Source organism: Crinia signifera, chromosome 5 (assembly GCF_055691185.1).
Source record: "Crinia signifera chromosome 5, ASM5569118v1, whole genome shotgun sequence".
Taxonomy (NCBI): Eukaryota; Metazoa; Chordata; class Amphibia; order Anura; family Myobatrachidae; genus Crinia; species Crinia signifera.
Genome location: NC_139221.1, coordinates 190,088,597 through 190,232,775, shown reverse-complemented (window position 1 = coordinate 190,232,775; position 144,179 = coordinate 190,088,597).

The window sequence follows — 144,179 nt, the reverse complement described above, 5'->3', positions numbered from 1 at the left end:
AATGGGGTTCTCCTCATATTAACCATCTGTACACCTTATTCACATCGTAATCAGTGCTGATAATGCAATATTTGTTGTTCTAAAATTGGATGAGTTCCTTACTGTACTTCTCAATCTGTTGTAGCTTGGTATTTCACTCTATGTTAGTTTGTTGTATGTCACTGACATTAATGATAGATTCAAATTCAGTGATCTTTCTGCGAGTTACTTCCAATTCCCTTGCCAACACTTCTAACTGTGAGACGGAGACGCCGGCGTTGCTCCCACGCTGCAGCAAGCTCCCGCTCTGGACCATGAGGGGTAAGTATAAAACTTCACTCAGCTAGTGATAGTGTTTCTTACCTATTTGTCTACATGGTTCCTTGATAAAAATGTTAGGATAAGCATTGAAACGTCTGATTAACTGACCATGTAACGGAAGCTATAAGATTTGTCTCTTGAATATATTTATTGGATTTACAAAGACACTTTGAGTACCGCATTTATTTCTTCTTCTATCTCTTCTTCTATCTCACAATGATTTCTTGAATCATACTGTATATATATTATAGCATTCAGTAAGAAGCGGCACTCAGAAGACTTTTCTTTAAGCTGAACGAATGTCAAAGTTTTATTCCGACTTATGTTTCGGGCCCAGTGCGCCCGTAGTCAGGGAAAAAACAGCAATATACAAGTGATACATTTATACAAACAAAAGCAACAACCCCACCCACCTATAATGAACAGGGCGTACTCGTGCACCTGTAAGCGCCTGCACCACCAAGATGGAATCCCGCTCATGGCCACTTTGTGTACAACCCCATTCCCAAAGTGAAAAAATGATGAAAAAACTGTGAAAAAACAAATACAGGCCATACATTTAAAATACATGCAATAGCACTTAATAAGCAGGTAGTATATATATATATTTTAAATTGGGTATAACAAACACACCAAACATTTCTATGCTAAAGTTATAAATCCTTTTTCTTACACAAAATATTATAAATAATATTTAAAGTATAAACCTTTTAATCAATAAGAAAGGTGTTTTTTTATACAATGAGATCAACTAGTATGCAGAGTTTACTGACGGAGGCCTACAAAAAGCTATAAATCCAAGGGTTTCATTTAACCCTCTAGGTCCATCTACATTCCAACTGTAACAATAGTTTACTCCTTAAAAAAAGGGGTCCAAGCATGCACGGGTTTAGGAACATGATCTATTAATTTTGAACGAATGCTTGCCACTGAATGTCCCATTCAGTGGCGAGCATTCATTGAAAATTAATAGATTATGTCCCTAGACCCGTGCATGCTTAGACCCCTTTCTTTATTGGGCTTAAACTCCATTTTCAAGGAGCAGAAGACACTCTTCTGCCCCTTGAAAAAGGGGTCCAAGCACCCCAAAATGTGGGGAATGTATTGGACATATATCATGATTAAAAAAGTTTTTTTACATGTAGCCAGTCTCTGAGTGCTACTGTTTGACCGTGCATACAAATTATACAGAGGGCACCAGAGCACAGAGAGGAGATCGCCGATCCAGACCCTGCATTATATATTTATATAGATAAGGGATTGGGTAACAGGGCGGCACTCCAATCATTTAAACAGTAGAATTCGGTGCCTGGTCCATAATAGTTATACAGTACACTTACCCCCCCCCCCCCCACTGCGGAAGGAGTCGAAACCGGCACACGAGTAGTGAAGAAAAAAGATGTGGTTTATTCCATAAGTACAAGAGTTATAACAGCGGTCCCGACAGCTGTTTCAACTGGGTCCTACCAGTCTTCATCAGGGGCCCCGGCAAAAACCTCAAGTAACGTCAGGGTGCTACTGGCATTTAAAGGTTTACACAGGTTATGCATATCCAATTTATGAGAATATAAACAAATATTAAGTAAAGGTCGAAAACATCACACTGTCTCTTATACACTATACAATTTATAACGTACCCCATGATTGGTCATACCAATGGCAAAAAAATATACCCAGTACATATTCACACAAAATACAAGACCCAATAAAACAGGGGACCCCACAGAGGTGCTGCTCTATTTCTAGTAGTGTGCGCAGATAGGGGTACCCTTTTCTATGTATATATATATATATATATATATATATATGTGTATATATTGGTAAAGACAGAGGCCACTCTCCAGAGTGAAGATAAATATGAATATGCTCTTTATTTAATCACGCTGCCACATCATTGGTCAACGTTTCGGCTCATATCAGAGACTTGTTGACAGCCATCAGAATATACATCAAGTAAAAAGACATCTATAAAAATGTATACAAGAACAAAAAATGTGTATCAGTCATAAAGAGTATCCAAAATTCTGAATAGCAATAGCACCCATTAATATCCAATTAATGATGACTCTCAATTTGTCATACTTGAACAAATACAACACATGCATAGAAGGAGTTATTCCAATCAGTTTTTGAATTATGTTATAATGTTATCAGCAGCCCAAGCTCAATAAGCATACACCGCCTATTAAGTCACCCAATAAGCATAAACATACATAGAGTGCATGAAAATTGTCACTACCAAGCAAGATGTACAGTAGTACATACCTCACGGTGGCAAAATCAGCTACACGCCATTCTGCAGGTGCAAGTGCAGCGTGTGTGTCTGTCGTCTCAGTCGCACTGTTATTTCCGTCCCGTGGTGTGCACAGTGTGTCACTTGGAATGCACAGAGCGTCTCTTGGAATGCATATTGAACTTCCTCATATCGGTCACGTCACGTGGTGCGCACAGTGCATCACTTGGAATGCATATTGAACTTCAGCTTCCTCATAGGGATCACATGTCAGAAGTACGCTCTGATCACATGCCCCCAGTGGCGGATTCAGGGGGGGGGCACCCGGGCACGTGCCCCCTGTCATTTCATTTTGTAGCTGAGGACCAGGGCTTTCCAACGAGCCCAGCCCTGTGTCTCTAGCCCCCCGGGAACCGGAGATATCACCTGGCAAAGCTGTAACGTTTTTTCCCCATAGGATAATATGGGACCCGTCAATTCCGACCCCCACCCGGTTCCGACGGCTGCCAGTTCCCCCCCAGGCATCACAGAAGCTTATGGTTGATCTCATTCAATTCCAAATCGTTGGGCCTTTAATAGGATACCAGGCGCGTCCATATCGGTCAATCGGTTACAGAGATATTGCGGGTAAACCTATTTTTTTATTTTTGAAATGTAATTTCATGGCTGTTCATGTTCTTTGAGGGCAGATTACTCTGGAACCAAACGTTCCAGTTTCACTGGACCAAAATCATTCAAAGCCCACTCAAAAGTTCTTCAATATGATACTTGCCTCATGTAAATGGGTCAGTTGGTTCAGAAGATATAGCCGGTTAAATGAGACAACTGGTTAAAGGGGGGGAGGGGTGGTTTTCTCTCACCCTCACACCAGAAAATGCACGGACTAGGCTGGTGTAAAAGGAGCCAACCCGGGAATGCATTTTCTGGTGTGAAAGGGGTATTATTTCATATAGCCGGGACCTGCAGTGCTCTGAATACAGCCAGGCTCTGCCACTGTCAGTGGTTATCACTTCTGCCTGCCGGCGGCTGTCCCCCATTTACCGTGAGCATGTATTCCCCCTTGGCAATGAGCATGTAATCCCACATAGCAACGAGCATGGAACCTCTGGCAATGAGCATGGAACCCTTGGCAATGAGCATGTAGATAAGCAGCACTTATGTGGCATAATTTTTAATAGGCATTATCGTGTTTGGCATAATACATAATGGACATAATGGCATGTAACTTAACGTGTAATGGACATTATGGTGTAAATGTTTAATGCGCGCCTTTGGTGGACAATGTCCCTGTTTATGAAGTGTATTGTTTAATTTTGGCTTAATCTGTGTGGCATTATGTGAATTCTTGCTCAATCCGTGTGGCATTATGTGAATTCTGGCTCAATCCGTTTGGCATTATGTGAATTTTGGCTCAATCCGTGTGGCATTATGTGAATTTTGTCTCAATCCATGTGGCATTATGTAAATTTTGACTCAATCCATGTGGCATTATGTGAATTTTGGCTCAATCCGTTTGGCATTATGTGAATTTGGCTCAATCCGTGTGACATTATGTGAATTTTGACACAATCCGTGTTTCATTATGTGAATTTTGGCTCAATCAGTGTGGCATTATGTGATTTTTGGCTCATTCCATTTGGCATCATGTGTAAGGGGCAAGTATAATGGGGTCTAGTATTTTGTTGCATAGTGTGTAGAAGTTGTATATGGTGTTGTACACTACACTCAAGGACACGCCCCCTGTTAAGTGGCCACAACCCCTTTTCCAGAGTGTGCCTTCGGCGTGCATACAACTACATCCTGCACTTTTGTCGCCATGGTGGCCCTGCGTACTTTAAATGCCAGGGCCTATTTTTAATCCTATTCCCATCCTCTCTATGCCGCTCTCTTAGCACCACTAACATCGCCCCTGCCCCACCCAAACCCTCTTTTATCATGGTGCCCCCCCTGCAATTTTATCCTGGATCCGCCCCTGTGTTCCTACTAGTTCACTTCAATAATGTGTACCGCTATAGTTATTCTACAACCTGGTTTATACATACTTATGAAGACGGACATAAGCACCACCTATTGGACAAAGTGGGAACTGAAACCTAAACTAGTACTAATATGGAGATTTAACTCATTATAGTAGCGCTCTAATCCTACTATAGATAAATGTTATGATACTTGTTTAGTTTCACGGTGGCAGTTACGTACTTGGCGTAGCATCCCTTTCAGAATCGGCCTAGTGTTCCCGCGACCAGCGCAGTGTGTTCTGCACGACCAGCGTAGACAGCGTAGTCAGTCAGAAGTAGCGTAGTGTAGTCAGCGTAGGCAGTACATAGTCAGCGTAAGCGTAGTGTGTTCCCGCGACTAGCTTAGTCATCGTAATTAGTCAGAACTATCACCCTGTCAGAAACAGCGTCTATTTCTAGTGTAGTCATCGCAGTCAGAAGTAGCGTTCCTTTCAGAAACAGCGTCTTGTTCTCGCCGCAAAGTCAGTAAGCTGGTAGATTGAGCGGTACGCAGTTAGTGCAGTCATTCAGCTGTTGCGTAGTCAGTCAGCTGGTAGATTGAGCGGTACGCAGTTAGCGTAGTCCGTCAACTGTTAGATTTTGTGACAGGCAGACGTATTTCAGTCATGGCTGCTGAAAAGCTGACACTCTTCAACCTGCACCACACTGAGGAGGAGTCTGTGGCATTTCTGCAGAGCCACAAATTCCTACATGACACCCAGACCTGCACCAATGGACACCCTATGAGACTCAGTGCTACATCCGCTCCCTGACACTGCCATATCGGCAGCTGTGGCAAGAATGTCAGTGTCAGGGCTGTGCCGTGGTTCAGAGGGTGCCATCTGACCTTTGTCACCCTGATCCAGTTTGTCTTCTGTTGGGCAGAGGAGCTGACCAGCATCCACTTCTGTCAGTGACATCTGTCCATCTCCCAGGCAACCACTGTCCTCTACAAAATCTTAATGCGGGAGGCCTGCACCTACGACCTCCTGACGCAGCCTCACTGGCGAATTGGCAGTCAATGCACCATCATGGAAGTTGACGAAAGCCTGTTCATTAAATGGAAGAGCAACATTGGCCGCATGCTGCCCCAGCAGTGGATCTTCGGGGGCATCTCCATGGAGACCGGAGAGTGCTTTGTGATGGCAGTCAAGAGACGTGATGCCAGCACCCTCATGGCTGCCATCGAGAGGTACGTGCAACCAGGGACCACAATTTATTCCGACTGCTGGCGGGCCTCCAAGATGGAGCAGCTAGAGCAGGCTGGGTACCACCATGCCAGGGTGAACCACCGGTACTACTTTGTGGATCTGGAGAGCGGGGTTCACACCCAGAACATTGAGAGGCTGTGGTGTTCCTGCAAGTGGCTGTGAATGTGTTCCTGAAACACCCCCACTATCCACGACAGCCGGAAGTGTGGTGAGCGGACGCGTTACGCGTCCTATCGACCTTTTCATACCCCCACTATCCACGTCAGCATGGAGTTGACTTTATAAAGTGTGGCGAGCGCAGCGAGCCACCGAGCCCGAAGCGTGGCGAGTGCAGCGAGCCCCACAAGGGGACGCGGAATACATGTGAAGTTACCCGCGTACCCTCGCGGGGCTCGCTGCGCTCACCATGCTTCCGGCTCACCACACTTATAAAATCAACTCCACGCCGACGTGGATAGTGGGGGTATGAAAAGGTCGGTAGGATGCCTAACGCGACTCGCTGCGCTCGCCACGCTTCAGGCTGGCTTGGATAGTGGAATAAACAAGGTCGACAGCTGTTACGTTGACAAGTGTCATTGTCCATAGGTTTACTAGTGTTTGTCACATTTTTTTGGTCTGTGTATTTTTTGAGATAATGCTGCACCCCTATACCGGACTAAAATTTAGACGCTCTAGCGGCAAACCGCAAACCGCTAACAAAAGTGTGCGTCTAAAATTTGCTGGCGCGGTACTTAGACGCTATAGCGTCTACATTTTAGACCCACACTTTAGACGCCCCCTTTGTTAGTGGTTTGCCAGGGTGTCTAGTTTAGATGCCCCCTTTATTAGCGGTGTGCGGGGCTGTCTGTTTCTCTGTGGAACTATAAGTGCTGGGCTGCCGCGGAGTCACTACACTGACAGCGTAGTTCAAGGCAGCCTATGAGCTACACTGATAAGGTAGCTATGCAGCGTAGTTCTAGGCAGCCTATAAGCTATTCTGGTAATGTAGCTACGCTGATAACGTAGCTTAGAGAAGTAAGCCAGCCGTTGGGCGTACGGCTGCCAGGATTCAAACGTAGTGTAAATCTGCCGCCATGAAACTAAACAAGTACCAATCTTATAAATTTGTGCAACTACATCAAGCTTAGTTAATGTGGCAATATGGTCATGCACCATGTACGAAACAAAAGGGGAAAACAAAAGGGGAAAATGACTAACCCTTTAGGCCAGATACACACTTTATACATTGTCACGACTAATCACATACAATACAAATATTTTAAAAACGATGAAGAAAAATGAAAATACTGTAAGTTTTTTTTTTTTACTGTACTGTTGCCGCTTGGTTTGCCCAGTACTTCTATCAATACATATATGCAACTATTCTATAGAAATACTGATAGTGAGTTGCTATCATTAAGTCCCTTGGGTACTATTGTATCAAGCTTAGCAATCCACCGGGCTTTGTAGGAGTGCTCGCCCATGGTCACCCCCTCTTTCTGAGGGTGGTTCCCAATCAATTATCATATATTGTAGGGATGATATCTGACGATTCTCTTTTACAAAGTGGATCGCTACTGGTTTATCAGATGCACCAGTTTTATAAGCCTTCCCTACATACAGATATCCGCAGGGACATTTCAGGAAATATACAAATTGGTGCATGAGACAAGTTAGACGGTGACGCAGTACTATTTTCTTACCAATGGATGTGGATGATTAAATGATCGACCAGTTATCAATGCCACACAGGTCGTGCATCCGAGGCATTTATAACAGCTGACTTGTTGAGATAGCCATGTTGGTTTTGATTAGGGATGTGTACCGGCCACTTTTTGGGTTTTGGGTTCTGATTACCTTGAGGTTTTGGGTTCTAATGGGTTTTGCCAAAACACCTCCTAAATGTTTTGTGTTTGGATTTTTTGGGATTTGGGTTCTGATTTGTTTGTTAAAAAAGCATAAAAACTGCTAGAATCGCAGAATTTTTTTTTTTTTGCTCCTACGCTATACATTTTCATCTGTATGCAGTCAGTTAATCGATTCGGTATAACCAGGAAAACAACCAACGCGTTTCGTCAAAACGACTTCCTCAGGGGTAACTTTCCGTAGGTAAATGAACAGTGAATATAAGTATTCACTCCGGGTAAAGACCTTACTGACAAGATGTATAGAGATGTGTAAATGGATCCCTTGGAGATCTTAATGCTGATGCATAACTGCAACAATTTCCATATGTATCACTTAAAACCAGGTCTTGAGAGGATCTCTTCAAGCCAGTTCCTCAAAGAGTAGGATATCAGCAGGCAAATATCAACCTGCAGTTGGTTGATATTTGCCAACTGATAGTAAAGATTTGAAACGCTGGCTACAGAACACGGCTGTGTCTGACTTTTTTACAAAATCCTTGGAGTGCCACCCTGCCACTGGATATTCTACAGTGATACCATACATATTGCTGAGGGAAGGCAACCAGGTCATATTTACTTTGTTAACGGAGTGCCAGTCCGCTATATATATATAAATATATATATATATACATACAAAAGAAGAATGTGCGCAATGTTACACCATGAATTAGTGGATCCGTCTCTCCAAAACGTGGTGCTGCTCACTCTCAAAAGGCTTTGTCACGGCCTCAGTAATAGCACATGTAACGAGAGAAAGGAGGAGCGCACAAGTAAGCAAAGTTGAACAGCGTTTACTGAAAAAAGTGAAGGCTCACATACAATTAAATATGCAGTAGTCAGCATATGTGGAATTCACCGTAAGCACGCAAGCTCATAGCACGGACACCGGAGGACATCCAGGGAACCGGCAGAATGGTAACAGCAGCGGCGGCGTTCTCAACACAGGGACTGCAAGTAGACGGGAACCACTGTAGCGGAGATCCAATACGTCAGGTGACCACGTCCCAACGCGTTTCGTCACGGATGACTTCGTCAGGAGGCGTGTCAGAGGTACGTATGGCAGGGTATTTTATAAGCCGGCTAAATGAGCTCAATCAATAAACAGCCTATGCCAATTAAGCGTAATATACGTATACAATACAGAGAGAAAACATAAATTCAATTTATTTAACAAATTCAACTGGTAGCAAAAAAATATATAAAAGCCCCAGCTGAAGTTACAACCATGCAATGATAAAAATACATAAATAAAATATTTAATCCAATTTAGTAACAATATATATAAAAAATTGAGTACATGAAACAATCAAGAAATATATATATATATAAAATACAAATAGATGAAAAATACATAAAAGCGCATTTAACTAATGCGATTTAAAAAATACATATATATATATATCATGTATCGGATCTCCGCTACAGTGGTTCCCGTCTACTTGCAGTCCCTGTGTTGAGAACGCCGCCGCTGCTGTTCCCATTCTGCCGGTTCCCTGGATGTCCTCCGGTGTCTGTGCTATGAGCTTGCGTGCTTACGGTGAATTCCACATATGCTGACTACTGCTTATTTAATTGTATGTGAGCCTACATTTTTTTCAGTAAACGCTGTTCAACTTTGCTTACTTGTGCGCTCCTCCTTTCTCTCGTTACACATATATATATATATATATATATATATATATATATATATATATATATATATACACAGTATATGTGTGTGTGTGTGTACAGAGGTGGGATGCATTTTACATATGGGACATAATATGTAGTGGGCATTACAGTGTAATATCATGTGTAATGGGCATTAGGGTGTGTGGTATAACGTGGCAGTGCCCCTATTGTTAGGTAGCCACTCATCTAGCTTTGTATGACCATGCCCCATAATGACATGTTGCCATGCACATTTTTGGCACTATCAGTAGCACGAAGAAAAAAATTCTACTTGCACCACTGTTCCAGATACAAATGTCATCATGCTGATACAATGTAACCGTAGCTCTAAAACAGTGTTTCGATGGAGATGAAAATCATATTGAACATGCTGTACAAATAATATCACAATTCATAGTGTCAGATTCTAATGTCAGCACAAGATGTATCCTCCTCAAGGTGGTCACAAATTAGATCATTAGCTTTTAGAGCAATATGTATGTTCGGTACTTATGTAATATCTGGGCTCCCGTTTTCCTTATGAGACCGCGTCCGCTCGCCACGCTTCGGGCACGGCGGCTCGCTGCGCTCGCGACATTATATAAAATCAACTCCATGCGTAGTTGTATAGTAGGGGTATGAAAAAATGGGGTGCATTTAACATGGGAGCCCAGATAATACATAAGTACCGTATGTTCTTTAATAGCCAGAGAAAATATAATTAATAATATGATAGTTATTATAGCATTAATATGCTCCCTAATGATCGTACAAGAAGCAAACAGACAATTCCTGGACACCACATGTTACGGACAGATGCTGTTCCATCCCACCAATAATTTCAAAATACTGTATGAAAGTATGACCAATGACGTGTACAAAAATGGCACTATCTTGAAGAGTGAGCACGCCTTCTTCTCAACTGAGCACCCAAAGACATCAATCTTTTACATGCTCTCCAGGGTGTATAAGAACCTGGATATCCACCTGTAAAACCCATAGTCTCTGGTATTAATGGACTCTTAGAGCAAGTCAGCATTTTCCTGGACAAACACCTCAGACATCATGTCCATACATTACTATAATATGTACAGGACACAAGAGATGTACTTGCAAGGATCCATGATATGTGAATAGAGGAAGACCAACTCCTGGTCAACTTGGATGTTGAATCCCTCTATACCAGCATAGAAAACAAGTTGGGGATCTCAGCAGTTAGATATTTTTAACAACAGAAGGCATTAACAAATTTAAGGGAAATCCTGTTCACGGTTTTTGATTTTTTTTTCTCAATAAAAATTATTTCACTTTTGATGATTCCAGATCCGAGGAACAGCAATGGGTGCAGTGTGTGCACTCACTTTTGACAACCTGTTCCTTGGATGATGGGAGAGAGAGAGAGCATGTCTTCTCTGAGACCAACAAAGCATACACTAAGAAGGTCATCTCATGGGTAAGATATATTGATGATATCTTAATAAACTGGCAGGGGGATCAGCATGATCTGATATAGTTAATAAATACTGTACACTTAATAAAAACAATCTCAATTTTGAACTAACTCACGCTATCAATAAGGATGAAATTATGATCTTAGATCTGTCCAATTTACAGACAAAACTTTACAGAAAAGAGACATCTACAAACAGTATTTTATATTAGGAGAGTGATCACTTCCCTTTAAACATTAAGAACCTCCTGAACTGTGAGTTCTTACAATTAAGAAGAAACTGTTCCACCAGAGACATTTTTGAGACTCAGAGCACAGAATTCACTACAAGATTGTTGGAGAAAGGGTACAGTAAAAGTTCGATCAAAAGAGACAAATATCTTGTATCAAAAACAAGGAAAGATGATTCTTTTCACCAAAAAACAAGACACAAGAGAACCTGTTACTTATTTTGCTTCTGTGACCAGTGGAAGGATTTACAAAGCATTATTCACAAACACTGACCAATCTTACAGTTGGACCCTGACCTGGACAGCAGCACAACAAGTGGAGCACAATTTAGCTGGAGACTAGCCAGGAATTTAAGGGATACACTTGTCCACTTTCATTGTGTACCCTGTTAATGCTGATATTAATATAACCAGAAGGACAATAAGTGAAATGCGCAACTTACGTACTCTTTCCGTAAGTTGCGTACCCTTTATCCCTAGCTACGTGCGAACAAAGCGTAGCGCAGCGTAGCGGACCTTTTCCATGTGTTGTACACGCTGGATCAGTGCCAGTAATAGGATATCCCTTCGCAGTACTTAATCCCTTAACTGCGAATACCTTTTAAGGACAATGTCCGTAATAAACCTTTATCGCCAGATGCGAATGAGACTCGAGACAAGGATATAACAAAGGGAGGAGATAGATTCTCCAAACAGTGTATTTAGTCCCTAGCGGACAAAAGGGGGTTACAGAAAGAAGAAATACAGGATAACACGTGATACAATTCCCTTAACAATACTAATACAAGTCAAATACTACTAGGGGAAAGAAAACAAGTACAGAATACAATCAGCCAATAAACAATATAAGAAAGCACAAGGAATGCAACCGTTTACCGTCTCATCAGATATGCGCAGCGCAGTCTGGTCGGAGCTCGCTATGTTCAAATAGAACTTTAGCCCGGTCAATGGTGGGGGATAGATGCAGTGCCGAAGTGACCGAGCTAACTCAGGGATAGCTATTTTATAGGGTCCAAGAAGGGGGGTCAAAGGCCGTTGTAATTGGTTAACCGTTAAGGGTTCGAATGTCCAGTCCTCAGTGTTTGGGGCAAAGAATTACACTTGAATAGGATTGGTGCAGGGGGAGTGTACTCCAGTGTCCTTTGTGTGTAGGCATCGTCGTCGGGGTCGTAAAAAGCAACAAGAACCGGTTATAACTTGATTCCTTTGTCTCACACAGCTCTAACAGAAATAGTACATAGAATTATGGATTTTGTCCGTAATTATCGGACCTTATGAGTTGCGAAGTTTTCGCTACGACCGGAGTGCTGCGCATGAGAAACGGAACATAACGATACTAAACATTATACAGACATAATTGTGTATTGTTGATTAACCTATGTGTGGTGCACTAAACCTTAAATTAACTATATTTTATTTTGTGTAAGTATGGTATTATGAATTTATGTGTATTAGTATGGCTGCGCTTATGGTCCACTTTGCTACACAGACTCGGGTATAATACTTTATTTGCGCAACTCTGCGAACCAAGATGGCGGCCATACTATCCTAAAATGGCGTGTGTGCAACTCGACTTTAACAGTCCACCCTTTGACAGTAAATACAAAACTGTCACAGTACAAAATATTTCCTAAAACACAACAAATTCATAATCCTAGCAAAACTTTTGGGATCCTTGAATTTTACATAAAAGGGGAGTAAACCATCTGCGCTAGGCCAATCCAGGATTATGGATAAACGAGGGACTACATTTATCGAACAATCTACTCAGGATGACAAAGGATAATGTACAATTTTTGGGATAAAAATAAAAACAAGGGAGGTTACAATATATACAATTTTTCAGATATGGTATCTTTTAGTGGGTGATGGTTTCAATTCTAGGGTCATATACCAAACCCTGGTCTTCCTCTGCATCCCTCGTTCTTACACTCATGATTTCAGTACGTTTGGTCTTTCCCCGGGTCACCATTTTAACACATTTAAACAATAACACAAAGACTATGATGGCGCCACTGATGCAAAGAAGTAGTTTTCCGATATTAGCTATGATTCCTTGCGCCCATTCTCCTAACCCGGAGAACCAATGCATTGGGTTCAACCAGGAGGTCCATTCGCTGACCTTATCACCTACTTCTGCCAGGCTGATATTGTGTTCCCTTCTAAATTCCCATTTAAGCTGAAGAATCTCATCCATCCGATGATCAATGATTTCTTCTGGGTCTTCAGTATTGTTGGTAATGTAAGTACAACACTTTACCCCAAGCTGTGTAGAGAGGGTGACACAATATCCTCCTGTCATGGCTGTCAGATAGTTCAACACCATCCGATGTTGAACTAGCTCTCTTTTATAAGCTTGTAACTCCCTCCCAGTGTATCTAAAGGTGTCATCATAAATCTCAGTAATATTGTCTACCAAGCTTGCTAATGCTTGAATATACTTAAAATTAATGACTCTCCTGGCGGTATGGGTAATGTCTAACACAATGAGGAGTTGGATACCGAATGATTCGTGTATCAATTCAGAGGCTAGGGGTTCCTTCTTGATTGTTAAATCCCTTTTGTGGATTTGGTCATATTGGGTATGAGTGTAAGGAGGAGGTATACCTTTGTGTATGCTTACCATTTCATCATGTGTAAGGGTCATTACTTCGGGTAACACTCTACCTAAATAACAAATTCCAACGTAGTTCATGGAGAGCCATTTGTACGCCCTTCTACCACAAATATAATAAACATCATCAGGGAGAAAATAAGGGACAGAATATTTCATGATTTTATCACACAGTATCCATAAGAACATTACCGTCCCCTGCTCCCTGACCTGTTCTTCACAGGTTTCTGGTTGTAAGGCCATATTACAATAACCGGCAGATACTCTGCCAGCCATCATTTTATTTTTCTTTACAGTGTAAACATATTTATAGTGTCTTCCACTGGTGCGGATCTTTAATAACAATTCCTTATCAATAGGCTCTCCATCTGGACGCTGGGAGTAAGTTATCGTCTGGTTGTACCATGTCACTTCCCAAGTACCAATCTGTCTGGAACTAGAAAAGTTCATACACACCAGGGACATGTCCACTTGGTATGGATGTAATCTAAGACTAGGGGACCTGGTATACAGGTATCTCTTATCCAGTGGCCTCCCCTTATTTAAGACGCTTATATCAGGTATATTTAAAGGATATGGGACAAGGCCTACACTACTCCTTTTATGTAATACTTGTGAACACACCCAGCACTCTGTTTGGTTTAAGACCTTACCCACTAATAGGGTGGCCAATCCCGGGATCGGGATCGGCGGGATCCCGGGATTTGGCCCCTAAAACGCCGGGATTTCAATCCCGGGATTGGAGTTTCCAATCCCGGGATTTCGGGATTAGACTGCACATGCACAGTCTAATGCCAGCCAGCGTCTGAGCGTGTGCTCAGACGCTGCCCGGCTTCTCCCTTCCCCGGCAGTGCATCCCTGCGCAGCGTGACGAGTACAGAGGTCACGCTGCGCAGGCCAAGCAGCTGCACAGAGCCAGTGTGGCTCTGTGCAGCATGCGTTCGCCCCCGCCCACCAACCCGCCTGGCTCCCCAGAAGCCCGCCCCACCACCCCCGGCTCGCTGCTCGCCCCGCTAGCTGCTACCCGCCCATCCACCCACCCTCCAGGCCGGCTCCCCGGCCATCCACCCGGACGGCTCCCCGCCCATCCACCCGCCGGCTTCCCGCGCATGCAGCCGCCGGCTCCCGTGATGCCCGCCATCCCACCCGGCTGCCCGGCTCCACAGACACCTGGCCGGCTGCCCACCCACACACCCAGCCGCACCACACCCCACCCCACATGTAAGTAAATATGCGGGGCGGCCGAGGTGCGTTTTTTAATTATGGAAGCCAATCCCGGGATTGGGCATTTTTCAATCCCGAAATCCGGGATTGAAAAAATGCTCCGGGATTGGCTTCCCTACCCACTAATGAGTGGTAATCACTCAAGGGATGTCGGCTCGTAGTTGCCTTACCCATCGACTGACATCGCTGGATGCATTCTTCTTCCATCTTTGGTTGACAATATCTACAAACACAGTATTCACCAGACAATAACTCATCACATTGCCCTTGAACTACGTTCTACTCATACCTCTTACCATCTCCTGTTATGGGTAAAGTATCAGGCTTACTTAGGGATTCTACTTCACCCTGATCTGGGTTGATTAGTACACTGTTAGAACTCCGCTCCGATCGCTCTAGGGTGTGGCAGCCACCGAGTATCTTTGGGTGAAGAAGGGGAAACAAAAGGAAAACAAGGGAATATAAATAGATCCATGAACCTGTTGCTTGTAGTCCTTCTATCCTCTTTACCAGGGGTCTTTTATTGCTCTGTTCTTTAACTTTCAATCCTCCCGGAACAATGCCTCTAGTGATATTTCCTCTCTTTCTTTCTCTTCACATAGGGGATTCGGGGTTACTGGCTTTCTTGCAGTGGGACGAATGTATCCAAGTCTCTCTCTCTGCGACTTTAATTGAGGTAGTGCTGGTCAACAAAACTTGGTACGGTCCTTCCCAACGGTCTATCAAACAACCTGAGCGTAAAAAATTTCGGACCATAACAAAGTCTCCTGGTTTAAGATTATGACAGTTCTCAACAGGCATGTCAGGTGTCAACAAGTTCAGTTATTTTTGCTGTTTCCTCAGCTGTTTGTTTAGCTTTAGGATATATTGCACAGTCAGTTCATTGTTACATTTAGATCATCCTGTGGGTCTATCATGACGTGTGGCTGCCGGCCAAACAATATTTCGAAGAGGGACAAGTTAAGCGGAGCTCTGGGAGTGGTCCTAATGCTATACAGCACAATGGGCAGTGCCTCTGGCCATAACAACCCTGTTTCAGCCATAACTTTACCCAATTTGTTCTTAATAGTACCATTCATTCTCTCAACTTTGGCGCTCGCTTGGGGTCAATATGGAGTATGAAGTTTACTATTAATTCCCAGGAGTTTACACATGATTTGGAAGACTTCTCCTGTGAAATGAGTGCCTCTGTCACTCTCGATAACCTTTGGGATACCATATCTACAGACAAACTCTTGACATATTTTCTTAGCTGTAAAGGTAGCAGTGTTGGAGGCAGCGGGAAAAGCCTCCACCCAGCTGGAAAACATGTCAACACATACTAACACATACTTCAAATTTCTACAGGGTGGTAACTGTATGAAGTCAATTTGTATTACCTGGAAAGGGCCTTCTGTAGGAGGGATGTGGGATGGCTCTGTTGGGATGGCTTTTCCAGTGTTCTTCCTCAAACAGGTGAGGCATGACATTGCCACTCTACCTTGTTGGGAAGCGAACCCTGGTGCACACCAGTAGGCCTTTACCAGTTTGCACATACCTTCCTTCCCAAGATGTGTCAGCCCATGGGCCGCCTCGGCTAGACTAGGAAGGTATGCCCTGGGGGCCACTGGTTTCCCATGTCCATCTCTCCAAAGTCCGGTGGACTCTTGGCCACATCCCTTCGACTTCCATACTGCTCTTTCCTGTGGGGAACACAAATTCTGCATGTCTATCAGTTTTGATGTGGATACCATGTTTAGTGTACAAAGGTTTGTAAGGGGAGTAGAAATATTTACAGGCCATGCGGCCCTTTTCGCTGCCTCATCAGCGCGGCTGTTATCAAGTGACACCGGGTCCTTCTCTGATGTGTGTGCTATGCACTTGATAACAGCCACTCTGTCTGGAAGCTGGATAGCTCCCAGAAGTCTTCTGATATATGTCGCATGCGCCACTGGTGTGCCAGCCGCCGTCATGAAATTTCTGAGGCGCCATAGGGCCCTAAAATCATGCACTACTCCAAAAGCATATCTGGAGTCGGTATATATGTTGACTGATTTCCCTTTGGCCAGTTCACAAGCTCTGGTCAATGCCACCAGTTCCGCTACCTGTGCCGAGTGAGGTGGTCCTAGGGGTTCAGCTTCCACAGTACCTTCTCCATCTACTACCGCGTAGCCTGTGCACAGCTCTCCCGTCTCCGTTTGTCTATGACAGCTACCATCAGTGAATATGGTTATGTCTACCTCACTTAATGGGCTGTCAGGACGTGCTGTAAAGGTCTGATTCAGGTATGTCATGCAATCATGTTTGTCCTCACTTTCACTAAACTCTGCCTTACCATTTTCAGCAACATTCCCATCAACCCCCACCCTTTGTGCCTTGGAGGGCACATGAGGTAGGAATGTGGCTGGGTTCAGTGTGTTGCATCTTTTAATGGTAATATTTACTGGGGCCATCAGCGCCAGTTCCCACTTGGTGAACTGTGCTGAGGACACATGTCGCGTTTGGGCAGAGTTTAGGAGGGCAGAGACAGCATGGGGAGCATGAACAGTTAAATCATGTCCTAACACCACATCCTCACTCTTGCTTACTAGTTGTGCTATTGCAGCTACGTTACGTAAGCAAGTTGGGAGTGAGCGTGCTACTGTGTCCAATTGGCCAATATTTCTGTACAGAAAACTTTCCCTTGTTGGCAGTTTCTCACCAGATGCTTATTGCGAGTATAAACCCCTTAAATGGCTATAGGAATCTATTAAAATAATGCTTAAATTGCTGGCTTTTGAAAAATGAACCAAAAATTTTTCTTTTATTAATTACCGCTTTATCCACAGTATGTTAATATACCGTTTAAATAGAGCTTGTGATTAATACTAGCCACCTCGGGGCTCCTATGTGTGCTGCATGTGCAGTGCCCGCGAACAGCCACATATGCACGTGTGTTTGCTAAAACATCTACAAAAGTAGACGGCGCAAATGGACACACTTTTAGAACCAATTTGGTTAAAAATATATATAAATGTTTTTTTATTTTTCAATATGAAATAAAAGTAGGGCACCGGCCGGTGAGACCAAAAATCAAGAACATTAATTACATAAAATTAAACACATATATACATCAATGACAAAATTTTGCGATATTTTTTTTTAAAAAGACATATTAGCAACAAATCACTCGCTGAGTGAGTTCCAGCAACGATGTAATATTTGCCTTGGGTCAGAGCAAGCAAGAGCTAGATGGCTATTAGCTTATCCTTGGCATACATATGCACCAATTATTTATTCTCTGTCCAGCAATGGTTAATGGCAGTTTGTTAGTAAAAGCTGGCTGCCTATTTGCCTCAGAAAAGGTTTCAATGTGCACTCAGTGTTTTATGTTTTACACTGGTTAGTAGCTCAGTCATACATCAGCTTGTTAGCATTGGTTAGTAGCTCAGTCACATGTAAGCTTGTTAACATAAAAAGAGAAAAGGAGTTTTATACTTATTTCTCCTGTCGCTGCAGAAAGTGCTGTGTTATGTATTCCACTTTGTGGGGGTTAGATGCCCATGCCTTGAGCGGGTTCCCGGCTGTGCTGTGTCTCCAATCTCGCCAGCCTTATCTGGAACTCTCTGCTACTGCGGCTTCCGGGTCTCCCAAACAGCGGTGTCTCCTGCAACAGGCACTCGTCTATGATGCGTTTTCCCGCCTCACGAGATGTCAGCGGCTTCATCTGATAAACTTGATTCCTTTGTCTCACACAGCTCTAACAGAAATAGTACATAGAATTATGGATTTTGTCCGTAATTATCGGACCTTATGAGTTGCGAAGTTTTCACTACAACCGGAGTGCTGCGCATGAGAAACGGAACATAACGATACTAAACATTATACAGACATAATTGTGTATTGTTGATTAACCTATGTGTGGTGCACTAAACCTTAAATTAACTATATTTTATTTCGTGTAAGTATGGTATTATGAATTGATGTGTATTAGTATGGCTGCGCTTATGGTCCACTTTGCTACACAGACTCGGGTATAATACTTTATTTGCGCAACTCTGCGAACCAAGATGGCGGCCATACTATCCTAAAATGGCGTGTGTGCAACTCGACTTTAACAACCCCCAAACAAAAACTCAAACTCAAAGGCACCTTTCCTTGCAGTAAATACAAGGCATGTGAACACATCACCAAAAGATACAGGGTCATTAATCGATTTGGTAAGACACTTCTTTAGATGAAGTCAGGTCCATTCATCCAGGGCTGGATTAACAATGGGCCTGATGGAGCTGTAGCTCCAGGCCCACTCTCCATTTTGTAGATGAGGACCACTGCTTTCCAATAAGCCCAGCCCTGCATTGCTAGCCCCCAGGAACCAGAGATACTGCCGGGCACGTTTTCCCCATAGGATAACATGGGAACTGCTTATCCTAACCCCCACCCAGTTCTAATGGCTGCCAGCCCCCCCCCCCCCTCACAGAAGCTCGAGGTTGTTTTCATTCGAACCCAAATCGCTGGGCCTTCAATCTAATACCAGGATGGTCCATATGGGTTCATTGGTTCCAGAGATATTGGGGGTATACCAATTTTTTGTTTCTGAAATGTAATTTCATGCCTGTTCATGTTCTTTGAGGGCAGATTTCTCTGGAACCAAATGGCTCAGTTTCAAAATCATTCTATGCTCACTTAGAAGTTCTTCAATATGATACTGGTCTCATGTAAATGGGTCAGTTGGTTCTGAAGATATAGCCAGTGAAACGATATAGCCAGTTAAACTATATAGCTGGTTAAAGGGGAGGGGCAGAGGGGGTGGTTTTCTCTCCCCTTCACACCAGAAAATGCAGGGACTAGGCTGGTGTAAAAGGGACCATATTCCCGGGTAATTCCTGCATTTTCTGGTGTGAAAGGGGTATTATTTCAAATAGCCGGGACATGCAGTGCTCTGAATATAGCCGGGCAGCCCCACACTCTCTGCCCGGCTGTTAATGCCTGTCACTTCTGCCCGGTGGTGGCTGTCCCCGAGTTACTGTGAGCATGTATTCCCCCTTGGAAATGAGCATGTAATCCTACATGGCAACAAGCATGGAACCCCTGGCAATGAACATGGTACCCTAGCAATGAGCATGTAGGTAAGCAGCACTCATGTAGCATAATTTTTAATAGGCATTATGGTGTTTGGCATAATACATATGGTGTGTGGCTTGACATGTAATGAGCATTATGGCGTAGATTTTTAATGCGCGCCTTTAGCACGCAATGTCCCTGTTTGTGAAGCATATTGTGAATTTTGGCTCAATCCATTTGGTATAGTGTGTATTGTGGCTCAATTCATGTGGCAAAATGGGAATTTTGCCTTAATCTGTGTGGCATAACATGAATTTTGAGTATGTGTGCTATAGTGTGAATTTTGTCTCAGTCGGTGTGAATTTTGGCAAATTCCATGTGGCATAATGTGTAAGAGACAAGTACAGTATAAGGGAGTTACTATTGTGTTGCCTGATTTGTAAAAGGAGTATATGGTGTGGTAAACTTAGGTGACCACATAAATGGTGCTGAAATGTTGTCTACCAAGTTTTGGCTTTCAGTATTTTTCTTATGACTGGAATGCTGCCTCACCCCGCAAGTATCTTAGGAAATCAGCATCCTGCAGGTGCACCTTTGGAGGGCACCCGGCAATATATGCTATATATACCGTAAGGCAAAATGGCACTCGCTTAGCTAGAGACTTTGCGGTGCAGTATCCAAAGACTTAATGATAGACAACACTTACCCAGCCTGGGGACCAGGACAGGAAACAAACCAGCACTCACGGGGTTGGAGAAAAAAGTGTATTTGAAATTTTTCAGAGCATTATACAGAGTAACAAGTGCATCACGGCTGACTCAACAGCCGTTTCAACTGGATGCCTTACAGTTTTCGTCATGGGTAATAGCACAGCTGATCCAGACTGCCTTTTAACTGAAAAAAATGTGCCAATCCTGCCTGTGGCCGTTTGGCCTGGAGCTTTCACTCAGCACCATTTGAATCGCGCTTCTGCGCTGTGTTGGAGAAGCCGGGGGTGGCCTGGGGGTGCGTCATCAGGGAATTCCTGTGACGTAGGTCTGACATAGCTGCGCTGCTGTGAGCACTAGCCTGAAACTGACAGGCGGCCGTGATGTGTACACAGGGGCGGATTTGGAATTAAAAGCAGTCGGGGGAATATGTTGAAGCAGCCCCAGGCAACCCGTTGCGTGCCGGAGGCGTGCCCAATTTTTAGGGGTGTGGCCTAGTGATATGGGGGTGTGGCCTATTTCAACACGGCCACGCCCCATTTTCGCTGCTGTGGGGGCATGGCTAGTGGCTCTCTGAACTGCTGGCTATGTCCCCAGCCCCTCAGGCTGCAGAATAGGCGCATGGGAGGGGGAACGCAGGGTGGCGTAGGGTGACAGAGGGGAGACGCAGCGTGGCATAGGATGTGGGGTGGCGGAGGATTCAGGTAGGGAGGGGGGGGAAGCAGAGTGGGAGGTGGTATGTGGTAAAAAAATATGTATTAAGAAAAAAAAGATAATAATAATGACACCAATAACGACATAATAAGGACACAACAGGCTGCTCCCCCTGTATAATAACAGGACACCACAGGCTGCTCCCCCTGTATAATAACAGGACACCACAGACTGCTCCCCTGTATAATAACAGGACACCAAAGACTGCTCCCCTGTATAATAACAGGACACCGTAGACTGCTCCCCTGTATAATAACAGGACACTGCAGGCTGCTCCCCAGTATAATAACAGGACACCACAGGCTGCTCCCCAGTATATCAGGACACCACAGGCTGCCCCCAGTATTAAAATAAACAAATAGGACACCACAGGCTGCTCCCTCTGTATAACTATACCAGGACACCACAGGCTGCTCCCCCTGTATAACTATACGTTACACCACAGGCTGCTCCCCCCACACGATAACAAGAACCCCCTATATTAAAAGAGCAGGATACCACAGGCTGCTCTCCCTGTATAACTATACCAGGACACCACAGGCTGCTCCGCCTGTATAATTATACCTTACACCACAGGCAGCTCCCCCTGCATAATTATACCAAGGCTGTCCTGGTATAATTATACAGGGGGAGCAGCCTGTGGTGTCCTGGCAGGACACCACAGGCTGCCCCCCCTGTATAATGCTTCCCCTGTATAATTATACCTTACACCACAGGCAGCTCCCCCTGTATAATTATACCAAGGCTGTCCTGGTGTAATTATACAGGGGGAGCAGCCTGTGGTGTCCTGGCAGGACACCACAGGCTGCTCCCCCTTTATAATTATACCTTACACCACAGGCTGCTCCCCCTGTATAATTACACCTTACACCATAGGCAGCTCCCCCTGTATAATTGTACCAAGACTGTCCTGGTATAATTATACAGGGGGAGCAGCCTGTGGTGTCCTGGCAGGACACCACAGGCTGCTCCCCTGTGTAATTATACCTTACACCATAGGCAGCTCCCCCTGTATAATTATACATTACACCATAGGCAGCTCCCCCTGTATAATTGTACCAAGACAGTCCTGGTATAATTATACAGGGGGAGCAGCCTGTGGTGTCCTGGCAGGACACCACAGGCTGCTCCCCTGTGTAATTATACCTTACACCATAGGCAGCTCCCCCTGTATAATTATACCAAGGCTGTCCTGGTGTAATTATACAGGGGGAGCAGCCTGTGGTGTCCTGGCAGGACACCACAGGCTGCTCCCCCTGTATAATTATACCTTACACCACAGGCAGCTCCCCCTGTATAATTATACCAAGGCTGTCCTGGTGTAATTATACAGGGGGAGCAGCCTGTGGTGTCCTGGCAGGACACCACAGGCTACTCCCCCTGTATAAATTATACCTTACACCACAGGCGGCTCCCTCTGTATAATTATACTAAGGCTGTCCTGGTGTAATTATACAGGGGGAGCAGCCTGTGGTGTCCCGGCAGGACACCACAGGCTGCTCCCCCTGTATAATTATACCTTACACCATAGGCAGCTCCCCCTGTATAATTGTATCAAGACTGTCCTGGTATAATTATACAGGGGGAGCAGCCTGTGGTGTCCTGGCAGGACACCACAGGCTGCTCCCCTGTGTAATTATACCTTACACCATAGGCAGCTCCCCCTGTATAATTATACCAAGACTGTCCTGGTATAATTATACAGGGGGAGCAGCCTGTGGTGTCCTGGCAGGACACCACAGGCTGCTCCCCCTGTATAATGCTTCCCCTGTATAATTATACCTTACACCACAGGCAGCTCCCCCTGTATAATTATACCAAGGCTGTCCGGGTGTAATTATACAGGGGGAGCAGCCTGTGGTGTCCTGGCAGGACACCACAGGCTGCTCCCCCTGTATAATTATACCTTACACCACAGGCGGCTCCCCCTGTATAATTATACCAAGGCTGTCCTGGTGTAATTATACAGGGGGAGCAGCCTGTGGTGTCCTGGCAGGACACCACAGGCTGCTCCCCCTGTATAATTATACCAGGACACCACAGGCAGCTTCCCCTGTATAATTATACTAAGACTGTCCTGGTGTAATTATACAGGGGGAGCAGCCTGTGGTGTCCTGGCAGGACACCACAGGCTGCTCCCCCTGTATAATTATACCAGGACACCACAGGTAGCTCCCCCGCCCCCATTATAACACCCAATACATAGTACTGTTGTTACTTGCTTTTAGGCCCGGGTCCGGCTCCCGTCTTGCTGTGCCCTGCCTTGGTTTCCCACGCTGCAGCTCCGTCCTCTGAGTAGCTGTTGTCCGTCCACCGCGGCCGGCCCCTTCCTCCCACGGCCTACAGGAGGTCACAATGTAAAATACAAGGCGGCCCGTAAAAGTAGTACCTTTTAGAGCGGCCCGGGGGGGCACATGGCTCCCTGCCCCCTGGCTCAGCCCGGCCCTGGAACTGGGGCAAATGCAGAATTTTGTTGGGAGTGGTAGGGGGGGGGGGGGAGGGGGGGGGGGGTGGCTGTACATCATGTATTGCATGTACTGTACATCATTACACACACACTTTTGTACACAGACATACTGTACATACATGCTGTACATACATGGCATACTTACAAAAACATCACATATACACACACTACAGACACAAACAGTACATATATACACACTTCAAACACACAGACACACACACACACTAGCATAGAAAACATAACGCAACATAAATATCCATGCATACAGTACATACACTCAAAAACACACATAGCATATACACATATTACTTACATATATCATATACATACATACAGCATATACACATGGCATGCATAGACACAGCATATACACACTGACACACACAAAGCATAACATAGCACACATATACAGCATGTACACAGACACACACATAATGTACACACTGACACATATAGCACACAGACACACACACTCCCCTCTCATGCAAATATCAGGAGAGAAAATGCCAGTATAAAAAATCATTAGGCATTTAACACTCACCCCTTCCCTGCTTGCTTCAGGCTCTGAGCAAACTTCCTGCATCCCCAGGCTACATGGAGTACAGCCTGAGAGGAGCTGAGCTGCACGCTGCCTCCGCAGCTAGCTCCCCCTGCTGTCAGCCATGAGAACAGCCGCACTAGGAGGAAGCAGAAGCCGAAGCTGTCAGCTCTGTGAATCGGGCTGAAAGCACCGCGGGAGGTGCTGCGTGCGGCCGCACATGCGCACCAGCCCTCCCGCGGCCATTTTAACTATGGTCACAGCCGAGGCCGGCCGCAGCCATCTTTGATTAGAGCATTTTGCTGGGGCCGGTAACCGCGGAGATGGCGGTTTGGCGGTCCGCGGCCCAGCCTGGGAGGGTGGGCGGCCACTATTAATTAAAAATGTGCCGGCCCACCAGGAAACGGCCCGGTTTCCCGGTGGGCCAATCCGCCCCTGTGTGTACAGTGAACGGAGCATGTAGGTAGGAGGAAACATGTTGCACACTGTCAGATCTAGTCTGCTGTGTTGTGACTAATGGTGAACAGGGCTTTCCAGCGCGGGATCTTATGCTGTGGTTTATTAAGAAAAGCAAATAAAGCATCATGGTGATTGTGATTTCCACAATTAGCGCACATTGTTTTGCTGAAGGGCAATGTTATCAACATATTTAATAAAGTCATATGCCGTGACACACGGCGATGTCCAAATAAACATATTTATGTTTATACACTCGGCGGTGTATAATAAATCAAGAGAAGCACACGGCGGTGCCCGAGAACCAATGCATTATGTAGACATATAGCTGTTCAGTATTCACACACTGTTAATTGCACATTATCAAGCAAAACTGTCCAAGTCTGTTAATACATGTATCACTGTATATAAGTTTTGGCCTGTCAATGCAGGGTGCATGCACATGGATATCTCTTTAGAAAAGGTAAAGTTGCCCTCCACCAAAGGATTGCGCTAAAAATGAAAGAGTTTTAACTCCCCTGTTTTTGGACTTGGGGATGGTTCTCCTTCTGTTCTGGATCTGGTGGTCTGATATGTAAAACAAGAAGAAGAAAGAGAGCTCCGCCCTCGTGTGATACTGTTTCTTCAAGAGAATGCTATATATTTAACAACATCGTCAATTCTTTCTGTGTAAAGTGTAATAAGGTCGGGGAGTTCCCCCTTTCAAAACACTCACACTGTAATGAAATAAACTTTGCACAAAATAGATGTGGACTCTGCATCAATTGTAGGAATACCCCGAGCACATCAGTATCCAAAACCGAAGAATTAGTCATCAATGGAGAAAAAGTAAAAATTACGGAATTCATGACTTGTAACACTGCTAATGTGGTGTATGCCATAGAGTGTTCGTGCAACAGGTGGTACATTGGAAGGACCAGTAGATCCCTGAAGACCTTCTTCTTGATTTACATATCAGACCACCAGATCTAGAACAGAAGGAGAACCATCCCCAAGTCCAAAAACAGGGGAGTTAAAACTCTTTCATTTTTAGCGCAATCCTTTGGTGGAGGGCAACTTTACCTTTTCTGTTGCTTCCTTTTGGAGGTGTGGTGTCTCCTCCAAGCCCTTACCGATACCTGCTGCTAAATTGCGCAACAGGAACCCCACCCAATCTCTCGTTTCATTATGGATATCTCTTTGTTTGAGCATTCATACATCTAATACAGCCAAAGTCCATATTTAATTAATTTTTGTTGTGTTCTTCATGTTTGTTGTGCAATTAAAAGATGGGGTTGTATGCAGGTGTCCAGAAAAGTGGGCAACCTGTCTGGTCCCACCAGTAATGTTGGTGAATTATTTAGCATATGTGTACGCGCACCCGTGGTGGGGGTTCCATCTGTATGCCTAACTCAAAAGGGGTATGTACAGAAAAGTCAATAGAGCTTTATGCGATTATATAAAACAGCCCATCTTGAAGTCCTCGTTGAGGCCATTTGGTGCGAGTGTATTTAATTGGAAGTTCCACTGCAATTCACGCTGGAGCAGCAATTTATCACGGTCACCACCTCTCCTTAGTGGTGGGATATGATCAATAAGGTGGCACTTGAGTTGACCTACCCTATGTTTCTTCTCTTGGTAATGTCTGGCTACCGGTAGGTATTTGAGGTGCTGTGTCTCATGTGTGGGATTGAGACTTTTTTTGATAGTAGATCTATGTTGGCTTAATTTCTCTTTGATCATTCTGGAGGTTTTCCCAATATATAGAAGATTACAAGGGCAAACGAGTGCATAGATTACAAACTTGCTATTGCAATCTAGCCTGTGTCGAATTTTGTATTTAAGTCCCGAAGTGGGATTACTGAAAGATTCTCCCGGGTTTTTTAGGACCGGTTCTAGTATGGGGTCTGTAGTAGGTTCCAATATTCCAATATTTTTGTTTTGATGAATCTTGAGGCAATCGTGTATGTACTACAAAAGTTAAGTCTCTGTTTGACCTCCTTCACCGTCTTTGTACCTTTCAACAAGTCTTCCCTGTTTAGGCCAGTACTTTAGCATCTGGCATCTGCAACATCATGTTGACTGTACCCTCTCTTCAAAAAACGCGTGGCCATTTCCATTAGGGCCTCAGGAAGTGTGCTTGTATCCAAATTGACGTGGCTCACCCTCAGCATCTGCGAGTAGGGGAGACCTTTTTCAATGCATTTGGGTGATAGCTTTCTGCATGGAGTAAAGTATTTTTGTCCATTGCTTTTGAAAAGATTTTGGTAGATAGTACTTGTTGTTGAATAGTGACTGTGAGATCAAGGAAGCTAATTGTTTGCGCACTGAAACTTATGGTGAATCTGATGGTATTGGGTAATGAATTAAGATGGTTAAAAAATTTCAGCAGTGTATTCTCGCCCCCTGTCCACAGCAGGAACAGGTCGTCTATGTACCAGACGTAGAATTTGATATAGCCACTGTAATGTTCATTTCCCAAAATGTGTTGAGATTCATAAGAAGCCATGAAGAGATTGGCATATGATGGGGCCATATTGGACCCCATCGCTGTTCCTTGGCGCTGGAGGTAGAAGCGATTAAGGAAGAGGAAATCATTTTTGTGTAGGATTACTTCCATCAAAAGGCTTAGATAGTCTACTGGTGGTCCATTATAGTGTTTACTCTTGGTGATTAGGTCTTTATTTGCTGATATCCCTAGGACATGTGGGATATTTGTATAGAGACTTGAAAAGTCTGAGGTGACCAGGAGGGTATTGGTAGGTAATTCAGAGATTTGTTGAAGCTTACACAAAAAGTCAGTAGTGTCTCTGATGAAGTTTACTGTATTTTGAACTACCGGCTGCAGGTAGAAGTCTACAAGTTGGGATATAGGTTGGCATAGTGAGCCTCTGGCTGATATTATCGGGTGTCCTGGGGGTTCAACTAGAGATTTGTGAATCTTTGGAAGGGTGTATAGTATGGGTATCTTTGAAGTGTCCTGAACTAGAAAGTCAGCAGTTTCTTGGTTGATGTACCGGTTGGAGACTCCCATTTGTATGATATTGTCAATTTCCTTTTTGAAGCGTCACGTTGGATCCCGGTCGAGTATGTGTGTGTGTGTATATATATATATATATATATATATATATATATATATATATATATATATATATAGGGAAGGCTTTGGATCCACAACAGTGGAATCACGAGGCGGCACTCTCCGGATTTGGTGAAAAAATGATTTGTATTTAAATCATAGACGGTAAAACAAGTGCAAAAAACAGGTCATAGGTGTCAACAGTTTCGGAGAGCAATCCCCTTCTTCAGGACGACCAACAGGGTGATGGTGTACAAGACTTGTACACCATCACCCTGTTGTCTTGTATACCATCACCCTGTTGGTCGTCCTGAGGAAGGGGATTGCTCCCCGAAACTGTTGACACCTATGACCTGTTTTTTGCACTTGTTTTACCGTCTATGATTTAATTACAAATCATTTTTTCACCAAATCCGGAGAGTGCCGCCTCCTGAGTCCACTGTTGTGGATCCAAAGCCATCCCTATTCCTTACTCAGGAATGCACCCCGGTGGTTGGCTTGCTTCATCCAGAGTGCCAGACCATTCGACTGATATATATATATATATATATATATATATATAAAGTTGAAAGTATTTACACAAATAGAGACACACCCATGAGCAGACCACCCAACCAGAACACTGGTCACGCCCCCCACATTATTAGGTGCTGACCACAACCGCTGTCGCATAATAGGCCCTTGAAAATTTTCAGCTCCAGGCCCATTTAAACCTTAATCTGGCACTGCATTCATCACCATCAGTATGTGATTTACCCATATCGATTAATAATCCACATAAAAACTTATTTCTATACAGTAATTAGGCATCACTTTCATAAACTCCTTCATATTATATCTCAGTTTCCCAAAATCAACTACCTACACAATGCTCTCCATAATAATAGGAATGGGGGTTTGTAACCTGTGCTCAAGAATGGTGCTGCACCATAAATGTTGATCATGCATGTACTAATAACAACAAAAGTGAGAAATGTGATTATGCAGTGGGTCATTTATTGTCGTCTTGCACAAAAAAAACGCAGCAAAAACATGCAAACGGATTAGGATTGGGGTATTGGGGTATAGTTTGTGAGGGCTGCTGGGCAGTGGGAATGGGCTGAGTCCAGGGGTCCTGATGGTGGGGGGATAAAACACAGTCAAGGGGGGGGGGAGATTGGGTTTGTGAGTGCACAGGTGAGGTGGTGCGGGGGGGCTGGCGTCCCGTCCCCTCCGGAGTGCACCGCTCACCTGTGTTCACCGCTGTAGTCTTCCTTGGGGTCCCGGCTCTTCCGTCTGCTTGTTGATGGTGTGCTGTCCTCTACACCACGGCTCGTTCAGCGCTGCGGCCGAGTTTACCTATATCAATTAATAATCCACATAAAAACTTATTTCTACACAGTAATTAGACATCACTTTCATAAATTCCTTCATATTATATCTCAGTTTCCCAAAATCAACTACCTACACAATGCTCTCCATAATAATCATACTGGTAATGCTCTAAAGGAATATACTGTACATAGTGGTGAACATAAGTTTCCTATACTTAATAACAATCTTCAGGCCCATTTGTCTGGGGACCTGTATTCTGCTGCACCCATATATTATTTTTATAGGTATATTTTCACTGATGCACTGTCTATACCCTTGAGGAGAGGAATTCTATCATACTATGGCCAGTATTCAATGCTGCTGGCGAGCTGTGACAGCTCACAGGGGCAGTATTCAACTGACCCCGTGCATAAGCCGATTCCTCCTCGCTCCGTTTTTGGAGCAACAGGGAATCAGCATATGCGGCTGCTAAAACAGCGAGACTCGTGGCTAAATGCAGTGGGCTCCCTACATTAGCCACGAGCCTCATTGTTTGGGGGAATCCTCATTGTCAGAGGACAGCGAGGATTTCCCCCAGAACATAGAATAGGGTGAGCGGCCGGTGCAGGGGTTAAACAGTGAGGATCGCTTGTTTTCTGTGATCCCCACCAATTTAACCCCCTCACCGTCCGCATTGAATACGGGACTATGAGTATTCCTAAACGGGAAGCCCCTGGTCCCAGGAGCCATGATATATGGATATTACTACAGACACACTTTTGGCTATAGCGGATATAGGTATTACTTAAGATAATCAACACATTTATTAAAATGCACAAGCACATTTTATATACAACATTTAAACAATTATGTGGTGCAGGTTTATCGTATGACCTATGTTGCATATATCTATGAGAGGGGATTGCTAACTTTAAACTTTATTATATGACTGTAGTACTCGTATACGTGAAATCACATTTTCGGGAGCCACGCTACTTGAGTTTAAAAATAACAGACAAAAAACAGACATATAGATGATCCACTCATTATAAATTTTAAACCCCTATACAACAGCATCCGGTATACGATTACTCAAATACAATATATCTTGTCCTTATATTTCCAGCCTACATTGCACTGAACTATAGGTGCTCTCACACATTTGAATTATATGACTCCTCCCCCTGAAGCCAAAGTACAGTGAACCTCCCACTGCTTGTAACAGCCAATTAGGCTTAGGCCTCCTGTTTAAATGACAGGCATATGATTGCTCACATATACGCACACTGAAGAAACCCATTTCCAAAACGATCATCTAGAGCAGTAAACGCTGTGCACGGTGGACCCCGCAGCAGCGCACTTGAGCAGGAACACACGCACAGTATCACCTGATTAAGGAAAGATACCACTCCGTCTCCCTTTTACGCTTTTCTAAAGGCATCTTAATGCACCATGTGCATACAGATACCAATTGATGCCGCTTATCATGCTTTCACTTCAACCGCCCTCACTGCTGACTGTATGCCGCTCCCCTTCCACCTATGCAAATTTATTGTATGTGGAGGGCAGCAGCACATGCAGAATGTATAAAGGGCAGTTCTCTATTTTCCTTGCTCCATCTCACTCCCTCACTGAGCACTCTCACCCTGATTTAAGGGGATCACTCTGCGCTTGAAGCTCTCTATTCCGGGTGTCCACCAGGTGGTCAGGATAGCAGATACTCAGCTCCCTTATATCCCTGACAACCCGGCAAATAAGACTTGTTCACCCACCATACATTCAAGTCCATTACATTGTGATTGTAGCTGGCAATCACTGGTCCCGGTGAGTAAAGCTGGGTAAACATCTTTACAATCCCTGTTTTCTTGTGACCGTTCGACCGACCGTAGACACGTTGGACCATCCTCAAACAACAGCCGATACGCGCGTATACACCTGTACAATTTTACTTGCGACGTCCGATGTACTCAAGTCCAAACAGTCGCAAGAAAAATATTGTACCACTGTACACACTCTCTCGATTGTCATTGTCATTGCTTGATGGTGCACCCCTGTTGCACATGTACTTGTAGTGCCATGTAAAAATATGTAGTCAGCTGGCAGGGTGACTAGAGACAGACATATGGCAAATAGCTGGGGTGCGCGTCTAGATGTAGTCAGTCGGCTATTACCGGTCAGGGGTATTAACCCCTTGAGTGGTGAGTTTTGCTGGGGCAGGACAAACCTACCAGGGCCGGTTTGTCCTGCCCCAGCAAAACTCACCATAGAGCTGTGGGCCATCCCCCCATTCCCTCCCTCTTGCTCCCGCTCCCCCTCAGAGTACAGGACTTTGCCCGTGCTGCACCCCTTCAGTGGAACGCACTCCCTCGCTCCATTAGACTCTCCCCGACCTTGCAAAGCTTCAAACGGGCACTGAAAACTCACCTATTCATCAAAGCGTACCCTTCCACTGCATAAACCAGCTGGTTCTCCGACCCCTTGCCAGTTTACATCCTGCTATCTAACCACCACCCCCTCGCTTGCACCTCTTGTAATTTGTCTGTCTCCCCTTCCTACTAGATTGTAAGCTCCTCCGAGTAGGGCCCTCTTCCCTCCTGTTGTCAAAGCCCACTTCTCTTCACATTTCACTCACAGCTCTCCTTTACTCCAACACTCAGTGACCATCTTCGTCTGCATACTCATCTCCATCATTGGCCTCAAGCCTCTAGTTGTATGTTGATTGGGTCCTCACTACTTACATTTAAGCTGTAATGTGTATTGAACTGTGGTGCTCTTTATTTGTATTGTATTTTTGCTATTTATTCAATGTTATGCCAAGTTTTGTCTCCCTGTATTGTTCCTTTGTACGGCGCTGCGAAACACTTGTGGCGCCTTATAAATAAAATTATAATAATAATAATCTCTGCTCCGGGATCGTACTCCAGAGCTCCTGGGTCCTGCCACCAGTTCAGCCTTAGTTCATAATAGGTGGCAGGCTTGGGGATGTTCAGGGCAGCTCAGGAGGACTCAGGCGCCCGAACTCCCGAGTCCTCCCGAGCCGCACCGAACATCCCCGAGCCTGCCGTCTGCTTACTTATACAACTAATGGTGGCGGGGACAGGGGAGCTCCGTCCGGCGTACGATCGCTGGAGAGGTGAGGGGCATACCACTCAAGTGGTTAATAACACCATTTAACCACCCACTCATATTTATATGCAAATTTGCAGATGAACAATCAGGTCTGAATCAGACTCATAGTGAATTCTTCTAGTTTAGTTTTCCTGAACTCGTTATTCAAAGGTGCCTTTAAGCTGAGTACACTCCTAAAGATTTATATGTCGAATCTGTCTGGTGGGAACAAACATCTGATAACCATAGGCGTGCACAGCACATTTTATTAGGGGGTGCACCACCTATTGTGCCCTGTCTAACAACACCCATTGGGTGCGTCTAACACCACCAATCAGGCATGTCTACCATCATCTATTGGCACTCACTACAATATAATAGTCTCTCAGCCACAACATAATCTCCTGCCTATTTCAGTCAGTTTTTAATCTTCTTATTAGTCTCTGTAACAGTTCATGCAAATAAAGTCAAAACATATATGGATGACACAGGTATGTAGTGATACAACAATGGTCTAGTACAATGAACAATGCAAAACACACATAATTGAATGATGGACTCTTCTTTTAATAGAATACAGTTCTAAAAAGCAAAAGTCTTTGGTAAAAGGTATTGCTGGTTACTAGCGGCAGGGAGGTGTTTATAAGGGCGGGCACAGCATTAGGGGGTGCCTGTGCACCCCTAACTCTCTATGTGCGCACGCCTATGCTGGTAATGTATAGCAGTAAATGTCACTCAACCATTTGCTCCCAAATGCTGGAAAATGGAAAAAAAAGATTGTTTGGATTAATTTGATTAACTTGTATGAATGACCATTGTCTGTTTTCCAGTGTTCGGAGCAAATATTTGCTCCTATGCATAACCAGATTTTTGGTCCCACCAGATAAATAGGACAAATACAGACTACTGTATGCGATAAAGACAGCTATCATTAACCATTTGCCTTAAACTCACCAGAGCTACAGAATGAATGATATAGATTTTTGTTCCTACCAGCCAGATCGGACAATAAATCATTAGGTGCATGGCCAGCTTAAGTCTGGTGCCAATCTATAACCATTGTGACATTTGTTAAAGGGACAGGAGTGGGGGCTATCTGGGGGGTTTAACCATTTCTAGGGTGTTTCTTGGCTGCATTTATATTGAATCATCAGCACCATTTCCCAGCCCTTTAGCAAGTACTATTGGGGCTCATCTACATTTGGATTTTAGTCATTTTAAAAGATTGCAAAATTCTACTATCAACTATAATCTCCCTGAAAGTAGTTTTTAAAAGTAGGCAAGTATGCTTTTAACCCAAATACCAATGTCCAGAAAAATATCACACACTATAGCAGATATGTTCTAAGCCGTAAAGAGAGCGATAAAGTATTAGCCAAAGAGCAACCAACTGTCTTGTGGGCAGCAGGCGTGGGGCGGTGGCAACGGGTGGAGTGCACTGGGGTCAGAGGAACAATACAGACACCCCACCCACCAATATCGGAGTGTGCACTGTGCAGGGGTCAGGGGCGCAATGCAGTACGCAACTCCATGACTGACAGCAGTTGGATAAATGGCTTGCTTTTTCAGGTGCTTGGTGGGGCAGCCTCTTGCTCCAGTGCTTCCAGGTGCGTAGTTGTCAGAGCTTTGGAGTGCCAATGTCGCTATGGCGGGACTGCGGGACTCCTCTTGGGCAGAATTGATGCAGAAGTGGTGGACACTCTGGGGGTGCTTACTATCGGCCAGTTCTCTACATCGATAATTGCTTGGTTCACAGACCCTGCCCAGTTCACACACAACCAGCTGCTGAAGCAGGGCTGTGCAGTGGTCACCCTCAGTAGTTCTGTAGCTGCTAACTGCAAAATTTCCCACAGAATGTGGGAGGGTAGGTGCAGGCAGCCCACAGCATGAGATGCATGCAAGCCATCAGGTTTGCTTACATTTCTGAATTAGGCCTTCAGACTCTTCATGAATTTAACAATAATTATTGTTAAATAAGCCCAAAACTAGGCAGAATTGTGTTTTTGGTGGAGAATTGCAGATGCCCCCCTTCCCCAGTCTTCAAGAAGGACTGTGTACAGTAGGTACATGAGTTGCTGCATGTACAAAAAAAAATGTAAACTATTTATTAAACATTTTCCTTTCCTTTTTTTTCAATTGTGGCTTAAACCAGGATTCCAGTCCACTGAATATGCATGATTTGGCAAGTCAGGTCAAGCATGATTTGGCAATTCCATGACATTGCCCTCAGCCAGATTAATAATAGGACGGATGGAGCTAGAGCTCCAGGCCTTCACATAAAAAACAGGCCCGCCATCATGACAGCATGATGATGACCAGAAAGACTAGCTGGATAGGACTCTAAGCTTCAAAAGCGATAAAATGGAGAGTGATAAACAACCAACCAATCAGCTCCAGTCTGACATTTTTCAAAAACAGTCTTTGACATGGCAGGCAGGAGCTGATTTGCTGGCTGTTTGTCACTCTCCATTTTATCACTTTTGAAGCTTAGTGCATCTGGCCCTTAGTGTTTTAGTTCTACATGCTACATGGCATTGGCCTCACCTCCTCCACATCTCATAATAGGCCCTTGAACATTTTCAGCTCAAGTCCTTAATCTGGCCCTGACACTGCCTATTATCTTAAAGCCTTCTCATGACATCACTAAATGCCACAGGCTATCATGGTGTTACATATTAAAGAAGTACCATGAAATCTTTTCCTGGTCTTTCATTTTTTAATCATTCAAAATGTCATTGTAAAAACATAAGGTTAGTGGATAAGGGCAAATAAATTAGAATATATTTTGCTATACATATGTACATAGTTAATATTTGTAATCAATACATTATATTTTTCATTATAGGGGTTTCCTGGAATAAAGGGTCATTCTGGTCCACCTGGATCTAAAGGAGATGTAGGAGAGAAGGTACATTGTGTGGTATTGGCTTTGTAAAAACAATTAATACTGTATATGAAATGCACATTGCATTGTCCAAAGAGGATGGTATTGATATCCCGGCAGTCACCAGACCATTAGTCATAATGCTGACAGCACCATCTCAACATTCAGAATCTCAAAAACTCATGGTAAGTATTAGTATCCCTAATGCTAACTCTAATGTATACCTTCCACAGCCTAACAGTATTGGTCCCCTCCCACAGCCTAAACCTAACACGCCCTCCCCGAAGAAACTAACCCTAACCATATCCCTGGAACATACCGTCAGATGGTGGCTGCCAGGAAAATAACTACATCCCATCCAAAGTGCTACAGATGTTATGTGTCTATAATGGCTCAATTTTTGATATGTATTATCTTGCTTACAATCTAGGGACCTTCAGGATACAGAGGAAATGTTGGTCTTCCTGGAATTAAAGGATTAAAGGTGAATATAGAGCATGTTCCATCAAGTATTCATTTTTATTGATTTTTTTTGAATAAAGTAAAGTTACACATCTTTTCAACATGATAGCACCATCATTATGGGCCTAAGTCAGACGACTGCTAATTAGAGAATTTGCAAATCCAGCGATTATCAAATGAATGAGCATGTATACTGTATGCATAATGCTTATGCAATGGAAATTAGAGACAGAAAATGCATATGGATCATAAACGTCTTCCTCGCAGTTTGACAGGAAGACCTCATTATGGGGGTGTGGTAACCTGCTGTTTTCTTGGAGTGGTTGGAATAACACAAGCGTGGCCAGGTCTTTTTGAGGAGAGTTTCTGACATCAGCAATGACCACTTCCAGCCTGTCTCAGTGGCAGCCTGAGACCTACTCACAATTGCACAGACAGCAAAAACGGTACTTGTTTCCTAGAACGGCGCCCATCGCGGGCATCACATGTACATTGCGTGCCATTATAATGGCATGCGATGCGACCGATGCGATGGCCGCAATTTAACATAGAAATGCATGGTAAAATGTAAATCGCATCAGTCGCATCGCATGTGGGCAAAAAATCGCATGTGATGCGACCGACGCGATTACCGATTTTACATAGGGAACAATGTTAAATGGTCCAATTGACCCGATTTTACATAGGGAACAATGTTAAATGGCCCACAGACCCCAAATAGCCACCCTGAAGTGTGAAATGGCCCCCCCAATTGTTAACGCCACCCCACGGTCAACGTCAACCCGAAGCGTGGCGAGAGCAGCGAGCGCGCGTGGGGCGGCGGTACGCGTCCTCCGACCTTTTCATACCCCCACTATCCACGTCAGTGTGGAGTTGAGAATAGAAAGTGTGGCGAGCGCAGCGAGCCACCAAGCCCGAAGTGTGGCGAGCAGACGCGGAATACATGTTAAGTAATCCATGTCCCCTCGCGGGGCTCGCTGTGCTTGCCACGCTTCGGGAGCGTGTTCCGCGTCCCCTCGCCATGCTTCGGGCTCGCCACACTTTCTATTCTCAACTCCATGCCGACGTGGATAGTGGGGGTATGAAAAGGTCGGAGGACGCGTAACGCTGCACTCGCCACGCTTCGGGTTGACGTTGTTCGTGGGGTGGCGGTAACAATTGGGGGGGGGGGGGCATTTCACACATCAGGGTGGGTATTTGGGGTCTGTGGGCCATTTCACATTGTTCCCTATGTGGAATCGTGTCAGTTGGGCCATTTAACATTGTTCTTTATGTAAAATCGCGGTAATCGCGTCGGTCGCATCGCATGCGAATTTTTGGCAGCATGCGATGCGACCGACGCAATTTTTTTCCTTGCGATGCCTAAGATCAAAATCATTTGTGCCGTTCTAGGTAACAAGTACCGCAAAAACTGTTCAATGGTTCAGGAATTGCATATGTGTTTGCAAAAAGATATCAAATATCCATTTACAATTCTCTTGCAATTTAGCAAGGGATGTCTTCGCTTTAGGCCCTATATTGGAAAATCTTATTCAGGTACTGGACTGACAAGAAATGGGTTACTTAAAATTTGTGCTTTAATAGGAAAATGGCATACAAATCACTGCTGTATTATGGAAATATTGTAAGCATTTCATGCAGAGCCAGGGGCATAACTACAGCTACTTGGCACAATAGCAAATGATCCATGTGTTGTGTCAGTGGATAACTGTAAATCACCATTACTATCAGGAAGGGATTCGTTGTCAGCAGTTATATTTTCAGTAGGAGCACTGTTTTTCAAACTTATAGATGGTGTGAATGTTGACACGTGTGGTATGGTGGGTGGTGAGCAAATCATGGAAAAAGGTGTGGCTGAACTCTGAGCACCCTGTGCCTGAAAAAACAAACAATCATATGAGCCTCTGTGCCATTGATAGTGGAAAACCATCAGATGGTTGATGACCATCCCTAGCTAGGCAATATATATGAGGTACTCAGCAGGTCCAAAGCAATGGGGAATTATGATTTTGTAAGAATAATTACATGTACTGTAGTAATTATTAGACTAATTTAAATATGTGTTTTCCCTAGGGAAAAGTGGGTCGTGCAGGAATTGACGGTGAACAGGTACTGTATGCAAATTATATTATATTGAATACAAACTGTTTTTTAATATTACAAATAATTTTTAATAATGAAGTAGAACTACAGGACAAAAAAAATAGAAAAATATTTGTAAAAAATGGATGCCTAAGATACAAGCAGTCTTACACACATTTGGACAGCTCTCAAGCTGTCTGTGAAGCTAACCATCAATCAGGAAGCCATCTGACTTTCCATATGTGGCCCCTTTCATGATCCAGACTATTAAAAGCACTTTCTTACCTTTAAAGTGCTTCTCCAGGCTTGCTCTGCAGGGTGTTTCCAAAAGTCACCAGTATTCACACAGCCCGGCGTCTGTCTGGCGCTTCCCACAGCCATCCAGTCTCCTCCATTCTGCCATAGTCCTGCACATTCCTCAGCTGCCAGCATCCTCTTTTCTCAGTACTCCACAGAGCCAGGATCCTATGCCATGGTTACAGGCTGCAGACGTGCTACTACCATGCCAGGTTTCCATCCAAGCACCAGACATGGGCGCAGCCATGTTGGATGAAGTCACATGATACTTTGCTACCAATCCTGCGACTCCAGTCATGACACCTAATGGCTGCAGCCTATCAGCTCTCATTGGGCACTATAAGAATCCTAGGAAAACACCCCCAACTGGCCATTGCAATAATGTCCTCAGCATAGCTGTATCCTGTGTACCAGCTCCTGTGGGAATCTTTCTGTTTACAGTCTTCAGTGCAAGTTACCATCCTGCTGCATAGCATGACTGCTTCCAGTTATTAAACTGGTTTCCATTCATTCTGTTCTAGGCCAGTGGTTCTCAACCTCGGTCCTCAGTGCACATTTTGCAGGTCTCCTCACAAAATCACAGGTGAAATAATTAGATCCACCTGTGATCTTTTAAAATGTGCCAGTGAGTAATTAGTGCACCTGTGTATCTGTGAGGTGACCTGGAAAACGTGCACCGTTGGGGGTCCCTGATGACCGAGGTTGAGAACCACTGATCTAGGAGAAATGTATTACCATGACCTTTGACCATTGGTCATCATGGATCATGGCTAACTGCTTCCAGTATCGCAGTTTATCTCCTGAGTACCATCTCCTCTTACCAGTGATCTTCAGGGAGTTACTACCGATACCAGCGAACATCGGTGTTCAACATTGGCAACTACTGTATCATTGGCGAAGTCCTAACTGTCATACAGATAGTGGTAGATGCTCAAATTAGTTCAGTAAAACTTTTCAGGTGCATGCAAGGGAGGGGTTAATACTTAGTAAGTAACAAGACATTGGTTCCCCCGGCACACTGAATAGTTTTAGCAACCAATCTTGAACACTACATGATAATAGAATTCAGAGATATTGGTTACATATACCTGCGCAGGTGTATGATATGCCCCCAAGCCGCGTCAAGGCTTCTCTGTATATTGGGGGTCCCTAGCGCTATATCTAGGTGCAGGGTGTGGCACCCCAAAAACTATCATAAGCTAGGAGGCCCAGTGCGGCATGCCAGTGAGATACTAAGTGTTAATAATTAGTGATAGGAAGCCAAAGCTATACATAAAGAGAGAGATAAATGAAATGTAATTCAAATAAGGGAGAGAGAGTGTTAGAGGGAAAAGTGTTAATAGAATGTAAGGGCATGCCGCACTAAAGCCACCCAGCCCAACCAGTCCAGGGGCACCGCACCCCACACCACTGTTACCCTAAATTGGGTCTACAATTAGTCAGCAAGTAGCCACATGATAATGGCTCCTTACTTGGTATATCTGAACTAAGAGCTACCTACCTTGGAGCAACCCCAGACTACTCCATGTGGCATATCAGGACCTGCATCTCCGCCTAAAACAAGCTCCTCTCTGCCTCTCACAACATACATACAGATAGTGGTAGATGCTCAAATTAGTTCAGTAAAACTTTTCAGTTGCATGCAAGGGAGGGGTTAATACTTAGTAAGTAACAAGACATTGGTTCCCCCGGCACACTGAATAGTTTTAGCAACCAATCTTGAACACTACATGATAATAGAATTCAGAGATATTGGTTACATATACCTGCGCAGGTGTATGATATGCCCCCAAGCCGCGTCAAGGCTTCTCTGTATATTGGGGGTCCCTAGCGCTATATCTAGGTGCAGGGTGTGGCACCCCAAAAACTATCATAAGCTAGGAGGCCCAGTGCGGCATGCCAGTGAGATACTAAGTGTTAATAATTAGTGATAGGAAGCCAAAGCTATACATAAAGAGAGAGATAAATGAAATGTAATTCAAATAAGGGAGAGAGAGTGTTAGAGGGAAAAGTGTTAATAGAATGTAAGGGCATGCCGCACTAAAGCCACCCAGCCCAACCAGTCCAGGGGCACCGCACCCCACACCACTGTTACCCTAAATTGGGTCTACAATTAGTCAGCAAGTAGCCACATGATAATGGCTCCTTACTTGGTATATCTGAACTAAGAGCTACCTACCTTGGAGCAACCCCAGACTACTCCATGTGGCATATCAGGACCTGCATCTCCGCCTAAAACAAGCTCCTCTCTGCCTCTCACAACATACATACAGATAGTGGTAGATGCTCAAATTAGTTCAGTAAAACTTTTCAGTTGCATGCAAGGGAGGGGTTAATACTTAGTAAGTAACAAGACATTGGTTCCCCCGGCACACTGAATAGTTTTAGCAACCAATCTTGAACACTACATGATAATAGAATTCAGAGATATTGGTTACATATACCTGCACAGGTGTATGATATGCCCCCAAGCCGCGTCAAGGCTTCTCTGTATATCGAAGTCCTAACTGTGCCTGAGTTAGTGGTACTTCTACAGAGCTCAGTATACTCACCTGCAGTGCACAGTATCACTCATTACAACTCCAACATCGATTAGACCTTTTTCCATGTCAACCTTTTGCTTGTGTTGACCTTTTGACCATGTTGAACTAATGCATGTTGACCTTATTAATGTGTCAACATTTTGATTGGTGAACAATAGTGGTCAACCTTTTGACTGTCGAACTGAACACTGTTGACCTAATGACCGCATACTCTGCCTATTCATAGCTTACAGCCAACTACTCACATGTCTAGAATAACAAATTTCCTTCTGCTGACATGTCTGTGTTCCACTGTTGCTCCTTGTCTTCCTCTCCTCCCCTTCTAAGCCTACATTGTTTTCTCAGTCTCTATTTCTTATCTATCTTCTTTCTCTCATTGTACCTATTTTCCACTGCCACCTCTCTTCTCCATCCTTCCGGCCTACCATTTCTGCCATCCTACACTATCAGCTTAGACTCCCCCTCAGTTTCCCAAATAGGACACTTAGTAGTCTGTCCCACCTCCCACTCGTGTCTCTTACAACACCTTCTAGATTGCAACCTCTTATGCGCAGGGCACCTCCTGGTGCCCTGCGCATAAGATTTGGGTCATTGACTTCTATTGTTATTATATATCACTCAGTTCTTTAGAAATTTCATACCGCTCAGTTTTTGCACTTAACTGCATTAGTTTTTTCATTTTTATCATACCATATTGAGAGATAAAATGGAGAATTTGTTCCCTGTCTTTTTCCTCAACATATACCTAAAGGCTCTCATTATTACAAAACTTCCAGCACCAATCATTGTCTTCTACCCTGGCCATGATAATCTCTGGCCACGGCCTGTTGACATCTGGCATAATTTTCTCGCATAGGACACATAGGCAAATTTACTATAGTTACATTCTTGTTGACACGCAAAGCTGCAAAATTCGCTGCTTTGCGTGTCATCTATGCGCGTCATGCATGAACGTCCGCGCCCCCTGCACGCCGATTTCCACACATGCATGCTGACTAGATTTAGATTAGATTTAACTTTTGTCTCTTGCAAATAGTTGGAAGCAGATCAGAGGCAGATCAAGAGAGGAGGAGTTCAATATTTACAGTAGGCTCCATATTGGCCCCTAATCTCTATGGTGCAGTAGCATTGTGCCAGAGTCTACTACAAAGCAAGCATGTCCAAACTCTGGCCCTACAGCTGTTGTGAAACTACACATCCCAGCATGCCTTACCATAGTTTTAGAATTCCCTAATAACAAAACTGTGGTGAGGCATGATGAAACTTGTAGTTTATGGAAGAAAAGGGGTAGGGGACCCGCACCATATTTTGTGTTTTATATCAATTATTTGGATGTGGATGGATAACATACCTGCTAGGGGGGAATCTTATATTTATATATATATACATATATATATATATATATATATATATATATATATATATATATCATTCCCGACTAGCCTAGGGCGCTCTCTACTGATTCAAGGTATAGATAATAACTGGAAGAAGAAAGATAATCAGTTTTTCTTGGACGCACTCCTCATCCATACAATTTCATAAGACTGAAAGTACAACATATAATAACTTTTATTTATATTATTAAAATTTGCTGAAGAGCTGTCATTCAAAGTGGTCGTTTTATTAAATTTTTATTAATTATACATGACCTAGTGCTCAGTTTCCCTGTGTCAGGGATTATTGTCACAAAGTATTAAAAAAAATATGAATAAATATAGAGAAAAAGAAATATAAAGATTAAAATTAGTCTCTGTAACTAATTGTTTTATTAAATATTGTTCATATCTTTTTAATAGATTTCATTTGTGCCTATGTAAACAAGATTTAATAAATGGTTTTTAATACTAATTAATTTTGTGTGAAGTATGTGTTTAACAAATATCAGTGTCAATCTTGCTGTTTGTTAATTTCTAGAGGATGTCTGGCATCCAGTGTTCAGCGTTTTTGATTGCAACAATTAGATATATTTAGAAGGGAAGAGGGGTTTTGGAGTTGCTTCTTCACCAGATGTATATAAATTCGTTTATGATAATCCCCAAATATTAGTTACTGAGTTAATTTACAGTACAGCTAATGTTGGGGGTGCTGCCAAAGACAATAAGTGGATACGGAACAAAGGATTGTCTTTTTTCTTGGCGCACTTTTAAAGAGAGGAAAGAGAATAATAATACATAAAATGTACCTTTTATTTTTATATTGTTAAAAAACGTTTACTTGAAATATTACACCACACAATTACATTTTACAAACATTGAACAATAAAATAAAATGAGAAGCACGTGTTGTATAAATGGATGTGTTGCTCTGGTATACAGTGCCCTAATGATGTTCGGCGGAAATATTGCAATTACTGTCTGAGCAGTATCTTTCAAAGTGACACTCTTGATGTCATGGTATTTTATGTGATACTGTATTTGTGTCACGCTGCTCTCTTGGTAAGTGCTGGAAAGATTAGTTACCTGCCAGGGCCGCCGAGAGGCAGGGGGGGCGGGTACATTTTACCTGGGCCCGGGCCTGCCAGGGGGGCCCGGGTCCCGACACACACAAAAAAAAGAAAAACTTTTTTAAAAAGGGGGGCCACGGGTCCGCGATTAGGCCACGCCCCGATTTTGCCTAAGCCCGGTCAGCAATGGCTGTCCTGCTCCTGCTCCAAGTTCCTGGTTCAAAAGGTAATGCAGCCCGCAATGCATGGCTATGGACAGGGGGACCAGACAAAAAGCGTGTGTGTGTGTGTGTGTGTAACAGGCTGTGTATGTATGCAGGGCCGGCCTTAGGCATAGGCACAGGCACACTAGGCAATTGCCTAGGGCATTTGGAATTCCTAGGGGCATCAGCAGCTTCTGCTGATTAAAATGATATGCAGCATGCCTATATTCTGTGTGAGTGAGGCTGTATCTGCATATGAAATAGTGTATTCATGGAAATCACTGTAACATAGCATTCCGTATGCAGGTACAGCCACAGTCGCACACAAAATATAGGCATGCCGCATATCATTTTAATCATCGGAAGCTCCTTGTGTGTGCTGGTCATAACAATGCAAATAAGACGAATTTTCAGCAAAAAAGGCACCCAACGTTAGCAGAAGGGCCAGGAGCTGCATGGCCTATTGAGACAAGATGTATGAGGAAACATCTGAATCCAAGCAGAGGCAGAGGTCACAGTATTAGCGGCTGTGCGAGTGCGGTCTGCGGGTGGGTTGGTTGTGCAATAGTGTTCGGCATATGTGTAAGGGGCATTATGTGTGTCATGTATAAATGCATTAATAATGTGCGACATATGTGTAACAAGCATTATGTGTGTCATGTGTATAAGGGCATTAATAATGTGCGACATGTGTAATGGGCATTTTGTGTGTCATGTGTATAAGGGCATTAATAATGTGAAACATATGTGTAAGGGGCATTATGTGTGTCATGTGTATGAAGGGCATTAATAAAGGTTGGCATAATGTGTAAGGGGCATTACGGTTATAAGGACATAAATAATGTGTGTCATGTGTAAGGGGCATTACTGTGTGGTATTATCAGGGGTGCCGAGAGAAAGGGGTAGGGGGTACAAATTACCCAGGCCAAAGCCTGATGGGAGGGCCCAGTGGGGGCCCTGGGCCCCCTCCCCTTAAGTGACAGCAGCAGCTGCAGCTCTTCTCCTCTGCCTAGCACACACTGCTTTGTGCTGGGTTGCAGTGTGGACATGGAGGTGGTTAAAATACAATATTTTCTCAGGATTTTTTTCTAAGGGTATAATTTGATGAGTAATGTATATAAGGTAAAGTGGTACTACAATGTGATGTAACATGAATAAGGGACACTCTCACATGATATAATGTGAATAAAGTTGCACTACTGTGTGGCATAATTTGAATTTGGGGTAAAATTGTGTGGCCATGCCCCTTCCCAGCAAGAACGCACCCCTATTTGGGCTGCGCACCAAATGTGTGCACTGTTTCTATTTAAAATATTGCAGGTAGGAGCACCAAAATGATGACTGCTATGATGAGGGTTGATGGTGCTGGGAAAGGGGAGCAGTGTCAGAGGCGGAACTAGTGGCGGTGCTAGGGGGCACCAGCCAAAATCTTGCCTAGGGCATCATTTAGGCTAGGGCCGGCTCTGTATGTATGGATATATGTGTGTGTAACAGGCTGTGTGTGTGTGTGTGTGTGTGTGTGTGTGTGTGTAACAGGCTGTGTGTGTGTGTGTGTGTGTGTGTGTAACAGGCTTTGTATGTATGTCTATATGTGTGTGTGTGTGTGTGTGTGTGTGTAAAAGGCTATGTGTGTGTGTGTGTGTGTGAGTGTGTGTGTGTAACAGGCTTTGTATGTATGTATATATGTGTGTGTGTGTGTGTGTGTGTGTGTGTGTGTGTAAAAGGCTATGTGTGTATATGTGTGTGTGTAACAGGCTATGTATGTATATGTGTGTTGCATAAAGGGTAGATGGTGTGGTAGACACCCCTATATCCTTTAATGGCCACACCTCTTTTCTGTTGCTCGCCACTCCAGGGCAGGGCCGCCGAGAGGCAGGGGGGGCGGGTACATTTTACCTGGGCCCGGGCCTGCCAGGGGGGCCCGGGTCCCGACACACACACACACAAAAAAAACTTTTTAAAAAAGGGGGCGTGGCCACGGGTCCGCGATTAGGCCACGCCCCCAATTTTGCCTAAGCCCGGTCAGCGATGGCTGTCCTGCTCCTGCTCCAAGTTCCTGGTTCAAAAGGTAATGCAGCCCGCAATGCATGGCTATGGACAGGGGGACCAGACAAAAAGCGTGTGTGTGTGTGTTTGTGTGTGTGTGTGTAACAGGCTGTGTATGTATGGATATATGTGTGTGTAACAGGCTGTGTGTGTGTGTGTGTGTAACAGGCTTTGTATGTGTGTGTGTGTGTGTGTGTAACAGGCTTTGTATATATGTGTGTGTGTGTAACAGGCTGTGTATGTATGTATATATGTGTGTGTGTGTTACAGGCTATGTGTGTGTGTGTAACAGGCTATGTATGTATGTCTATATGTGTGTGTGTGTGTGTGTGTGTGTGTGTGTAACAGGCTATGTATGTGTGTGTGAGTGTGTGTGTGTGTGTGTGTGTGTGTGTGTGTGTGTGAGTGTGTGTGTGTAACAGGCTTTGTATGTATATATGTGTGTGTGTGTGTGTAAAAGGCTATGTGTGTGTGTAACAGGCTTTGTATGTATGTATATGTGTGTGTGTAACAGGCTGTGTATGTATATATGTGTGTGTAACAGGCTCTGTGTGTGTGTGTGTGTGTGTGTGTGTGTGTGTGTAACAGGCTATGTATGTATGTATGTATGTATGTATGTCTATATGTGTGTGTGTGTGTGTGTAACAGGCTATGTGTGTGTGTAACAGGCTTTGTATATATATATGTGTGTGTGTGTGTGTGTGTGTGTGTAACAGGCTATGTGTGTGTGTGTGTGTGTGTGTGTGTGTGTGTGTGTGTGTTACAGGCTATGTTCTGTATGTGTGAAGGAACAGGCTGTGTATGTATATGTGTGTGTGTGTGTGTGTGTGTGTGTAACAGGCTATGTGTGTGTGTGTAACAGGCTGTGTGTGTGTGTAACAGGTTATGTATGTATATGTGTGTGTGTAACAGGCTTTGTATATGTGTGTGTGTGTGTGTGTGTGTGTGTGTGTGTAACAGGCTATATATGTGTGTGTGTGTGTGTGTGTGTGTGTGTGTGTGTGTGTGTGTAACAGGCTTTGTATGTATGTATATATGTGTGTATGTGTGTAACAGGCTATGTATGTGTGTGTGACAGGCTATGTATGTATATGTGTGTGTGTAACAGGCTATGTATGTATATGTGTGTGTGTAACAGGCTTTGTGTGTGTGTGTAACAGGCTTTGTATGTATGTATATGTGTGTGTGTAACAGGCTATGTATGTATATGTGTGTGTAACAGGCTATGTATGTATATGTGTGTGTGTGACAGGCTATGTACTGAATGTGTGAAGGAACAGGCTATGTGTGTGTGTAACAGGCTATGTATGTATATGTATGTGTGAGTGTAACAGGCTATGTATGTTTATGTGTGTGTGTAACAGGCTATGTATGTATATATATGTGTGTTTGTGTGTGTGTGTGTGTGTGTGTGTGTCAGGCTATGTACTGTATGTGTGAAGGAACAGGCTATGTGTGTGTGTAACAGGCTATGGCCCTCATTCAGGTTGGTTCGCTCCCCCGCACGTTCACACAGGGGAGCGATGTTGTGCATGTGCAGCCACTTTGTGTGAGCGGGCGCGGCAAATCGATTATTTGCCGCCCCGATCGCATGCAGCAGTGTGGGCGGAAGCGTGGGGTGGTGGATATGGGTTGCGCCGATGGGAACTCCCATGACGTGGGTGCCGGGGGAGGGCAGCTGATGTCACCGGATGTCAGCTGCCCACCCTCTTCTCATACAGGAGCGCCACAGATCTAAGACAGCAGAGACTGACTTAGATCTGCGAGCGCTTGAGAAATCATTTGATGGTCGGCGACTGCACTGCCCTGCACACAAGCTGCAAATCGATGATTATGTAAAACATCCGTTCGTATGCGTGAAATCTGAGGTATTTAGATGACCCGCAAAGCTGCAAATTTTGCAGCTTTGTGGTCAATCAGAATGACCTCCAATGTGTGTGAAGGGAACAGGCTACATGGGGCCCATTTATGACGGATCATATATGGAATGCGATCTGGGTGGGACCATACTGCCCAGGATCACATGAGATTAAAGAGGTTTAATGGACACAATCCCCCCTCTCCCTCCAGGTGCACATACCGCTGGCCATCACAATGCAGCTGCTCTTGGCGCCGGATCTGTAGCTTTGGGGGACACAGCAGATCCCGGCAGCTCAGCTCGGCGATACTGCAAGTAGTGGCATCTGCTGCTTCTTGCCAGCAGGTTGAAAGAACTGTTGCCGCTTTCCCTGCTGCGTGTGTGAGCTTGGGATCCTTATACTCCAGAGGCGGCGCTTCAAATGGGGATGATCGTGCCAGCCACAGATCTTGGAGAGAGGAGCCGTGGGCTGGCCACCCCTGCTGTATGGCATAGGGGTCTGGGCAGCGCAGGGGGGCAGAGGGTCCCTGTGACGGATGGGCAGACAGCAGTGGGGTCCTTGCGGAGGATGGGAGCTATTACCTAGTTCCCATCCTCCGCAGGGACCCTGCCGCTATCTGCCCATCCATGGCCACGACCCCTTACTCCCATGGGCGCAACCCATATCCACCACCCCACGCTTCTGTCCACACTGCTGCATACGAACGGGGCGGCAAGTAATCGATTTGAATTTTGTGTAGCGTAATGTGTAAGAGCAAGTATAAGGGGTCTACTATTGTGTTGCATAAAGGGTATATGGTGTGGTACACACCCCTATATCCTTTAATGGCTACACCTCTTTTCTGTTGCTCGCCACTCCAGGGGGGTCCCGTGACGCTGTTGTACCGGGGCCCAGGATTTCTCTTGGCAGCCCTGCTCCAGGGGGGTCCCGTGACGCTGTTGTACCGGGGCCCAGGATTTCTCTTGGCAGCCCTGGTTACCTCCGTTGGTTACTTATCAGTGTATTGCTCTATTTGCAAAAAGCCGGCTTTGGCAATTTGTAGTTTAGAGGATCTGTGTCAACCAATGTGGTATTTGGATTGAGACTTTCTTTCTTATACTGTTCTATTAGCAAATAGACTGCTTAGACAGCTGCTCTATTTGCAGATGAACTGCTTTGGCAGCTGGATAAGTGGTTTAGGGACACAAGGTTTTTATCAAACAATCTTATTACTTGTTTCACAGGAAGGTAATATATTAAAGGTAACTGCTTTGGCAGCGCATATATTTTTGTTGCCGCTCTATTTGCAGTTGAGCAGTATTGTCTGCTCTATCAGTGGCGTAACTATACATTTTGCTCCCCCAAGCCAAAAAAGTTGTGGCGCCCCCCCCCCCCCCACTAACTATATATATATATATATATATATATATATATATACACATACACACAGGGATCCAGAAAAAATGACAGTGGGGGGCACTACAATAAATAAATGGGGGGGAGGGGCAGTTTCGTGCAGGTTCCTAGAAAAGTGTGCATGGTCTAATAAAATGGGTTGTGGACTCCAAGGAAATACTGTTCCCAGGAGCCACAAATTCATTTGGTACTTCTTTACTTTCACGGCGCCAGCATGGCGCCGTGCTACTTCCGGCTTCTACGCTCGCCACAAACTATGTAAAATAAAGGAACTTAACGCCATGCCAACATGGATAGTTCATACCTCCACTATCCATGTTGGCATGGAGTTGATTTTAAATAGCGTGGCGAGCGTAGCGAGCCACCGAGCCCGCAGCGTAGGCGAGCGAAGCGAGCCTGCAGCGTAGGCGAGCGAAGCGAGCCCTGCAAGGGGACTCAGACGCACAGCGCCATGCTGGCGCCGTGAAAGTAAAGAAGTACCATTCATTTTCATCATTCCGGGTGCATGGGATACAGTTCTAGCTGGGGACAGATGCTGTGGAGAGGGGGGGGGGGGCAGATGGGTATATGCTGGGCAGAGAGGGGGAGACAGATGTGGGGAGAGGGGAGATAGATGCTGAGGAGTGCACATGGGGCAGATGCTGGGTAGAGAGAGGGTGGTACAGATGTTGGGCAGGAAGAGGGGGACAGGTGATGGGCAGGGAGGTGGGTATAGATGCTGGACAGAGAGAGGGGGAGAGATGCTGGGGAAGGAGGGGGACAGACATTGGACAGAGAGAGGAAGACAGGTGCTGGGAAGAGGGAGGGGGGATGAATGGTGGGCGCAGAGAGGGGTTGGTTTGCAGGGAGTGAGGGGACGGATGGTTGACAGGGAGAGGGGGAATGGATGGTGGGCAGAGAGAGGAGATGGATGGTGGGCAGACAGAGGCCGGATGGTGGACAGGGAGAAGGGGTACGGATGGTTGGCAGGGAGAGGAGGGGGGCAGATGCTGGGCAGGCATAGGGGGGAGAGAGAGGATATCCAGTGAGTCGGTGGGCAGATACTGGACAGGTAGAGTGGGGACAGATATTGGCCAGGGAGTGCGGTAGGCACTGGGATGGAACGCAGGACTGGGGGGCGGGCATAGACGGACTACCTCATACATACATACACTGCCTCCCTGATACATACAGATACATACAGTACATACATACACTGCATCCCTCATACATACATACAACCATCCATACACTACCTAACTCATGCATGCATACATACATACACTGACTTCCTTATGCATACATACACTGCCTCCCTCATACATACATACATACATACATACATACATACATAGACTTCCTTATGCATACATAAATACATACACTGCCTCCCTCATACATACATACAACCATCCATACACTACCTACCTCATGCATGCATACATGCATACATACATACATACACTGACTTCCTTATGCATACATACATACATACACTGCCTCCCTCATACATACATACATATGCTGCCTCCCACATACATACATACATACATACATACATACATACATACACTGACTTCCAAATGCATACATACATACACTGCCTCCCTCATACATACATACATACATACATACATACATACATACATACATACATACACTGACTTCCTTATGCATACATACACTGCCTCCCTCATACATACATACATACATACATACATACATACATACATACATACATACACTGACTTCCTTATGCATACATAAATACATACACTGCCTCCCTCATACATACATACATACATACATACAACCATCCATACACTACCTACCTCATGCATGCATACATACATACACTGACTTCCTTATGCATACATACAAACATACATACATACATACATACATACACACACACTGCCTCCCTCATACATACATACATACATACATCCATCCATATGTCCCCAAAATGACATCCATACATATATCCCAAGATATTAATAATATTGTACATACCACTGGCGCTGGGTGGAGGGCCTGCCAGCAGCAGCACTAGGGAGTCCAGCAGCAGGTCGGGGGCCAGCTAAATTGTCCCCTGGCAGAGAAGAGGCAGCAGCTCCGGCTCCAGGAATACATGATGCTTGGTCTTAGCACTGACTGGAGGGAGGAGCCGGGGCTCAGAACTGCAGCGTGGAAAGTGAAAGTAAAGTCACTTCCTCTGCTGCTGCTGCCTCCTATGTAAGCCCCAGCTCCTGAGTCCAGTCCAGCAGCAGATGCTGCTTTCATCCCAGCCGGCGCTGCTGCCTGTCACACGCTGTGACACACTAGTAGCTTAGTATGCCGGGCGCCCACCGCAGGCGGCTCCCCCAAGCAGCTGCGGGGGCTGCCTTTATTGTAGCTACGCCCCTGTGCTCTATTGTAACCTTTCAGTGAAATTAAGGGGGACATTTACCAAAATGGATTCGTAGAAAAAAGGTGTATTCGTAGGGAGAAATACACCTTTTTTTTACGAATTTGTATTTTCGGGATTTACAATCCCAAAAATACAACAATTCGTAGTCCTAAAGATGGAACATTCGTATTTGTATTTACAAATACGAATGTCTACACCATCGATAGGATACGACAGAAATCACCATTCAAAAGAATGGTGGTTTCTGATTTACTAAGCAGCCGTATGGATAATACGGCTGCTAAGTGGTGTGAAACACCCACGCAAATGCGACAGGAAAATAGAACACCATTTTCCTGTCGTATTTGCTTGAAGCCTGCACGGATCAGTCAGATCCGTGCAGGCTTCAGTGTAAAAAAATAGAAAAAAAATTAAATATAAAAAAAAAACACCGGCGTGGGGTCCCCCCCACAGCCGAAACCAGCACCGGGCTGACAGAGCCTGGAGCCGGTAATTAAAAATCAGGGAACCCGACAAATAGGGGTTCCCCGATTTTTAACAACCAGCCCCAGGCTCCTGCTCTGGGGCTGGTTCCCAAAATACGGGGGACAAAATAAGTAGGGGTTTTAAGAAAGTCGGCTCCTGATTGGCCTGCTAGGCTGCCAATAGAATTCAGTCTGAGGAGAGGCGCCGAATATGAAACATCTCAGCATCTCTCCTCAGCGCGATGCAGAGACAGCGGAGACAGCGGGGACCGGCGACAGCTTCAACATTACCTGGATTACGTCGGATCAAGAGAAGACTTCTTCAGCGCAGGACCAGGTGAGTAGGATTTCCTTCCACAGCTCCAACATGGATTTCTTCGGACCCGGACACCGCCATGGACCTGGAGGACGACACGGACCGTCGACATGGACCTGGAGGACGACGCAGACAGCCGACATGGACCTGGAGGACGACACAGGACATCAGGACCAGGGCTACCTATGGGATCAAGAAAGGTAAGTATCAGTATGTATGTAATGTGTGTATTAAACTTTTAATTAAAATGGGTGTCAGTGTGTTTTATTTAACTATTTTTTTTACTGTGGCACTACAAGATCCAGCGGGCCCTTTAATGCCCAGCAGGCTGGGACTTGTGGTTCTCCAAGTCCCAGCTTGCTGGGGAGGCTTGCTGGCACTTGTAGTGCCACAGTAAAAAACAATAGTTTGTTCTATTTTTTACACCGCTATCAGCTCGATGCCCACCGCCCAGGGGCATCGAGGACAGCACCAGGCTTCAGCCTGGTCAGGTAAGTCCTGGAGGGGGGGACCCCTTTATTGGGGGGGGTCCCCACTCCCCCAGGGCCCCTGGCCAGGCTGACTGGTCGGTAGGGTTAATGCTTTGGCCGGGGGGACTTGCATAAAAAGTCTCCCCCCGGCTGTGGCATTACCCTGCTGGCTGGTTTTGCCTGGGGCTGGTTCTTAAATTACGGGGGACCCCTACTCATTTTGTCCCCCGTATTTTGGGAACCAGCCCCAGAGCAGGAGCCTGGGGCTGGTTGTTAAAAATCGGGGAACCCCTATTTGTCGGGTTCCCTGATTTTTAATTACCGGCTCCAGGCTCTGTCAGCCTGGTGCTGGTTTCGGCTGTGGGGGGGAACCCACGCCGTTTTTTTTTTATTTATTTATTTAATTTTTTTTACACCTTGCAGCCTGCACGGATCTGACTGATCCGTGCAGACTGCCTACAAATAATTCATATTAGCAGCCGTATATACGGCTGCTAATACGAATTCCTACAACATCGGAGGGTTACAAAGCAGTCGTATATGACTGCTTTGTAAATCCCCCTCGGGAACACGACTTTGCATACGACTGAAACAGTCGTATGCAGTCATAGGGAAAATACTAATACGAAAAACTAGGTTTTTCATATTAGTAAATTTCCCCCTAAGTGTCAAAATCCAAAGTAATTTGTAGCTTAGTGCACAAGCAGATCCTTGCTCAGGAGCACTGCTTTAGTAGCACCCGTATTTTACGGTGCTCTCTTTATAGGTAGGTTTGCTTGGTTGATCCTTCAAATGAGACTGGTTGTCGGAGGGAAATAGATCTCTCTTAATTCTGTTTTAGAACTCTAGGTCCATATAACAAAACAGCATTATATATATTTTCGAGCGTTTCCGCATTTAGGCGTTTCCACATGTAAATATTATGTCGCTGTTTAAGGGCACTGGGGACTGGTTTTAATTACCAGTTCATATGGGGTATAATTCACATTAATTTGTGCAAGTTTAAATTTATTGTCTGAGATAAGCAGCTGACAAAAATGGGAACATACCCATGTGAGGGTTTTTACTGGGGCTCCGTATTAAGTACAGTCCAGTTTATTTTGACTCCACGATTGGCATGTTTTATAGGACTCAAATTGCCACATTTATTATATATACAGTAGTTTGGTTGCCATGCTTCGTGGTGTCACTGTATTGGTGTGCCTAATTATTTCAGAAGCCAGTGATTTGTGCATATGTGTGACAGTTTAAATTGTCACGTTTTACTGTAAATTGCTGATATTGTTTGGTCTGGAGATCAGCGCTTCAGCACATCATACAGTCAATAGTTGAATAGCCCACTCTTATAAGTTCAGCAGGTTCACACATACATAGGGGTGTGCCGATAGTTGAATTTTATTACTGATACTTTATTTTATTTAGGAAATCAGCGTTTGGTACATCCATCCAATAAATTTAATGGTGTGTACGTGCAACCAATGGTTTGACTATTGGTGCATTTCTAAGTGCCGCACTGTACTTGATCTGACAGATGTATAGATGTATGATAGTGATGTGCGGTAATTTAGCAAGTATGTGCACTATGGCCCTTATTCTGGTTGGTGCGGTCAGAGCCGCACACGGGGCTCCGACCGCACAAACCAAGGGCCGCCCACCGGACGGATCGCCACGGCCGTCCATACACGGACGGCTGGCGATCCGCACAAAAATGGTGGAGGCTACGCCTCCACCATGGTGGGAGCTGCCCCCTGCCTTCGATGGTCGACGACCATCGAAGGCAGGCCCGCACGCCGCGGCAGCTCCCGCAAGCTCAGACCACACGGACAATCGTCCGTGTGGGAGCTTGTAAGGGGGCTGAAAGCTGACATCCGGCGACGTCAGCTTTCCGCCCCCATGTCATGGTAATGAGGGCGTCATGCCCTCATTACCATGCATACGCCCCGCGTTTGCATGGGAACGCCCATGAAACGCGGGGCGTACACATAGGGAAATGAGGGGCTGAAGCCCCTCACGCCCCTATACGCCCCCTTTGCGGCGGACGAAATCCGTCTGCGGCGAAGGGGGCTGCACATGCGCAGAATGACCTCTGCGCATGTGCAGACAAAAAACATCGGCGGTACGGCCGCACGCGGGCCGTACCGTGCCGATCAAAATAAGGGCCTATATCTTTATATTAAAGGAAGATCGGCGTTTTAACACCTCCATCCAATATATTTGATAGTGTGTGTGTACGCCCAGAAAGTTGTCTTCACTTTGGTGCGTTTTGTAATGCCGCACTATATTCAATTGGACAAATGTGTGCTTGCAGTAATATGCGGTAAATTTGCAGATATGTACATTTGCAATACAGGTTGAGTATCCCGTATCCGAGTATCCGTTATCCGAATTATTACGAAAACCATACATTCCAGAAAGTGAAAATTTTTATTTTTTTTGCTAAAAACTCACTGGGGACATTTGTAACATCACTACTGGTGACATGATATCTAACTGGCAATATATATGTGCAAGAAAATGATTGCTTGGCATTCAAATTCAATATCTGAAATAGTACACAAATTTTGTTTCCTGTTTTGAAACCTTGTTTTTTGAACAAATAAAATATATTTGTGTGTATTTTATGTGGTAATAAAATATATTTGTGTGTATTTTATGTGTTTATACAGCATAAATGCAAGATACTTCAAAATACATCATTGAAATATTAAAATATTCCAAAATACGGAATAATCCATAATCCAAAATTCTCCTGGTCCCGAGCATTTTGGATACGGGATACTCAACCTGTAATATGCTAATGGCCCTGTTTTATTGCGTATCTTAGGAGGTTATTCTGATCGGAGCGGCCAAACGTGCGTACGTTCGCTATTAACGTACCTAGCCGTACGCGGCCGTTAGGGTTAAGTCCACCCACAAATCAGCCGCTTACGTACGGGCAGAAATACCGTAGAAGGGGAGTGGCGTACAAATGAGCGTACGGCAACGTACGCGGACGGCCCAGCCCTTGCACTCCGACAACTGGCGTACAACTGAGCGTACGGCGCCGTTTACGGACGTCTTTCGTCCGTCTTCCCACCGACTTCTTGCGGAGATCTGAGCGTACGCCAGCTTGCACGGACGGGTCCCTATTGTTTTCAATGGAAAAATCAGCTTATGTCACCGCTCGTGAGAGTGAGCGTACGTCCGTGCACACTGGCATACCCTTCACATATATGGACCTGCAAATCTTGCCTCTCAACTACTAATCTGACAATTGATTAATTAATCTATTTGTTATTCAATTATTGTTTTCTATTAACTCAATTGTCTACCTTAATAAAGACCTAATAAAACTACATTTGAACCCTCATTACATGTATATTTGTTATGTTCTAATGTGGCATTTTAATCACTATCTATGTGTCCCCATATTGCTGTTACTTTTACATCAAGTTATGTTGGTGTTTCTGTATATGTACTAAATTATGTCCATAATTACTTTGTCCACAATGTGTAACATGTATACCTACCCTGATGTTATGTGTGATGTTTTAATCTAACAACATTAAACATGCATGCATTTTCACTATGTGTTATTTTACTCAAAAACACACACATTCACACATCAATCATTACCCCTCACCTCAAATTACAAGTATAACGTACAGCACACATCTGTATGTACCTACCCTTACAAGCCCTCTAACATATTTATTAGTAAAAACACAGGCAATTTCGAACTGTACATAAACGTTTATTTTGGGCAAAAATAATAAGGGGGGGGGGGGGGATAAAAAAAAATTAAATGAGGTCGTCCAGTTGGGCAAAAAGAATAAATAAATATAGCAGGGTCAGGAATATTTCCCTCCGGATCCGTGCCACCTCCTCCTGCTGCTGTTCAGTGTCTGTAGTGAAGGGATAAAAAAAAAAAATTAATATATAACATACACAAAAGTTTGTTGTATTTGTACATAATAAAAAGTTCAGAGTTATGTGTGAAGGCCACATACATTTGTAAACTACATTGAAGATGGGTCTGCTGTAAACACAGTACTAAAAAATAATATGTTAACACACACATACTGTACATAGTAAATAACATTAATTCAATTACTCCTTCATCAATGAATGTATGCTGTATCCCAATTGGTACTTTGGTTTTGGGGGACTGTCCTCTAACCTCACAATTAGCCTGTGCTATTTAAGGGTTATGACATTGTTGTGGCTTAAGCACTCCTTAGTATTTTAAATTTAGGACATTGCTGTACAAATTATAGGCCTACAGCTATGTTTGTAAAGCATGCATCCGCATGGCCTCACACACTATTACCAAAACAATCTCTACATTTAAGTTGCACCAGTGGCAGATTAAGCCTTTGGGGGGCCCGGGGTACTTTAGAGCGGGGGGCCCCCTTGCACTTGTCATTACTGGCCGCACACTGCATGGGCGAATATTATACTGTCAAAACACAGAGTAAAGGCAGAATAAACTTGGTCAATGGTTACCTGCAGGGGATATATATATATATATATATATATATATATACACACACCACATGAAAAGCCTGTGTTTGTCCCTCTGCCCCTTACTCTGGAGGAGACCTCACAGTCCTAGTGCTGCCTCTGATTAAAAACCCTCCTATGACTAAGCTGCTGCTGCTGTTCTCCATGGACCTGAGAAGCATGTAATGAGCTCCACCAATCAGAGCTCAGCACAAACTTCTCAGCCTCTGTCCTCTGGTGCAAAGTGTCATGGGACTTAGTCAACTCCCAGAAATGCACTGCACACTTGTGCAATCAGTGTGCCTTGGCTCCCGATGCTCAGCACCATAAATCATTGTCACATTGGCAGATAGGTGAAGCTGCAGCACTACCCCACCCATGCACAAAACATTTAGCTAAAAAAAAAAAACATAACTTAAACATTTTATTTTTAAAAAATACATGACAACCACAGGGGGCCCCTAGCTAGAGGGGGGCCCAGGGGCACTGACCCCTTGCGCCTCCATTATAATCCGGCCCTGTGTTGCACATCATGCTGGGAACTGGAGTTACCCAACACCTGGAGCCACATAACTACCACACCACTAATGTCGGATATCTCATTGGATGTACTGTTATGTCAATTATTCAAGGGGTGAGGCATGGCCACACTCAAAAAAACCACCAAGGGGAGCCTTGTTCCTGGAGAAGGACAGGACACACCTCATGGTCGGCCTGCAGTGATATGTTGCAACTAATGTTGATGTTGTATACACATATGTGGTTGTTGTGATTGTTTATGTGTAGAAATGTGTAGGTCAACATTAGACACATTATTTACTTACGGCTACTTGAGCCATCCTGGTCGCCGCTGGTTGGCTGTGCAGTGGTTGGGGGGGTCAGGAGCAAGGGGGATGGTCCTGGAGTTTGGACCGAGGTAGTGGGTGTGAGTGGGGAGTGGAGAGGTTTGGGGGTGGGTGGTGGAGAGGTGTAGGGGGGTTGGAAATGGGGTGGGGAGGGGGGGGGTGGGGGTTGTGGAGGGGGTGGGGGTTGTGGAGGTGGTGGGGGTTGTGGAGGGGGAAGGGGATGGGGAAATTGTGTGGGTCCAAGCTGCACCCAGTGTCTCCAGTGTTGGGGAGGGGGAGGGGGTGTGGGTTGGGGAGGGGGTTGTGGAGGGGGTGGGGGTTGTGGAGGGGGTGGGGGTTGTGGAGGGGGTGGGGGTTGTGGAGGGGGAAGGGGATGGGGAAATTGTGTGGGTCCAAGCTGCACCCAGTGTCTCCTCTTCTTCCTCCTCCTCTTCTTCCTCCTCCTCCTCTTCCTCCTCCTCCTCTTCCTCCTCCTCTTTCTCCTCCTCCTCCTCCTCCTCTTCCTCCTCCTCCTCTTCCTCCTCCTCCTCTTCCTCTTCCTCTTCCTCCTCTTCCTCCTCCTCCTCTTCCGGCTGCTCCTGGGCTGCCTGGTCCCGGCGTGCCTGCTCCCGGGCTTCTCTGGCGGCTCTTGCCCGTGCTGAAATGTTCATGTTGATGGCATAGAAATCGAAGATTGGGTTTCATAAAAAAGGGGGAAAGAAAAATTCACATTAGTCATGCTCATAACCTTCAAAATTATCATTGCTGTGATATTTCAGACATTTATCATGCAAACTATTTGATATCCTACACCCAAAAACTGATCAACTACTTAAACCCCCCCTATACACCCCCTATACACCCATATACACCCATATACCCCCCATATACACCCCATATACACCCATATACACCCCCATATACACCCATATACCCCCCATATACACCCATATACACCCATATACCCCCCATATACACCCATATACACCCCCATATACACCCCCTATACACCCATATACCCCCCATATACACCCATATACACCCCCATATACACCCCCATATACACCCATATACCCCCCCATATACACCCCATATACACCCATATACACCCCCATATACACCCCCATACTCAGCAACATATTTATAAAAAGTACACAAAACATTGCTAAAAAACGCTGACATACTAGTAATCAAAACTTACATCGGCCAATATGGCGGCGAAGGGTGCTCAGGAAAACTGGCTGCCGCCGGCGCAGGTCTGACCAGCGCCGCTCAACCTGCCCCAGGCTTCTGCGGACGCCGGTCGTCGAGAAGATCAGGCGGCGGGCAGCAGTATACGCCCGCCGCTTGTCCGCATTTCTAACATATGGGCCCCTGGGCCCCAGGTGACGGTCCATGACGTCGACCAGGGCCAACAGCTCAGGGGTGGAAAATGGCCTAGCTCTGTTATAAGTCATATTGGCAATGGCGCAGTTATTAATTGCAGGTACATATATCACTTTTGGTGCTTGCTGATTGGTCGAAAAAATTGTTTGTTTGGTATTAACTTTATAAATCCCTCTTACATTAACAAACTGGATGCGAATAGAAACTTACGCGGACCGTTCCGATATACACACACCACAACCAACAGCATGCATTCAATGAAGAGAGAAGTACTGTATTTACAGTGTGCGGAAAATAATACACGCAACCCTCTACTTACAACTACGCTGCTTAAAGGGGGCACGATACACCGATATCCATGGAGAGGAGTACTGTATTTACAGTGTGCGGAAAATAATACACGCAACCCTCTAGTCATAACTACGCTGCTTAAAGGGCCACAATGCGACATGTTGCTGTATGACAATTTCATACACATTACATATGTAAGGAAAGCATTGTAACGTGATGTTTTGAAATGTGACTCACAAGGCATACACGAACTCCAACAGATACCAGCTGACAACACTCATCATTGGAATGACAGGTGCACACATTTCACGATGTAGCCCACAATGCTCCACAACCTGTGTATGTGCATATACAGGTGATTGATCAGGTGCGTTGAGACCTGCGTAATTTAAGCGGGAATTATCGGCGGGAAATATCGGCGTAAATTTGCATCTACATTGCGGGGAAAAATATACGCCCCCTTGTTCATGGCGGGAGATTAACATATAAATATTCAGTCAGATGCAGCCCACAATTGCTGCAAACATGTCTGACTCAGACGATTCTGCAGCTGAGGACGCTCTGCAGAGAGCTACAGCACAATCCCTGCTTGATGCACTGAACAAGAGGGAACAGGAGCGGAGAAGGAGGGCCCAAGAGAGGAGTCGCCTGCAAGATCAAGCGGGCCCCTCAGTAACAGGCCCTGGTGAACCTCCACCAGCTCCACAAGGGCCAAGCAACCAGCCAGAACAAGAGGTTGCATCTCTCCAAACAGGTGTGACCCAGCAGGTGCATGGTGAGAGAACTGGGGCCACCAGAAAACAAGCTGCAACATCTAGGGTGAGGACTGAGCAGGATACCACCACCAGAAAGAGAAACCCTGCATTTGTAGAGGCCGAAATGCGAATTCTAGTGCCCAGGGCACGCGAATGGATTGAATTGGCAACCAGGAAGCCGGGTGCCAGTGCAAGGAGAAAGCTTTGGGACAAGATCACAGAGGAAGTGAACCAGGTGTCACCAGTGGTCAGAAATTGGGACGCGGTGAAGAAAAGGTTAGTGTGTTTGTCAGGGCTATTTTTCAGCAGTCTCCAGCAGGAACTGAGGCCCTTATTGTAGTTCACTCTTTCTGGCCAAATATTTCTTAGATGGACAAAACCATGTGCACTGCAGGTGAGGCAGGTGTTACTTGTGCAGAGATAATCAGATTTGGGTGGGGTTTTACACCTGCCTCACCTGCAGTGCACATGGTTTTGTCCATCAAAGAAATATTTGGCCAGAAAGAGTGAACTAGAATAAGGGCCTCAGTTCCTGCTGGAGACTGCTGAAAAATTCCCCTGGTCTTTGTCCCCCTGATGTCATATGTGTGTACATATGTTACATGTATGTTTTGAGACTAATAGAAAGGTGTGTTTGTAGATAGTGCTACACTTCAATGTCACATGTGAACACAACCATGTCTAATAACCCACATTGATATATGAAACATGCACCATTGGTGTGATGTGAGGTTATGGGCACAGTTCTGCTCATGTTAAGTATGTGATGGGACAAGAGAAAGTGTGTTTTTGAAAGAGTTGTTGTAACATGTTCCATATGATGCTACTGAAACAAGAATGAGCAAACTGTGCACATGTAGCTGGTGAGAAACTACACATCCCAGTATGCCATTCCATAGTTAAATTACTCCATAATAACCACATTGTCAAGCTATGGTGGAATGTGTAGTTTCACACCAGGTGGAGGTGCCTAATTTGGCCATGGATGATGTCATTTCTGCATAGTGATGTATGTATGTGCATTTAGTGGCCTAATGAATGAGATGAGACACTGAAATGCCTCCTAATTTAGACATGAATGTGTGTGTGGGACACATATGGCAAAAAAACATAAGAGCACCCACACTAGGAAATGTCACGTAGCTAGGGGTACCACATAGTCCCATTAATTCCGGACACATATTAATTACACAGGTTCTGTGGCTGGCTGACTTCAAGACTCCACTTCACCTAATTTTAAACTGCCACAGAACCTGTGTAATTAACATGTGTCCGGAATTGAAGGGACTAGGTGGTAACCCTACACGTAGCACAGTGGTGCACATATCTCATGGTGATATTTGTATTTTTAAACTTGTAGGTGGACTGACTTCAAAAGTACACTGAAGAGGAAGATGACTGACTGGTACAACCACAGCATGTCCACCGGGAGCGGTCCTATGCCTGACCATTTGGAGTATACCCCCCTGGAGCAGGACTCCTTGGACGTGATTGATGTGGGGGAGATCAGGGGGATCTCCAATATGGACAGTGAGCTCCCAGCGGAGGTCTTTGATGCTGCTTTTGATGGTAAGTCACAGTAATGCATTGTATTTAGAAAGATATTTTTTATTGCGTATGTGATGGTGACATTGTTTTCAATTCTTATCCTAGCAGAAGCAGAAAGCCAGGATGTACCGGCAGCATCTTCCTCTGCAGAGCCACAGGTGGAGCAAGTGGTCCAGCCTCCACCAAGACGTCGCCCCCAGCCCCAGCCACAGGAGACATGGGATGAGAGCCTGTTGGTGACGCTGGAGAGGATCGAGCAGCAAGGGGTGGATGCTGCGATCCGTCAGCAGCAGGTGGCGGATTTTCTGGCGGAGTGGAAGGCCACAAACAACCTGCAGGTTGAGGCCTTGAACCGCATTAATGAAACTCTGGCGGCTGGCATAGTAAGCATTGGCCAACACCTCAGCCGCCAGAATGAACTTCTTGTGGAGCAGCTGTCCACCGCCAGGTCCCTAAGGGACAATCCCCCATCTGCTGCCCCACCCCAAGCTGCTCCCCAACCTTCCACCTCGGCTGACCCTCCTGTGTCGACTAGGGGAAGACGCCGAAAGCCAGCTGAGCCAAAGGCCCCTGTCCCCAAGGCCCCATCTAAAAGGGGCAAAAAAGGGCCCAAATGAGACCTGGTTCACTTCCTCTGTGGTTGGAGCCCAAAGGTTTAAATTGCACTGGACATCCGCTTCCTGAGTTGGCCATCGATCCATTTGCGTGCCATGGGCATGAAAGTTCGTATTTTGACCTCTACAAATGCAGGATATTTTTTTTTGGTGGTGTGTATCTTGCTTAGTATTCACCCTGGTTGTTGCAGTACGTAATCTGGTGTCCCCATTTCTTTCACCATTGCATTTGCAGGGTAACACATGTTTGGAGATATGCAACCTCTTGTTCTGGCTGTTTTATTATTTGTGTGTCTATTTTATTTGTTTATTTGATTTCTCACATTAAAGTGTCAAGCTGTGATGCTGAACAGCAAATAAATTTATTTTACAAATTAAATCTAAATTGTGGTATGTGTCATTTCTTGTGTGAAACAAATACTAGATTTATGTGTACTTACTGACCAGGGTATTTTTGAACATTTGTTGAAGTGTGGTCGAAGTTTCCCATGTGTAACCCTCTCCATGGCCATTCCCATGTTCCTATCCAACTTTTCCCTGCTAATTAGTTTGTGTCAGCACATGTGCAGAGCAACTTAATAGGTGAGAAAGCAGTTTGTGTACAGGTGAGGTAGCTCCTACAGTAGTAGGTAAAAGCAGGTCCAGAACAATGCTTTCCTCATGGAGTGGGTGAGGCAGACAAACAAGGGTGAAAAGGTACATTTGTGTAGGAATGCATATGTGTCCTCCCTAAAAAAAGATGTGTGAATGGGCCAAACATGATAAATTAGCTTGTGAACAAACATGCATAACTTTTTAAATATATATGATTTTACAGTGTCATAAGCAGATGTAGGAATCCTTTGTTAGAGAGATGAGAGTGCAATAATGTGATTGGTAGCATCTTACATCCAGAGTGTAGTCAAATCCAAATCATAGCAGATGAGATAGTGGTACAGGTCATTATTTTGGGTACTATACAAAGATTGTGTGGAAAATAGTGGTCATGGGCTTCAAACATTGCTGAAACATCCTTTGTAGGTGTTAGATGTGGTTTATGTTATTCTATCCTAAATACAAAACCTATGTTAGTATTAGAGTGAACACGTTGACACATGTCGACTTGTGTAGATTGAGTGTGCTACTGCGTAAAGTCTATGAAAGCACGTAGTGAATGTGTCTAACTGTTTAGCAAATACCTACCTTAGCGTATAAAAAGATTCTTACCTTAAATTAAACAAACCTTTAAATGTGGAGAAGTATAGAAACATAAGCTTCCAATGTGTTTGCGTGCTGTGTGTGTGGCTTGCAGGCAGTGAAATCATGGTTTGGACTTAATAGACTGCAGCATTGCTTATTACATTCAGGTGTATGTGTTTGAGTAGTAATCAGCGTTAATTAGCCAACTCAGCCGCACGCTGGCATGCGGTATCTGTAGGGGTGGTTTGAGCTGGCGGTTGGCGGCCGCCTGTTTGGTGTCCGAAATGAACGGTGCCTTAGTCGATCGTGCGGTAGTAGCACCGCTCATTTTTGGTGCACACCCCCGTGTACGCCCATATTTACGCCCATTTTCCCTCATTATTTCGGCCGCTCCCATCAACACGCCCCTATGCCGCCCCATTACCCGTACACTCGCGTACAGGTTTTTTCGCACGTTGAGACCCCGGCCGTAAGCGTTGTGGAGTGTTCGCGCCGGCGCATTAGCGTATCTGCACATGCGCAGATCATGAAAAACCCCGGGACGTACGCGTACGGCCCGGCCGCTCCAACCAGAATAAGTCCCTTAGTGTGTTAATTTTGGATACCACACTTTGCTCAGGACTGTATATTTTTGTGTAATACCGCACTTTACTCAGTTCAGCAGATATATGCACATGTAGTACAGTACTGCTAGAAATGTAAATTCTTCAGCTTAAAGCTCACAGATAACGTGTCTGTGAGATGTGCTTATTGCCGCACTGAAATTGCACCCATTTATTGCCTCATTGAGGGACTGGAAATTTAGCACATATATGTTGTAACTAGAAGTATTGCGTAGTTACAGCGCAAAAGGGTTCCTGAGCGATTAGGACCCGTAGAAGTAAAGGTCAGGGCACATTGATTAAGTGAATGCGCTCCGTATTAAGGTATCGCTCACAGTTATTTTCTAGTTTCTATTATGTTGCAGACATATAGGGGGAAATTTACTAAAGGAAAGTTGTAAAAAAATAGGTGTATTTGTATCCAGAAATTCACTTATTTTTGACATTTACTATGCCGAAAATACGGCAATTCGTATTCGTAATGATGTGCTATCAATACGAATACGAATTGCCGTATTTTTGGGATAGTAAAAGTCAAAAATAAGTGAATTTCTGAATACAAATACACCTATTTTTTACAAATTTCCTTTAGTAAATTTCCCCCATAATGTTGATGTACTGGCTAAATAACTGTATAGTAGCGCTCCGTACTTGGGTTGCGTTTTACACAATAGGTTGGTGGCTAGCTGCTATTAAATTGCAGGCGCACAATATTAACTCATAGGTTGGATGGCTAAATGATGGTGCTCCGTACTCATTTGTACTGTGGGCTGTCAGCTAGCTGCTATTTGATTGCGAGTGCATAGTATTAGTGTATTAGTGGGCTCTGAAAGGCAGAGACTGACAGAGGGCATCAGACACATTCCCCAAGTGGTCACACTGCAAAACTCATATGCTGCTCTTGCAGGGTTGGAATGTATGACCAACATAGGCAATAAAGAACAGGAAGATATGAGGACTTCTAACTGTAGGACCAGGAAAATTTCACCTCCAAAAAGGACTGCACTTCTTTTGGGAGATTCCATAATTAGAGGAGTTAATCTGGGAAATGCTACTAAAGTAGAGAAACAAGTAAGGTGCTTACCTGGAGCCACAGCTCCAAGAGATAAAGAACGCATGCTAAGAATTGTACAGGCAGCAAGAAAAGATGGGGAGGTGGATGTCATCGTCCACCTAGGCACAAATGACCTGGTTAATGCTGAAGTCATGGCCGTAAAAGATGAATTTAGAAAGTTAGGAACTGCTCTAAAACAGGTGGCAACCACTGTAACTTTTTCAGAAGTATTGCCAGTACACCAAGGGGAAGATAGAACTCTGAGAATTAGAAACTTCAATGTTTGGCTAAGGAATTGGTGCAAGGAGGAGAAATTTGGATATTTAGGTCAAAGTCAAGCTACCTGGCAAGACAAAGCCTTATATAAAAGTGATGGCCTGCACCCATCTTCAAGGGGAACGAGAATATTAAGTGAGAAGTTTGGAAGCTTCATAAGCAACTATTTAAACTAGCAGATGGGGGCAGTGAACCAAATAAGAATGAAGAAATCTGCTCCCCCAACCTAGAGGTATTGTCTCTGCAGGCAAATGGAACACAAAGTCTATCCACTGCAACAGAAGATAATGCCGATCAAAACCGAATAGATATAGGCCGAAAGATGAACATAGCTAGCAGCAGGAGAAGCACAAACACAACTTTAAGAGCTATGTGTGCAAATGCTAGGAGCTTAGGATATAAAATCCCAGAACTAATTGCAATAATGACAAGGGATGAACTGGATATTGTGGCTATTACAGAGACATGGTGCAATGAAAATCATGACTGGGACATAGCTATACCAGGATATACTTTATTTAGGAAGGACAGAATGGGAAAAATTGGAGGAGGGGTTGCAATATATGTGAAAAAAATATAAAGACTACCTTAATACAAAGTATTGAAGAAAAAACGGAGGACCTTTGGGTGACCATAGAAACAGAGGAGAAGGCGATTCTTCGTATAGGGGTGATCTACAGACCACCAGGTCAGGAAGAGGAACTAGACAAGAGCCTATTGCAGGACATCAATAAAATGGCATTAAAAGGAGAGGTGATAATCATGGGAGACTTTAATCTACCTGATGTAAACTGGGAGCTGCCTGTTGCAAGTTCCACCAGAAGTAGGGACATGCTAATTTCCTTGCAAGGAGCATCCCTCCAGCAATTGGTGAGGGAGCCCACTCGTAAGGACACAATATTAGACTTAATACTTACAAATGGTGACAGAATATCTGACATAAATGTGGGTGAAAATCTGGGATCAAGTGACCATCAAGCAGTATGGTTCAAAATAAAGACATAGACTGACTCATCGCACACAAAAACAAAGGTGTTAGATTTTAGGAAGGCTGATTTTGTAGAGATGGGAAACTCTGTAAGGGATTCTTTGGCAGAGTGGAAGAACTTGGAAGGAGTGCAGGATAAGTGGGAAAAATTAAAAAGTGCAATTCTAAAAGCAACAGAACTTTGTGTCAAAAGAGTTAGGAAAAACACAAGAAAAAGAAAGCCATTGTGGTTTGCAAAAGAAGTAGCAAGTATTAAGAAAGCAAAAAAGTTGGCCTTTAAGAAATATAAGCAGACGCAGAAGAATGAGGACAAAGAGGTGTATCTTGTTAGACAGAAGGAGGCTAAGAAGGTAATCAGATGTGCAAAAGCACAGGCTGAAGATAAAATGGCCCAGTCAGTGGGTAAAGGGGGGGGAACTTTTTTTAGGTATATAAGTGAAAGGAGAAAAACAAAAAGTGTAATAATTAGACTGAAGACAGAGAGTGGAAGTTTTCTTGAGGGGGACAATGTAATAGCAGATAATATTAATAATTATTTCTGCTCAGTATTCACTGCTGAAAGAGAGGGGAAGGGGCCACAGTTAAGTTGCAAGTATATGCAGGAAGGAAGATTATCAAAGACTCCTCCACTGGCGCCGAAAGATACGTCCCTATAGATAAAGGGGCGGTCCTCTTCTCCGAAAAGATGGGGAAAGCTGATTAGGGAAAATACCGTACGCCCCTCTTGGGGTGAAAGGGTTCCTCTTCTCCGGGTCTAGAAAGCTCAAAACACAGGTTCCAAAAGTGGATGTCACACTGGTAATGAGTTGGGAATGCTTGCGTCACTTTAGGGTCTCAGCAGTTTAGTCGTGGTAACCCAAAATGAAAAATGATGGGGGGTATATAGTGTAAAACCTTTTATTGAACACACAAATACATACAGATAAAAAGGAAATTGGAGCCACTTGGCATAATACCGTTTGTGGTGGAGAACTGAGATGGTGTCAAAGTTCTCTAAAAAGGCTTGAAACGGAGCGGGATCAATCCCGGGATGACAAAAAGTCCACGCTCGGTCCAGGTGCCGATCTGCAGTGCCAAAGAGGGTCCACAGTCCTTGTAAGGAAGGTCCAAACTCCAAACGCGTTTTCGATTGCTGCCTGCAATCTTTATCAAGGAGATAGTGTGTGGACCAAACACTACACCCTAAATACCCCTCCCATCCAATGAAAAGTGGAGAGAAACCATGACAACATATTGCTGTCCAATCACTGTCTGGTGCCGGACTTCCGGTTTACTCAGACGGTGACTTCCGCATCTGTGGAGCGCAATAGTGCGTTCCACCAAGCTATACACTTATTGGCCAGATATGACGTCCCCTTGGCCGAAAACGTACATACTCAAATCCCTGTTGAAATAGTCCTTAGTATTGTGGAGCGCAGCGTGCGTTCCACACGCTGTGAAGATCCTGGCCGGATGTGACATCGCGCTTGCGAGTCCTGTGGCCGGATATGATAGTTTCTGGAAGATGGTGGAGCGCAACGTGCGTTCCACCTATCGGATATGACGTCGCGCTTGCAGATCCTTTAGCCGGATAAGGTGGTTTCCGGGGAAATGGAGCGCAAATGATGTTTAATTGCGTTCCAGGGATCCTCTGGTCTTTCTTGCGCGATGTCATCTGTCCCATATATTTTAGGTGGAGCATTCCGCCATATTAACTGCCTGATGTTCCAGGAATATATAGAGAAAAAATCCATTGACTAGGATCAGATAAACGGGACAAAATTAGTAACCATTTATATTACATGGATAAGTTTGTAAAAAATACCAATAAATAAGTAATAAAAACAATGTGATAAAAAGAGTATAAAATTATTTAAAATGACATATGAGAAGCAACTATTGTACGAACAAAGCTTTTTTCCTATTAAGGGCTAAAGTGATTGGGTGCAGAATAAAGTGACAGTGCAGAAAGTGACAGTGCAGGAATTTCATAGGAACCATTTGACCTCGAAATCGAGGTTCAGCCCCCCTGGTTTAAGGGTGTTGAAATTGTAAATGCACTTCATTTCTTCCTGTGCCAAACGAGTAGCCAAATTCTTTGTTCTAATGTTGCTAAACATTTGTTTGAAGCCCATAAATTTGATGATATGTCTAGTGGATGAATCATGCTTCAATTTAAAATGGTGAGACAAAGAGTGGGATTCCAGCCCCTTGCTGATATTGTTGAGATGTTCAGCTAGTCTCACTTTGAAAGGCCTGGAAGTTCGACCGATATAAAATAAGTGGCAAGAACATTCAATGGCATAGATGATATTCTTGCTACTGCATGTTATGAACTCTCCGATTGTAAGTTGGGTGCCGTTTATAGTTAGGTCGTTATATTTGGTGATGCCTTTATAGTCGACTGTTCTGCATCCCTTACAATTACCACACCTATGGAAGCCCTTACTGGCAATCATGCCTTGAGGTTTCGAAGTGATAAGTGCACTCCGAACCAATTTATTGCTAATGTTGGGGGCCTTCCTATAAATGAATCTAGGGTATGTTGGGAGGTGGGGACCGAGTATAGGGTCTTTTTGGAGGATATTCCAATGTTTCCTAAAAGAACGTTCCACTAATTTATGTTGGGCATTGAAATTCGTGATAAAAGCCCATTTATAGTCATCATTTTGTCGTGGCGGTGCAATCCTATCAGTTAGGAGGTCAGCTCTATCCAGATGGTCAATTGCGGTGAGTTTGTTGGTAATGGTATTAGTATCATAACCACTCCGGATAAATTTTTTTGACATAGTAGTCACTTGTTCCTTGTATACGGTGTCATCACTGCAATTTCTTCTGACTCTCTTGAACTGGCCCCCCGGTATAGCGTCCAACCACTGGGTGTGGTGGCAGCTATCTTTCTGTATGTAGGCTTGACAGTCCGTGGGTTTGGTAAAAGTCTTGGTTTTAAAAATAGAGTTCTCAATATAAATAGTCACATCTAAAAAGTCAATGGAGGTATCGCTAATGTTAAAAGTTAATTCTATATTCCTATTATTGGTGTTTAAAAAAAGGCAGAATTTATCCAAATCGGACCTCTCTCCCCTCCATAAAAACACAATGTCATCGATATATCTTTTCCAGGACACCAGATTCGCCTCAAAGGGATTATTGGTCCAAACATTCTCCTGTTCCCAAAATCCCATAAAAATATTGGCATAACTTGGGGCGAATCTGGTGCCCATGGCAGTACCCGTCTTTTGAAGATAAAAACATTCCTCAAATAAAAAATAGTTATTGTTGAGGATAAAATCGACCCCTTCAATTAAGAAATCCTGTAAATTATTGTCCATATTGCTCCTTTGAAGGTAGTCTTTAACTGCCAAAGAACCATCCTGATGTCTAATGATGGTATATAAAGATTTGACGTCTGCAGTTACTAAAAACAGGTTATCTTCAAATTGGATAGTGGAGAGCACATTTAAAAGGTCCTTGGTGTCTTTAAGGTGGGACCGATTGGTCAGGACAAGAGGCTGCAGATGGAAATCAATGTATTCAGAAAGATTGGCCGTTATCGAGTTGGTCCCTGACACAATCGGTCTCCCTGGTGGGTGGGTGGTGCTTTTGTGGACCTTAGGGAGTAGATAAATTACCGGGATGGAAGGTTCCTGGTTGAGAAGGAATTTATACGTGTTCTCATCCAAAACACCTCTTGATCTGTATTTATTCAGTAATACAATCAATTTACTGGCAATGTTTTCAGTAGGGTCTACTCTTAATTTTTGGTAGGTGGTCCTGTCATCTATTTGCGACAACACTTCCTTAATATACCAGGTTTTATCCATGAGCACAATACCCCCGCCTTTATCGGCGGGTTTAATAATGATTTCTCGATTGTCTTTCAATAATTTGAGGGCATCTCTTTCTTTTCTTGTAAGATTGTATTTGATGCCAGTGTATTGAATACTCCTGACGTCTGCCTGTATAAAAGTGCTGAAAGTGTCAAGGAAATTCCCTTTGACATGTGCGGGGTAAAATACCGATTTGGGTCTGAATTTGTTGACTATCTCCTCCTGCGGGGCTATAGGTGTAGAGTCTGTAGATTCCATATCTTTCTGGAGAAAGAATTTTTTTAAACATAGTTTTCTGACATACTTGTGAATGTCGACAAAAGTCTGAAACCGATTAATGTTATTGGTAGGGGCATATTTAAGCCCTTTCTCCAATACTTTAATTTCTACGGGACTCAACGCATGGGAACTAATGTTGAATATTTTAACTGTGGATATTTCATCTACAGTAGTGGGGGATGATGGTGTGGTATGGTTGATATTTTTTCTGGCCCTTTTTCTAATTCTTTTGGGTTTTTTTGATTTTTTTAAACCTGCACGTTTCCCCCTCCTAGTTTTTGTGGGTATTAGCGTCTCCACAGGGGTTCTCGGTTTCCTTCCCCTAAAAAACGAACCCGGTTTGATTCTCTTTGAAGTGGTTCGAATCTATTTCTAAAGTGCAAAGGTGAATCCCTTTCTTCCGATCTATCCCTTCTCACAGGGTTGTGAGTATGATTGATGGGTTCATCATGATAATTACCTGATCTATGGGGTTTGCGATGAGGTGATTGGTACCTATTTACATGGTTGGTCACCGTGCGCCAATTGTTATTTCTATTATCATGATTATTTCTAAATCTTTTGTTCACTCGATATGGGGAGCGTGATTGATGGAAATGATCACGTTCTTCATATGTATCCTCTCTCTGTCTATGATCAGGGGATCTTTTCCTATTCCATTGTTTTTTAGAGTTGGGTATCCTTTGTCCCTTTTTTGATGGTAAGGAACGTTGTATGATTTTTTTAGTGGATCTAGGGGGATTTAACGTTTCCTCCTCTAACTCATCCTGTTCCTCCGAGTCCGCTTCTCTTTTGTCTCTCAAAAATTTGCGTACTTTTCTATCAACTAGTGTACGTTCTGATTTTTTTATGTTATAGCTGATTTGCTTTTCATGTTCTAAATATTCGGGCAAAGTGGAGAGGGGTTTAAGAAGATCTTTATATTTGTTAATTTCCTCATCCAAATCTTTTAGATCCCTTTTTCTTTCGGTAATGATAAGTTCCATTAACCTAAAAGAACAGCTATCTATTATTTTCTCCCATTCATCACTAAAGGCCTCACTGGCATTGGTGAAAGAGGCTTGTTTGGTGATTTTTAGCCCCCTAGGTATGAGGTGATGGGTTAAATATTTTTCAAGGGTTACTATTTCCCACCATACCCTATTTTCTTTGAGCATGGTGGTCTCTAGTTTCCTCATGATGGTGTCTAGATCCTCATCTACTAATTCTATTTGTTCGTCATCTTTTTTAAAAACATTTTCGAACAGAGATAGACGGTGTTCTTTGTAATTAAACATGACAGCAGCACAGATATACCAATCAAAACTTATAGGGTAAACAACAGATATAGCAAAAGAGAGCAAGTTTGAGGTGACTATGCGCTAAAATCGGCTGCCTTGTGGGGTGGCAGTGATGGAGTGGTAACCCTAGAAACCACAGAAAACATATGCAGGAAGGAAGATTATCAAAGACTCCTCCACTGGCGCCGAAAGATACGTCCCTATAGATAAAGGGGCGGTCCTCTTCTCCGAAAAGATGGGGAAAGCTGATTAGGGAAAATACCGTACGCCCCTCTTGGGGTGAAAGGGTTCCTCTTCTCCGGGTCTAGAAAGCTCAAAACACAGGTTCCAAAAGTGGATGTCACACTGGTAATGAGTTGGGAATGCTTGCGTCACTTTAGGGTCTCAGCAGTTTAGTCGTGGTAACCCAAAATGAAAAATGATGGGGGGTATATAGTGTAAAACCTTTTATTGAACACACAAATACATACAGATAAAAAGGAAATTGGAGCCACTTGGCATAATACCGTTTGTGGTGGAGAACTGAGATGGTGTCAAAGTTCTCTAAAAAGGCTTGAAACGGAGCGGGATCAATCCCGGGATGACAAAAAGTCCACGCTCGGTCCAGGTGCCGATCTGCAGTGCCAAAGAGGGTCCACAGTCCTTGTAAGGAAGGTCCAAACTCCAAACGCGTTTTCGATTGCTGCCTGCAATCTTTATCAAGGAGATAGTGTGTGGACCAAACACTACACCCTAAATACCCCTCCCATCCAATGAAAAGTGGAGAGAAACCATGACAACATATTGCTGTCCAATCACTGTCTGGTGCCGGACTTCCGGTTTACTCAGACGGTGACTTCCGCATCTGTGGAGCGCAATAGTGCGTTCCACCAAGCTATACACTTATTGGCCAGATATGACGTCCCCTTGGCCGAAAACGTACATACTCAAATCCCTGTTGAAATAGTCCTTAGTATTGTGGAGCGCAGCGTGCGTTCCACACGCTGTGAAGATCCTGGCCGGATGTGACATCGCGCTTGCGAGTCCTGTGGCCGGATATGATAGTTTCTGGAAGATGGTGGAGCGCAACGTGCGTTCCACCTATCGGATATGACGTCGCGCTTGCAGATCCTTTAGCCGGATAAGGTGGTTTCCGGGGAAATGGAGCGCAAATGATGTTTAATTGCGTTCCAGGGATCCTCTGGTCTTTCTTGCGCGATGTCATCTGTCCCATATATTTTAGGTGGAGCATTCCGCCATATTAACTGCCTGATGTTCCAGGAATATATAGAGAAAAAATCCATTGACTAGGATCAGATAAACGGGACAAAATTAGTAACCATTTATATTACATGGATAAGTTTGTAAAAAATACCAATAAATAAGTAATAAAAACAATGTGATAAAAAGAGTATAAAATTATTTAAAATGACATATGAGAAGCAACTATTGTACGAACAAAGCTTTTTTCCTATTAAGGGCTAAAGTGATTGGGTGCAGAATAAAGTGACAGTGCAGAAAGTGACAGTGCAGGAATTTCATAGGAACCATTTGACCTCGAAATCGAGGTTCAGCCCCCCTGGTTTAAGGGTGTTGAAATTGTAAATGCACTTCATTTCTTCCTGTGCCAAACGAGTAGCCAAATTCTTTGTTCTAATGTTGCTAAACATTTGTTTGAAGCCCATAAATTTGATGATATGTCTAGTGGATGAATCATGCTTCAATTTAAAATGGTGAGACAAAGAGTGGGATTCCAGCCCCTTGCTGATATTGTTGAGATGTTCAGCTAGTCTCACTTTGAAAGGCCTGGAAGTTCGACCGATATAAAATAAGTGGCAAGAACATTCAATGGCATAGATGATATTCTTGCTACTGCATGTTATGAACTCTCCGATTGTAAGTTGGGTGCCGTTTATAGTTAGGTCGTTATATTTGGTGATGCCTTTATAGTCGACTGTTCTGCATCCCTTACAATTACCACACCTATGGAAGCCCTTACTGGCAATCATGCCTTGAGGTTTCGAAGTGATAAGTGCACTCCGAACCAATTTATTGCTAATGTTGGGGGCCTTCCTATAAATGAATCTAGGGTATGTTGGGAGGTGGGGACCGAGTATAGGGTCTTTTTGGAGGATATTCCAATGTTTCCTAAAAGAACGTTCCACTAATTTATGTTGGGCATTGAAATTCGTGATAAAAGCCCATTTATAGTCATCATTTTGTCGTGGCGGTGCAATCCTATCAGTTAGGAGGTCAGCTCTATCCAGATGGTCAATTGCGGTGAGTTTGTTGGTAATGGTATTAGTATCATAACCACTCCGGATAAATTTTTTTGACATAGTAGTCACTTGTTCCTTGTATACGGTGTCATCACTGCAATTTCTTCTGACTCTCTTGAACTGGCCCCCCGGTATAGCGTCCAACCACTGGGTGTGGTGGCAGCTATCTTTCTGTATGTAGGCTTGACAGTCCGTGGGTTTGGTAAAAGTCTTGGTTTTAAAAATAGAGTTCTCAATATAAATAGTCACATCTAAAAAGTCAATGGAGGTATCGCTAATGTTAAAAGTTAATTCTATATTCCTATTATTGGTGTTTAAAAAAAGGCAGAATTTATCCAAATCGGACCTCTCTCCCCTCCATAAAAACACAATGTCATCGATATATCTTTTCCAGGACACCAGATTCGCCTCAAAGGGATTATTGGTCCAAACATTCTCCTGTTCCCAAAATCCCATAAAAATATTGGCATAACTTGGGGCGAATCTGGTGCCCATGGCAGTACCCGTCTTTTGAAGATAAAAACATTCCTCAAATAAAAAATAGTTATTGTTGAGGATAAAATCGACCCCTTCAATTAAGAAATCCTGTAAATTATTGTCCATATTGCTCCTTTGAAGGTAGTCTTTAACTGCCAAAGAACCATCCTGATGTCTAATGATGGTATATAAAGATTTGACGTCTGCAGTTACTAAAAACAGGTTATCTTCAAATTGGATAGTGGAGAGCACATTTAAAAGGTCCTTGGTGTCTTTAAGGTGGGACCGATTGGTCAGGACAAGAGGCTGCAGATGGAAATCAATGTATTCAGAAAGATTGGCCGTTATCGAGTTGGTCCCTGACACAATCGGTCTCCCTGGTGGGTGGGTGGTGCTTTTGTGGACCTTAGGGAGTAGATAAATTACCGGGATGGAAGGTTCCTGGTTGAGAAGGAATTTATACGTGTTCTCATCCAAAACACCTCTTGATCTGTATTTATTCAGTAATACAATCAATTTACTGGCAATGTTTTCAGTAGGGTCTACTCTTAATTTTTGGTAGGTGGTCCTGTCATCTATTTGCGACAACACTTCCTTAATATACCAGGTTTTATCCATGAGCACAATACCCCCGCCTTTATCGGCGGGTTTAATAATGATTTCTCGATTGTCTTTCAATAATTTGAGGGCATCTCTTTCTTTTCTTGTAAGATTGTATTTGATGCCAGTGTATTGAATACTCCTGACGTCTGCCTGTATAAAAGTGCTGAAAGTGTCAAGGAAATTCCCTTTGACATGTGCGGGGTAAAATACCGATTTGGGTCTGAATTTGTTGACTATCTCCTCCTGCGGGGCTATAGGTGTAGAGTCTGTAGATTCCATATCTTTCTGGAGAAAGAATTTTTTTAAACATAGTTTTCTGACATACTTGTGAATGTCGACAAAAGTCTGAAACCGATTAATGTTATTGGTAGGGGCATATTTAAGCCCTTTCTCCAATACTTTAATTTCTACGGGACTCAACGCATGGGAACTAATGTTGAATATTTTAACTGTGGATATTTCATCTACAGTAGTGGGGGATGATGGTGTGGTATGGTTGATATTTTTTCTGGCCCTTTTTCTAATTCTTTTGGGTTTTTTTGATTTTTTTAAACCTGCACGTTTCCCCCTCCTAGTTTTTGTGGGTATTAGCGTCTCCACAGGGGTTCTCGGTTTCCTTCCCCTAAAAAACGAACCCGGTTTGATTCTCTTTGAAGTGGTTCGAATCTATTTCTAAAGTGCAAAGGTGAATCCCTTTCTTCCGATCTATCCCTTCTCACAGGGTTGTGAGTATGATTGATGGGTTCATCATGATAATTACCTGATCTATGGGGTTTGCGATGAGGTGATTGGTACCTATTTACATGGTTGGTCACCGTGCGCCAATTGTTATTTCTATTATCATGATTATTTCTAAATCTTTTGTTCACTCGATATGGGGAGCGTGATTGATGGAAATGATCACGTTCTTCATATGTATCCTCTCTCTGTCTATGATCAGGGGATCTTTTCCTATTCCATTGTTTTTTAGAGTTGGGTATCCTTTGTCCCTTTTTTGATGGTAAGGAACGTTGTATGATTTTTTTAGTGGATCTAGGGGGATTTAACGTTTCCTCCTCTAACTCATCCTGTTCCTCCGAGTCCGCTTCTCTTTTGTCTCTCAAAAATTTGCGTACTTTTCTATCAACTAGTGTACGTTCTGATTTTTTTATGTTATAGCTGATTTGCTTTTCATGTTCTAAATATTCGGGCAAAGTGGAGAGGGGTTTAAGAAGATCTTTATATTTGTTAATTTCCTCATCCAAATCTTTTAGATCCCTTTTTCTTTCGGTAATGATAAGTTCCATTAACCTAAAAGAACAGCTATCTATTATTTTCTCCCATTCATCACTAAAGGCCTCACTGGCATTGGTGAAAGAGGCTTGTTTGGTGATTTTTAGCCCCCTAGGTATGAGGTGATGGGTTAAATATTTTTCAAGGGTTACTATTTCCCACCATACCCTATTTTCTTTGAGCATGGTGGTCTCTAGTTTCCTCATGATGGTGTCTAGATCCTCATCTACTAATTCTATTTGTTCGTCATCTTTTTTAAAAACATTTTCGAACAGAGATAGACGGTGTTCTTTGTAATTAAACATGACAGCAGCACAGATATACCAATCAAAACTTATAGGGTAAACAACAGATATAGCAAAAGAGAGCAAGTTTGAGGTGACTATGCGCTAAAATCGGCTGCCTTGTGGGGTGGCAGTGATGGAGTGGTAACCCTAGAAACCACAGAAAACATATGCAGGAAGGAAGATTATCAAAGACTCCTCCACTGGCGCCGAAAGATACGTCCCTATAGATAAAGGGGCGGTCCTCTTCTCCGAAAAGATGGGGAAAGCTGATTAGGGAAAATACCGTACGCCCCTCTTGGGGTGAAAGGGTTCCTCTTCTCCGGGTCTAGAAAGCTCAAAACACAGGTTCCAAAAGTGGATGTCACACTGGTAATGAGTTGGGAATGCTTGCGTCACTTTAGGGTCTCAGCAGTTTAGTCGTGGTAACCCAAAATGAAAAATGATGGGGGGTATATAGTGTAAAACCTTTTATTGAACACACAAATACATACAGATAAAAAGGAAATTGGAGCCACTTGGCATAATACCGTTTGTGGTGGAGAACTGAGATGGTGTCAAAGTTCTCTAAAAAGGCTTGAAACGGAGCGGGATCAATCCCGGGATGACAAAAAGTCCACGCTCGGTCCAGGTGCCGATCTGCAGTGCCAAAGAGGGTCCACAGTCCTTGTAAGGAAGGTCCAAACTCCAAACGCGTTTTCGATTGCTGCCTGCAATCTTTATCAAGGAGATAGTGTGTGGACCAAACACTACACCCTAAATACCCCTCCCATCCAATGAAAAGTGGAGAGAAACCATGACAACATATTGCTGTCCAATCACTGTCTGGTGCCGGACTTCCGGTTTACTCAGACGGTGACTTCCGCATCTGTGGAGCGCAATAGTGCGTTCCACCAAGCTATACACTTATTGGCCAGATATGACGTCCCCTTGGCCGAAAACGTACATACTCAAATCCCTGTTGAAATAGTCCTTAGTATTGTGGAGCGCAGCGTGCGTTCCACACGCTGTGAAGATCCTGGCCGGATGTGACATCGCGCTTGCGAGTCCTGTGGCCGGATATGATAGTTTCTGGAAGATGGTGGAGCGCAACGTGCGTTCCACCTATCGGATATGACGTCGCGCTTGCAGATCCTTTAGCCGGATAAGGTGGTTTCCGGGGAAATGGAGCGCAAATGATGTTTAATTGCGTTCCAGGGATCCTCTGGTCTTTCTTGCGCGATGTCATCTGTCCCATATATTTTAGGTGGAGCATTCCGCCATATTAACTGCCTGATGTTCCAGGAATATATAGAGAAAAAATCCATTGACTAGGATCAGATAAACGGGACAAAATTAGTAACCATTTATATTACATGGATAAGTTTGTAAAAAATACCAATAAATAAGTAATAAAAACAATGTGATAAAAAGAGTATAAAATTATTTAAAATGACATATGAGAAGCAACTATTGTACGAACAAAGCTTTTTTCCTATTAAGGGCTAAAGTGATTGGGTGCAGAATAAAGTGACAGTGCAGAAAGTGACAGTGCAGGAATTTCATAGGAACCATTTGACCTCGAAATCGAGGTTCAGCCCCCCTGGTTTAAGGGTGTTGAAATTGTAAATGCACTTCATTTCTTCCTGTGCCAAACGAGTAGCCAAATTCTTTGTTCTAATGTTGCTAAACATTTGTTTGAAGCCCATAAATTTGATGATATGTCTAGTGGATGAATCATGCTTCAATTTAAAATGGTGAGACAAAGAGTGGGATTCCAGCCCCTTGCTGATATTGTTGAGATGTTCAGCTAGTCTCACTTTGAAAGGCCTGGAAGTTCGACCGATATAAAATAAGTGGCAAGAACATTCAATGGCATAGATGATATTCTTGCTACTGCATGTTATGAACTCTCCGATTGTAAGTTGGGTGCCGTTTATAGTTAGGTCGTTATATTTGGTGATGCCTTTATAGTCGACTGTTCTGCATCCCTTACAATTACCACACCTATGGAAGCCCTTACTGGCAATCATGCCTTGAGGTTTCGAAGTGATAAGTGCACTCCGAACCAATTTATTGCTAATGTTGGGGGCCTTCCTATAAATGAATCTAGGGTATGTTGGGAGGTGGGGACCGAGTATAGGGTCTTTTTGGAGGATATTCCAATGTTTCCTAAAAGAACGTTCCACTAATTTATGTTGGGCATTGAAATTCGTGATAAAAGCCCATTTATAGTCATCATTTTGTCGTGGCGGTGCAATCCTATCAGTTAGGAGGTCAGCTCTATCCAGATGGTCAATTGCGGTGAGTTTGTTGGTAATGGTATTAGTATCATAACCACTCCGGATAAATTTTTTTGACATAGTAGTCACTTGTTCCTTGTATACGGTGTCATCACTGCAATTTCTTCTGACTCTCTTGAACTGGCCCCCCGGTATAGCGTCCAACCACTGGGTGTGGTGGCAGCTATCTTTCTGTATGTAGGCTTGACAGTCCGTGGGTTTGGTAAAAGTCTTGGTTTTAAAAATATTATATTATATATTGAGAACTCTATTTTTAAAACCAAGACTTTTACCAAACCCACGGACTGTCAAGCCTACATACAGAAAGATAGCTGCCACCACACCCAGTGGTTGGACGCTATACCGGGGGGCCAGTTCAAGAGAGTCAGAAGAAATTGCAGTGATGACACCGTATACAAGGAACAAGTGACTACTATGTCAAAAAAATTTATCCGGAGTGGTTATGATACTAATACCATTACCAACAAACTCACCGCAATTGACCATCTGGATAGAGCTGACCTCCTAACTGATAGGATTGCACCGCCACGACAAAATGATGACTATAAATGGGCTTTTATCACGAATTTCAATGCCCAACATAAATTAGTGGAACGTTCTTTTAGGAAACATTGGAATATCCTCCAAAAAGACCCTATACTCGGTCCCCACCTCCCAACATACCCTAGATTCATTTATAGGAAGGCCCCCAACATTAGCAATAAATTGGTTCGGAGTGCACTTATCACTTCGAAACCTCAAGGCATGATTGCCAGTAAGGGCTTCCATAGGTGTGGTAATTGTAAGGGATGCAGAACAGTCGACTATAAAGGCATCACCAAATATAACGACCTAACTATAAACGGCACCCAACTTACAATCGGAGAGTTCATAACATGCAGTAGCAAGAATATCATCTATGCCATTGAATGTTCTTGCCACTTATTTTATATCGGTCGAACTTCCAGGCCTTTCAAAGTGAGACTAGCTGAACATCTCAACAATATCAGCAAGGGGCTGGAATCCCACTCTTTGTCTCACCATTTTAAATTGAAGCATGATTCATCCACTAGACATATCATCAAATTTATGGGCTTCAAACAAATGTTTAGCAACATTAGAACAAAGAATTTGGCTACTCGTTTGGCACAGGAAGAAATGAAGTGCATTTACAATTTCAACACCCTTAAACCAGGGGGGCTGAACCTCGATTTCGAGGTCAAATGGTTCCTATGAAATTCCTGCACTGTCACTTTCTGCACTGTCACTTTATTCTGCACCCAATCACTTTAGCCCTTAATAGGAAAAAAGCTTTGTTCGTACAATAGTTGCTTCTCATATGTCATTTTAAATAATTTTATACTCTTTTTATCACATTGTTTTTATTACTTATTTATTGGTATTTTTTACAAACTTATCCATGTAATATAAATGGTTACTAATTTTGTCCCGTTTATCTGATCCTAGTCAATGGATTTTTTCTCTATATATTCCTGGAACATCAGGCAGTTAATATGGCGGAATGCTCCACCTAAAATATATGGGACAGATGACATCGCGCAAGAAAGACCAGAGGATCCCTGGAACGCAATTAAACATCATTTGCGCTCCATTTCCCCGGAAACCACCTTATCCGGCTAAAGGATCTGCAAGCGCGACGTCATATCCGATAGGTGGAACGCACGTTGCGCTCCACCATCTTCCAGAAACTATCATATCCGGCCACAGGACTCGCAAGCGCGATGTCACATCCGGCCAGGATCTTCACAGCGTGTGGAACGCACGCTGCGCTCCACAATACTAAGGACTATTTCAACAGGGATTTGAGTATGTACGTTTTCGGCCAAGGGGACGTCATATCTGGCCAATAAGTGTATAGCTTGGTGGAACGCACTATTGCGCTCCACAGATGCGGAAGTCACCGTCTGAGTAAACCGGAAGTCCGGCACCAGACAGTGATTGGACAGCAATATGTTGTCATGGTTTCTCTCCACTTTTCATTGGATGGGAGGGGTATTTAGGGTGTAGTGTTTGGTCCACACACTATCTCCTTGATAAAGATTGCAGGCAGCAATCGAAAACGCGTTTGGAGTTTGGACCTTCCTTACAAGGACTGTGGACCCTCTTTGGCACTGCAGATCGGCACCTGGACCGAGCGTGGACTTTTTGTCATCCCGGGATTGATCCCGCTCCGTTTCAAGCCTTTTTAGAGAACTTTGACACCATCTCAGTTCTCCACCACAAACGGTATTATGCCAAGTGGCTCCAATTTCCTTTTTATCTGTATGTATTTGTGTGTTCAATAAAAGGTTTTACACTATATACCCCCCATCATTTTTCATTTTGGGTTACCACGACTAAACTGCTGAGACCCTAAAGTGACGCAAGCATTCCCAACTCATTACCAGTGTGACATCCACTTTTGGAACCTGTGTTTTGAGCTTTCTAGACCCGGAGAAGAGGAACCCTTTCACCCCAAGAGGGGCGTACGGTATTTTCCCTAATCAGCTTTCCCCATCTTTTCGGAGAAGAGGACCGCCCCTTTATCTATAGGGACGTATCTTTCGGCGCCAGTGGAGGAGTCTTTGATAATCTTCCTTCCTGCATATGTTTTCTGTGGTTTCTAGGGTTACCACTCCATCACTGCCACCCCACAAGGCAGCCGATTTTAGCGCATAGTCACCTCAAACTTGCTCTCTTTTGCTATATAAGTTGCAAGTATAGTCAGAAAACTGAGGGAGAGACAAGTACATTTACAGAGGAGAAAGTCCTCACAGAACTCTCAAAACTGAAAGTGGATAAATCAATGGGGCCAGATGGGATACATCCAAGGATACTAAAAGAGCTTAAAGGGGAGCTGGTAAAACCAATAACAGAATTATTCAACCAGTCACTAGCTACTGGAGTAATCCCAGAGGACTGGAAAACAGTGAATGTAGTCCCACTGCACAAAAGTGGAAGCAAGGAAGAGGTAAGCAACTATCGACCAGTGAGCCTTACATCAGTAGTAGGGAAATTGATGGAAACACTCTTAAAACAAAGAGTTGTAGAATATCTCAAAACCAGCAATTTACAGGATCCAAAACAGCATGGGTTTACTGGGGGAAGATCATGTCAAACAAATCTTATTGACTTTTTTGACTGGGTGACTAAAGTAATAGATCAAGGTGGGGCTGTAGATGTAGCTTATCTAGACTTTAGTAAAGCTTTTGCCTCTGTCCCACATCGCAGACTGTTAAATAAACTTGAAAGCTTGGGATTTCATTCTAAGATAGTTGAATGGATAAGAGCGTGGTTGCAGGAAAGAAAACAGAGAGTTGTAGTAAACGGAGTACAGTCAAAGGAGGGAAAGGTTACAAGTGGAGTACCCCAGGGATCTGTACTTGGACCGGTGCTTTTTAATATCTTTATTGGTGATATTGCAAATGGAATTGAGGGTAAAATGTGCCTTTTTGCAGATGACACAAAGGTATGCAACAGGGTAGACACACCAGGAGGGGTAAAACAAATGATTGAGGATCTAGGTAGATTAGAGAAATGGTCAAGAGAATGGCAACTACAGTTTAATGCCAAAAAATGCAAAATCATGCACTTGGGTCTCAGAAATCCAAAGACTCAATATAGTATAAATGGCACTATAATGGAAACTACTGAGGAAGAGAGGGATCTAGGTGTCACTATTTCAGGGGACTTAAAAGCAGGTAGGCAATGTAACAAAGCAATGAAGAAGGCAAGTCAGATGCTTGGTTGCATAGGGAGAGGTATCAGCAGTAGAAAGAAAGAAGTAATAATGCCACTATATAGGTCATTGGTACGACCTCACCTAGAGTATTGTGTTCAGTTCTGGAGGCCATATCTCCAGAAGGATATAAATACATTAGAGACTGTACAAAGAAGAGCAACTAAAATGGTGCATGGCCTACATCACAAAACGTACCAGGAAAGACTAAAAGATCTTAATATGTATACTTTAGAGCAGAGAAGGGAAAGGGGGGACATGATAGAAACTTTCAAATATATCAAGGGTTTTAACAAGGTACAGGTGGGAGACATTCTTAACAGGAAGAGGAGCAACAGAACACGAGGACATGCATTGAAACTAGAGGGAGGAAGATTCAGGGGAAATGTGAGGAAGAAGTTTTTCACAGAAAGAGTAGTAGATAAGTGGAATAGCCTACCATCAGAGGTGGTAGACACAAATACAGTAGTACAATTTAAACATGCTTGGGATAAGCATATTGATATCCTTACAAAAAAATAAGGATCAAATATGGTTTGAGGTAACATGTTTAAAAAAAGGGGCAGACTAGATGGGCCAAGTGGTTCTTATCTGCCGTCAAATTCTATGTTTCTATGTATTAGCTGGGTGACTGGGGGATAGCGCTCCATGCTAGGGTTGCGCCTGCACGTAAAGCTAATAGCTGGCTATTGACGTGTTACAGGCACAGAGTATTCCCGGCTTGTAGTATTGTTGTATTAACTGGATGGCTGGGTAATAGCGCTCCGTACTAAGGTTGCGCCTGCACATTAGACTAATAGCTGGCTATTGATACATTATAGGCACAGAGTATTTTGTTCGGCTTATACAATTTAACAGATTGTCTTGCACATTTTTTAACAAACAACACTCAACACGTGCATCGGGGTTGCCGACGCACGTTTCACAGACGGCTTTCTCAGGGCTGACCCGAGCGTCACTGCCGGTGGGATTATATTGTCATTCCTGCAGTTTCCTGACGTCACTGCTGGTATGTGGGCATTCTTGTTGTATTTCTACGTATTTGTATGGTACTCTGTTGTTTACATAGGCGTTTGGAATATCACTATGCATTGGTCCAGATCGTGGGGTTGTTCCTTATTCTTATGAATACTGTTTTGGAATGTTTTGTGAAGGACATTAATATCTTAATATTGTTAATTTTTCTTTTTCCTTTTTGGGTGTTTTGAACGAAGAATAAGATTTATGTTATGTTACATACTGTGCTCGTGGGTTTCAGTTGTAAGGGACTCTGTTGATTGGTGATTAATTATTATTGTGGTTTTATATATGTTTTTTAAAAGTTGTTGTATTTTTATTTTTGTTATTTTAGGTTTTATTATTTTGTTTTTACCTTTTTATGCTGTTAAGGCAAGAGAAAGAGTAGTGCATTGCTGGGTGATTTCTCTTAAATCAGAACATCCAGAAAGTGATGGTAGTGAGATCTGTCTGATAGTCTTTTCAGGTACCTCACTGTCTAACTATTGATCAACATATAGCAGTTTGTGTGTTTATTTTTCAGAATTATTTATTGGTTGTGTTACTGTGAAAGCTGTGTGTAATGAAGTTGGAGTGAAAAAACTTGGGGCATTATTCTGGTTGGTGCGTACATTTCCGTATACTTTCGGATTGCGTTTTTTAGCCATCTGCGCATGCGTGGGGAACGCTATGCGCATGTGCCACGCATGGACTACGTACTTGTTCTCACTAATACCGTACAGAAATGTGCACCGCAATCACTCGTGAAATATGGGCGTATTATGGGCGTCATTCGGAAATACACAGGGGCGTACTTTCAAAGTGGGCTAAACTGGGCGGAAACATGGGCGGACACGGGGGAGTTCACTTATTTTGGTAGGCGTGCATTCGGACAGCACACCGAATGCACGCGAACAAAAAGGCAAGAAATATGCGGTGTCCATAAGCAAGTATTGCTTTGCGGACACCACTCAGTCATGCGCTAGGCAATCGGAACGCCTAATCAGGACGGCCGCACCTCAACCAATGTCAGCTGAACACAATACAATCACCTACTTTACTCATTACTTGTTAATTACACGCTTGTCACTGCTTCAATTGGAACCATTGCAGCTTAAATGGACCATTACTAAACACACACACATATATGCTGCACTTTTCACACACTTTTACACTGCAAATAATGAACCCAACTTAATATTAATAATACAAATACACATGTCACTTCTACATGTATCAATTAAACCACACATTTGGGGGAAATAAAAAAACATTTATTAAATGAACTTATAAAATAAATTAGAAATCGCCACAAAATAAAAGGTAGCATAGCAGGAAGAAAAGTAAATAATATATAATAAATACATGTATTGTAGACATACATAGCCACAGCAGAATCATTAGGAACACATCAGGTGGCTTCACAACAAAAGTATAGCACCAACACTTCAAGTACACCAGACAGTAATGGTAGCAGAAACAGGGCAACAGGGGAACCAAACATGACATTCGAAGCGAGGGCAAATGTGGGTACCCTCTGCATGGAATTGGACACAGGAAGCTGACACATACAGCTCAATGAAAGATTTGGGAAGACATAAGGGTGGAGAATAATGCGGACACAAGTTCATTTGCGCGCACGTTTGCCCCTGGCAGGCTCCTTGCCACGTGCAGCAGCTCTTCGGCCACGGCCACGGCCACGGTCAGATGGTGGGCCAGGTGGAGCAGATGCTGGGGAGGGGGTGGATCGTCTTCCCCCTCTGGCAGCAGGGAGTGCTGATGTTGGTAATGCACCAGAAACGGATGCTATTAGGACCCTATTGCTGGCAACTAGCTCCACCATAAGCTCATTATGGTGGAGGAGGAGGTCATTTTGCCGCAGGACTTGATCAGCCAGCACCTGCAGGCTAGCAGCAATTGATTGCTGGGTGGCAGCCATAGCCTGCAGGCTCCCAGCGATACTCTGGTGGCTGGTGCCCAAACCCTGCAAGACCTCCTCGGTCCTACGCACCCGCTCTGATGCCGACTCTCCCTGCTGCTGAATATGGCCAAGCACCTGCCCCCACGTGGCCAATTCAGCCGCGGTCAGTGGCTGCTGCTGCTGCTGCACGGGCCTGGTACTGGTGGCAGGTGGCACAGACTCCTCAACCTCCTCAAGAGATTCTTGACCAAGCGGTGGGGATGCTGGTGAAAGAGAACATTACAATTACAACACATTCCATGCAAAATTAGAACCAGCTACTTATGGCATGGCAAATAATTACCTTTAAGCAAAGAAGCCATGACTTCCGCTGGGGCCTCGCTGTCCATGGTGCTCACCCCCCGGACCTCCTCGACTGCAATGCAGAAGAAATCTTTCTCTGCCATCTTTTCCAGGGGGGTGAGTGCAGCTTTGATGGCATCCCACCGCTGGGTCAATTTCTTCTTGAGGTTCGTTTTGAAGTCGTGCCACCTGCAATCAAAGTTTACATATTAATACATGTCACTCCTCATGTTTGCTGTAGCACCCATAGCAATCTGCAACATAATACAACATGTGCCTCATGACACCAAACTTAGATTATATTAAATTTGAAAACCAACCCTTAGAAGATACACTCACACTCACCCTACAATAACTATCAATTAAATAACATGGCAAACATGTCTGTGCCTCCAAGCAACGTGACCGCCCATTGACCAACTCCATCTAATATCTAATGTAAACATTAGTGGTCTTGTACTGCTGAAATGTAACACACATGAACTTGCCTCTTCTTAACGTGCTCCGTCTCACGAACTTGTGGAGCCACCGCATTAATCTCCGCCGTTATGTCCTCCCAGATCTTCCATCTCCTTATGTGTGTCAACCGGTCCTGTGGACACTCGATCCAATCCCATGCGCGGGGCACCAGGATGGCAAGCTCCTGTGCTTCAAATGCCATGTTTCTGGTGGTTGGTTCCTCTGTTGCCCTATTTCGGCCACGACCACTGGCACCGCCACTGCCACTGGCTCCGCCACTGCCATGGCCACTGCCACTGGCACGGCCACTGCCACGGCCACCTGTCGCTGTACTCAAAGTGCTGGCCAGGCTACTCTGTTGGGAAGCCACCTGCTGTGTTCCCAATGATTCTGCTGAGGCTGAAGATGGGCCAGCTGCCGATTGGCCTGATGTAGATGGCCCATCTGGCTGCTGTTCTCCCAATGGCTGGTCTGGGTTGATGGGGACATAGGTGGTGCTGGAGTCCATGCGGGCAAACAGGTCCTGGCACTCCTGCTCTTCCTCAGATAGAGATGCAGCCATGTGTGCAACAACATTGCATTTGTCTAACACACCTTTATATACTATTTCTGTAATTGGCGTACATCAGCGACACCCTGCGTTCCGTACGGCTGCGTTCCATATGGCAGCGTCAACCGTGCGGCGCATAGGCCACGCCCCTAGCTGCGGAATTTTTTTTTTTTTTAAAAACCTGGCAAACTTAGTAAGTCTGATTTAGTAGGTAAATGCAGATTTGTACACCAATGACCAAATAAAACTGAGGTCAGACATGAAATGTATATGTGAATGTACATCTGTACTGAGCACTTGTTTGGTATGTAGTACAAATGACAATACCCATTCCATATGTAAATCCAGTCCACCACTTAGACAGTAGTAATCAGTGCTAGCATCCAAATCACATGTGAAAGGTCTCCAAATTCAGCCTTGATGCTAGCTACTTTTCATTCCACATCTCTAGTGTGGGCCAGTAGAAGGTAAGTGTACACATGGCAGCATGGCCTAATATTGGGAAAAGGTCTTGCACTATTTGCTATGTTTCTGCTGCATAGCTTTCACTATAAAAAAGCTGTTTAGTACCTTGTTGAGTTAGGTGTAAGTGGCTAGTGATGCAGACTATTTCACCTGTTGCTTATACCCATGTTTGGTGAATGTAATAGATTATATATAATGGGTTCCCATCTTATTTTACACTGTCTGTTAGGAGATAGTAAGTAATGGCATGGTCTGCTCAACTATGCAAAGGTACAGCAAGTGTGGGTTTGCGATGCAATAGGTTAGCCGTCTGTTGTGGCACATACACGCTGTTACTGTAAAAATGAACAATAAAGTTAATACCAAATATCACTCTGATCAACCAATGACAGGACATGATTGCTTGAATTGTGCCATTGCTAAGATGGCGGCCTATGGCAGAGCAGCACCTTTTTCAGCAGCGGAGCTGAGGACACTGGTCTCCGTTATGGAGACCAGGCTGGGCCGTGCAGGGCCGTTCATCACCAATAGGCAGAAGCGGAATGCCTATGCGGTGGCCCGCCGGCGCATATACGCCCGCACACAGGTGCGGCGGACCATCGCTCAGCTGGAGCGGCGGTGGTCAGACCTGAGGCGTCGCCAGCCGGATTTGCTCCAGCAAATCAGGGCCAGGATTGTGAGATGTGAGTGTTTATACATTAAATGGCCATTTGTACATGATTGCTTACATGACATTATTTAAGCCAATAAGGTAACCAGCCTGATCATGAGTTAAACATGGCATACACTATATGTGTGCTACTTCCTGTTTGACACCCTGTAATGGTCATAAAATATGTAATTGGGTAGGATTAATGTTTGTGATGCTTACAATGGCCCAAATGTCACAGCATAACTGCCATGTTACAGCCTGTGTTTTCTAAAAGCCACTAAGGAGCTGATTGCCTGTACATTTATCTCTACTTATAACCTTGGCATTTATAGCTTGATAAGGCTTAATACAAATGACCCCTAATTGGCACTTTTTAGTTTTTTCACAAACACAGCACGGGAACGAGCAAGACAGGCCCGAGAAGAGTCAGAGGCTTCCCAGGCCCAAGAGGAGGCGGAGGAAGCTATGGCCGAGGAGGTTGTAATTTAAGAAGGGGTGGCGGAGGAAGTGGAGGCAGAGGAAAGGGAGGAAGTGGAGGAGGAGGTGTGGGCAGTGGAGGCGGAGGTGGTGGCATTGGAGGACGAGGTGGCAGATGAAGCAGAGGTGCCAGATGAGGAGGAGGTGCCAGATGAGGAGGCCCCAGAAGAAGAGGAGGCCTGTGAGGTGGTGCAGGCACCCGAAATTGGTATGTATAGATAAAGAATCATTATTCCTTTTGTCATCTACTATTTGCTATGTAGCACTGGTGATTCAATTGTTTTTTTTAAATTCTATAAAGTGATAACACAAACTGGGTAGCAACAGACACACTTAGGGGTTAGATAGGGTGGACAAACCATCCCTTTCATCCAGGACACATATTAATGACACAGGTTGTGGGGATGGCTTTCAGGTCGATTTTAAGTGCCACTGAACCAGTGTATTTAATCTGTATCCTGGAAGAAAGGGATGACGTGCTCATGTAAGGGTTACATGTCCCTGCTGCAATCTGTAGCCTCATATAGGTGAGTAGAGTTTACAGGTGATTAATTTTACTAAACTAGATTCAGTATGGCATAAATGGAGTATGGACAGGTGTGGCTTAGACTGGAGTAACAAGTGGTCAGTGCCCCTGGGCCCTCCTCTAGCTAACCACCCCCTGCGGTCTGCATGTATGTTTGGCAACATAATTGTGTGTTGATTTGGGCTTAGTAATTATTTTGTGCATGGGAGTGGGTTAGTGCTGCAGCTTCACCTAACTGGCATTATGACAATGATTTATGGAGCAGACCATCAGCAGGCAAGCCATGCTTGATTGCACAAATGTACTGAGCATTCCTGAGAGTTGACTAAGTCCCATGCCACGCTCCATCATATAACAGACACTGAGCACTTTTTGATGATTTGGGATTGGTGCAGCGCGTGACATGCTTCTCAGAGCTTAGTCATGGGTGGGTTTGGATTCAGAAGGAGCACTATGACTGTGAGGTGTTCTACAGAGTAAAGGGTAGAGGGGAAAAAACAGGCTTTCCATGTAGTATGTATGCATGTATGTATAGCTGTATGTGTCATATATATAGTTATATATGTGTCTATATACATATATATATATATATATATATATATATATATATATATACACACACACCTGTCACGGTGCATGTTTTAAATTTAGGTATGACTATGTTAAATGTATGCATGAATATCATTAGTAATTTTACCATTTTTAATATGTCCACAGATGAGCCAGCCCAAGCACAAGAGGGTCTCCGTGGGGCCCTCTTCCGAATCCGAGGACACATGCGCCAGGTCATGGCTGAATTGGACCAGCTGCTGGATGGTGCCATTTAATTTTTTTTTTATTTATTTAAAGTTTTGTAACATTAATAAATAGTTTATTACAGTTCGAAGTTGTCTGTGTGTTTTTTTTAAATGGAAAAGTATATGTGTAACTTGTTTATAATCTTTAAAATAAGCAAAAAGTACATACTGTATATAGATGTATGTTATGTTCACATGCTGTAAGGGTTAATGTGTGTAATGAATATAGTATTAATGTGTTTCAGTATATATTAGGATTTAATTGATTAAAATAGACTACAATCCCTTTTTAATGAGGTTGCCTAATTGCATAAGTGGGTCATGTGATCGCTGTGTGTGCTCAGAAAAATAGTGTTGTATTTAGCGTAAATACTCCGCATCGGTGCGTATGGCCAGCTTCCCGTACGTTCTAACGCGGTAAGACCGTGCTTACGCTGCAAGACCGTGCAGAATCTGTACGTGTCCACCGCACACGCAAGGTTTGTATGTCGTCCGTACACACACGCCCAATTCTTAAATAGTGAGTCCGTCCGAATGCGGAGGCTCAATGGGCATTTCTACGGACGATGTCCGCATAGCGTTGCGTGCGGCCCGCTTCATAAGAATTCGGGAATGTACGCACCGATCAGAATAAGGGCCTTGGTGCTAACATGAAAGATAATAATTTCGTGAAAAAAACGTGAAAAAGGTGAAAAAGCATGCATGAATGACTGTTAAGTTAGGTGAGAATATGTATGTGATATATATTGAATGTAAGTGGATATGCTTCAAATTATGATGCTGAAAAATGATATATAAGTGAATTTAAAAGGGAGAGAAGGATTGGGGGTTAATGTGGTTGAATTGGTTCCATAATGTAATCTAAAAGTGAAAGGGGATCTTATTGATTATGTGTAAGGATGAATATATTGATATATAGGAGTGGTGAAAATCGTGAGTGATAACGTCATATGATATTATTTCCTGTAGTTTTTGTTATGAGGGCTGACATGTTTTAGACATATGGTAAAAAGCTGTTATATTCATTGAGTCCTGTTGGTTTTTGGCTGTCCATCAAAAATATCATTTTTGTTTCGAACTTAAGGAGGGCTTTATCCACATCTCCCCCCCGTTCGTTCATTTGGATGTGTTTCATGCCAAATGCTATTAGTCCTCTGGGGTCACTATTGTGGAATTGTAAAAAAATGATTGGCCACTGGAGTTAATGATTTAAATTTCGCTTTATCTTGCTGTGCATTTCTGATGCTGCCTACATGTTCCAGGATCCTTGTCTTAAGTTGTCGTTTTGTCTTCCCTATGTAAATTTTATTGCATGGATACATAAGGTGGTAAACCACCCCAATCGTTGTGCAGTCTATTTATGAGTTGATAGTCCATTTTTTGTTGTACTTGTCTTTAAAATAAGTTGTTGGTATCATATGTTGACAGGCTTTGCACAATCTTCAGTTGTATGAGCCTTTCTTATGGTAGAGTGGTTTTTTCGGTGTGCTGAAATGACTCTGAACTACTCGGTCTTTTAAACTTTGAGAGCGTCTCCAACTGGTTTCCACTCTTGGTGGTAAGATCTCCTTCAAATCTGGGTCAGTATGCAGGACTTTCCAGTGTTTCTGGAGTATGGATGTGACTTCACGCCATTTGCTGTTGAAGGTGCCGATAAATCTGACTGGTTCCTCTTTTGTCATTTTGGTCTTAGGGACTAGGAGGGATTCTCTAGAGTAATTTTTAACCTCCTGTCTAGATTTTTTGATTAGTTTATTGCTGTACCCCCTTTGGGAAAGTCTGTCGCATAGTTGTTTTTCCCTATCGTTGTAATCTGAGGTTCTGGAACAATTCCTCTTGGTTCTCAAAAGTTCACCTTTGGGGATGCTTTTGATGGTTGATGTTAAATGGGAGCTAGATGCATGCAGGATGTTATTGGTTGCCGTTTTTTACGGTAAATGTCTGTTATGATACGTCCATTTTCTTCAATTTTGATTGTAAGGTCCAGGAAGGTCACTTCTTGCTGGCTCTCTTCGCCAGTTAGTTTAAGATTTAAGTGATTTTTATTTAAGATGTTAATAAATTTCCTCAGATCTTCTTGATGTCCGTCCCATAATATCAAAATATCATCGATATACCGTAGGTATAGGAGGATATGCTTGGTATATAGCTCATTTTCTTCTGAGAATACCATCTCCTTTTCCCACCACCCCAGGTAGAGGCCCGCATAGGTTGGCGCACAAGCTGTTCCCATCGCGGTGCCTCTAACCTGGAGGTAGTATTTCACAGGAAATAATTTCTAGTCAGGACAAATTCCAATAGTTTGAGTAAAAATGAGTTCACCTCCTGGTGTCTCCCCATATTAAGGAAGTACTCAATTGCTTTCATGGCATTGTTATGGGCGATGCTTGTGTACAAACTTTCGACATCGTACGTGGCTATCCAAGTCCCTGGTTGTACTGTGATGTCTTCCAATTTGGTTAAGACATCCATCGTGTCCTTGACATATGATGGCAGGGTCAGTAAATGCGGGCGTAAGAATTGATCCACGTATATGCTGGCTTTCTCTGTTAGGCAGCCCATTCCTGACACAATGGGTCTGCCAGGGGGTGTGGTCTCATTTTTATGAACTTTTGGAAGTAAGTATAGTGTAGGTGTTATAGGTTTGTCCACTTTTAAAAATTCCAGATCTTTCTTGGTAATTGTTCCATTGGCAAATGCTTCATTAATTATGTGGTTATATAGAGCTTGATAGTTTGATGTTGGGTTGAAGATTAATGGTTTATAGCATGTTAGGTCTCTCAGTTGTTTTTGTAGTTCCTTCACATATGTTACGATGCCCTGGCCTGGGCGCAGGAGACAATAGCTGGTTCCAGAAGACAAGGTGATCAGGCGTGAGCCCGTAGCCGGGACCGCCGGTTAGGACGGCCACAGCGGGTACTACACTCACTCTGTTGAGTCCCCGATGCAGATGGCAAACCCCTGCAGAGCTAGGCTTCACCTGGGGCCGCCGCGTCCGAAGGAGCGAGTTAGGCCCGCTCCGACCCTGATGCAGCCAGGTCTTATGTAATGACAAGGGGAAAGCGATCGCCATGGGGTAGCCCAAGAGGACCAGCTAACTAATGGAACTAACTGGGGAAAGGCCCCTAACTGCCGGCACCAGGCCAAAACGGGAGCGCGACCTAGTCGCAGACACCAGCTGAAGGAAGGGAGTCTCCAACAATACACACCAGAGGGACCGTGACTCCCCAAAGCAGGTATCTGGAGGAAGAAGTGATCCTCCTGCCTAAACAGAATTCTAATGACACACAGGGGCAAGGGAATATATATACTGAAGAGAATAAAGGGGATAACGGGACACAAGAGAGGACACAAAGGATAATCCCACGGAGGGGAAAAGCCACGGAGGGCCAGCGGACCAGGGAAGGAAAAGACCAGGACTCCACTGGAGCACCACGGAAGATGGAGACTGTGGGTCCGATGCACAGGCTGAGAATGGTACACAGCTGAGGAGTCCAGGAGAAGACTGGAAATGATCACCGCTGGAAAACTAACAGGCAGGCTGGGAACACCAGGGAGACTGAGGCTGAGAACTTCAGCCAGGAATCCTAGGACTGAAGAGCTAGGGGACCGGAAGGCACAAGCAGTGTGCTAAAAAGCAAAAAGCTATAACCGGCGTCTGTGCCCAGCAGACGCTGGCTATTTATTCAAAGTTCGCTCCACCTGACTGACGTCAGGCGAGCGCACTCCCGGCCGCCGGGCGGAAGTTCGGGGACGTTGCCTAGCAACGCCCCGATGCTTAGCCTCAGAGTGAGGCTTGGGACGCTGCCCTGCAACGTCCCCCGCTGCGTCAGAGGATGCTGCACCCGCCATCCATCTGGGTGCAGGGACTCCTGGACGGCGGCGTGCAACAGTACCACCCCCCCTTGAGGAAGGGTTAACAACCCTTTCCCACCAGGTTTATCTGGGAATTGTTGAAAGAAGACCCTTCTCAGGTTGGGCGAATGCAAGTCTCCATCGGAAACCCAAGACCTCTCTTCGGGACCGAATCCCCTCCAGTGTACCAGAAACTGCAACGAACCTCTCACTAGTCTGGAATCGAGGATTTTTTCCACACGGAATTCCTGTTGCCCCTGCACCATCACTGGGGCAGAGCCACACCTAATTCTGCGAGGAAACTTTTGAGAAAAAACCACTGGCTTAAGAAGTGAAGCATGGAAGGTACTCGAAATTTTGAGGGACTTAGGTAGAGCAAGACGGAATGCTACCGGTTTAACCCTCCTGACAATCCGAAAAGGACCAATGAACCGAGGCCCCAACCTCGCCGAAGGTTGGTGAAGCTTTATATTACGGGTGGATAGCCACACCCAGTCACCAACCTTGAAACGGCAAGGCCGTCTGTACTTGTCAGAAAATACCTTCTCTCTGAAAGAGGCTTCTTTAAGGGCCAAATGGACTTTCTTCCATATGAGTCGAGAGGCAGCTGCTGAAGAAGACCCAGGGGCATCAGGTCCCAAAGAGTTAGCCCGTGGATGGAATCCGTAGACTGCAAAAAAGGGCAAAGTCTTAGAGGCCGAATGATGTGCGTTATTATACGCAAATTCGGCTAACGGCAGGAAACTGACCCAATCATTTTGCAGTTTGGAAACAAAGACCCTCAAATACTGTTTGAGAGACTGATTGAGACGCTCTGTTTGTCCATTGGCCTGTGGATGAAACGCAGAAGTGAGGCTGATTTTTACCTTAAAGGCTGCACAGAACATTCTCCAAAACTGTACCACAAACTGTGGACCCCGGTCAGACACGATATCACTGGGAAATCCGTGCAAATGAAAAATGTGCTGAAGGAATAGCTTGGCCAGTTCTTTAGCCGAGGGTAATTGTCTTAAGGCCACGAAGTGTGCCATCTTGAAAAATCTATCGACGACAACCCAAATGACTTGACAGTGGGAACAGACTGGAAGACCCACAATAAAATCCATGGCCAAATGGGACCAAGGCCTGCCTGGAACGGACAAGGGCAACAATTCTCCTAACGGTCGAGAACGTGGAACCTTATGTCGGGCACACTCCGGACAAGACAACACAAAATCCTTGTTGTCCCTGGCCATTCCTGGCCACCAGACCACACGGGATAACAGAGCAAGAGTCTTATATACTCCTGGGTGACCAGAAATTTTCATGGCATTCTGCCAAAACTCTGCATCTTAATGAAGGGGGAACGAACAATCTATTCTCCGGAGTTTGGGCTGGAGCTTGCCCCTGAGCTTGCCGGAGAAGACCCTCCAAGGTCTGACTCACTCCGGCATGAATACAGGATGTAGGAACGATGGGCCCTGACTTGATTCCACTCTCCTGTTGAGGAATGAAACATCTGGAAAGAGCGTCTGCCCTGATGTTTTTTGATCCAGGAATATATGAAATAATGAAATTAAACTGCATGAAGAGAGCCCACCGGGCTTGGCGAGCGTTCAGTCTTTTGGCTGACTCAATGTATTGCAGGTTCTTATGATCAGTTAAGACAAGAATCTGATGAACAGCTCCCTCCAGCCACTGTCGCCATTCGTCAAAGGCCCACTTGATGGCGAGTAATTCCCTGTTGCCCACATCATAATTGGACTCTGCCTGAGAAAATTTTCTGGACATGTAGGCACAGGGGTGAAATTGTAAAGACTCGGGATCTCTCTGAGAGAGAACCGCCCCGGCCCCTACTTCGGAGGCGTCGACTTCTACCACAAATGGCAGATCGGGGTTGGGGTGCTTAAGAATTGGAGCCAAAATGAAGGCCTGCTTCAAGGTCTTAAAAGCCTGTTCTACCTGAGGACTCCATGCCGATGGATCCGCCCCTTTTTTGGTCAGAGCCACCAAGGGTGCCACAATAGATGAAAAGGCATGAATAAAACGCCTATAATAATTGGCGAACCCAAGGAATCGCTGGACTGCTTTTAAATTGGTGGGCCGAACCCAATCCAAAATGGCTTGTAATTTCTTGGGGTCCATTTGGAACCCTTGAGAAGAAATTATATATCCCAAAAAAGATACCTGGGTTTTCCCGCAATTTCTGCAGTACCTGGCGCACTTGTGCCCTATGTGAGTCCAAGTCTCGGGAAAAAATTAAAATATCGTCTAAATAGACAACTACAAACTTGCCCAAGAATTCCCGAATGACATCGTTGATGAAATACTGAAAAACGGCTGGGGCATTGGAGAGACCGAACGGCATTACCAGGTACTCATAGTGCCCTGTTTGAGTACTGAACGCCGTTTTCCATTCGTCCCCTTTCTGGATTCTTATGAGGTTATAGGCCCCCCTTAGATCTATTTTGGAGAAAATGGTAGCGGATCGTAGTTGGTCAAACAGAACCGTAATTAAAGGAAGGGGATAGGTGTTCTTCACCGTAATTTTATTGAGGGCACGGAAGTCTATGCAAGGCCTCAAAGGACCATCTTTTTTTTCCACAAATAAGAAGCCGGCACTGAGCGGAGATTTAGAGGGCCGAATAAACCCCTTAGAAAGACTTTCTTGGATGTACTCATCCATAGCCTTTGTCTCCGGGAGAGACAATGCATAAAGCCTGCACTTGGGCAATGGCGCATTAGGGACTAACTGGATGGCACATTCGTATGGCCGGTGTGGAGGCAAACTGTCGGCCTTACCCTTAGAAAAGACATCTGAAAAATCCTGGTAAGGAACAGGAACCCCTGCTAAAGAGGTGGATTTTACCGGGAGTGAGATATGAAGGCACTTTTGCTGACAATTGGGATTCCAATGGGTAATCTCCCCCAGGCGCCAATCAATGATGGGATTGTGTCTCTTCAACCAGGGGAAACCCAACACGATGGGCATCGAAGGACATGAGGTTATCAGAAAGGTAATTTCCTCCTGGTGAAAAAGACCAATGGTCAACCGTACGGGAGGAGTCTGAAATGTGACGGCCCCATTGGATAGCACCCCACCATCTAAACCCCGTAGGGTAATGGGGATAGGAAGCTGGAGTTGAGGAATCCCCAAACTCTGGGCGAGGGCAGAGTCTAGGAAATTACCGGCCGCACCACTGTCGATAAACACAGACCCTGAAAAATTACATCCCTGAAAAGAAATACACCCCGGAATTAATAATGAATCTAGAGAGGAAAACAGCTGAAGGCCAAAGTGAACCCTCTCTTCGTTCACCTGGCCCGGCCTTTTACTGGCCTATTGGGACAATTTCTCAAAATGTGACCCTTACAGCCACAGTATAAGCAAAGACCTGATCTCAGTCGGCGAGCCCTTTCTTCCGGGGGAAATGCGAGCTGCCCCGAGTTGCATAGGCTCCTCGCTTTCCTCAGGAGTCACCGGAACATAGGGAACCACGCGAGTGAGAGAGCCCCGTTCCGACCTCCGCTCCCAGAGGCGACGGTCAATTTTAATGGCTAATTCCATTAATTTGTCCAGAGTTTTGGGTGCCGGGTATTGAATAAGGCAATCTTTAATTTCGTCAGCCAGACCGCAACGAAATTGACTGCGTAATGCAGGATCGTTCCATCCGCAATCATTTGCCCATCTGCGGAACTCAGTACAATAAGCCTTTGCTGGGTCTTTCCCTTGCTTAAGGGCCCTAAGATGAGTCTCTGCTGAGGCTTCACGGTCGGGATCATCATACAATAACCTAAGCGAACTAAAGAAATTGTCTAACGAGGACAGAGCTGGGCTGTCCGAAGGCAGTCCAAAGGCCCAGGTCTGGGGGTCACCCTGGAGCAATGATATTACAAGTGCAATACGCTGGGCCTCGGACGTGAAGGAGCGTGGTTTGAGCCGAAAATACAACTTGCAGCTCTCTCGAAAATTAAAAAAAGTTTTGCGATCCCCAGAGAACCGATCTGGCAAGTTCATTTTGGGGTCTGCACCCCCTGACTCTGGGGGCCGCATCCTTTGCTCTTGGGAGGCTACTTTCAAAGATAATTCCCGCACCATCTGAGTAAGCCCTTGAAGCTGATCATAAAAAGTCTGGGGAGTGGTACTCATAACACAAGATCACAAAATAAATCACCCCACAAAGTATCAGACTAAGGTAATCTGTTTTATTCTGGCCGGTTATAATGTTGCGATGCCCTGGCCTGGGCACAGGAGACAATAGCTGGTTCCAGAAGACAAGGTGATCAGGCGTGAGCCCGTAGCCGGGACCACGGGTTAGGACGGCCACAGCGGGTACTACACTCACTCTGTTGAGTCCCAGAGGCAGATGGCAAACCCCTGCAGAGCTAGGCTTCACCTGGGGCCGCCGCGTCCGAAGGAGCGAGTTAGGCCCGCTCCGACCCTGATGCAGCCAGGTCTTATGTAATGACAAGGGGAAAGCGATCGCCACGGGGTAGCCCAAGAGGACCAGCTAACTAATGGACCTAACTGGGGAAAGGCCCCTAACTGCCGGCACCAGGCCAAAACGGGAGCGCGACCTAGTCGCAGACACCAGCTGAAGGAAGGGAGTCTCCAACAATACACACCAGAGGGACCGTGACTCCCCAAAGCAGGTATCTGGAGGAAGAAGTGATACTCCTGCCTAAACAGAATTCTAATGACACACAGGGGCAAGGGAATATATATACTGAAGAGAATAAAGGGGATAACGGGACACAAGAGAGGACACAAAGGATAATCCCACGGAGGGGCAAAGCCAAGGAGGGCCAGCGGACCAGGGAAGGAAAAGACCAGGACTCCACTGGAGCACTTACGTGACCCACGGAAGATGGAGACTGTGGGTCCGATACAGGCTCACAGGCTGAGAATGGTACACAGCTGAGGAGTCCAGGAGAAGACTGGAAATGATCACCGCTGGAAAACTGACAGGCAGGCTGGGAACACCAGGGAGACTGAGGCTGAGAACTTCAGCCAGGAAACCTAGGATCGAAGAGCTAGGGGACCGGAAAGGCACAAGCAGTGTGCTAAAAAGCAAAAAGCTATAATCGGCATCTGTGCCCAGCAGACGCTGGCTATTTATTCAAAATTTGCGCCGCCTGACGTCAGGCGAGCGCGCTCCCGGCCGCCAGGCGGAAGTTCGGGGACGTTGCCTAGCAACGCCCCGACGCTTAGCCTCAGAGTGAGGCTTGGGATGCTGCCCGGCAACGTCCCCCGCCGCGTCAGAGGATGCCGCATCCGCCGTCCGTCCGGGTGCAGGGACTCCCGGATGGCGGCGTGCAACAACATACTTGTCCTTGGACCATAAAACGACATTGCTCCCCTTATCCGAGGGTTTGATTATTACGTTGTCCCATTTGGATATTTCTTGAAGGGCAGTTCTTTCTCCCTGGGTGAGATTATCATGGGCTGGCATGGGGGTACTGTGGTCATGTAGTTCATCCAGTTCATTAGATACCAAATCTAGAAATACTTTTACTGGGTGGCAAATCTTATAATCCGGAAAGAAAGTAGACTTCTTTTTAATTTTGGTCGCATCATGTGGACGAGGATGCGGGTTGGTGTCCTCGGTTTCATTTTCTAGTTCTTCCAAAATTTGGACCATAGTGAGGTCTTCATCGTTGAGGGTAGTTGGTGTTGTAGAGTTGTGGGGGGGTGGATCCTCTTTCAATATAATCCCACCGGCAGTGACGCTCGGGTCAGCCCTGAGAAAGCCGTCTGTGAAACGCGCGTCGGCAACCCCGATGCACGTGTTGAGTGTTGTTTGTTAAAAAATGTGCAAGACAGTCTGTTAAATTGTATAAACCGAACAAAATACTCTGTGCCTATAATGTATCAATAGCCAGCTATTAGTCTAATGTGCAGGCGCAACATTAGTACGGAGCGCTATTACCCAGCCATCCAGTTAATACAACAATACTACAAGCCGGGAATACTCTGTGCCTGTAACACATCAATAGCCAGCTATTAGCTTTACAGGCAGGCGCAACCCTAGCAAGGAGCGCTATCCCCCAGTCACCCAGCTAATACACTAATACTATGCACTCACAATCAAATAGCAGCTAGCTGACAGCCCACAGTACACAAATGAGTACGGAGCACCATAATTTAGCCATCCAACCTATGAGTTAATATTGTGCGCGTGTAATTTAATAGCAGCTAGCCACCAACCTATTGTGTAAAACGCAACCCAAGTACGGAGCGCTACTATCCAGTTATTTAGCCAGTACATCAACATTTTATGTCTGCAACATAATAGAAACTAGAAAATAACTGTGAGCGCTACCTTAATACGGAGCGCATTCACTTAATCAATGTCCCCGACCTTTACTTCTACGAGTCCTAATCGCTCAGGAACCCTTTTGCGCTGTAACTACGCAATACTTCTAGTTACAACATATATGTGCTAAATTTCCAGTCCCTCAATGAGGCAATAAATGGGTGCAATTTCAGTGCGGCAATAAGCACATCTCACAGACACGTTATCTGTGAGCTTTAAGAAGAAGAATTTACATTTCTAGCAGTACTGTACTACATGTGCATATATCTGCTGAACTGAGTAAAGTGCGGTATTACACAAAAATATACAGTCCTGAGCAAAGTGTGGTATCCAAAATTAACACACTAAGATACGCAATAAAACAGGGCCATTAGCATATTATTGCAAATGCACATATCTGCAAATTTACCGCATATTACTGCAAGCACACATTTGTCCAATTGAATATAGTGCAGCATTACAAAATGCACCAAAGTGAAGACAACTTTCTGGGCGTACACACACACTATCAAATATATTGGATGGAGGTGTTAAAACGCCGATCTTCCTTTAATATAAAGATATAGTGCACATACTTGCTAAATTATCGCACATCACTATCAGCGTATACATCTGTCAGATCAAGTACAGTGCGGCACTTAGAAATGCACCAATAGTCAAACCATTGGTTGCGCGTACACACCATAAAATTTATTGGATGGATGTACCAAACGCTGATTTCCTAAATACACCCCTATGTATGTGTGAACCAGCTGAACTTATAAGAGTGGGCTATTCAACTATTGACTGTATGATGTGCTGAAGCGCTGATCTCCAGACCAAACAATATCAGCAATTTACAGTAAAACGTGACAATTTAAACTGTCACACATATGCACAAATCACTGGCTTCTGAAATAATTAGGCACACCAATACAGTGACACCACGAAGCATGGCAACCAGACTACTGTATATATAATAAATGTGGCAATTTGAGTCCTATAAAACATGCCAATCGTGGAGTCAAAATAAACTGGACTGTATTTAATACGGAGCCCCAGTAAAAACCCTCACATGGGTATGTTCCCATTTTTGTCAGCTGCTTATCTCAGACAATAAATTTAAACTTGCACAAATTAATGGGAATTATACCCCATATGAACTGGTAATTAAAACCAGTCCCCAGTGCCCTTAAACAGCGACATAATATTTACATGTGGAAACGCCTAAATGCAGAAACGCTCGAAAATATATATAATGCTGTTTTGTTATATGGACCTAGAGTTCTAAAACAGAATTAAGAGAGATCTATTTCCCTCCGACAATCAGTCTCATTTGAAGGATCAACCAAGCAAACCTACCTATAAAGAGAGCACCGTAAAACACGGGTGGTACTAAAGCAGTGCTCCTGAGCAAGGATCTGCTTGTGCACTAAGCTACAAATTACTTTGGTGTTTGACACTTAATTTCACTGAAAGGTTACAATAGAGCAGACAATACTGCTCAACTGCAAATAGAGCGGCAACTAAAATATATGCGCTGCCAAAGCAGTTCATCTACAAATAGAGCAGCTGTCTAAACAGTCTATCTGCTAATAGAACAGTATAAGAAAGAAAGTCTCAATCCAAATACCACATTGGTTGACACAGATCCTCTAAACTACAAATTGCCAAAGCAGGCTTTTTGCAAATAGAGCAATACACTGATAAGTAATCAACGGAGGTAACTAATCTCTCCAGCACTTACCAAGGGAGCAGCGTGACACAAATATCACATAAAATACCATGACATCAAGAGTGTCACTTTGAAAGATACTGCTCAGACAGTAATCGCAATATTTCCGCCGAACATCATTAGGGCACTGTATACCAGAGCAACACATCCATTTATACAACACGTGCTTCTCATTTTATTTTATTGTTCAATGTTTGTCAAATCTCATTGTGTGGTGTAATATTTCACGTAAACGTTTTTTAACAATATAAAAATAAAAGGTACATTTTATGTATTATTATTCTCTTTCCTCTCTTTAAAAGTGCGCCAAGAAAAAAGACAATCCTTTGTTCCGTATCCACTTATTGTCTTTGGCAGCACCCCCAACATTAGCTGTACTGTAAATTAACTCAGTAACTAATATTTGGGGATTATCATAAACAAATTTATATACATTTGGTGCAGAAGCAACTCCAAAACCCCTCTTCCCTTCTAAATACAAGTTTTTGACTGGATTCCCAGTATCCGCTTCTAGCACAGAAAACGCATGTAAAATTCAACCACTATAAAAATGGCAACTTTTAGTCTAACCCGAGATTTAGACGACAGACGTGAGAAATTAAAAAACAGCCTGGACATCATGTCCGGTGGTGAAACAGATATTAACGATTTATCCAACAAAGATTGGTCATATGACCTAAACTGTTTAAAGCAAACCCAAATCAAACAAACCAAAACCTGGTGGAACAGAAACACATTTGACAACTATATCAAAAACAACATAACCCCACTAGGATTGAGACCTAGAGTGTTCCCAACCTTTGAGCTCGCCAATACATACCTCAAAAAGGAATGGGAGAATGCTCTAACCCAGTGTTCAAAAGATCTTATAAAGATCTTAATAAAACATGATGAGATCCTTCTTAATCAATATTCCCAAGAAATGAATACTCTGGGAGAACGCTTCAAAAAATTTGAGTCCCTGGAAAAATTCCAGACCACCTAGAAGAAATACCAGAAGGAATTAGGGGAATTCGAACAAACCATAATTGAAAGAAAAAGAAGAAAGTTCCACAGGGACAAAACAGATTTTGCACAAAACACGGTATACAGATGGAAATCTTATAATCAGAGATACAGAGAGGATAATACAACAAACTATTCAACATCAGAAGTAGACTCCTCAGAAGGGGAGGGACCCCTCAGTATGTTTAATCCAGGACGAGGGAGGAATTTTTTAGAGCTGGGTACCAGAGGAACACGACCCAATATAGACCATATAAGACCAGGCGGGGGAAGGGCAGAAAGAAGAAAGAGAGAGAACAGATAATGGAAATAAGACTTCAGAGAAAACAGGAGATACAGGAGGTAGAAAAAGATAAGATGAAAATTATAAATCTATCATATAAGACACTAACGGAAGATCAAACCTCATTACTCTAGAAAGGTCTATCATTCTCACCAGTGGCACCCTTAAGGCCCCCATACACTAGCCGATTTTGGTCAGATTTCAGCCAGATCAGTCGGATCTGGCCGAAATCGGACCAAAATCGGCTAGTTTTGATGTCCCCTCAGATCCGATGCGCGGTCCCGTGCGCATCGGATCTGCGTCGGGTGGTCGGACCTGCTGCACGTCCGACCACCCGACTTGGGACCTAGTGGGGCGGCGAGGCGGTAGAGGGAGCAGGGGGGGCTGGGGACCCTGCGGGGGACACAGGCGGCATAGAGCCGGGCAGGGGGAGCCGGCGGGAGCTGTCAGTATTGAATTAAAAAAAAAAAAACCATACAATGCATGGGCGGCCTGTGATTGGCTGAGCGCTCTCTCAGCCAGTCAGCAATTGGCTGAGAGAGCGCTCAGCCAATCACAGGCTGCCCATTCATTGTATAGGCTTTTTTTTCTAGCACTGACAGCTCCCGCCGGCTCCCCCTGCCCGGCTCTATGCCGCCTGTGTCCCCCGCAGTGTCCCCAGCCCCCCCTGCTCCCTCTACCGCCTCGCCGCACAGACGCTGTCCCCCGCAGCGTCCCCAGCAGCGGGGGACACAGACGTGTCCCCCGCAGCGTCCCCAGCCCCCCTGCTCCCTCTACCGCCTCGCCGCACAGACGCTGTCCCCCGCAGCGTCCCCAGCCCCCCTGCTCCCACCAGCTCCCACCTCTGTAGCCCCCCCCCCTGCTCCCCGGGTTTTTTACATGTGATAAATCGAGACGATTTATCACATGTAAAAAATGGCACATCAAGTGCCAATCTAATCAAGCTCCCCTGGGGAGCAGCCGGGGAAGCTCAGGGGGGAAGTCGGGGGCGACTTGTCCTAAGGACAAGTCGCCCTAGTGTATGGGGGCCTTTAGATAGATTTGAATGCGAAAAAGATCTGCATCTCTTCACACGAAATTTTTTATAAAAAAAAATTTTTTTCAGTAACTGCCAAAAAGCACAACCACCCCCCCACAACTCTACAACACCAACTACCCTCAACGATGAAGACCTCACTATGGTCCACATTTTGGAAGAACTAGAAAATGAAACCGTATTATATTTAAGCTGTAATTGCTAATAAACCATTTTATTATGTTTCACAGTATGTTATTTTTTGTGGCAGCAGGATAGTTTATGCACATCAAAGCAAGTTTATAATTATCACCTTTATAGTTGTAGTAGTGTGTACTGTTTAACAACTGTTTATATTGATCTCAGTAGATATGATCAATATTTATCCAGTACACTGAGATGGTAATAAACCACAAAACTTTAAATAGATTATTTTGTTGGCATAGAAGAATGAGTATTGCCTGCCGTGAAGCCTGACAAACTACCTTCTAATGAAGGTTTTATACTATTGTGCCAAGTGCTACACAATGCATACAAATGTTTATGATAGGGCAGGCGGCTAGTAGTTTCCCAAAAGCTGGAGGGCCAGATGGACATGCCTGCCATAGAGTATCAATTTTTTTTTAATGAGATGCACTTCTGTCTGCATATTTATGATTGGCAGGCACCAGCAGTGCTTTAGCCTGTCAGATTGAACATAAATAATTTAGTTTGGTCCTGGACCATCCACCAGTGGCACTTCTGCCACAGCATACAGGGCCTGATTCAATCCCTATTGCAGAAGTAAGGATAACGCTATTTGGCAATTCTGATTTCTGCGCACACAAGAGCATGCATGCGTGAGCCCTGAAATTTTAATCACCGGAGAACGCAGTTTCAGTGTTGGCTGGTGGCAGTCGACACGGCAGAGCAGGGGCGGTTTGCAGTGTTTTTCCCTGTGCTGGGTGCCCCCTCCAGAGCCTAAGCCACCAGTTGTAGTTTTGCAAAGTTTCGCAAAACTGCACCCGGTTCTGAATCAGATCCCCACTTTGGAAACCATTGCCTAACACTATCACTTAGCTTCCCTCTTGACATTTGCACTTTTACTGAGAATGCGCTACCAGTGGCCAGCATATGCATTATTGCGATCTGGAGAATCCCTCTAAAAGGACTGGTGATACAGTATCCCATAGACAACTCTGGGTTTACTCCATCTTCCCATGCTGGAGCTTGCTAAATCTGACAGCAGAGCAGCTCCCATAGTAAAATGTGGTGGCTATGTTTTCATTTTGTAATATCTGTTGCAGTCTCTCTTCTTAAATCCTGGGAATCCTTAATATTTCCAGGTAACCCTTAAAAATAACTGCTTTGTGGGATATCTTTCAAATACAAATGATAACTTTTACATTTGTAAACCCTGTTTCTAAAATCTAGCATATTTAAACCCAAGGGCATAACTACCATAGGTGCAAGGGGTGCAGCTGCTATCGGGCCCAGAGCTGAAGGGGGCCCATATTTACTGTCTAAGTAATATGTTTTACATAAATTTATCACCATCAGCTGCTAAATAGGGGGCCCTTACAAACTTTTGCTGTGGGGACTACGGATATCTAGTTACGCCGCTGTTTAAACCTTTTCATTAATATTTCTGTTTTGGATGGGAGATGCCAGCCTTGCTTGTAAATTGAAAACAAAGAACTGTATGTCTACTCCCCCCACCACTGTGGGAAAATTCCTGCAGTTGTCTAATGCTGATGTTTGTGACAGTTTGATTTGTGTGAAATTTGGGCTTGTTTGATTTGTAAAAAAATGTTTATTTTAATATACTATGTAATAATATAAATTGTTTCAGCTCTTTGTGTTCCCAGTTCACAACTTTTTCTCTGCAAAGTATGTTTCCATTATATAGCCAAAGGTTTATTTTGGAAACATGATCTTTAATTTGGATTGCTCTTTGCTATCCCAAGCCAAATATAGATTTTGTTTTACAAAGCAGCATACATTGTTCTATCCGGTGGAAAATTATTATACCCATCTTTATTGTCAGCTGTTGTATGCAAGCACTTTCTCATAGTAAACTTTCCTTTGGGAATAGGCACAGTATTTTCGCAGAATACTGTAACAAAGTTTCCACATGCAGCTGTGGCTGCGATTAGCAGAAAACGTAATAACAGGGTGTATAAATGTGAGGGCACAGTGATTGAACAGGTGCTTGGCTTGGCATGCTAATGTGTGGCATCCTGTGTTCTTATTGTTCCATTCCATGATTCTTGTCATAAAAAAATACATTTACAAATCTTACTAAAGTACATTTTCATTATTAAAGTATAGTCACAAGCCTACTCAGTTACAGAATATGGTACTTATGTAATATCTGGGCTCCCGTTTTTCTTATGAGACCGCGTCCCCTCGCGGGGCTCGCTGCGCTCGCCACGCTTCGGGCACGGTGGCTCGCTACGCTCGCCACACTATATAAAATCAACTCCATGCGTAGTTGGATAGTAGGGGTATGAAAAAATGGGGTGCATTTAACATGGGAGCCCAGATAATACATAAGTACCCAGAATATTTCCAAATGTTTCAAAATAGAATAAAATTATAGTATGGGAATCTCTATTGTATTGGTCTTCTATGATAATGCAATCAACAGGATGTCATCATACTTATGTTTTGTAACATTTATAATTTTCAGGGAATACGAGGAGATAATGGACTCCCTGGACCACGTGGGACTTTTGGTGTTACAGGGCAACAGGTGATTCTATAATATAAAAGACAGTTTTGATTTCTATGTATTTAATGGGGTAGTATTATCTCCAATATCAAACACAAAAAAAACATGCATGTTGTAGGTTAGAGGTGAACTGGTCCTTGATATATACCAACAGTTCATGTTTTTCTGGTCACTGGAGAATGTATCGGATAGGAATGAATGCAGGACATGCGCATCAGCTAGGTCAGGGGTGGCCAACCCGCGGCTCTCGAGCCGCATGCGGCTCTTCCCTTACTGAGCTGCATTTCCTTCAACCAGCCCCGGCCTGTTGCAGTGCCGTGTAAGTTCTTCCCGATCACTGTGGGCAGCAGTGATCGGGCAGCCCATGCCTCCCCACAGTGAGCGGCTGCATACCATAGCGAACGGCCGCGAAGCACCGCCCCCCCCCCTCTCCCCATATATGACCGACGTCTGGCGTCATCCCCCTCCCAGTCCCTGCACAGCGTGAGCGTGCTGCTAGCGATACCCTCCTTCCCTCCCGGCTTTATATTTTCCTATGCAGTGTTCTGCTGAGCCGAGAGAGTATATGAGAGAGACAGTGTATGGATATAGGTATGTATGTATGTATTTATGTATGAAGAAGGCAGTGTATGGATTGATAGATGAGAGTGGTGTATGTACTGTATGTATGAGGGTGGTGGTGTGTAAATGGTATGTATGAGGGTGGCGGTGTATAAATGGTATGTACAGTATGTATGTATGTATGAGGGTGGTGGTGTGTAAATGGTATGTATGAGGGTGGCGGTGTATAAATGGTATGTACAGTATGTATGTATGTATGTATGTATGAGGGTGGTGGTGTGTAAATGGTATGTATGAGGGTGGCGGTGTATAAATGGTATGTACAGTATGTATGTATGTATGAGGGTGGTGGTGTGTAAATGGTATGTATGAGGGTGGCGGTGTATAAATGGTATGTACAGTATGTATGTATGTATGTATGAGGGTGGTGGTGTGTAAATGGTATGTATGAGGGTGGCGGTGTATAAATGGTATGTACAGTATGTATGTATGTATGAGGGTGGTGGTGTGTAAATGGTATGTATGAGGGTGGCGGTGTATAAATGGTATGTACAGTATGTATGTATGTATAAGGGTGGTGGTGTGTAAATGGTATGTATGAGGGTGGCGGTGTATAAATGGTATGTACAGTATGTATGTATGTATGTATGTATGTACAGTATGTATGAGGGTGGCGGTGTATAAATGGTATGTATGTATGTATGTATGAGGGTGGCGGTGTATAAATGTAATCATGTATGAGGATGGCGGTGTGTAAATGTGTGTATGAGGGTGGCGGTGTGTAAATGTACGTATGTGCATGATGTTGGATTTTCGGCATCTCTAAACTTATTTTTTGGCTCTTTGTTTCTGACTGGTTGGCCACCCCTGAGCTAGGTGGTCTGGTAAATATGATCTGTTGCCAAATCTGGAGTACCCGTGTCCATCCCTCCTGTAGCATATTTTCAGATAGACTGTAAATTCATCATATTGCTTTTAATTGTTTGGTGTCCATGCCAGATATGCTGTTGTAACCTATTTTTATCCTTTACATTTACACCCAGAATTTCGGTTTGCTGGGCATTCCCATGCTAATTGCCTGGTGACGAAGGTGTGGGGGTGGGCAGCTGACATCAGCAGAGGTCAGCTGCCCGCCCTGTCCTCGCACAGGGCACTCGCAGTTCAGAGACACCATAGAGGTGTCTCAGATCTGTGAGCACTGAAGAAATCATTGGTACTTGTGTATTATCACGGCCCCCCCTGATATGTGATCGTGCGATTTTTCATCGCATCGCACGACATACACCCGATGCACTGCGATGTGATTTTAGCCCCTATGCGATGAGAAAATGTATAAGCATATGGGTGCTTACATTGTTAAATGCACCCCCACGCCACACCCCAGTATAAACGTGAACCCGAACTGTGGTGAGCGCAGCGAGCCCGCAAGGGGAGGCGGTACGCGTTCTACGACCTTTTCATACCCCCACTATCCACGTCGGCGTGGAGTTGATTTTATAAAGTGTGGCGAGCGCAGTGAGCCACCGAGCCCCGAAGCGTGGCGAGCGCACGCGTATACCTGTGAAGTTATGCGCGGGCCTCGCTGCGCTCGCCACGCTTCGGGTTCGGTGGCTCGCTGCGCTCGTTACTCTTTATAGAATTAACTTACCGCCGCCACTCGCCACGCTTTGGGTTCGCGTTTATACTGGAGGGTGGCGTGGGGGTGCATTTAACATTGTGAGCACCCATTAGGGTGCTTATACAAGTTATAATCGCATCCCATCGCATTGTATGGCATTGTATGCCATATACAATGCCATACAATTTTACAATTGTATGACATTGTAGAAAATTGCGCGATATCGCATTGCATTACATACCATCGCATGCCTTATGGTATGTGATGTGATGCGCGCCGTGATACTACACAAGTACCAAAACATTCATTGCTGACCATCAAATTAATTCTCCCCCGCACCCAAGGCTGCAAATGGATGATTATTCAAATCATCCATTTGCATGCCTGAAGAAGGTTTGGGGGGGGGGGGGGGGGGCGGCCCTTGGTGGACTTGCAAGGCAGCGAAATTTGAAGCCTTGCGAGTCAACCAGAATAAGGGACATCATTTCTACACGACCTAAAATGACCTAATCTGGGTTTTAGTATCTAAAATTATCTATTTTGACTGTTAGGACCTAAAAATACCTAATTCTGTTACCTAAATTGAATCTTTGTAAATTAACTGTGGAAATGTGTGAAAAAAGGCATCACCCTGTGTGATGAACTCAGTTCTGAAAACCTTTCTACAAGAGTTTTGCAACAGAAAAGTACCAGATGAGTCCACTTTAAAAAAAAAATATTTACCCCAGCTATATGAGAAGACCATTGAAGAGATACAGTCAGACCATTGAAGAGATACGGTCAGAGATACTGACCCTTTTCTGGTTAAGGACCTTATTCTGATTAATTCGATCCTCCATGCGTTCGCACAGATGACCAATGTTTTGTGTCTGCGCATGTGTCTTTCAGTTCGCCGGCCTGCACTGCCGGTGGAGTGCGGCATCTGATGGACTTGCAAGGCTGCAAATTTCGCAGCCTTGTGAGTCAATCAGAATAAGGCCTAAGTGTAGATGAAACAACGGATATGGCAGAAGCATTGCTCACTTGTGAGGTATACCCCATGTTATCCTATGCAGGGAGCTTCTGAAAACCAACCACTCGAGTGTGTCCATTGCAGTGAAGGATACCGTGGCCAGATGCAGTGAAAGAATGCTCTAAGATATATTGCCCCCCCCTTCGCCGGGCTTCGCATTCTTAATAATCACATATGCTCTAACATATGTGATTATAAACACAAGGAATATATTTTGCAATAAGAGCTGTCCTTTGTGATGCAGCTCCAGCTCTGGACTTTTGTGTCTGAGACCTGGGAGTCCGTCTGCACATGCGCAGAGAGTAGGGGACAGCTGCGGGGCATGCTGTGGCAGATCCCTCACATAGCGCTGCGGTAAGAAGCCAAAATGATTCTGCAGGGAGCCCATTGGCTTTTGAGAGAGAGTGCAAGAAACTCTGCCTTGGAATTCTATGGAACTAGCAGCCATGAAATTTGCACCCCTTACTTCATGTGATGTGCAGCACTGCTTTAGTGCTTTCAATCAAATTTTAACAGAAGGCAAAATAATTTTTTCTCCTGAAAACTAGTCAAAGTATTTTATTGTTCAGTGTCATTTTAGGAGTAGGAATGTTCTAATTTAGGATTTTCAAATGAGTTGTTTTCATATACAGCACAGTGTTTCACTTATGTTGTATTTTATGATTAAGTCTCATAATAGGAGTTTCAAATGCAGTACAGCAGGGGTGTCAAACTCAAATTCATCGGGGGCCGCATCAGCAGGTTTGGTCACCCTCAAAGGGCCGGTTGTATCTGTAGGTCCCCCTGTATAATTATAATGCCATGACACCACAGGCTGCTCCCCCTGTATAATATAAAATGAATGCCATGACACCACAGGCTGCTCCCCCTGTATAATAATAATGCCATGACACCACAGACTGCTCCCCCTGTATAATATAATAAAAGTAATGCATAAATGATTATACAGGAGGAGCAGCCTGTGGTGTCATGGCATTATTATTATACACGGGGACACCTCAGGAAACAGCAGATATATATATATTTTTTATTGTGAGTGTGATCCTCATCCTCACTTACTGTTTCTCAGTCTGTCCTGCAGCTGCTGCGGCTTCCCGCTTTTCTTCACTGCTTGGTGCGGCCACACTGTCCCCGACTCCCGGTCCAGCTTCCCTGCCTGCTCCTACTTCTCTACAGACGCATGGGCGGGCGGCGTCATCGTCATGACGTCCCCACCCAGTGTCTGTCACTGCCGGGCATCAGAGGGAACAGGCGGCCGGGCCCTCCTCCACGTAGCAGTGGAGGCCGGCGGCCATGTTTCTGTAGCCGCATACATATGTGCCTACAGGAACATGGCCGCCGACAGTGGATGAACAGGTAAGGCGGCCGCGGTGGGGTGGGTGAGAGGAGGTGGCCTAGGCAGGAGCTGGGACACACTGCCCTGCGTGCTCTCTCCTTGCGCGGGCCACATGACGAGGTCTGGCGTGCCGGATTTGGCCCGCGGGTCTTGTGTTTGACACCCGTGCAGTACAGTGTTTCACACAATTTCACACTTCATATTTCATTGTTAATTGTCATGATATTTATGATTAATTCATATATATAATAAAGGCAAGTGTTTCAAGGATAATGATATGTTGCATGGTTTTGTTTTCTTTTCATACAATGTATAAATTCCTACATTTTATTTTTTAAAACCTATAAAATCATAGATTGAAAAAAAAAACACGTTTTAGGGCCTACTGATCACTAATTCCTTTTTGTTCCAGATGTTTTTTGTCTTATCAAGTTTTGTTATATTTAGCTTGGTGTTTTGGACATTTTAATATGAGAGATTTGACAGCATCACTGTTCATATACTCTCAGAAAATATGTCTAACAAGCTGAAACCATCAGATATCATGGCCATACACCAGCATGTAACAGGGTGGCACTGAATCCTGTACTATGCCGGCCTTTAAACCCATGATATTTATAGATGTCATTCCTAGGAGCCAGGGGTAACTTCTCTGGGAAGTAAAGCACTGCCCTAAGCATGGCTGCTCAGAGGAGATGGGAGAAAGGGTACTTATTACCAGGGCTTGCTGGAGGGGCCCAGCAGGGGCCCTGGTCTGACCCCCCTTTTCCCCCTCCATCCCCCCCTCGACTTTAGAGTGTTTTTTCACCCCCTCTAAACATTTTGGCAGCTTGGTCCTAAGGGTGATTGACCATCATCATGGTTGTGTTATTGGCTGTGAGGTGACACAAAGGGACCCTGCAAGACACATTCAGGTGCTGTGGGGTAGTGGTGGTTCCTCCCCATGGCCATAAACACTATGGACCTTATTCTGGTCCGTTCGCAAAGGGCCTTCGTTCATACGGGGACTGATGTTTTGTTACTGTGCACGCACATTTCTGCGCATGTGCATACACAGGGTGCGTGCACCCAATGCGGTTACTCGGAACGCTGGGTGCACACACCAAGGACATCATGCTGGGGGCAGATAGGGGCATGGGGCGGCTCCATTAGCATATGTGAGGTTATGAACGCCCAAGCATTTTATGGGCATTCCCATGAGAATGCTGGGTGTTCTTATGCTAATGAGTCCATGATGTGGCCGATGGGGGCGTGCAACTGACATCCAATAGTCGCCGACCATCTAATGATGTGGGTGTTCCGCTGCACGCTGTGAATCCTTTCGCAGCCAGAGCAAAGGAACACGCCTTGCGAATGGTGGGCTGGCATACTGTATCACCACTCACATGGCAGGGTTAGGTTGACTCGCAAGGATGCGAATATGCATCCAAGCGAATTAACCAGAATAACCCCCTATGTGTGTGATGCTCACACACCCTTACTTATGGCCGTGCCATAAATTGTGTATGGCCACAATATCTGCATTTTTACTAATGGGGAAACTAAATTTGCCCATTCCTACCCTGTGAATAGGGAAAATATTCAGCATGTCTGGCAGATTGATAATCAATGGCTGTTCACAGCAAATACAAGGTACAATTATCTGGGCAATCTGCCAATGGGCCTAATGATTGTGTAGTGTATGCCCAGCATTAGTCAAACTTGTAAACATAAGGGATAACACAGCTCCCCTGGAGATTTGAAAACTGTATAAAATTTCCAGTAGGGTGTACGTTATTCAATAATGTGTATTATGCCATATGAGAAAGCACTATTATAATTATTTACTTATATAAACATAGCTGTCTTAAAAATAGCACATGCACAACTGCTTGAATGACTAAAATAACTCATAATTTCAAGACATCTACATCATAATTTTCATGTACATTATAGGGAGAACTTGGAGAAGAAGGCCAGAGAGGGTTACCAGGTGTGAAAGGAAACAAAGGAGGGGCAGTAAGTAAATTTGATGTTGCATCATTTATAAAAGAAAAAAATGCAAGCTAATTTTCTAAAATAAGAAGTAAAAAATGTAAATACAGATTTTGTAATGCTAACAGATATGTTTCAAACATATGTACATGTTCCTGGAAACCAGGAATGTTACTAGAGAATTGGTGAAAGACAATGGGCCTAATTCATACTTGATCGCTGTGCTGCTAATTTAATCAGGTTCTGTATACGCTGCCCGTATGCCAGAGTGAAATCCCGCCTCGAGCAAGTCTGCAAATTACTTAGCAGGGCTTGCAAAAATTAGCTGCAAATCCATTTGCAATCCAAATCCATTGAATGATTTTTTCAGTGTGTACAGTGTGTAGCCCAGGATTTACTTAATAGCTGTGATAGAGAGGTTGTTTGGAGCTAAAGCTGAGGTCACATGCCTTTCCTCAAAATGCCTGGCCATGCCTGCGTGTTCCCTGGCATTCCCAGAAAATGGGCAGTTACCACCCACAAACGACGGCTTTCTGTCAATCACCTTGTGTGATCATTAAAGTAGCCGCATTTTATTGCAGGATGGCCTTGCGCATGCCTACTATGGCGAATTTGCAGTCATGCTAAGGTCTAAATTGGGCCCAATATATGAGTGGGCATGGCTTAATTTGTAGCAAGGGCATTTTACTTAGCCAGTGAAATAAATATGAAATATGAAAATATTTTTAATATCCCATTATGTAAAAACACTTATACAAAAGCATATATTGGAATAAAAAATAAGAATGCAATAAAAAAATATAGGTAATAATAATTTTGTAAATAATACTTCAAGTGGTATAATGATAGCATTCTAAATGAAATAGAAACAGGTTTTTTAAATATTTCGGTACTTGTGCATGCGATGGTATGCGTTGTGAGATCGCGCAATGTTGTACAATGTCATAGAATTTTAAAACGTCGGCGTGGAGTTGATTTTATAAAGTGTGGCGAGCACAGCAAGCCACCTAGCCCGAAGCGTGGCGAGTGGACGCAGATACCTGTGAAGCCCGCGAGGGGACGCGGATACCTGTGAAGCCCGTGAGGGGACACGGATACCTATGAAGGTATCCGCTGCGCTCCCCTCGCTTCGGGCTCGGTGGCTCGCTGCGCTCGCCACACTTTATAAAATAAACTCCACGCCGACGTGGATAGTAGGGGTATGAAAAGGTCATAGGACGCGTACCGCCGCCCCTCGCAGGCTCGCCACTCTTCGGGTTCACGTTTATAGTGGGGGGGGGGGGGGTGGCGTGGGAGTGTATTTAACATTGTAAGCACCGGTACTTGTGTATTATAGCGGCGCCCCCGATGTACATCGCGCAATGTTTTTATCGCATCGTATGCCATGCACTCGATGGCATGCGATGCAACGCGATTTTTGCCCCTATGCGATAAAACGTTGTATAAGCACCCTAAAGGGTGTTTTTAAGCACCCAAATGGGTGCTTACAATGTTAAATGCACCCCCACGCCACCCCCCTCTATAAACGTGAACCCGAAGCGTGGCGAGCGGCGGTGGTACGCGTCCTCCGACCTTTTCATACCCCCACTATCCACGTCGGCGTGTAGTTGAGAATAGAAAGTGTGGCGAGCGCAGCGAGCCACCGAGCCCGAAGCGTGGTGAGCGCACGCGGATACCTTCACAGGTATCGGCGTTCACAGGTACCTGTGAAGCCCACGAGGGGACGCCGATACCGCCACGCTTGTGGCTCGGTGGCTTGCTGCGCTCGCCACACTTTCTATTCTCTACTCCACGCCGACGTGGATAGTGGGGGTATGAAAAGGTCGGAGGACGCGTACCGCCGCCCCTCGCGGGCTCGCTGCGCTCGCTGCACTCGCCACGCTTCGGGTTCACGTTTATAGTGGAGGGATGCATGGGGGTGCATTTCACATTGTAAGCATCCATTAGGGTGCTTATACAATTTGTAATCGCATCGCATTGTATGGCATTGTATGCCATACACAATGTCATACAATTTTAAAATTGTATGACATTGCGCGATATCGCGTCGCATCGCATACCATCGCATGCCTTATGGTATGCGATGCGATGGGTGCTGCTATAATACACAAGTACCTAAGCACCCATTTGGGTGCTTAAAAGCACCCTTTAGGGTGCTTATACAACTTTTCATCATACAGGGGGGAAATATCACGTTGCATCGCATGCCATCGGGTGTATGGCATGCGATGCGATAAAAACATTGCACGACCAACATCGGGGGCGCCGCTATAATACACAAGTACCAATATTTCTAATTAAATATTAGAAATCATTGTTAATGTAAACATTTTGCTATACTATATGGCCAGCACTGTTCATAGACAAACAAGTCCTACAGTATCTGTGTGGGGTTTATATGTTATCTCAATGACTACAAAGGCTTCATCCTCACACTTCAGTTTCTTTAACAATCCAAAGACATACTGGGTGAGATTTAATAGGATGAGAGATTCAGAAAGTGAGAGATTTGGGAAGAAATCTCCAGTTTTTTTAAAGAGGCAATCATTTACACTGCAAATTCAAACTGCTTTTGTAGTGTAAATGATTACCGCTTTAAAAAAAAAAACTGGAGGTTTCTTCCCAAATCTCTCACTTTCTGAATCTCTCATCCTATTAAGTCACATCCACTTTACTGATTTGTAATAAAAAAATGCACTCCTGGGTATGCAGGGCCATATTAAGAGCCTAATGGGCCTAGAGTTGAACATGTTCAAGGGCCTATTATGAGAAGTAGAGGATGTGAGGCCAATGCCATGTTTTCAAGTAGAACCATAGGCAAACGCAGGGGGTGGGGGGGTTCTGGTTGCCCGGAAACCCCTCTGCTCTCTTGGCAAGTGCCTTAAATTATGACACTGGTATGTAATATGATTAATACAGCTGCCCCCACATTATGCAGTGTAAGGGGCAGAGCTGCTGTAAATGTCCAGTGTACCAGCTTTTTCTACCACATTTAAGGCCCATACACACTTGACGATTTTCAGCTGAAAATCGGTCAAAACAGCTGAAAATCGCCTAGTGTGTATGCCCCAGAGATTGCCGACTAGCGATGATACACGCTCCCGCATCATCGCTAGTAAAGTGGTTTGTCTGCTGGTTTTACCAGCAGATCTGACAATGATGGATGGTTTTTCATCCATCATCACCATGTGTGTACGCTGCCTCAGGCTGAAAGATTAGCCACTTTCAGCCCGGCGACCCACCCCGCTGCCTCCCCCCGCCTCCTCGCATGTCATATACTCACCCTGCTGTGGTCCGACTCCGCACCGCGTCGCGCCACTCATCAGCTGCAGAACCCTGCTCCCCGCCCGGCTAATCACCCAGCCCCAAGGCAACACAGCCCCACGCAACACAGAGAGCTGCTAGCCCTGCCCCCCCCCCCCCCCCCTGCCTTGCTCAAAATGGAGCACACAGCTGGCCACCAAAGTTAAGTCAGTAATGTATACATTGCTGGCACAGGTCAGCAATGTATATATTACTGGCACCCATGGGCACCAATGATTATTAATTTGCCGGTAATACAGTATATACATTGCTGGCACAGGTCAGCAATGTATATATTGCTGGCACCACTGGGCACCAATGATTATTAATTAACCTGTAATATATACATTGCTGGCACAGGTCAGCAATGTATATATTACTGGCACCACTGGGTACCAATGACTATTAATTAGCCAGTAATATATACATTGCTGACAACAGACCATATATGAAGAAGAAGAAAAAGAAATTGGATGCACACCTAAGAAGATTATTTTTTTAAAGGATTTGGTACTTTATTGCTTAATTCATTTAAAAGATAAGGGGGAGTTTGGTCTGTGTTCGTTTAATTTATAAGTTCACGGATGATATCCCACCTTATTGGTTGTGACATTTTTAAGGGGTTTAAATGGTTAGGACACACATAAGACAAACATACATATAATGTGACGTGCTGTTTCGACACTTTATAAAGAATGAAAAGGTGTGTGTAAAGATTTAAAATAGGCCTTGAGTTCTATGTCTTTAAATTACTGTTAGCTACACAGTAATAATATGGCTCTGTTCCTCTTCTTGTAGTATTGAATAATACACTGTTTCAAAAAAATGACATAATGTCCAGAATTGTGTTGTATTATTCATACATTTGGATACTTATCCTTGAGGTTACTGTTACTGTTTATTTTGTAACAATTTATGTAGCAGGTTATTCAGTTCTTGTGGACATACAGATATCATGCAGGGTCTTTTTTGGTGATCTGCTGACCTCTCGTGGTCACTGAGCAAAGTTACAGTTGCATATATTTTATCTCATATAATCTATCTTTACTGATGGTAAGTTATTTTCATCTAAATAGGGTTAATTGTTATATGAGACTTGTAGTTTGCCTGCTGTCTCACAGTCTGTAATTAGTGCTGTCGATTATCTCACTACTGAACACTTCTGGGTTGCGGCAATGAAAAGCCGTGATTGGTCTAAACACATCACGTGACCAGCTGAATGATGTCAGACGCCAGTCACATGCTCCAAGCGCCGGAAGAAGGGCGGAAGAATCTTCAAAGAGCCGGACACATAGCGGCAGACATGATAGGAGAAAGCGGACCATGTGATCCCAGACGACCAAACGATTGGCTGATGGGAATCAATATATATTTCAACCTAGAGACAATCGGCTTGTGTCTTGAGAAAGCATGTTGTGAAGCACGTGTCGACAGGAACAATAGGCATTTGTTCTTCTATGTCAATATTGTTATTATAACCAGATGTGATAGATATTAACTGTATAAGCTCACATGTAAATAGCTCTGGGGATAACAGTGCCTAGCAAAGGGTCTCCCCTCCAAGGGAAGGTGAAACCCCAACATAGCAATTAACCCTATCTAGAAAAACAATTACCACCAATAAAGATAAAGGTTATGTTATAAAAGGCTATAAAATGTATGCAGGTGTATTATTGCTCACTGACCACTAGAGGCCAGCAATACAATATAGGAACCATCTTCCCCTTATACATTGGAAGACAGCATAAAAATCACAGGCTGAATCTCCAATTGCAAAAAGGGTGATCAGCAGTAAAACAACTGGCAGCACTACTGTATATACTGTGAGAGGACATACAAATGACATGCTGTCCTTTCTAATTAACTGAATCACTGGAATAATTGTGATCACTAACAATACAGTATATACAGGGCTATTTTTCAGTAGGCTCCAGCAGGAACTGAGGCCCTTATTCTAGTTCGCTCTTTCTGACAAAATATTTCTTAGATGGACAAAACCATGTGCACTGCAGGTGAGGCAGGTGTTACTTGTGCAGAGATAATTAGATTTGGGTGGGGTTTTACACCTGCCTCATCTGCAGTGCACATGGTTTTGTCCATTTAAGAAATATTTTGTCAGAAAGAGTGAACTAGAATAAGGGCCTCAGTTCCTGCTGGGGCCTACTGAAAAATAGCCCTGAAATACACTAAAAGGCAGCACAAAAATGTATATGCTGAACCTTTAAATGTGCAAAGAATGATCAGTAGTGAGAAAATCGACAGCACTATTTACAGACTGTGAGACAGCAGGCAAACTACAAGTCTCATATAACTATTAACCCTATTTAGAGGAAAATAACTTACCATCAGTAAAGATAGATTATATGAGATTAAATATATGCAACTGTAACTTTGCTCAGTGACCACGAGAGGTCAGCAGATCACCAAAAAAGACCCTGCATGATATCTGTATGTCCACAAGTACTGAATAACCTGCTACATAAATTGTTACAAAATAAACAGTAACAGTAACCTCAAGGGATAAGTTTCCAAATGTATGAATAATACAACAGGCACAGTTCTGGACATTATGTCATTTATTTGAAACAGTTTATTATTCAATACTACAAGAAGAGGAACAGAGACATATTATTACTGTGTAGCTAACAGTAATTTAAAGACCTAGAACTCAAGGCCTATTTTTAATCTTTACACACACCTTTTCATTCTTTATAAAGTGCCGAAACAGCAAGTCACATTATATGTATGTTTGTCTTACTGTATGTGTGTCCTAACCATTTTAACCCCTTAAAAATGTCACAACCAATAAGGTGGGATATCATCCGTGAACTTATAAATTAAATGAACACGGACAAAACTCCCCCTTATCTTTTAAATTAATTAAACAATAAAGTACTAAATCCTTTTAAAAAATAATCTTCTTAGGTGTGCATCCATAGCGCAATTTCTTTTTCTTCTTCTTCATATATTGTACCCAATTCGCCCGGATAGCACCCCCGCCACGGTAAACCGAAAAACAGGCGGCCTCCCAAAGCCCTCAATATTAGGTTGAAACCAATCAGTGTGCGTATTACCACCTCCCCTTCCCCTTGTCCCTCCTCTGAACTGGCAACAGACCAGCAATGTATAGTATAATATTGGCATCACTGCCCACCAATGTTACTTATATGCCAGTAATATATGCATTGCTGCCACGGGCCAGCAATGTATATATTTATGGCACCACTGCCCACCAGGGGTTAAAGTGAGCCAGAATCGGGTGGATTTGCATTCCATCCACTCACTTTGCCCCGCTGTCTGTCCCTGCCTACATCGCTAAAGGAGACAGCCGGCAGAACGGTGGGAAAACCGGCTATCTCACAGCAGGTCCATCCGTCCGTGGCGTGGCTATTTCAAATGATGTGCCAGCTCGCGACTCATGAGCCAATCGGAGCTTTTAGCCCAGCAGCCAATGAAGAACCACTGATGCCTGATTGGCTGCCAGGCCGCGAGTTCCGATTGGCTTGCGAGTTGGTGCATCATTGAAATAGCCACACCATGGACAGATAGACCTGCTCTGAGACAGCCAGGTTTCCCGCCTTTGTGCCCGTCTGTCTCCACAGTGCAGAGCACACAGTAACTTCCCCCTGGCACTGTGCATGTTACCCATGGCACGGAGCATGTTACCCCTGGCAGGGAGCCTGTACGGTGTGTGGCATATTGTGTAATGGCCATTTTTGTGTGTGGTACAATGTGTAATGGGCATAGTCCCCTGTCCCACAAAGCCATGCCTTAAATTTTTCGCAGGCCAGCAATGTATATGTTGCCGCTACCCCCCCCCCCCCCTCCCCAATGTATATTCCATACCCTCCAACATCTGAGGGTCAGAATTCGGTACACAATAGGAAAGGGGGCATGGCCACTGGGAAAGGGGGCGTGGTAAAGCCTCCTTTCCTATACTTTCAATGGTAACGTTTGTGCAGCCTGGATGAGCACCCTGCCCCCCGACCCAGCACCTGATGCAGCTGAGCTCATGTCACTTGGTGGCTTGGTGGGCTGCTGGCATATTAAATAAGTATATTTAATATACTTATTTAATAAATAGGTATATTAATATACTTATTTAAATATGCCAGCAGCCCATAAAGCCACCATGTGACATGAGCTGCATGCAAACAGGTGCATCACACGATGCTGGAATGCTGGATAGACAAGACAAGTGATTTAGTTAAAGTGCAGCCCTGGCTAAACCACCTACTTGCTCTGCACTGAATCTGATGATCTGACCTGCTGACAACTGTGGCAGGCTCCGGATGGTCTGCTGCGAAGATGAGGAGATCATCATGCGTGCCGGGGCTCGCTGGCACCCCTCTCCCTCACAGAGGTTTGCGCCCTCAGTTTCTCAGTCTGCGCATGCGCAGACAGTGAGGGTTGAGAGACGTCTTTTCCCCTGAGTGCGCACGGTGCATGGTCTCGGCATGTGACATCATGACACACGGGACCGGCCCTGCAATGCACTCATGGGAACGGAAGGGGGGAGATTCTGCAGACCAGGCAGTACATGGAGCGGGGACCGGGAACGCTCAGCCAGGAGGAGAAATTATTTTGCGGCGCAAACAAAGTCAGTGAGTGACAAAAAGCGGTACATTCGGTACAAACTGAATTTGCAGGTACAGACTGTTAAAAACGGTACTGTACCGGCAAATTCGGTACAGTTGGAGGGTTTGATATTTTGTTATGGCGTAACATATACATTGCTGGCGTAAGTGAATGGATTTCTCCCTATGTGCACGGCTGCAAATGAAATGTTTGCCGTGCACATGGGTGGGATTAAGCCGGTCAGAGTGGTGCAGGGTGTAGTTTACCTGTGCTGGGCTCCGAATATACGCAGCCCAGCAATCAGTTCTGAATCAGGCACCAAGAACAGGAATAAAATGGCCCCTGTTCCCACCCTTGGAATTCAAACCCTGCCCATTATGTAAATAGTCCTAAAATGAAAGATTTTCAGCAAAGTCTTTCTCCTCCTGAAAATCTCTTGCTCTTTGAGGAAAATAGCTCAGTGTGTACGCACTACTTTGGTGAAGGTAGTGCGAAAAGATTTTGGCAAAGATTTTGGCAAAGTCTTTTGAAATTAAAATCTACTAGTGTGTATGGGCCTTTACTGTATGTGTGGATCTGACCCCTCAAACATCGCATTGGACCAGAGAGCAGCTGCTGGTTCTATTATATCTATGTATTTATTTATATGTTTAACCTTTTCTTGACCATTTCTCTTATTTAAATGTTTGAAACAGCCTATACTATAGACCATGGGTATTCAACCTATGGCCCTCCAGATGTTGTGAAACTACATGTTCCAACATGCATTGCCACATTTTTTCCTATTACAGCATGCCAAAACTGGCAGGGCATGCTGGGACATGTAGTTCCACAACATCTGGAGGGCCACAGGTTGAAGACCTGTGCTATTGACCCTTGATGGCTAACTTTGACACTCCAGCTGTTGTTGAACTACACATCCCAGCATGCTCTGCTTCAGATTTAGCATGGCCAAATAGAAAAACTGAAGCAGAGCATGCTGGGATGTGTAGTTCAACAACAGCTGGAGTGTCAAGGTTAGCCATCAAGGCTATAGACCATTTGTACTGTTAAATATGTATACTGTATTCCATACAGTATTATTTATGTATTATTGTTGTTATTATTAACTGTTTCTTATATAGCTCATACATATTCTGCAGAGCTTTACAGAGAATATTTGAACATTCACATCAGTCCCTGCCCCAGTGGGCCTTATTCAGATCTGAGCTCAGTACACATTTGTTTGGAAAATGGGCAAAACCATGTGCACTGCAGGTGGAGCAGATGTAACATGTGCAAAGAGAGTTACATTTGGGTGGGGTGTGCTGAAACTGAAATCTAAATTGCAGTGTAAAAATAATGCAGCCAGTATTTACCCTGTACAGAAACGAAATAACTCACACAAATCTAACTCTCTCTATACATGTTACATCTGCCTCACCTGCAGTGCACATGGTTTTGCCCATTTTCCAAACAAATGTGTACTGAGCTCAGATCTCAATAAGGCCCTATATTCCCTACCACATGTACATGCACACAAAGACCTCCTAGGGTTAATTTGTTGGGAGCCAACAAATTAACCAGTATATTTTTGGATTGTGGGAGGAAACCGAGTACCCGCAGGAAACCCACGCAAGAACAGGGAGCATATACAAACTCCAAACAGTTAGAGCCATGATGGGAGTCGAACCCATGACCTCAGTGCTGTGAGGCAGTAATGCTATCCATTACATCATCCGTACTGCCAGTGTACACCAATTTTCATGGCTGTTAACACTCCCCCAGACTCCTGTACTTACTCCAGTGGGAGATTTTTTTATCACATTTGGATACCCATCTCTAATAATCCTGCATTTGCCACGACAGACAGGACAATAGGATATTAATATCAGAAAATACAGTCCAAAACTATATACAGGATACTCTAACACCTGTGACAGCAATAACGGTCATTGTGATTAGGGTGGCCAATCCCGGGATCGGGAGGATCCCGGGATTTGGCCCCCAAAACGCTGGGATTTCAATCCCGGGATTGGAGTTTCCAATCCCGGGATTTCGGGATTAGACTGCGCATGCGCAGTTTTATGCCGGGCAGCGTCTGAGCGGGTGCTCAGCAGCTGCCTGGCTTCTCCCGTCACGGGCACACACGGCTCTGCGCAGCGTGCCAACGTCAGAGGTCACGCTGCGCAGCAACAGACCAGAGCTCCGGCGCCCAGCAGCGGACCAGGCTGACCAGCCCGCTCCCCATCAAACTCAGCTCATCCTCGCACCCTGGCTCCATCTCCCCTGCTAGTAAATATGCGGGGCGGCCGAGGTGTGTAGCACATTACACAGCCACCTCCACCCCAACACAGACGCTGCACCCCATATCCTGCAGCAGGGACATCACAGCACATTATACAGCCACCTACACCGTCCCACATCCCCAACACAGATGCTGCACCTCCTCTCCTGCAGCAGGGAAGTCACAGCACATTACACAGCCACTAGGGAAGCCAATCCCGGGATCCCGGGAATCCCGGGATTGGGCATATTTCAATCTGGAATTCTGGGATTGAAAAAATGCCCCGGGATTGGCATCCCTAATTGTGATAATACGACCCAAGTCCAAACAAACCTTGGGAACACAAGAATGGCTACTTTCTCTCTCAAAAATAAACTCCAGGTGAGAAGGAAAAACATGGGTAACATCTTCCCAGACCTTAATCTTGGTGAAAATGCTCGGACCGGCTGGAATGAGGATTTGACAAATCTGAGATATAAATTACAGAAAAGAACCAGGACATCATGGGATCTGACCACTCTAGGAAATTAATTAACACCCACAGGGCTACGACCCAGAGTTTTTTCAGCGTTCCAGCTGGTTAATGGTAGCCTAGTAAACGATTGGGAAGAAGCATTGTTAAAATGCTCTCAAGATCTGATGTCTCTCTTAATCAAACATAATCACTTGGTATTAAGCCAATGCGAGAAAGAGATTGAAGAATTGGGTGTCAAATTGGAACCCTGGGAAAAAGATTCAACATTCCAAAAGAATTTTGAAAAACTGAATAAAGATCTAGAAAATTATGAACAGGAAATCATTAACAGAAAAAGGAACAAATTCAACTGAGATAAAAAAGATTTTGAGACCGGAAATATCTTTAGATGGAGTAAAATGGAAGATAAGCGACGGTTGCGCAAACCAATAGATGATACTGGATATACCTACTCCGAAACAGAATCATCAGGTGGAGAGGACTTCTCAGACAACAGTGGAACAAGCACCACAGAGAGAGAATATAGAAGAGAACCCTATAATGAACAGAAATCTTTTTTAGAGGGTGGACCTGGAGACAGGGCAAAATACCGACTGTCACAACTGAAGGGCTGGATGAAGTCGTGTGGTGTGTAGCAACCGGAGACGGACCAGAGGAGGAAGGATTAAATCGTGCAGGTTTAATAATAGAATTCATAAATAGAACAATACACGCTTGAATACTTTGTTAAGTGGCAGTTTAGCAGTAATAAGGATTGAGCCGGCACGGCACTTTGTAAAGAAGAAAAAGTTCATTTAAACAATGACAGTTCAAGCACTGCGGACTGCAGGTTGGGGTCTTGGAAAATGAAGAAATCCGAAAAGAGAATGCACTTGATGGTAATGAGGGATCCTTGAAGACTGAAAGAAGATGGATGATGACAGAAGAATGGGAAGTTGCTTGGAAGCAGACGACTTGAAGAACTTAGGCCAGGAAGCTCAGGGATGCAGGCAGAGACCAGACTGTGGAGAGATCTGGCAGCGATGGGGTTAAGCTGAATCGAGACCAACACAGAGCACTGAAGCAAGGCACCAAGTCAGGAGAGGTGAGTCAGAGAGCCGGAGTCAGCTGGGAGCTGTGAACGCCTCTGGAGACTCTTTGTACTGACACTGAACAGGCCTAGGCAGATCCCCTATATCCCTAGAGGGCGGCTGCCATTGGCTGTCAGGTCAGTATGGGCGGAAACCTCAGACAAGGACCAATCTGCTATTTGCCCTTAATCAAGATGGCGGCGCCGGCCTCCCGGCGCCCCTACAGCACATACCGCTACACTTGCTGGCGTCCCACGCTGCCTGCTGCCCACCAGACTGCCGCTGCCTGCTGCCGCTGACCTGGAGACCACTACACGCTAGCCGACGGCGGGCGCGAACGGGTGAGTAGTAAGCCCGCCGCGCACCGCCGCGGCTGCGTGTGACAGTACCCCCCCCTTTCTGGGTGACCCCAGGGCACCTACGCACCTTGTGTGGATTTCTTTGAAAGAACTGTCTCACCAGACGAGGAGCATGAAGATCTGCAGCATCAACCCAGGAATTCTCTTCAGGACCGAATCCAAGCCACTCTACCAGATACTGAAGATGGGTATTGCGGCAACGTGAGTCGATAATGCGCCTCACCTCGAACTCTGTTTCTCTTTCCGAGCCAATCTTGGGCGGTTTAGGCACCTTCTTCTGATATAAGTTCAAACGCAAAGGTTTCAGAAGAGACACATGGAACGAATTTGATATTTTTAAGGAAGGAGGGAGCTGTAGTCTGTAGGCCACTGGATTAATCACCTGAGTGATCGGGTACGGCCCGATGAACCGAGGAGCCAGCTTCATGGACGGTAACCGAAGGCGTATATGGCGGGTAGACAGCCATACTCGATCTCCAACCTTCAACTTAGGAGCTGCTCTTCTTTTCCTGTCCGCCATCCTTTTATATCGAGCGGATGCTTTGAGGAGAGCTGTATGGACGTCTGACCAGATCTTTGCAAACCGTTGTAGGGAAGAAGCAGCTGCAGGGACTTCGGACAATGATAGATCTGAGAACTCCGGAGATCGGGGATGCTTGCCAAAGACAGTGAAAAAGGGAGTGGTGCCGGAGGAAGAATGATAAGAATTGTTGTGCGCAAATTCCGCCCAAGGCAGAAGGTCTACCCAGTCGTCTTGAGAGGAAGAGACGAACAAACGAATGAAGGCCTCCAAGTCTTGGTTGACTCGTTCTGTCTGCCCGTTGGTTTGTGGGTGGAAAGCAGTGGAGAACTTGAGCTTGACTTGTACAGCAGAACAGAGAGCCCTCCAAAACTTTGCGACGAACTGCACGCCACGGTCAGAAATGATCTCTTTGGGCAACCCATGGAGTTTGAAGATGGTGGAAATGAAGAGCTGAGCCAACACTGGAGCAGATGGAAGACCTTTCAATGGGAAGAAGTGCACCATCTTTGAAAAGCGGTCGACCACCACCCAAATTACTGTATGCCCTTTGGAGGGAGGAAGTTCGCAGATAAAGTCCATAGACAGGTGGGACCATGGTTCTGTTGGTATGGCTAGAGGTAGAAGAGGACCGACAGGAGACGTTCTGGAGGACTTATGCTGAGTGCACTTTACACAGGAAGCGACAAAGGAGTTTACATCGCGACGGATGGTAGGCCACCAGTATGACCGCAATAGGAACATTAAGGTCTTCTGTGCCCCGGTATGCCCTGCGAAACGGGAAGCGTGTGCCCAGGACAGCACTCTCTTCCGGAGATTGAGAGGAACGAAGGTCTTGCCTGGTGGAGGTGAAGGCTGGACTGTTACTTGAGCAAAGACCAGAGGATCGAGGATGGGTCGAGGAGGAGTCTCAAGATCAGCGGAAGTTTCAAAAGAGCGTGAAAGGGCATCGGCCTTGGCATTCATCGTCCCGGGTCTGAATTTGATTTGAAAATCAAAGCGTTCGAAGAACATGGCCCAGCGGGCTTGACGAGCTGTAAGACATTGGGCCTGCTTGAGGAATGAGAGGTTCTTATGGTCGGAGTACACCGTAATTTTATGTCGTGCCCCCTCCAGGAGGTACCGCCACTCCTCCAACGCTGATTTGACTGCCAGTAACTCCTGCTCTCCAATGAGGTAATTCTTCTCCGCTGGAAGAAACTTCTTGGAAAAGAAGGCACAGGGATGAAGCACCTGGTCCTCCCCTCTCTGTGACAAGATTGCCCCTACCCCCTCTGAGGATGCGTCCACCTCAAGAATAAAGGGTTTGTCGAGGTTTGGCTGGAGAAGGATTGGGGCGGAGACAAAAGCATCCTTTAGTTGTTGGAAGGCTTGAGAGGCTTCAGGTGACCACTGACTTGGATCAGAACCCTTACGGGTTAGAGCAGTAAGAGGTGCAGCAAGGGTGGAGAAGTTCCGGATGAAACGACGATAGTAATTTGAAAAGCCCAGGAACCTCTGGATGCCTTTGAGCGTGGTGGGCGCTGTCCAGTCTAAGATGGCTCTTACTTTCTCTGGATCCATCTCTATCCCAGTGCTGGAGAGGATGTGGCCAAGGAATGGAATGGAGGTAACCTCAAAAACGCACTTGTCTAGCTTGCAGAATAATTTATTTTGGCGAAGGCGCCGCAAGACCTCAGCTACTGTTTGCCGATGGAGATGGAGGTTCGATGAGAAGATGAGAATGTCATCGAGATACACCACAATGGAATGATACAATAAATCTCGAAATATGTCATTTACAAATTGTTGGAAGACGGCTGGAGCGTTGCAAAGACCAAAGGGCATCACCAGGTATTCATAGTGGCCGTCTCGGGTGTTGAACGCCGTCTTCCACTCATCTCCAGATCGTATACGGATCAAGTTGTACGCCCCTCTTAAATCCAGTTTAGTAAAGATGGAAGCCCCTCGGATTTTATCGAATAATTCGGTGATCAGAGGCAAAGGATAGCGGTTCTTGATCGTGATATCGTTCAGGCCCCTGTAGTCGATACACGGGCGGAGGGTTCCATCTTTTTTTTTCACAAAGAAAAACCCCGCTCCGGCTGGCGAAGTGGACGGGCGAATGAACCCCTTATCCAAGTTCTCTCGAATGTAGTCAGACATGACTTTGGTCTCTGGCAGAGACAAGGGGTAGATGCGGCCCCGCGGTGGGAACTTCCCAGGTATCAACTCTATCGGACAGTCCCAGGAACGATGAGGCGGCAGGGTATCGGCACCTCCTTTGCTGAAGACGTCAGAAAAAGAAAGATATGGTGTGGGTAACGACAAGGGTGGAGCTGGTGAAGATGAAAGACTGGAACCTCCTACTTCTTGAGGATTAGTTTGATGGAGTGGAATGACACGAGGCATGCAAGTAGTTAGGCAGTTCGTACCCCAGGCTGTGATCTCCATACTGGTCCAATCAATATGAGGGTTGTGCTTAGTAAGCCATGGTAGGCCCAGGACTACCTGGTGTGAGGACTGAGGAAGGACAAAAAATTCTAGAGTCTCTTGATGTAAGGCACCGACGAGAACTGTCACTGGATCGGTTTGAAGGGTGATTTGCCCGCTGCTGATGCGACTCCCATCTACTGCAGTGAGAGCCAACGGATGGGCCAAAGGTTGCACCGTCAAGGAATGTTGAAGAACGAAAGAGGAAGACAGGAAGTTCCCGGCTGCTCCGGAATCTAGTAGAGCCTGGAACTTGATTTTTCCCTGAGGGCACACAAGAGTAACAGGAATGGTGGGCACAGTTGAAGAGGGAGATGAAAGCAGAACTCCTAACCTGGCCTCCCTCGGGGAGGTTAGGAGCGGTCGTTTCCCGGACGCAGTGGGCAGGAAGACAACAGATGAGCGGAAGAACCGCAGTACATGCAAAGATTCTCACGACGTCTACGGGATTTTTCTTCAAAGGAAAGCCGAGAGCGGTTGATCTGCATGGGTTAGTCTGGTGGTGTGGTTGTGGAGGGCCCAGGTCTAGGAACAGGAACAGCGTTGGTGGTGAGACGAGGGCGGAGACGGTCGGAGCGATTTCTCTCTAGTTGACGCTCCTGCATCCGTAGATCTACTTTGTTGCACAAGGAGATGAGTTCAGCCAAAGTAGCAGGAGAGTCATGGGTAGTTAATTCGTCCTTGATACGACCTGCCAGCCCATTCCAGAAGGCGGAGACGAGAGCCTCTTCATTCCACTTTAGTTCCGAAGCCAGAGTCTGGAACTGCACAGCATATTGTCCCACTGAGCGACTACCCTGGCGAATTCTCAGGATCTCAGTAGCGGCAGACGACACTCTGCCAGGTTCGTCGAAGATGTGACGGAAAGAGGTAATAAAAGCTTCATAGTCATTGAGCAGGGGATCAGCACGTTCCCAGAGAGGGGACACCCAGTCCAAAGCTGACCCTGCTAGGAGAGACACAATATAAGCCACCTTTGCCTTGGAAGTAGGAAAGTGAGAAGACTGTAAGGTGAAATGCACATCGCATTGGTTCAGAAACCCACGGCATCCTTTCGGAGACCCATCATATTTGCTGGGGGTTGGTAATTGCATGTGATGAGGAACTATTGGTCCAGGTGTAGGAACAGGGACTGGAACCTCTGGAGCTGGAGCCACAGAAACTGAGGGAGCCGCCGGGGGCGAAGCCAAGACCTGAAGGAATTGAGCCACTTGACGTTGGGTAGCCTCCACTTGCTCCAGACGAGCCATGATGCTGTGAAGTGCGTCCGCCATGGAAGCCTGTTCTTCACCCGACTCCATCGGGTCAGTACAAACTGTCACAACTGAAGGGCTGGATGAAGTCGTGTGGTGTGTAGCAACCGGAGACGGACCAGAGGAGGAAGGATTAAATCGTGCAGGTTTAATAATAGAATTCATAAATAGAACAATACACGCTTGAATACTTTGTTAAGTGGCAGTTTAGCAGTAATAAGGATTGAGCCGGCACGGCACTTTGTAAAGAAGAAAAAGTTCATTTAAACAATGACAGTTCAAGCACTGCGGACTGCAGGTTGGGGTCTTGGAAAATGAAGAAATCCGAAAAGAGAATGCACTTGATGGTAATGAGGGATCCTTGAAGACTGAAAGAAGATGGATGATGACAGAAGAATGGGAAGTTGCTTGGAAGCAGACGACTTGAAGAACTTAGGCCAGGAAGCTCAGGGATGCAGGCAGAGACCAGACTGTGGAGAGATCTGGCAGCGATGGGGTTAAGCTGAATCGAGACCAACACAGAGCACTGAAGCAAGGCACCAAGTCAGGAGAGGTGAGTCAGAGAGCCGGAGTCAGCTGGGAGCTGTGAACGCCTCTGGAGACTCTTTGTACTGACACTGAACAGGCCTAGGCAGATCCCCTATATCCCTAGAGGGCGGCTGCCATTGGCTGTCAGGTCAGTATGGGCGGAAACCTCAGACAAGGACCAATCTGCTATTTGCCCTTAATCAAGATGGCGGCGCCGGCCTCCCGGCGCCCCTACAGCACATACCGCTACACTTGCTGGCGTCCCACGCTGCCTGCTGCCCACCAGACTGCCGCTGCCTGCTGCCGCTGACCTGGAGACCACTACACGCTAGCCGACGGCGGGCGCGAACGGGTGAGTAGTAAGCCCGCCGCGCACCGCCGCGGCTGCGTGTGACACCGACCAAGAGGAAGATGAGGAGGAGTCTGAAGAAATCGAAAAGAGAATCCAGACTCGATTTATCAACTATCCTCCAGATACCCCATCAGGGAGAAGAAGATGAAAGAGAGACAGATGAGAGAGAAAATTTGAAAATTATAAATATATCAAATAAACTACTAACTGCAGAACAGACAACTGTACTTGAAAAAGTATTATCTTTTTCTCCATCAAAACCATTCAACCGCTTCCAATGGGAGAAAGATTTGAAACTATTTGGGAGGAAGATACTCTTAAAGAAATTCTTCGCACCAAAGGATGAGACAGAAATTGTGGATGAACCCAGCAGGAGAGCCTGGAAGAACCCACAGGATCGAAGCAGGGGACATGGAAGCCCTCGCAATATTGGAAGCCCTACAACAGGCGTCAGAAAATGATTCCATCAAGGGCAGACCTCTCTGCCATAAAAAATCCAACTCCTCCAGAAATTGGTAGCCCGAGATCTGGACAAACTGTATTATGGGGGACATTTACCAAAATGGATTCGTAGAAAAAAGGTGTATTCGTAGGGAGAAATACACCTTTTTTTTACGAATTTGTATTTTCGGGATTTACAATCCCAAAAATACAAAAATTCGTAGTCCTAAAGATGGAACATTCGTATTTGTATTTACAAATACGAATGTCTACACCATCGATAGAATACGACAGAAATCACCATTCAAAAGAATGGTGGTTTCTGATTTACTAAGCAGCCGTACTGATAATACGGCTGCTTAGTGGTGTAAAACACCCACGCAAATACGACAGGAAAATAGAACACCATTTTCATGTCGTATTTGCGTTTTAGCCTGCACGGATCAGTCAGATCCGTGCAGGCTTCAGTGTAAAAAAATAGAAAAAATAAATAAATAAAAAAAAAACCGGCGTGGGGTCCCCCCCACAGCCGAAACCAGCACCAGGCTGACAGAGCCTGGAGCCGGTAATTAAAAATCAGGGAACCCGACAAATAGGGGTTCCCCGATTTTTAACAACCAGCCCCAGGCTCCTGCTCTGGGGCTGGTTCCCAAAATACGGGGGACAAAATGACTAGGGGTCCCCCGTATTTTAAGAACCAGCCCCAGGCAAAACCAGCCAGCAGGCTAATGCCACAGCCGGGGGGAGACTTTTTATGCAAGTCCCCCCGGCCAAAGCATTAACACTACCGACCAGTCAGCCTGGCCAGGGGCCCTGGGGGAGTGGGGACCCCCCCAATAAAGGGGTCCCCCCCCTCCAGGACTTACCTGACCAGGCTGAAGCCTGGTGCTGTCCTCGATGCCCCTGGGCGGTGGGCATCGAGCTGATAGTTGTGTAAAAAATAGAAGAAACCATTGTTTTTTACTGTGGCACTACAAGTGCCAGCAAGCCTCCCCAGCAAGCTGGGACTTGGAGAACCACAAGTCCCAGCCTGCTGGGCATTAAAGGGCCCGCTGGGTCTTGTAGTGCCACAGTAAAAAAAATAGTTAAATAAAACACACTGACACACATTTTAAATAAAAGTTTAATACATACAAAACACACATACTGATACTTACCTAGCTTGATCCCGTTGGTAGGTCGCTGGCTCCGGTGTCGGCGGCTCCGTGTCGGCGGCTCCGTTGTCGGCGGCTCCGTGTCGGCGGCTCCGGGGTCGTCGGCGTCCTGTCCGAAGATAATCCATGTTGGACCTGTGGAAGGAAATCCTACTCACCCAGGTCCTGCATGGATGGTCTTCGTTCTTCATCCGTCGACATCCCGGTCTTCTGACAGCTGCTGGCGACTTCCAGCAGCTGTCGGCATCTTCCGCGACGCTCCCCGGCTTTCAGAGCCGGAGAGAGAACCTTCCTGGTCGGCGTCTGGGCTCAGAATGAATTCTGGCCAATCAGGAGCCGCCTAGCCGCCTAGCGGCCAATCAGGAAAGACCTTTCCTGATTGGCCGCTAGGCGGCTAGGCGGCTCCTGATTGGCCAGAATTCATTCTGAGCCCAGACGCCGACCAGGAAGGTTCTCTCTCCGGCTCTGAAAGCCGGGGAGCGTCGCGGAAGATGCCGACAGCTGCTGGAAGTCGCCAGCAGCTGTCAGAAGACCGGGATGTCGACGGATGAAGAACGAAGACCATCCATGCAGGACCTGGGTGAGTAGGATTTCCTTCCACAGGTCCAACATGGATTATCTTCGGACAGGACGCCGACGACCCCGGAGCCGCCGACACGGAGCCGCCGACAACGGAGCCGCCGACACGGAGCCGCCGACACCGGAGCCAGCGACCTACCAACGGGATCAAGCTAGGTAAGTATCAGTATGTGTGTTTTGTATGTATTAAACTTTTATTTAAAATGTGTGTCAGTGTGTTTTATTTAACTATTTTTTTTACTGTGGCACTACAAGACCCAGCGGGCCCTTTAATGCCCAGCAGGCTGGGACTTGTGGTTCTCCAAGTCCCAGCTTGCTGGGGAGGCTTGCTGGCACTTGTAGTGCCACAGTAAAAAACAATGGTTTCTTCTATTTTTTACACAACTATCAGCTCGATGCCCACCGCCCAGGGGCATCGAGGACAGCACCAGGCTTCAGCCTGGTCAGGTAAGTCCTGGAGGGGGGGGACCCCTTTATTGGGGGGGTCCCCACTCCCCCAGGGCCCCTGGCCAGGCTGACTGGTCGGTAGTGTTAATGCTTTGGCCGGGGGGACTTGCATAAAAAGTCTCCCCCCGGCTGTGGCATTAGCCTGCTGGCTGGTTTTGCCTGGGGCTGGTTCTTAAAATACGGGGGACCCCTAGTCATTTTGTCCCCCGTATTTTGGGAACCAGCCCCAGAGCAGGAGCCTGGGGCTGGTTGTTAAAAATCGGGGAACCCCTATTTGTCGGGTTCCCTGATTTTTAATTACCGGCTCCAGGCTCTGTCAGCCTGGTGCTGGTTTCGGCTGTGGGGGGGACCCCACGCCGTTTTTTTTTTTAATTTATTTTTTTTTCTATTTTTTTTACACCATGCAGCCTGCACGGATCTGACTGATCCGTGCAGACTGCTAGAAATAATTCGTATTAGCAGCCGTATATACGGCCGCTAATACGAATCATTACACCATCGGAGGGTTACAAAGCAGTCGTATATGACTGCTTTGTAACTGATCCTCCGGAACACGACTTTGCATACGACTTAAACAGTCGTATGCAGTCGTAGGGAAAATACCAATACGAAAAACTAGGTTTTTCATATTGGTAAATTTCCCCCAATATGTCCCGAAATAACAAGACTCAACATAACAACTTACGGATAGGAGAAATCAAAGCCATCAGGGAAATCAAAGAATGGGATGATATCCAAATAAAGCCATTGGATAAAGGAGGGAATATCATCCTGTGGCCGACAAGTATGTACCAGAGAGAAGCCCTAAGACAATTACAAGATAAGAAATGTTATGAGAATATCCTTTTCAATCCAACCGAAAATTATAATGGCATTCTAACCAGGATACTGGATAGAGCCTTGGGGAACGGTATCATACTTAAACAGGAATATGATTTCCTGAAATTTTCTCATCCGAAAACACCGACATTTTATCTACTGCCGAAAGTGCATAAAAATCTATTGGAACCTGTCCAATAGTGTCTGGAATAGGCGGCATTACGGAGAATCCCAGAATATTAATTGACCTGCACTTACGTCACCATGTACTTAGCCTGCCCTCATACCTCCAAGATACATCGGATGTCCTCCGAAAACTAAACGATATCCGATTGGAGGAAAATCATATACAGGTGACATTAGATGTTGAATCGCTGTATACCAGCATACAACATTCAGCTGGATTGGAGGCAGTAAGATACTTTCAACAGATGGAAGGGCATACCGATTTCCATACATTCATCGTGGAACTTCTGGAATTCGTTCTCTCCCGTAATTATTTCACTTTTGGAGACCGGTATTACTTGCAAACGAGGGGCACCGCAATGGGTGCGGCGTGTGCCCCTACGCATGCGAATATCTTTTTGGGATGGTGGGAGAGAGAAGCTGTGTTTAACGAAGCGAAAGACCGATATACCAAACATATCATCAGGTGGTGGAGGTATATCGATGATATTTTGCTGATATGGGAGGGAGATGAAGAAAAGCTACTATCATTCATCAAACACCTTAACCAGAACAAAGTAAACATCAAACTTACCCACCATATCAACAAACAATCGGTACCATTCCTAGATCTGAATATCTATAGAGGTGAAGATGGTACAATACAGACACAGCTCTACAGGAAAGATACAGCAACCAACTCGATACTCCACCAAACAAGCTCACATTTTCCAACTACAGTAGACAACCTCCCGAAAGGGGAATTTTTACGTCTCTGTAGAAACTGTGACAATTTGAAAAACAGTGTGAGGAACTGGGGGAGAGACTGAAGGAAAGAGGCTACAGTGGGAGAAGGATTAAACGGGCAAGAAGAGAAGCATCCCAGCTGAGGAGGGAGTCATTGATCTTCCCCCATAAAAAAAGAAGAAAAGAAAACCCAAATTAGATTTGTTGGGAATTATTGTAGGGAGTGGAAAAACATCCAACAGATAATACAAAGACACTGGTCTGTTCTCTTATTGGACGAAGATCTCTGTCAGATCTTTGACCCTAAGGTGGCAATGAGTTGGAGACGCTCCAAATATTTGAGATACAGTACGAACTTGTCCACAGTCATTTCACAAGAACAACAACTAAAAAACCAGATAAACTAGTAGGATCTTTTCCATGCGGAAGTTGCAAAGCATGTCAATACATGCGAAAAACCAAGGAAATACAGGATAGGTATGGTAATAATACAAAAATCAACACTTACATCAACTGTAACTCTACAGGGGTGGTGTATTGTATAACATGCCCCTGCAGAAAGAACTATGTGGGTATGACAACGAGACCACTAAAGCAGAGAATACTGGAACACGCAGGGACAGTGAGAAAGGCAGTATCCGACCTGGCAAAATTCAAGAAATTAACGTCAGTAGCACGGCATTTCCTACGACAACATGGAGGTTCCTTTCAGAAAGCAAGTATCTGCGGAGTAGAAAAGGTCAATCTGGGAATAAGAGGCGGAGATTTACAGAAAATACTGATGCAACGGAAAAGTGAGTGGACATTTAAACTCAATGGACTCACACCAGACGGACTTAATGAGTATATCAATTATCAAGTCTTCATTTGAAGGAATAAGGATATCCCCTACTTTGCAAACATATCTGTAATTTAGAATACTAATCAACAATATCTATCAGAAATATGACTTATGTAAGATAGGATGAGCAATATAAGCTCCATACAAAACTAAAAGTATATTCATATAGGCTTAGTTAGTTTCATATAGGCTTAGTTAGTTTCACTTATCACGCTTATATTATGAGTTTACAGCACGTTGGTTTTGACAGCACTCAGCACAAAAGAAGCCAGAATATGACACGTTATAATGATAGTGATATCTCTTAACTAGATCATTAACTAAAATATCACACTAATCATCACCAATTCACGTACGACACACCACCATATAAGTCACAAGTAATCTATCTCAGTCACAAAAAGTAGATAACAAAACTTAAATAGCCAAGTAAATCACTTAGCACTATTACTTGGCAACTGGCTTACATTTTCTGTAGTTAAAGCACCAGCACCTTAAGAAGAGCACATTTATTTCTTCAGAGATATATGAATATAACAAAATAATAAAATGTATAAGGAGATCAATCTTTATAACCTCTTCCTTCACTTTGCCCACCTTCACTTTCCTCTTTGTTCTTTCTCCTCTCTTCTTTCTTCCAGTTACTCCCTCCCGTACCCCATCAAACTTAGACACATTTGACAGTTCAGGGCATCAGCACAAAAAAAAAAAAAAGATCATAGCGGACTCAGCCTAAATAGCCAAACTTAGGCCACTGTCACTGCTACTAATACGACAGAAATAACATTGATACTAGATGCATCCCAAATTATACTGAGGATCACATCAATTGCTACAGACTAAGGATGATGCAATCTCATCTATTTGAGACATCCCCATCATTATCTGCCTTTGGAATCCCACATAAGCTTACGTGTAAAATAACCCATGTCAAAGATAGCCAAATTACGTAATGTATCATGTGTTCATGACAACACTAACCAGGAGAGGATCCTGGGTAACGTTGTTTGATGACGGGTGGTTATTTTATTGACCCCATCCCCTAATTAGTGGGGATACAGACAATAGTTGAGGATAGAGAAGGAGTTAAATTACCTTGTTAAACTCTACCTTCTCCGCACCTTATCTTATCATGTCAAAATAACCACACACACCACAAACTACAACAGGTATCAGGGTACTTGTGTAGTTTCACGGCGCCAGTATGGTGCCGTGCGTCTGAGTCCCCTTGCGGACTCGGTGGCTCGCTACGCTCGCCACGCTATTTAAAATCAACTCCATGCCATCATGGATAGTGGGGGTATGAACTATCCATGTTGGCATGGAGTTAAGTTACTTTTTTTGACATATTTCGTGGCGAGCGTAGAACCCGGAAGTAGCACTAACTACACAAGTACCGGCATCAGAGATATCTGGTTTAAATACCTGTGTACAATACTATAGAAAGCCCAGATAGGACCATACGAGATCTTATCTGCCATAGATAGCCCAATGATATGGCATCTCACGAAGCTAAGCTGACGCTAGTCAGTGGAGCAGAGGATCTTGGGAAATTTAGTCTATGGGCCTCCGGTTACGTCACTGACTGGATTTCCCCAACGTGTTGCGGCATAAGCATAATGACCATTCGACCACACATAGGGGAGTGACGTTAACCTGACATTCATTGGACGTTACACAGGGAGGGAGGATACCTCAAAGCGAGTGATCTATCATGTCTCAAGATTTACGGAGGAAAGGCTACAATGATTACAGCTGATTCTAAGTACCATTAATATGAAGTGCACACTTTAAACAAATTATTACACTGGTGAACAAGCCTGTCTATCACGGCGAAACGCGCATCCAGAGAGGTGGTTATGACGGCCACTGAGGAGACCCCCGTGACCTATATGCACATCTGAGCATACCCTGGGAGGATAACTAGTATTTTGGTTGAGACATTATGTCCAAACGATTGTGTTTGTAGATTCCCTGGTGATGCAAACAGGGATCTTTTCTAACCTTAAAGCCTACCTATATACACCCATATGTAATCTGTTTTGAGAGAGTTTATGAGTGTTCAATATGGTAGAATCTGTGACTGGCACAAAAATTACATGCTAGTATTTATTATTATTCTTCTCCTATTTGCGCCAGACCTACTTTGCTTGCAGATTAGATAGAGAAAATTTCAGCTGCTGACATTGTGTTGAGAGACTTTCTAGCAAGAGTGATATGATGTGCGATGAAATCAGTTTACATTTATACTTACCTGGACACAATGCATACTTAGTAAAATACTTGCGATTATTGCATAAGTGGCATTTGATTCTGAAATTTTTGTTACCACTATCTCCTTACTCTCTCTAAGGGACTCTCATTGCGGCCAGCCAGTGTTTGACCCCATGCGCTGGAATTCCAAAAGGGGTGATCCAGGAGCAGAGCCCCAAAAGCAGATCCCAGTTATCTTTCTTCAGTTGCCCCCATACTAGTAGCCCCTTAATCTGTACACTGTCTGGTTCATTCACTGCCCAAGTGGCACACGAGCAAACAGGGATCATTTGGGACTCTAGGGGTGCATCCTTACTTTTCAGTTACCCTATCAGCTCAGATTAATTCTGTTGTGCATAAGATTACAATGCATATAAGCAACAAATGATATTGGGGTCTTCCTTAATTGGTTGACACCACTCAAAAACAATATTTTCGCCACTCACTGTTTATTCTTATTTATTTTCACTTATTAGCAATCAATGGTGATACACTTTATTTATATCTAGTTTTTTTTCACAATCATGTAACCATTAAAAACAATCAATTGCCCAAGGGGTTCTGTGGAGGACCATAAATGGGAACAATTGACTATAAATAGCTGAAACATTCACCAATTGTAAGAGTGCACCTATTTTTGTTTCATTGCTGTAGTATTTCACCGCAAAGCTGCAGATATACCTAATGTCAAAAGGCGGCCACAGGTTGGCGCACTGTAATACAGCTATTGTTCCTGTGAAAGAATATATTTGCACTCTTCCCATACTCACATTGAATCCTAATACTTTACTTTATTTTTTTCTTTCAACGTGTACTGTCTCTCTCTCTCTCTCTACAATCGTTGGCCCCTAGGTCATTATTTTGCTGTACAGTGCATTAGATTATCTTTTAACATATATCATTAAAAATTTAAAAATTTTAACAGAACAAGATAGTGCCCCTAAAAAAAGAGTTATCTTTTTTTCTTCTCTAAACATGTGTAGTTCAACAACAGCTGGAGTGTCAAGGTTAGCCATCAAGGCTATAGACCATTTGGGTACTTATGTAGTATCTGGCGCCCGATTTTGTGATTGTATGCCTTACCTTAAGGCAGTGGTTCCCAAACTGTGTGCCGTGGCTCCCTGGGGTGCCTTGGAGCACTTGCAGGGGTGCCTTGGGTTGGTGGTTCAGGCACAATTTAATTTTTGTAGTTAATATAATAGGCATAACCAGTGCTTGTGGCTTCCTATCAAAAAATATTTGGACAAACAGAAGAGAATCCTGTCCCTCACCACATTTCTGACCCTAAGGAACACGATTATAAACATTAAGTTAATGTAATTTTTTTTCTAAATTACTAAATAAGAAAAATTTGGACTAGGGGTGCCAAGCAAAACTTTCTGATACTCTAGGGAGCCGTGATTTGAAAAAGTTTGGGAACCACTGCCTTAAGGCATACAATCAGATGCAATTCGACGCAATTTTCGGCAAAATCACATCAAATCGCATCCGATATCGCATGCGATGCGATTTTGCATAGGATTCAATGTTAACAAGGTCCTGTTCATTTCCCCGCTATCCAAGTGGGCATAGAGTTGACTTTATATAGCGTAGCGAGCCACCGAGCCCGAAGCGTGGCGAGCGGACGCGGAAAACATTTTAAGTAATCCGCGCCCCCTCGCGGGACTCGCTGCGCTCGCCACGCTTCGGGCTCAGTGGCTCGCTGCACTCGCCACACTATATATAATCAACTCTATGCCCACTTGGATAGTGGAGAAATGAACAGGAATATGTTAACATTGAATCCTATGGAAAATCGCACCACATTGCATGCGATATCGCATGCGATGTCGCATGCAATATCGAATGCGATGCGATTTTTCCGACCCGATTTTAAAATCGAGCGTCCAGATACTACATAAGTACCACCATTTGTACTGTTAAATATTTATAATGTATTCCATACAGTATTATTTATTTATTATTGTTATTATTAACTGTTTCTTACTGTATATAGCGCATACATATTCTGCAGAGCTTTACAGAGAATATTTGAACATTCACATCAGTCCCTACCCCAGTGGGCCTTATTCAGATCCGAACTCAGTACACATTTGTTTGGAAAATGGGCAAAACCATGTGCACTGCAGGTGGAGCAGATGTAACATGTGCAAAGAGAGTTAAATTTGGGTGGGGTGTGCTGAAACTGAAATCTAAATTGCAGTGTAAAAATAATGCAGCCAGTATTTACCCTGCACGGAAACTAAATAACTCACACAAATCTAACTCTCTCTATACATGTTACATCTGCCTCACCTGCAGTGCACATGGTTTTGCCCATTTTCCAAACAAATGTGTACTGAGCTCTGATCTGAATAAGGCCCTTGGTTCTGTCAAATTCGCCTGTCAGAACCTGGTCTAGTTTTTTGGCGATTTTTGGTAACGTTTACCAAAAATCGCACCCTATTACATTTGCGAGTTGTATACTTTATAATGGGAAAACATCTGGATGCGAATTGAAGTGTGACTAAAAATCGCCACTTCAAAATGTGCGATTTCGCGGCAAAAGATGCACTTTTTTACCGCAAATCACACCCTATTACATGTGCGATTTTTGAAAAACGTGCAATTTTCGGCCGTTTTTGACCAAAAATCGCACATGTCTAAAAAAATCGCCCCCTATTATATTTCGCCCACTAGGTGAAAGGCTAGCGTTTGTGGGTGTCACTCAGCCGTACTTTTAGAGTGTCAGGGAAAACACAAGTGTGCCTAGGCATTTTCAGGAAGGGTGTGCAGGGCCTGACAAGGGTTCCAGCCACCCCAGCCCCCCCCCCCCCCCCCCTCAATACATGAATTATAATTCTTCTTACCTACATTCTTGTTGCCAGGAGACATGCTCATTGCCTGGGGTTACATGCTCATGGGCCGGGTCTCATACTCGTTGCCAGGAGTTATATGCTCATTGCCAGGGGTAACATGCTCATTGCCAAGTGGTTTCTTGCTTGTTGCTTGTGGGTTTCTTGCTTGATGCCAGGGTGTTACATGCTCACCGACAAATGGCTATTGCTCAGAGCGCACACAGAATCTGCTCTGGGTAGCACTGGGCACACTGCCTTCCTATGACAGATGCTACAGATCTAGTAGGATAAGAATAAAAGGACAAGTTAACATTTGGCCACTAGAATATGAGCTGCCTGTATAATAAGGTGGTGAGTTAATCCCACATGAAAACAAACCAGTGGAGGGGTTGCTGCGCTAAATAAAGGCATGCATTGCATTACAAATAAAAATAGTTTTTAATAAAAAGCACACATTAAAGAATAAAAAGAAAATATACTGATAAAACATTTGGTGTGCGATGACCCTGTGTCCCAGCCTGCGGGGGAGGTCACCCTTTGTTTATTATGGCTGATGTTGTGAGTGTCTGTTCCGATAATGTCCCTTGGATATGGTGGCTCCACTTGCATGAATGGAATACCTTTTATTCATTCTAGCTTCTTAGGGAGGTAGTGTTCCTCTCAAGATAAATTAGGGCAGATAATTTTGTTAGAAAGCAGCGCTCCGCGTCTGTCTCCATGTCCCTGGTTAGTGAGCAGCCTACAGACTGCTTTGTCCCCCTGCAGCCACTGTAGTTAGACGTCACCCTGAGTGACAGCTTGCATAGCAAATTGCAGGGCAGAATCCCCTGACCCTGCTGGCGGAGTTTCCTCTCTTGTCAGGAAGTGATAGAGTGCCATAGCGGGTGTGTCCCGACCTCCATGCTAGTTTGCAGCTCCACGTGCACCGGAGCGTGTAATAGCAAGTCCTGCTGTCTTCCCCGTTACCAGCGCGTCTCTTACACAGAGAGATCCATCCAGCGCAGCAGAAGCGTTACTGAGAGAGATATCGCCAGCGTAAACCAGTCATTGCCATTAACCCTGCATAAGCTGAACGGATCAGATAAGTAACAACCTGTGACTGTGATTCCAGCATCAGTTATATTGCATGTGAAGTTAACCACTGAAGTACCGTTGTACACTGCAAGCTAATCACTTGAATAAATCTTAAGCTGGTTACATCTTCTAAGTGTGTCGTCTAACAACCACACAGCACGATCATACAAGATACTATAGATAGGTTATGGGCCCAGCACGTCACGTGCGCGAAGATTAACCCCCAAAAGACCAAGTGCTAGCGCAGTACATAAAAGAACACAAAGGAATTATTTCTGAATTGACATTTGTGAAAGAGTTAACGAAAATGCACAGCACAGGGCATAGCATGAACTTTCCTAAACTCAAAGGCTCAGAGAATTACACTACATGGAAGTTCGCTATGGAAATGCAGCTTAAATGGGAGAAAGTATGGAAGGTCACAATAGCCCCAGGAGATAGTCCAAACACAGAAGAGGTAGACAGGGCCATCGGCACGATAGGCCTGGCTGTGGAGTAGCATTTTTATTCTACAATCTGTGGGAAAGAGTCCGCTAAGGACATGTGGACAACCCTGCAAGGTGCTTATGAGAATAAAGGCCTGATGAGAAGGATAAGCTTGAGACGCACACTATATGGAACAAAATTGAATGCATGCAAGGACATGAACGATTACATCGATAAAATACTATCGATAGCTCAGCAATTGGCATGTGTAGGAGCAAAAGTGGATGAGGAAGAAGTGGCGATGGTAATGCTGCAGAACTTAACAGAAGAATTTGACTTCCTAGTTGTCGCACTAGAGTCGAATGAAACCAAGCTTACAACAGAAGTTGTGAGGGCTAAGCTACTTCAGTTCCAAGAGAGAATCCACAAGGACGCCATAGCTGAGGGTTCTGCCTTAGTAGCAAAGGGTGCAAAACCCAAGAAATGCACATTCAAGTGTTATGTGTGCCACAAAGTAGGGCACAAGGCTTCAGAATGTAGGATGAAGAACACTAGTGGTACGCACAAGCGATATGACAAGAAGAACGAGTCAGCACTGAATGTAGCAGACAAGCCAAGAAGGGATTGCTGGTACATGGACTCGGGAGCCTCTAGACACTTCAGCTGCAACAAGAAGTGGTTCAAGGTCCTTACTGTATCAAGTGTTGGGACAATCACAGTGAGACTAAGAATTGAGGGACAAACAGTAGTCACAGATATCCAAGATGTCCTGTACGTGCCAGAATTGGGAAGTAACCTCATCGCTATCAGCGTACTCGAGGCAAAAGGCTACAGAGCCCAGTTTGCAAAGGGCAGGTGTATGGTGCATAATGAAAGAGGGACTGTAATTGCTTCAGCAACCCGATGCAACCAACTATACGTCCTAGACACAGATGAATGTGTAGCTTTGGCAGCCTCTGGTGAAAGCGAGTCGATGGAACTCTGGCACAGACGTTTGGGACACTTAGGATATGACAATGTCCAGAAATTTGCTGATGGGATGGCAACAGGGATCACAGTGAAAGACACCGAAAGACCTGTGTGCGAGAGTTGCATAAAAGGCAAGCAAACCCGGAACCCATTTCCCAAGTCAGCAGGTAGAGCAGAATCACAGTTAGCTCTGGTGCACACAGATGTGTGCGGACCAATGGAAGAGGAGTCAACCAGCGGTTACAAGTACTTCATGACTCTCATCGATGATGCCACCAGGATGACACATGTATACTTCATAAAGAAGAAAAGTGAAGTGGTCAAGAAAATTGTGGAGTACAAGAACCTAGTGGAAACTCAGACGGGCCTAAAGCCAAAAGCCCTGAGATCCGACAATGGGGGAGAGTACGAAAATGAAGAACTAACTGACTTTCTCAGAAAACATGGCATAAAGCATCAGCTGACGATGGCCTACACGCCTGAACAGAATGGCGTAAGTGAAAGGGCGAACCGAACAATCGTTGAAAGAGCACGAGCAATGGTAAATGGTGCTGGCCTGGAGAAGAGTTTTTGGGCAGAAGCTGTATCTACTGCAGTATACCTGAAAAACAGAACACCTACAGTGGCCGTGAAGGGAAAGACCCCCTTAGAGGCCTGGTCTGGGAAGAAGCCAGACATCAGTCATCTCCGTGTCTTTGGAAGCAGAGCTTATGCGCATATAGCAAAGGAGAAGAGGAAGAAACTTGATCCAAAATCAAGACAGTGCATACTGCTAGGCTATTGTGAGGAGAGCAAAGGGTACAGGCTCTGGGATGCAGAGAACAGACGTCTTCTGAAATCAAGAGATGTGATATTTCAAGAAACAGCATCACACACAAAAGCAAAAGAGCAGGAAAAGCAAGCACTAGTAGAGGTGTGCGAAATAGAAAGCGTGCCTGAAATGGAGAATACCGAGGAGGGAAGCGAACCAACAAACAGGGCTTCCGTAAGAAGCAACAAGGGCGTACCAGCCAGAAGATATGATGAAGAGTATGCGAACATTGCTTTCAGTGAACCTCAGAGTATTCAAGAAGCGAAAGCGTGCAGTGATTGGGCGAAATGGAAATCTGCAATAGACACAGAGCTATTAGCACTGAAAGAGAACAACACTTGGACCATAGTAGATAGGCCAAGCAACCGCAAGACAGTCAAAAACAAGTGGGTCTTCTGCAAGAAGTTAAATTCGGATGGAGAAGTCGCCCGTTACAAAGCCCGCCTTGTTGCTAAGGGATACACTCAGAGATCCGGAATTGACTATGGGGTGGGGGCAGCAAGACATTATGGGACCATCAGGGAGAGAAGCCGAACTGGGATCAGGAATCATATGGGGGAAGGAGATGGGGGGGGGGGACGGAGACATAGACAAAGTCCTG